The following is a 144,179-nucleotide window of genomic DNA, read 5'->3' as shown; positions in this document are numbered from 1 at the left end:
AGGTATGAAGGAGATCACTCTGAAAGACTCAGCAACTCCAGAAGACAAGGATCAAGAAGACAAACAAAATGAGAAAGGTGAAGAAATTCAAGAACAACCTCAAGGTACAAATGACCTACCCAAGGAATGGAGGTATGTTCACAACCACCCTAAGGAGTTAATATTGGTGATCCTATGCATGGGGTAAAAACCGTTCTTCACTTAGAGATGTACTTAATCATTGTGCATTTGTATCTCAACTTGAACCTAAAACTTTTGAAGAAGCTGAAAATGATCATAACTGGATTAATGCTATGCAAGAAGAACTTAATCAATTTGAAAGAAATAATGTTTGGACCTTAGTGAAAAGACCTAAAGATTATTCAATAATTGGTACAAAATGGGTCTTTAGAAACAAATTAGATGAGCATGGAAATGTAATTAGAAATAAAGCAAGACTGGTTGCTAAAGGATATAATCAAGAAGAAGGAATTGATTTTGATGAAACCTTTGCACCTGTTGCTAGATTAAAGCCATTAGACTTCTACTTGCTTATGCTTGCTTTATGAAATTCAAACTATTTCAAATGGATGTTAAAAGTGCATTTTTAAATGGATATATTCTGAAGAAGTATATGTAGAACAACCCCCTGGATTTGAAAATCATGCTTTTCCCAATCATGTCTTTAGATTAAATAAAGCTTTATATGGTCTAAAACAAGCACCTAGAGCATGGTATGAAAGGCTAAGCAAATTTCTACTAAATAATAGGTTTCTCAAGAGGCAATGTAGATACAACCCTATTTATTAAAAGAAACCAAAATGATATGCTAATTATACAAATTTATGTTGATGACATAATTTTGGGTCTACTAATGAATCCCTTTGTCAAGACTTTGCTAAGCTTGTGCAGGGAGAGTTCGAGATGAGCATGATGGGGAGAACTCACCTTCTTCCTCGGACTCCAAATCAAACAATCAAAAGAGGAATCTCCATCACCCAAAGCAAGTACACCAAGGAACTACTCAAAAATTTGGAATGGAGAACTGCAAACCAATTGGCACACCAATGAGTCCCTCAAGTAAGCTTGACAAGGATGATGAAGGTAAAAGCGTAGACTTAAAATACTATAGAGGTATGATTGGCTCATTATTATATTTAACTGCAAGTAGGCCTGATATCATGTTTAGTGTTTGCTTATGTGCAAGATATCAATCTAATCCTAAGGAATCTCATTTGAATGCTGTTAAAAGAATCCTTAGATACTTAAATGGTACACAAACTATAGGGTTATGGTACTCTAAGGACTCACAAATTAATTTGTTAGGATATTCTGATGCTGATTTTGCTGGATGTAAATTAGATAGAAAAATCACAAGTGGAACTTGCCAATTTCTTGGAGTAAATCTAATCTCATGGTTTAGCAAGAAACAAAATTCGATGGTACTGTCTACGGCTGAGGCCGAATACATTGCAGCCGGAAGTTGTTGTGCTCAAATCTTGTGGATTAAGCAACAACTAGAAGATTTTGGGATCAAACTTAATGAAATACCAATAAAATGTGATAATACAAGTGCCATAAATCTATCTAAAAATCCAATTCAACACTCAAGATCTAAACATATTGAAATAAGACATCATTTCATAAGAGAACATGTTCAAAACAAAAATATAATTCTTGAATATGTTAGCACTGAAAATCAATTAGCCGATATCTTTACAAAGGCCCTTAGTGAGGATAGATTCTGTGAAATTAGGAGAAATCTAAGAATTCTAGATCCATTTGCCTAAAATTTTTCAATTTCCAAAGAATAGATGTCAAAAACTCTTAGAGCTCAATTTTTAACATCTATCCTGGTCCCAAAAGCTCAGATTTATCACTCTAAAAACTTATCTTTGAGCAAAATTCCTACTCCCAAAATTTGAATTTTTCTGGAATTTATTTGCATTTTTCCTGAATTTCTGAACTTCATGAGTCGACCCCTATGAGTCGACTCAATGGCAAACTTGTAAATCCCACCAACTTCCATCGGGTCCATTGTTTTTAAACGGGAAACCCTGTTCGTGAGACGACTCATCTTCCCATCATCTTCTTCCGAAAGCCGTCCTCTCCAACTCTTCTTGCTCCAAATCCAAGGATCAATTCTGAGGCAATTCTCCCTCCTCTCCACCAAAAATTGCCTCCTTGAAAAGGATTTTTCTGTGCTTTCTCGCATTGCTCGGCGCGGGTGGAACGTGCCCTAGAACTTCACCGTTCATTCAAAATCCGCTTCTTTTCTCCTCCAAAATCTCTCTTTATTCTCTTGTGATCCCTCCTCCACTGAATTCAAGTCTCCTTGTCTGCTACTTTATTGGATATGGCTCCAAAGATGAAACTTCCCCAAAGAAGGAAATCAATCCGAGAGCCTGAGGAAATTGTCCGAAAGAAAAGGCATGCTCAGTCTTCCAGTGTTCCGATCCAGTTTCAGTACCTGCTCAAGGTCCCTCTCAATCCTCAATAAGCCCCAGTGTAAATCCTCTTTCTGATAGAAAAGTAGAAATCGGGAAAAATATAGATTTTTGGTTCTTTGAGAAAGAAGGCTTTACTTTTGCTACCAAGATCAAACATCAAGGATGGGAACTTTATTGCTCTCTTAAGGATGTCACCTATGTTGATCTAGTCAGAGAGTTCTACCAGAACCTAAATTATGTAAATGGGTCAGTGACTTCAACTGTCAAAGGGATTGACATATGCTTGGATTCTAGGATATTGGGAGAAATACTTCAGTTGCCTAATGAAGGATACTCATATATGGAACTCCCAATTAAAGAAGAAGGGATCAGAATTATCTTAGGAGAAGCTTTTTCAGGAAGTTTAAACAGATTGGAAGCAAAGCTACTGTCCATTGAGATGAGGGTCCTGCATCAGATTGTGACAAAACTATTCTTTCCTAGGAGTGGTAGACATGACTTACTATCTGGCAGAGATGTATGTGTCATGTTTCATATCATCACTCAGACCCCCCTAAACCTCCCTGCACTTATGATAGAGGCCATGAGAGAAACTTTGAACAGATCCAAGGCACACTTGCCTTATGGTATGGCCCTTACTAGAGTTTTTAGGAGGTTTGAAGTTAGCTGTGAGGGGGAGACACCTACCAAGCTCTCACATGTGGACACTTTCAACCAACACAGCCTGCACCGAATGGGAATTACAAAGACTGTTGGTGGTTGGATCAAGGGCTCTGAAGAAAGAGCTGAGGAGAGAGCTGAGGAAAGAGCTGAAGACAGAACTGAAGGCAAAGTAGAAGAAGAAGGTCCATCTTCTCCTGTACATGATTTCAGGGCAGCTTCACCAGATACCCAGTTCATTCCTGATACTAAGGCTGGCCCTTCTGAGTTTACTAGGATGCCCACACCAGTGTATCAGCCAGAGAGCAGAGCACCTCATTCAGAGTTCAGACTGGCTGACGATCAGATCGAGCATATTTCACAGCGTGTGGCTTCTTTGCTGTCTAGCCAGTGGAGTAGTACTTCTTTTACACCTGGAGCTACTTCTTCTGATCAGACCATTACTCCCCACATCTCCACTGTATTTCAGATGATTTCAGATCAGTCCGTCAGGATACAGCAGCTTGAGGACACAGTCTGGAGACTGACTGGCAGAGTTCTTGACTTGCAGGGGCAAGTCCTTGCATTGGCCCATCCCCAGCCACAGGAGTCTACTATTGAGGTCACAGACCTCACTGCAGAGGCTGGCAGGCTCAAAGGAGCACTAGAAGGTGGATATGAGCTACTGAGGAAAGAGATCCGAGGATCGAGTGAGCATGCTACCACCCAGTTCACTACTCTACTTCAATCTGTTTCCAGAGCACTAAACGTACTTGATTCTATCAGACTCACCCTTTCTGTTCAGTCCCTAGCATCTTAGCATTCTCAGCCACCCAGTTCATCTCGCTCTCCTACTCGTGGCAGAGGCAGACGGGTAGAGGACGCACTTCTGATCCATCATCTCCTCACCCTATATCTGATGACTCCGATCATTGACTTATCGAGGTCCTAGGTGTTAGTGTCTTGTTCTAGGATCTATACCTTGGGGCCATGTATTGACATTTAGCCGGTTGAATTTTATGTATTGAAACAATTATGATATTAATGGAATCATCTTTTACCTATATTTCTACCTCTTCGTAATGATCATATTTTGGTTATATATTTTCTTCTTGTTGAAATATTGTCTTCTCCTTGTTGTTGTTTGCTGTTGATAATTGCTATATTAAGGGGGAGCAAACATCTGTGAAAAACTCTAAAGAAGAAGAAATTAAAGAATATTTCAGAAAAAGAAAAGAAAGAATTAACTATGTTTGATGATGTCAAAAAGGGGGAGAAATTAAACAAAAACAAAAATTGAAATTAGACAAAAAGCAAAATCCTAAATTATGAGAAAAAGGGGAGAAATTAATTAAAACAAATATTGGAGAAATTAAAATAAATATTGGAGAAATTAAAACAAATATTGAAGAAATTAAACAAATATTGGAGAAATTAAACAAAAACAAGGATTGAAAGATTAAACAAAACTTTGAGAAATTTTGGTATCAAAATTTGGTATCAGACAGAACTTAAACAAAAAGTCATCCATCAAAAGCAAAATCATGAGTACAATGCAAATAAGTTTTTTTATGCTCTGATATATTTCAAAATTCAAACTTGCTTTTGAAATTTTACTCACCTTGATACATCTTAAGAAATTTATTTTACTCTGATACATGATAAAATTCTCTATCCGATACAGTGTGAAGGTTTCTCTGATAAATTATAACATTTGATCCGATACAGTGTGAGAAAGTTTCTCTTATATATTATAACATTTGTTCTGATACAGTGTGAAATTTTCTCTGAAATTTGCTCTAATACAGTATGAAATTTTCTCTAAAATTTGTTCTGATACAATAAGAAATTTACTCTGACATTTGCTCTAATACAATGTAAAATTTTCTCTGATATATTATAAAATTTTCTTGCTCTGATACATTGTAAAATCTTTTCTGATATAATTATTTTTCTTACTCTGATACATAGAAAAAGTTATTTATCTTCTCTTGCTCTGATATATCTTGAACTCAAAATGATCTAATACCCTTTTCAAATCTTTAAGAAAATGGACAAACTATTTTTGCATTTATATTACATGCCAAAAGAATCATACTCTTTTCAAGCATATACACTTATAATGGATTCTTTTGAAATTAATGCATTAACATAAATATTTTTGTTCAAATGTTTTGTCATCATCAAAAAGGGGGAGATTGTTGCTCCTAGATTGATTTTGATGATCACAAAGCAGATTGAAGGGATACAAATAATTTTAAAATGAAAAAGTCCTATGCTCTTCAAGGGCAAAATCATAATTTCATTAAAATCCTGATTTGATAGTACCATTTGGTAGAACAAATGATTTGAAATCTATTGGTGAAAATTTCATTGTGTTTGGACTTATATTTTTGAAGTTATGAAGGTTTGAAGTGCATGAGTCGACTCATGAGTCAACTCATGGCACTATGAGCTGATTGGCACGCAAAAATTCTCCTTGGCACGCTAGTTTTCTGGCTTGGCATGACCTGTGAGTCGACTCATGAGTCGACCCACAAGGCATGAGTCGACTCATGAGTCGACCCCTGCTAATTTGAGCCAAGAATTTTCAGAAATGCATTCTCTGGTTTTTGCAACAGAGGTCGACTCATGAGTCGACCCCTGAAGCATGAGTCGACTCATGAGTCGACCCCTGCGATGGGAATTGTCAGCAATGGCTATTTTTTTGCCCGTTTTAATTGCCATTTATGCTTCCTAAAAATTCTCTAACGGCTCTTTATCTACCTAAATTGTTTTCTCTTGCTTCTAATGCTACAAAATGCTTAAAATGGTGAAAGAAATTGCAGATTAAATAGCGGATCAAACGTGAAATCAAAAATGAGAAGAACAGAAGAGAGGATCCAAAATCTGTACGAAAAAGCCTGAGATCAACAAAAAATCCAAAGAGAAAAAGAGAGAGGATCCACAATATACCAGAGAGATTGTGAAAGAGAAAAGCAAGATCTTTCAAGGAGAGAATTCTTCACGCCTATTATTTCAACCTTGATCTAGAGATTGTTCAAAGCTTTCAAGAGATCTTCAATCAATAATCAACCTCTTCTCAAGCATTCAAGCGTTCATCCACTTTGAGAAAATCTGAAAAAGGGGTTCTTCATTTGAGTAAAGCTTTTATTGTTATATTTGCTCATTTAAGGAGCTATTATTGTATTAATCTGTGCTCAAAATTTTCTAACTCTTTGTGAGTTTTTGTTCTTGTTTTTGGAGGATTTTCAAAACAAGGAAAGGTTGATCCGAACCTGAAATCGGAGTATTTTGGGTTTACTTGTACCCGGAAAATAAGTGATCTAGCTTGGGATAGCTAGTGTCGGAGTTTCCGACGTCTTGTATTCTAGCTTGGGATAGCTAGTGTCGGAGTTTCCGACGTTTTGTATTCGGGTTGAATACAAAGGATAGTGGATTAAAATTCCCAAGTGGGATCTTGGGGAGTGGATGTAGGTGCAAGGTTAGCACCGAACCACTATAAATCCTTGTGTTTGTGGTGTGCTTTATCACTTTATCTTATTTCTTTATTATATCCTTGCAATACTTCTTTAGGTAATTAATATTGATTTAAAGCCATTGTTTTGTTCTTCATAAGTTATCTGTTGGGCTTAAAATTTTTAGAAACCCAATTCACCCCCCCCTCTTGGGTTGCATAGCTGGGCAACAAACACCATGAGGCGAGCCATCACTGGATTTGCTCAGCTTCTAGGAGAACAAATTCATGAATCATGGGAGAGACATAAGGAACTTCTTAGAAAATGCCCACACCATGGTCTATCTAAGTGGCAAATTGTTCAAGCTTTTTATGAGGGTTTAGGTGACCAATACAGACAGATGGTAGATGCATCTTGTGGGGGTGTATTTATGAGTAAAAGTGAGGATGAAGCCTACACTTTATTTGAAATTTTGAGTGAAAATTCAATCAATCATGCTTCATTATCCTCCTACGAAAGATCAATTCCTCACCAAAAGTGGGCAAGAATTTTTGAGATCAAGCAAACAGACTCTAGTCCTAAGATCGATTTGAACCTAATACCCCAAAGATTAGATAAAGTCAACCTTCTTGCCCAGATATTTGATCAGTTCCTAGCATTAGATCAACAATCTATAATCGAGTCTTGCTTTGTGTCTTTTGTAAGGATCTAAAAATAATCTTGGCTAAGTTGGGGGAGAATTAGTTTTAAAAAGACTTATGGATCAGGTGATATCTCTCCTTTTCTTTCTCTTTACATGCACTGTTCATATTTCCTACTCCATTAAGGACAATGTTGATTAAGTTTGGGGGGAGAATAAAATTTTTTTAAGTCCTCAAGTAAGTTAGTATTTAGTATTTAAGCATCTGATTACACTTAAGAATCGAGTTAAACCAAGTATTTTTTTAAAAAAAAAGAAAATTGATGTACAGATCAAAGAGTTTGTGAGATATTGAGGGATCAAATATTAAGAAAACTCAATAAAGAGTTAAGTTTAGAACTTAAATAGTTTTCTTTGAGCATTTCTAAATTTTCTACCAGCATTAAAGAAGAATTTACTTTCTATGGATTTGTGAAGAGTAACTATATGTTTCTTCATATATTTAAAAAAAAAAATTCTAAGTACTTCATGCTGAGTAATCGGGCCTCTTTGCCTAAGCAAGCATTGAGTTTCATGTCAAAAGATATGAAGGGCAAAGAAGCTTTATTGTAAAGCTAGTTTTAACTCGTAGCCTGTTTGATTCGAGCAAGTAGGTTCGAGGGATATTTTATACCTAGTGCCCTAAAGCCATCTGGTTTGGGAGTTATTGACTGAAAACTCGCTATATGGGTCAAACAGAAAACTTAAGGGGTTAAGATACTCAATAGCGGTACAATATTAAAAAAAAATTAATCAATAAATGAAGGACAGAAGTAACAATATACCTGTCCATATGAAGGTTAATGATTTGGAGATAAAAGTAGGGATAATTTAAAAAGTTCAGAAAAGGTTTAGTGTTCTTAGTTTAACTCTCATATTGACTAGTATTAATACACTCTATTGAACATCAGTGGCCTTTTTAAAAAATTATTTGGTGAAATTTGAGATTTTAAATTTAAAGGTACTTGATTCTAAATTCTTTCTTTACTCGAGGACGAGCAAAGTTTAAGTTGGAGAGTGTGATAAGTGGTATATTTTTATATTTATTGAAAATATTTTTGGTAACTTATGGTGCTAACATCTTCTTAAAAATCCTAATTTCATGAATTTATTAAATTTTCTTAAAAAATAAGTGATTTTGAAAAAAAATATGGAATTAGATATATTTATAAAAAAATAGATGTTAATTTAATTGAGCAATTTAAGCACCAAAATGAAGAAAAATTTTTAAAAAATTTAATGCATATTTTTTCTAATTTTTTAGGTGAAAATCGGAGCAAAAATGAAACTAAAATACCCTAAAAAATAAATAAAATAGCCTCCGATGCATGGTGGACCGGTCGGTTGGTCCACAGAGCCAAGGCACGGTCCACAAGAATAGTTACGCGGTCCACAGACGCGGCTCACAGCGAGAGAAAGATCTGGGCGCGATCCAACGGTTGAGATTCAATCAGACCCAGATCCGACGGTTCAGACTCGTTGCCGACTTTGAATAGGACTCTTTTGCGCAATCCGATGGCCCATAAGCAATCCATCATGCGATCCAATGGCTGTTATCATTTCCAACTTTGAATAGGATTCTTTTGCGTGATCCGACGGTCAGAACTAAATCAGAACCCAGATCCAACGGCTGACATTTGATCCGACCCTGATAAAAATTATAACTCTGATTTTTTAGCAGATCTGGACGGTCTGAAGCTGATCCGATGGCCAAGAATATTCCTAAAAAGATTAATACGATTTCTAAGGATTTTAGGACTCCTTTTTCTACCAAAAAATCATAAAAAAATTATCTATAAATAGGGGGTCCGGGAATAAGCTTTTGGAGAAGAAAAATTGAGTAGAAAGTGTAAAAAAAAATTAAAAAAATAAAATAGCTTTAGGGACCCAAGGAAAAGAAGGAAAAAAATCGGTTCGCTCTACGGAGTACGATGAAAGATAGAGAGGTCATCAACCATCTTCCCGATGAGGCTTCACTGATCAACTTCAGATCCTTGTTACAGTTTTATTTTTATTTTATTTTATTATTTCTTTTAAATTTTTTATACTTGAATTTCAATTTTAATTAATGTAAAATTTATTTTCCTGTACTTTAAATTTTTGTCTTTTATTTTTTGCACGTAGATGTTAGGATCTAATTAGTATATCTTAGTTCCAATTTATTTTTATACTTTTTAAATTTCTATTATTTATTTTTATTGCAAGTAGATACTAGGATCTAGTTAGTAGATCTTAATACCCGATTTATTTTTCGCACTTTTAATTTTTATTTTCTGACTTAAATTGCTTTCTCCAAAATTTTATTTTTTTTATAAAATCAAGATTTCAAATCAAAATTCTGCTTTCTCTGTGGATTCGACCTAACTCACTACTTTCTATATATTTTTAATTTTTATTGAAGTCGAAATTTGATTGATAATCACGGTGTCCTAACAACAACATCGCGATCGTATCAACCTTCATGGACTCCATTTCGGATTGCATGGCTTCAAGCTATTTCTCAGAATCAGGTCTCTGCATTACATCCATATAGGTGATCGGATCCTCATCGTTCTCATCGAGTTCGATGGAATCACCATCTCGGACCAAGAAACTGTAGTATCTGTCCGGCTGATGTGGTACTCTATCAGATTGCCTTAATGGTGCAAGTACATTGGGCTTCGAATCTGATCTAATCAAATCCGACTCAGGTTCAGCTATTGGTGTTGGTCCTTCTACCTGTTGAACTTCATCAAGTTCAACCTTAGAGACAACAGTTCCTTCATCAAGAAACTCTTTTTCTAAAAAGGTTGCCTTAAGACTGACGAACATCTTTTGTTCATCAGCATGGTAGAAAAAATATCCTTTGGTCTCTTTGGGGTACCCTATGGATGTGCATTTGTTAGACCTAGGTCCAAGTTTATCTGTAACTAACCATTTGACATAGGTCGGGCACCCTAGACCCTAAGGTGTGAAAGTGCTAGCTTACGCCTTGTCCATATCTCATATGAAGTCTTAATTACAGACTTACTTAGAATCCTATTTAACAGATAACAGATCGATTCGAGTGTATATCTCCAGAAGGATATCGATAAGCTGGCAAAACCCATCATGGATCGGATCATGTCTAACAGAGTCTGATTTCTTCTTTCAGACACACCATTATGCTGTGGTGTTCCTAGAGGAGTCCATTGAAAAGAATCTCATTATCTCCTAGATATGTGAGAAACTCACCAGAAAGATATTGCCCTCTTCGATCAGATCGAAGAGTTTTAATACTCTTTTCAGTTTATTTTTCTACTTCATTTCAGAATCGTTTGGACATTTCAAATGAATCCGACTTATGTTTATCAGATAGACATATCCATATCTGGATAGATCATCCGTGAAAGTGATGAAGTAGAAATATCCACCTCTAGCACTTGTGCTCATGGGCCCGCATACATCAGTATGTACTAGGCCCAAGAGCTCAGTTGCTCTCTCACCTTTTTTAAAAAAGGTGACTTGGTCATTTTACCAAGAAGACAGAACTCACAGATTGGAAGTGATTCACAATCATTGACTTTGAAGATTTCCTCTTGAGTCAACCTGTTTATCCTGTTCTTGTTTATATGACCTAGCCTACAGTGCCACAAATAGAGAAATTGTAAGGAGTTATCATATAAATACTTTGCCTAGCAACAGCTTGCTTCTTTCTCTGCCTATTCGGATCCAAGGAGGCAATGTACTGAGGACAGTTCCTCTTCCAGTGCCCCCGCTTCTTGCAAAAGAAGTATTCAGCTTGACTCTTATCGGGCTTGATCTTTCTGGTCTGGCCCTGTTGGAAATAGTGTCCCAAAGCCAATCGTCAACCTGTTGACGGTTGTGCTCTTTTTTATATTAGTACATGAATTATAAATAAATAAAAGTTATTTTGATATTTTTCATCACAAATTGTTTCATCTTCTAATGAACTCCTATGTTGTAGTGAAGTCCTTAGGACTATTTAGACTCAACAAAGGAAGATTTGTCGTTTAGTCCTTAAACCTATTCGTGACCAAATGATATGTTGTTATCAAGGACAATAATAATTTTATCAAAATAATATTTATCAAGCATAGGTCATTGTGTGCCATATGGGTTGGTTGTCCTCTTAATCAAGGAGTGTGAAGACACTGGTATGGCATACAGGTGAGATGTAAGGGTACATCTGCACTGAACATGACCGACTCTGGAGCTTTTTCTGCTGTCAAGATTTACTCCGATGGGATATGGGTATAACTGTCCCTCCGACCTGAGACCGCCATGGTGACTTGCAAGTAACTCACTACACTTAGGCACTAGACTACCTGAATTTCTAATTCAGTGACGGAAGGCTGCTGGGTGTAGTCAAGTACTTGACTTGTCGATGCGTGTGTCAAGATGGGATTGACCACTCTAGTTCAAGAGCTGTGTACAGTCATGTTTCAATTTAGCAAAACCTTGGCCAGGGTAATTCTAGTGAGAAGTCACAGGACTGTTTGAGTTGAGCATGATTCGGATGATCTAATTAGGGTTGACAGTTTAATCCTGAGTCATCCTAAACACAGGGGTCAAAAGGATGAATTATATAGTAACCATATTCACGTAGGTTCTAAGTATTGTGATTGTAACTATTCGACCTATCCGAACATCGGATACCATTGCTAGATGGTCACTTCGATTAGTACAGGAATTGGTTCCTGTGCTACCGGCTTAGGTTCGAACCTACGGGGTCACACACATTAGAGGTTCCTATCTGATCTGATGGCTGGTGAAGAGTCCTAATGCTCGTGGACTTTGAGTCCTACGTGTCTAAAACTCTATGATCAAGAATCAAGATTCTCTAATCATGAGTTTCACACATTTTGGGTACCGAGGGTCAAGAGTCCCACTGGTTTGGGACTTTTTGATCAGGGTTTCATATCGATGGACTCTGATGCCCGATTGTCCATCGGATTTAGACTCAATATTTATGAGAGATTTAATTAGTAATTTGATCACTAATTAACTTAATTTGATTGAGTAATTATTTTTGGATCAAGTCCAATTGAATTGGATTTAGTTGGGTTTGACCCGATTAGGTTAAGTGGTGACCTAATCGCTAAGGTATTTTGGTCCCTGATCTAATCAGGGTTGGGCTTAGTCAATTTTTGATTTGATTAAGATTTTATTAACCCTAATTAAGCCTAATTAAGTTGTATTTAACTTAGTCTAATTGTGCCTAACCTATTTTGATTAGGTTGGCTCAATTAGGTTCAAACCACCTTTGACCTCAACTCTCTGCGCCACCTCACTCATTTGCGCCCATTTGAATTCACGAGAAACAACTTCTGGTAAATTTTATCCCACACAGAAGCCTTCCCACGCCCACACTTGTGCGCCAATTATTTGGACAAATATTGATTTGTTAGCCATTCAAATTCAAAGGGTATTTGAATTTAAATGGATAACTAATCCCGTGCGCAATATCTGATTTGAAAAAAAAAAGTGGGTGTGAGGAAGGTTTTTGCATGGTTTTGAAAAGTTCAAAAATTTTGAGAGGAAAGAAAAGAAAGAGAGTGGGCGCAGGGTCTTCTGTGAGTATCCTAGGGTTTCTACCTAGGGTTCGGAAAGTGAGAAGGTGAGATATGTGTTTTGAGCCCACCAAACTTCAGGGAGAGCTTCATCAACCTCTCAAACATCTTTGCTGATGATCTAGAGCATCCAAAGAGTCGGTAGACATCGATCGAAGGAGTTCGATCAGTATCGACCGTCAAAAGGGTTCTGCGATGAACTGGCATTCGTGAGGAGCCGATCAGATCGGGAGCTTCATGTGGACAATCTGTGGAAGTCAGACACACTGTGTGGCTATGTTGCAATGATCAGACCTTTTCGATGGTGATCAGATTGCGGCGATCAACTATCCGCACAAAGGTAATGTATTCTGAACACATAATAGTAAAAGATTTACTGTAGAAGTTTAAATTTCAAATTTAAATGCATGCTGTATATATATCATATTTAGATCTTTATGTATGATTAATATATATTAATTAATTAGATTAATTAATAATTTCTACAGTAAAATAGTAATTTTGAAAAAGTTTTAAAATTATCGTTTTACCCCTACACTAAAATTCACTTCAAATGGTATCAGAGCGGGTTCTAAAATATGATATATATTTGCATGCATAGATTAAGCAGTAATCTAAAAGTTTAAATTTAAAATTTGAATTTAAATTTTGAAATTTAAAATTTAAAATTTAAAATTTAAAATTTAAAATTTAAAATTCAAAATTCAAAATTCAAAAATTTAAAATTCAAAATTTGAAATTTAAAATTTGTTTGAAATTTCAAATTTGATATTCAAAATTTAAAATTCAAAATTTGAAATTTAAAAATTTAAAATTTGGTTGAAATTTAAAATTCAAAATTTGAAATTTAAAATTTAAAATTTAAATTTTGAAATTGGTATATTTAGATATACTTGATCCAAGTAGCAAGTAGTCTAATTGGGTTGGTTGCCATGGTCATCCGGTCATAGGAGAAAAATAAGATTTAAAGGCCCTCTCCTCTCATTCGATGGGGTTCTCCTATGGCGGTAGGGGTGCTGATGCAATTATATCCCATACAGACGAAGTAGTGAAAGGACTTAATTGTAAAGGTTCTATTGTAAAATTTATCATAAATATGTTAGATTAGATCTAAAGAAATATTCATGATTTATTTTGATTGAGTTATTTTTTGTTAAGTAATTAGCAATAGGATTGCTGTTTATGAAATATGCTGATCCGTTTGTGAAATGAGTCAACACATTTGGTGAACAGAAAATAAAACCTTTCAAATTTAAAAATTATTTTTGAAATGCCAAACCCTGACCCATCAGCCCAAATACTTAATTAAAAGAATTAAGTGTTGTCTAGTTGGTCTAGAATTGTGAATTAAGACCTAAGACAATTGCATAAACTTGTGGGTCAATGGGTTAGATGGATTAGGTCCATAATTGGGTTAGACTTAAGGTTAACTTAAAGAAATAGACTAAATTAGAGTAATTGATCAAATCTAATCAAAAATTGAATTAGATTAGGTCAAAGACACTCTAGACTCAACTCCAATAGTTGTAGTTGAATGGGTCCATGTCTTTAACTAGACCAAGATAGACCTAATTCATGGCTACGCGGTGGAACCCTATTTACTAAGTTGATCAAATTAAAACTAATGAACCAATTGGTGTCTAAGGTAAGTTCGGCAATATGACCAGTGGTTTTTAAGTAGGAGCTACTCGTATTGATTCGATCTCTGATGAGTTAATGGCATATCCCCACCACTGATCTCACTTACCTGGCCAACCTGGTGAGTTAGGTTTTGATTAGATCACTTGGTGATTAGGGCTCACCCACGTCATTAGGTAAATTAGTGTGACTGATTTAGGTGCTCCTAATGCCAGCTTTAATTAAATCTTTTTTAATCTAACTTGGTGAAGTCAGTGGGAGGATTGAAATTGGCTGGTTAATTTCTTCTCTTCTATCCTTTAATAAAATCCTAAAAAATTATTAGGTCCCTAAAAATAATTAAGTTATATTGATAACTAAGTCATAGCCTCCCATTAAGTGAGTGATAACGAGTCCATTAGTTTAATAATCACTGGAGGCCCAAAGGCCTGGTGCTTATTGACTAATGGAATTATCATTCATAATATGATAATTTGGTTGAGTCTTTTTTATGGTGGTCAGGTTGGCTGACCAAAGTCGGGCCTGATCATTTATTGGTCCGATTCACCATATCAAGTCATGTTAATGGTTGGACCTAACCAGATCTTTTCAGTGGAGGCCAAAGCCTACTGATTAGGTTCTGGGGCAAAATAAATTACTAGAAGTTGTTTAGAGAAATAACTGGTTATGAACCTACCCATAGATGCACATGGGTTGACCAACCAAAGTTGGGCTCGTGTGTGGTCTGTGTGGATTCTAGTACCCACTAAGGAATTAATGTAATTCCTTGAATTGGAGGTTAAGGCTACCAGTTCATAAAAATACTGGGAGAAACTTTAGACTAAAGTCCAAGTCTTTAGTATTAATAATTTATGTACTAATAAAGGTCTGATTTTTCTTTATGCAGCTATGGCCACTACCCTGTCGCTCTAGTGATTATTAGATAATGACAAGCTCATGGGACCTAATTTCGATAGCTGGTATCGAAAATTGAAAATCGTCCTTGAGCATGAGTGGATCCTTTATGTAGTAACGGATCCGACACCTGAGGAGCCAGCCCCGAACGCTAGAGGGATGGTCCGAGACATTTACCAAAAGTGGCTCAATGACCACACCACCGTTCGGTGTATAATGCTGGCGGTAATGAATGATGAGTTTAGTCGTAGGTTTGAGAACGCCCAGCCACAGGAGATGCTTCAAATATTGAACGACTCCTTTGGCACGCCTGACGATGTTGAAAGGCATAAAACTAGTCGTGCCATTTTCAATGCTCGGATGAGGGATGGGGCCTCAGTCATCGATCATGTACTGTACATGTTCAAAATGATTGAGTGCCTAAGTAAATTGGGCTTTTCCTTGCACGAGCAACTCGGTAAGGATGCAATCCTTAATTCATTGCCCAAGTCCTTCCTCCCCTTCCTTACTTATTTTGAATGACAAAGCCTGCAGTGAACTACCACGGCTTGTTGGGGTTACTGCAGAACTTTGAGAAGGATCACCAGCTCCATAAGGAGTCGGTGAATGTTGTGGGAGGGTCTTCTTCTGATCGTCGACCCTTTAAGAAAGGGAAGAAGAACAAGAAGAAGAATAAGAAGGTGCAGTCGCATGCTGGGAATCTGCACAGGGTCAGACCAAGAAGTGCAAGCCCGATCAGATCCAGGCGGAGTGTTTCTTTTGCAAGAAGCAGGGGCACTGGAAAAGGAACTGTCCTCTATATATTGCCTCCCTGGACCCGAACAGGCCGAACAAGAAGCAAGGCAATTATATGATAACACCTTGCAACTTTTCCATTTGTGATACTACTATCTGGGTATTGGATACTGAAAGTCCTTATCATATCCGTACTTCGATGCAGGGTCTGCAGGTCAGTAGGAGATTTGATGAAGGCGAGAGGTTCCTGAATGTTGGAGATGGAAGCAAAGTCCCAGTTCTAGCTTTAGAAATCATGAACTTTGTAATCAACTCTCGTAATGTAATTTTGAGTGAATGTCACTATTGTCCAAGTTTTTTATTAAATATTATTTCTGTAGGCTTTTTGGCCATGTACGGTTATGAATTTTTAATAAAAAAAAATATTTGCAATATCATTTTGAATGGTGTTACAATGTTTGTTGGACAACTAAATAATAGAATTTACTTACTATCACAGCCTGTTAATGTGGTTCAAACCTCTGGTAAACACCCTAGAATGGATAATATGTCAGAAGTCTACCTTTGGCACTGTAGGCTAGGTCATATCAATAAGAATAGGATAAACAGGTTGGCTCAAGAAGAATTCTTGAAGTTGGTTATTATGAATCACTTCCAACCCGTGAGTCCTATCTTCTTGGGAAGATGACCAAGTCACCTTTTACTGAAAAAGGTGAGCGAGCCAGTGAACTCTTGGGTCTAGTACATTCTGATGAATGTGGACCCATGAGCTCAAGTGCAAGAGGTGGATATTTCTACTTCATAACCTTCACAGACGACCTATCTAGGTATGGGTATGTCTACTTAATAAAGCATAAGTCGGAGTCGTTTGAAATGTTTAAACTATTCCGAAATGAGGTAGAAAAATAAACTGGGAAGTGTATTAAAACTCTTCGATCTGATCGAGGAGGTGAATATCTTTCCAATGAGTTTTTGACATATCTTGGAGAGAATAGGATTCTTTCTCAGTGGACTCCTCCTGAAACACCACAGCATAATGGTGTGTCTGAAAGGAGGAATCGGACCTTGTTGGACATTGTTTGATCCATGATGGGGTTTGTTGGTTTGCCGATCTTCCTTTGGGGATATGTGCTCGATTCAGCTTGTTATCTTCTAAATAGGGTTCCGAGTAAATCTGTAACTAAAATGCCATATGAGATATGAATAGGACGTAAGCCAATTTCTCGCACCTTAGGGTTTGGGGGTGTTCGGCTTATGTTAAATATTTAATTACGGATAAACTTAGACCTAGGTCTGACAAGTATAATTTCATAGGGTATCCAAAAGAGATCAAAGGGTATTATTTCTACCTAGCTGATGAGTAAAAGATGTGTGTCAGCCTTAAGGCAATCTTTTTGGAAAAAAAATTCCTTGGTGAAGGGACTATTGCCTCTAAGGTCAAACTTGACGAAGTTCGGCAGGTGAAAAAACCAACACAAGTTGCTGAACCTGAATCGAATTTGGTTAGATCAGATCCGGAGCCCATTATCCCTGCACCCTTAAAGCGGTCTGGTAGAGTACCACATCAACCAGACAGATACTATGGTTTCTTGATCCGGGACGGCGATCCTATCGAACTTAATAAAAACAATGAAGATCTGATCACCTATATGGATGCAATGTAGAGATCTGACTCTGAGAAATGGCTAGAGGCCATGAAATCCGAAATAGAATCCATGAAGGTCAATGATGTGTGGACATTGGTTGACCCACCCGAAGGAGTAAAACCCATAGGGTGTAAGTGGGTCTTCAAGAGGAAGAGAGGCGCAGACGGAAAGGTGGAGAGCTATAAAACCCGTCTGGTTGCCAAGGGATATCATCAACATTATGGTATAGACTATGATGAGATATTTTCTCCAATGACAATGCTCAAATCCATTCAGATTATGCTTGCGATAGCTGTCCATCTGGACTATAAAATCTGGCAGATGGATGTGAAGACAGCTTTCCTAAATGGAGAGCTGGACGAAGAGGTGTATATAATACAACCTGAAGGATTCACATCCATAGATGAGTCTAAGGTGTGCCGGCTACAGAGATCCATTTATGGACTTAAGCAGGCATCCCAGAGTTGGAACATACATTTTGATAGGACGATCAAAACGTATGGCTTCGTTAAAAATGTAGAAGAGCCCTGCATTTATAAGTGGGCTAATGGTCCAGTAGTGGTATTTCTTGTATTGTATGTGGATGATATTCTCTTAATCGGGAATGATGTCCCTGCATTACAAGGAATAAAGATTTGGCTGTCATCACAGTTCTCCATGAAGGATCTGGGAGAAGCTTTCTACATCCTAGGGATGAGGATATATAGGGATAGATCTAAAAGATTGTTTGGCTTATCCCAGTCCAGGTACATTGATACTATGCTGAAAAAGTTCAGCATGGAGAATTTCAAGAAAGACTATCTACCGATAGGCCATGAAATTTCTCTCTCAAAGAGGGATTATCTGACAACACCTCAAGAGAGAGAGCGTATGGGTAGAATTCTATATGCTTCGGTAGTGGGATCTATCATGTACGCCATGACATATACACGACCAGATGTGGCATACTCACTAGGGGTAGTGAGTAGATACCATCAGATCTAGGGGAGAATCACTGGAAGGTTGTTAAAACCATCCTGAAATATTTAAAAAATACTAAGGACCAGTGGCTTGTTTATGGTGAATCAGACTTGAGACTTATAGGGTTTACAGACTCCAGTTTCCAGTCTGATCACGATGACAGCAAGAGTATGTCAGGATTTATTTTTACCCTTAATGGTGGGGCTGTCTGCTGGAAGAGTTTCAAGCAGCACACTGTGGCTGATTCAGTTTGCGAGGTAGAGTATGTCGCTGCATCAGATGCTGCCAAAGAAGCAGTGTGGCTAAAAAAATTCATCATCGAGCTCGAAGTAGCACCCTCCCTTGTTGGTCCAGTTCTGCTCTACTGTGACAGCTCTGGAGCCATTGCTCAGGCGAAGGAACAAAGGCACACCAGCGGACGAAGCATATTCTGCGCCGCTACCATCTCATCTGAGAAATCATGGATCGAGGTGACATCGACCTTCAAAAGATCGACGGAAAGGAGAACCTGGCCGACCCATTCACTAAGCCATTATGGTGAAGGAGTTCGACGACTTCAAGTCGAAGATGGATATTAAATACTGCACCGATTGAATTTAGGCCAAGTGGGAGATTGTTGGGAATAGTGTTCCGAAGCCAATCGTTAGCCTGTTGACGGTTGTGCTCTTTCTTGTATTAGTATATAAATTATAAATAAATAAAAGTTATTTTGATATTTTTTATCACAAATTATTTCATCTTCTAATGAACTCCTGTATTGTGGTGAAGTCTTTAGGACTATTTAGACTCGACAAAAGAGAATTTGTAGTTTAGTCCTTAAACTTGTTCGTGACCCAATGATACATTGTTATCAAGGACAACAATATTTATCAAGCATAGGTCGTTGTGTGCCATATGGGTTGGTTGTCCTCTTAACCAAGGTGTGGAGACACTGGTATGGCATACAGGTGAGATGTAAGGGTACATCTGCACTGAACATGATCGATTTTGGAGCTTTTTCTGCTGTCAAGATTTTCTCTGATGGGATATGGATATAACTGTCCCTCCGATCTGAGACTGTCACGGTGACTTGCAAGCAACTCACTACACTTACGCACTGGACTACCTGAATTTCTAATTCAGCGACGGAAGGCTGCTGGGTGTAGTCAAGTACTTGACTTGTCGGTGTGTGTGTCAAGATGGGATTGACCACTCCAGTTCAGGAGCTGTGTACAGTCATATTTCAATTTAGCAAAACCTTGGTCAGGATAGTCATAGTGAGGAGTCACAGGACTATTTGAGTTGAGCACGATTCGGATGATCTAATCAGGATTGACAGTTTAACCCTGAGTCATCCTAAACACAGGGGTCAAAAGGATGAATTATACAGTAACTATATTCATGTAGGTTCTGAGTGTTGCGATTGCAACTATTTGATCTATCCAGATGTCGGGTACCATTGCTAGATGGTCACTTCGATTAGTACAGGAATTGGTTCCTGTGCTACCGGCTTAGGTTCGAACCTGTGGGGTCACACACATTAGAGGTTCCTATCTAATCTGATGGCTGGTGAAGCATCCTAATGCTCATGAACTTTGAGTCCTACATGTCTGAAACTCTGTGATCGAGAATCAGGATTCTCTGATCATGAGTTCCACACATTTTGGGTACCGAGGTCAAGAGTCCCACTGGTTTGGGACTTTTTGATCAGGATTTCATATCGATGGACTCTGATGCCCGATTGCCCATCGAATTTGGACTCAATATTTATGAGAGATTTAATTAATGATTTGATTATTAATTAACTTAATTTGATTGAGTAATTATTTTTGGATCAAGTCCAATTGAATTGGATTCAGTTGGGTTTGACCCGATTAGGTTAAGTGTTGACCTAATCGCTAAGGTGTTTTGATCCCTGATCTGATCAGGGGTTGGACTTAGTCAATTTCTGATTTAATTAAGATTTTATTGAGCCTAATTAAGCCTAATTAAGTTAGGTTTAACTTAGTCTAATTGTGCCTAACCTATTTTGATTAGGTTGGCTCAATTAGGTTCAAACCACCTTTGACCTCAACTCCCTGCGCCACCTCACTCATCTGCGCCCATTTGAATTCATGAGAAATAACTTCTCATGAATTTTATCCCACACAGAAGCCTTCCCACACCCACACTTGTGTGCCAATTATTTGGATAAATATTGATTTGTTAGCCATTCAAATTCAAAGGGTGTTTAAATTTAAATGGATAACTAATCTCGTGCGCAATATCTGATCTGAAAAAGAAAAGTGGGCATGAGGAAGGTTTCTGCATGGTTTTGAAAAGTTCAAAAATTTTGAGAGGAAAGAAAAGAAAGAGAGTGGGCGCAGGGTCTTCTGTGAGTACCCTAGGGTTTCTGCCTAGGGTTCGAAAAGTGAGAAGGTGAGCTACAAGTGTTGTGAGCCCACCAAACTTCAGGGAGAGCTTCATCAACCTCTCAAACATCTTTGCTGATGATCCAGAGCATCCGAAGAGTCGGCAGACATCGATCAAAGGAGTTCGATCAGCATCGACCGTCGAAAGGGTTCTGCGATGAACTAGCATTCGTGAGGAGCCGATCAGATCGGGAGCTTCGTGTGGACAATCCATGGAGGTCAGACATATTGTGTGGCTATGTTGTAATGATCGAACCTTTTCGATGTTGATCAGATTGCGGTGATCAACTATCCGCACAAAGGTAATGTGTTCTGAACACATAACAGTAAAAGGTTTACTATAGAAGTTTAAATTTTAAATTTAAATGCATGCTGTATATATATCATATTTAGATCCTTATGTAGGGTTAATACATGTTAATTAATTAGATTAATTAATAATTTTCACTATAAAATAATAATTTTAAAAAAGTTTTAAAATTATCATTTTACCCCTGCACTGAAATTCGCTTCAGGCCCTGCACTGATGTCCCATCTAAACATGCACCTTCTTCACTTTCTTCTTCTTGTTCTTCTTTCCTTTCTTAAAGGGTCGAGAACCAAAAGACGAACCTCCCACTAAGTTCACCAACTTATTGTGGAGTTGGTGATCCTTCTCAAAGTTTTGAAGCAACCCCAGTAACTCATGTAGTTTACTTCAGGCTTTGTCATTCTATAATGAGTGAGGAATGGGAGATAAGACTTGGACAGCGAGTTCAGTATTGCATCTTTCCCAAGCTGCTCATGCAAAGAAAAGTCGAGCTTACTCAAACACTCCATCAGCTCGATCATGTACAATACATGATCAATGACAGAAGCACCATCCCGTATTTTGGCATTGAACCTCTCCACGTCATCGGGTGTGCCAAAGGCATCCTCCAACACTTGAAGCATGTCCTTTGGTTAAGTCATCTCAAATCTACGACTGAACTCGTCGCCCATGGCAGCCAGCATGATGCAGCACACCGTGGTTCGATCACTGAGCCACTTCTGGTAAGTGTCTCTAACTGTTCCACATGCATTGGCAGCGGCTCCTCAGGTGCAGGATCCGTTATCATATATAGGATCCGTTCATACTCTAGGACTATCTTCAACTTTTTATACCAGCTACCGAAGTTAGGTCCCACCAACTTATCATTGTCCAACAATGATCGGAGTGATAGAAAAGTGGCCATATCTGTACAAAGAAAAACCATAACCTAATTAATAATTGATTCATTAAACTTAAAGATTTAGACTTTAATCAAAAGATTTCTCTCACTATTGTATTCAAATTGGTAGCCTCTATCTTCAATTCGAGGAATTACCTTCATTCCTTAGTGGGTACTAGAATCCATTTAGACTGTACACACCCCAACTTTGGTTGGCCAACCCATATACATCTAAGGGTAGGTTCATAACCAATTATTTTTTTAAATAATTTTTAATAATTTTAATTTTGCCCCAGTCCCTAATCAGTAGGCTTTGGCCTCCACTGAAAAGGTCTGGTTAGGTCCAACTATTAACATGACCATACTTGGCCCATCTAGCCAATGAATGATTAGGCCCAACTTTGGTTGGCTAACCTAACCACCATTTAGAAAGATGCAGTCAAAATATCATATTATGAATGACAATTCCATCAGCCGATAAGCACCAGGCCTTTGGGCCTCCAATAATTATCCAACTGATGGACCCATTATCATCCACTAAATGGGAGGCTATGATCTAGTTATCACCATAACTATTTTATTTTAAGAATCTAATAATTTTAGAGGATTTAATTGATTTAGAGGATGAAGTCAGATGAACCAGCTTATCATGATCCTCCCACTGGCTTCACCAAGTCAGCTTAAGGGAGACCATTAAAAGGGCTGGTCTAGGAGTACCTAAATTAGTTACACTGATTTACCTAGCTGACATGGGTCAGCTCGAATAGTCAAGTGATCCGATCAAAATATAATTTCACCAAGAGGCCAAGTAAGTTCTATCGGTGGAAGAATCTGCCAAAGCTTGTCTTAGACACCATCAGAAATGGCCAGATAAGTGGGCTGCCAATTAAAAACCACCGGTCTGGTTTATCTTAGACACCAACTGGTTTAATTAGTTTCGATTAGATTAACCTAACAGTTCGTGCTAGACCACTTAGCCAAGAATCAAGTCCATTTGGTTCTCGTTAAAGACATGGACTTGACCAACTACAACTATTGTAATTGATCTAGAGAATCTTTGACCTAATATAAGACAACAATTGATTAGATTTAGTCAATTCTCTAATTAAGTCCATCTTTAATCTAACCTTAGGTCTAACCCAATTAATTGACCTAATTCCCACTAACCCATTAACCCAATGTGTTATGGTTTGTGTCTTAGGTTCTTCAATTCACAATGCTAGAACCTAATTAAATAACTTCTTAATTCTCAATTAAGTTTTGGGCTGAGGGTTGGGGTTCGGTTTTTTGAAAATAATTTTCATATTTGTAAAATATTTTTACAATATGGTTCTTACCAACCAAGTTACATGTTTGATTCATAATCAAAATACAAGTGAAATAAGCATGAAACTATTTTAGATCTAAGCTAAACAGGTTCATGTAATTGAAATAATTTCAACTTTAAACTGCATAAATTTTTCAGACAAATATATGATGGTTCTTTACACAGAAATTACTAACAAAGAGATTTTATTTTAGATTTAAATATTTTTTAAATATAATAAATCATAAATTTAATCTAGATAATATCTAACAAATTTATGATTAAAGATAGATTTACACAAACTAGGACAACCTTTGCACTGTAAGGGATAAACCTTACAGCAAAACAACCTACAGTTCGTGATTGATCTAAAAATTTTAATTTCAGATTTAACAATCAGATTATAATTTAGATCTAATCTAAAAAATAATCTAAGTATGTATAAATAATCATGTAATAAACAACTTAGGCTCTGATACCAATTGAAGGAACCAGATCTAGGGTTTCAGGATTAGATCTTGAAACTTTTTGAAGATCAGACAATAGAAGACTAAAATAAATCAAAAATTATCTTGTAAATTAGAGAATTCCTAGATCTAAGATCCTATTATATGATTATTATATGGTATTAAATTAAAAATTAAAATATAAAGAGCAAGAACTACATGTTGATCAAATCAACATGTTTCTATACTACATCTAATGTATGTAAAATATAATAGATCAGATCTATTACCTTGCAAGTTAGACGTTTTAACTTTGCTGATCTGGGCTTGAGGATGATGTTGCAAGCCGCACATGTGTCTGACCTCTAGGAGTCGTCCACACGAGCCCACAAATCATGATCAGAAGTCTTGATCCAGAAAATCAGCACAGTATGCTAGTACTGCGCTGATCCTTCTTCGATGGTCGATCAGATGCCTCCTTCTTCTTGATTTGGACTCTTTCAAAGATGAGAAGTAGGAGAAGAAGTTTTAGATGAGACACTCTCAGAAAATATACAGATGGAGGAAGGAAAGAGATGAACCCAGCAACTCTAGAAGAAGACCCTCTTCTTCTTCTCTTTGCTCTAACCCAGACATCTAGTTTTGTGTCTATTAGATTTCCATGCCTAAAGACTCTTCTTCTTGATTTTTGGATGCCCTAAAGGTCTCTCAATGCTCTACAATCCACAAAAATTTTATGAAGAAATTCATTTTAAATAGAGAGATATGAAGAGTCCTTGTCTAGATCAAATACCTAGTCAAGAATTATCCAAACAAGGTAAAACAAGGGGTGCCCAACTCTTGGATGTCCCCTCCTTCTTTTTCTATCATGGACCACCAGCAAAGGGTGCATATTATGTGCCATAAAAGCCATGAAAATTTTAAAAAAAATTTGGATAAAATCAGTTCTATAAGGAAAGAGTTTTGGTTTCCTAAAACTCTATCTCATAGAATTTGAAATCCAAACTAATTCCCACTTTGACTTGATCCACAACCACATTCCATGTAAGAGAGAAAGAGAGAAAAGTTTTAGACATGTGTGAAGACTTGGGAGAGAGGGTTTTGTAATAGAAAATAAAAGAGAGTGGGCATGGGATAAGAGAGAGTGGGCGTGGGCAAGGTGGAATCCTAGTCTTACTAGGATTCAATCTATGACTTGTTAAAATTTGGTTTCTCAAATCAAATCAAACCAAAACTAAATCAACCTAATTAAAATACATCTTAACCCAATTAAGAGCTTAATTTAATCATATTAAATTAGATTTAAATCTGATTTAATTTTCTAATCAAATTAGAAATTAGTTGACCCAAGTCCTATTTGAATTAGGACTAATTTTTTCTTGCACTTGGCTTATCCAATAAACTAATTGGACTTGATCCAATCAAGCTCAAACCAAATCTAATTAAATTATATTTAATTATACTTAATCTCAATCCTTTGGCTTAATCAAATTAAGTCAATTAGCAATCAAATTGCTAATCGATCCTCCTGTAACACTTGCACTAGGTTAAATGTCAATCATATTGATCGTTTAACCGTAGAATGATTCTTAATCGTTGATCACCCATCCGATCGGATCGTGAACTTTGATGTGTGTGACCTCATAGGTCCAAACCTAAGTCGGTAGCATAGGAATAAATTTTTGTACTAATCGAAGTGACCATCTAGCAATGGTACCTGACGGTCGGATAGGTCGAATGTGTAAAACAACATCCTTAGAACCCATGCGGATATAGTTTCCATATAATTCATCCCCTTGACCAAAATATTCATAGGACACCTCAGAGTTCAACTATCAACTCTGATCAAGTTGTCCACATTGTATTTCAAAATATCAAATCTATCTGATGGATTATCCTGGCCAAAGTTTTGCTAAATTGAAATACAATGACTCATTCTTCTCCAACTCTTGGAGTGGTCAATCCCATCTTGATCACACTCCGACTTCGCAAGTACTTGACTATGCCCAGAAGCCTTCCGTCACTGAATTAGAAATTTAATTAGTCCAATACCAAAGCACAGTAAGTTGCTTGCAAGTTACTGAGGCGATCTCAAGTCTAAGGGATATTTATACCTATATCCCATCAAAGACATTCTCGACAGCAGAATGCTCTGGAGTTGGTCACGTTCAATGATGATGTACCCTTACATCTCATCTGTATGTCATACTAGTATCTCCACACTCCTTGGTTAAGAGGACAACCAACCCATATGGCCTACAGCGATCTATGCTCGATAGAAGCTGTCATCCTTATTAACAGCCCATCATTTGGTCGTGAACAGTTTTAAAGACTAATCGATAAATCCTCTCTTTATCGAACCTAAATAGTTCTAAGGACTTCATCACAACGACGGAGTTCATTAGAAGATGAAAACTTGTGATGAAAATATCAAAAATATATTTTATTTATTAACAAATCAATTACAATACAACATTGCTCAACCGTCAACAAGTTGACGATTGGCTTTGGGACATATTTTCTAACAGAATCTCTACTATCACAGTTAAACATTGTCATCCTCAAACCCTCTAGCCTGCATCCTTGAATCCAATCATTTGATTGGAACAAACTATAAAGACTGACTAAGAAATCTCAGGATTGTCCTGACTTCTAAAAAACTAGGTCATATACTCGACCAAAAATCTATAATATTACCAAACCATCCTACTGCTGAGTAAAGAACTACTTATGAAAAGTGGATGGATGAAGATAGTCGGGTCAAGTGCTATGTGCTGGCATCTATATCAAATGAGTTGTAGAGCCAGCATAAGCATATGCCCACTGTCAGGGCTATGATCACTCACCTACAAGAGTTGTATGGTGAGCAGAGCCGTACAGCACACTTTGAAGTATCCAAGAGATTCTTCAATCTGAAGATGCGCAAAGGGCAGTCAGTCCATGAGTATTGTATAATAGTGATCAAAGATATTGAGGAGTTTGGGAAGCTCGAACTTAATATGCAAAAGGAATTACGGATGGATTTGATCCTTCAATCCCTTATGAGTTTCTATAGTCAATTTATTGTAAATTTTCATATGAACAAACTTGATTGCACTATACCCAAACTGGTTAATATGTTGGTCACTACGAAAGGAACCTCAAAGAGTTCAAGGGATACTGTTCTCACTGTGGAGCAGACTTCTTCGATCAAGAGAAAGTCTAGTTAGAAGAAGAAGAACAAATCTGCTAAAAAGAAGAAAAAAGAGAGCAAGCCAAAGAAAGATGTTTCAAAGAAGGCTGAAGAAAAGAAAAAGTATTTTCACTGTGATGCTGACGGCCACTGGAGGAGGAACTGTCCCCTCTACCTGGAGAGCCTAAAGACTAAGAAGGATGATAAACATTCAAAAGGTATGCTTGTAATTGAATCTAACCTTATGATTTCTTTTACTTCTGGTTGGGTATTGGATTCTGGTTCGAGTGCTCATATATGTACCTCAATATAGGATCTAATAGAAAGTAGGAGGTTAAGAGAAGGTGACATGATCTTTCAGGCCAGCAATGGAGTAAAAGTTACTACAAAAGTCGTTAGCACTTATTCTCTTCGATTACCATCAAAATTTAGATTCGATTTAAAAGACTGTTATTTCATTCCCATAGCTAGTCAAAATTTAATTTTCATATTTATGCTAACACAAGATAGTTTTAAATTTAATTTTAATAAAGACTTTTATTTTATTTATTTATAAAATAAATTACTTACATGTGGTCTTTTAATTGATAGTCTATATCACTTGCATGTTGATGTGATATAAATTTGAATGAGAAAATAGTGAGTGCCGTAGGTCAAAAAAGATTCAGAGATAAAATTAATCAGAAGTACTTGTGGCATCATAGACTAGACCATATTGCAGAGGACAGGATAAACAAACTGAAAAAAGATGGGATCCTTGGCTCTCTTCATCTAGAGTCGTATCCGCTTGTGAATCTTGTCTTCAAAAAAAAATGACCAAATTATCCTTTGTAGGACATGAGGAAAGGGCCACTAAGTTACTTGCCTCATGCACACTGATGTGTGTGAACCATTTGATGTAAAGATCAAGGGTGGTTACAGCTATTTCATCACCTTTATCGATGATCTATCTAGATATGGATATGTGTATCTAATGAAACACAAGTCTGAATCCTTTGAAAAGTTTAAGAAATTCAAAAATGAAGTAGAAAAATAAACAGAAAAATCCATTAAGTTTCTTCAATCTGATCGAGGAGGTGAATACCTTAGTCAGAAATTTCTAAGATATCTTAAGAACAATGGCATAATCTCTCAATGGACTCCTTTCGAAATGTCTCAACTCAATGGGGTATCCAAAAGGAAGAATAGGATCCTATTAGATATGGCCAGGTCTATGATGAGCTTCACTGATTTATCCTTATATCTTTGGAGACATGCCTTATTAACTGTAATTCACCTATTGAATAGGATTCCATCAAAATCCATTCCTACCATACTATATGAGATATGCTACGATAAGAAGCCGAGTCTAGGTTATCTTAAGACTTGAGAATGTCCGACCTATGTCAAGAGACAGATGGCTGATAAATTAGAGGATAGAACTGTAATAGCTCATTTTATAGGGTATCCAAAAGAATCATTGGGATACTACTTCTACTTTTCACAAGATCATAATGTGATTGTGAGTCAGAACGTCATGTTCCTAGAAAAATAGTCTATCCAGGATGGTGGCAGTGGGAGGTTAGTTGAGCTCGAAGAGAAGGTCTTTAAAGAGCAAAGAGCTATAGATCCTCAAGAACCTATTATTCATGAGCCAGTAGTTAATGTTCCTCTATCACTTTGTAGATCTAGCAGGATCTTCCAACCTCCTGAAAGGTACATGGGTATGCTTATGAAAAAAATAAAGAAAATATTCCTTGTAGGAGATAAGGATCATAGTGATGATCCTAATACCTTTGATGAGGCGATGTCTGACATCAATTTCAAGAAATGGTTAGATGCAATAAAGTCAGAAATTGATTTGATTTATTTGAACCAAGTATAGACCTTAGTGAATCCACCCGAGAGTATAGTACCTATTGGGTATAAATGGATCTATGATAAGTGATATATTTTTATATTTATTGAAGGTATTTTTGATAATTTATGGTGCTAACATCTTCTAAAAAATCTAATTTCATAAATAAATTAGATTTTCTTACAAAAATAGATAATTTTAGAAAAATATAAAATTAGAGCATATTTATGAAAAATAGATGTTGATTTAATTGAGTAATTTAAACATCAAAATAATAAAAAATTATTAAAAAATTTAATGCATATTTTTTTTAATTTTTTAGGAAAAAATCAGAGCAAAAATCAAGTCAAAATATCTTAAAAAATATTAAAAATTACCTTCGATGCATGGTGGACCGGTCGCTCGATCCACGGATTTAAGGGTCCAGTCTATGAGAATAGTTTTGCAGTGTTGGTGCGGCTCACAGGTGAGCAGAAAAAATTTTCATGATTCGACGGTTGATATCACTCCTGATATGCGATCCAACAGCCAAGATTACGTCTTACCATATCCAGCAATGCTGGCCCACTCCCAATGCGCGATCCGACGGTCTGAATTAACTCAGTGTGAGATCCAATTATCCACATTTGCTGTCAGTTGAAAACTAAGCGATGAAGAGACCTAGTGCGCGATCCAACGGCCAAAGTTTGATTTGGAGCCCGATCCAACAGCTGTGGTGGTTCCCAATTATAAATAGGAAAGATCAAGCACTGATCAACGGCCAAAAATCCATTCGAGGCACGATCGGATGGTTGACAGTATTCTCAATCATGATACGGAGTTAATCAATATGTTTTGGGCTGATTTGGGTGGTCTAATAAAAATCCGACAGTCAGAAATTAATGCTATGGGTATTATACGTTTTCTAAGGGTTTTAGGACTCCTTTTGCTACCAGAAAAAGATAAAAAATTTATCTATAAATAGGAGGTCTGAGAATAAGAGTAGAGAGGAGAAAAAATTAGTAGAAAAGTAAAAAAAAATAGAGAAAAAAATAAGAGAGGTTTAGGGATCCAAAAAGAGAGAATATGGAGCTAGAGATCTTGATGCGTGGCTAAATCCCTTCAACCCAGGAATACGATGAAGTCTGTAAATGAATTTTTATTTTTTTTATGTATTTAATTTTCATGCAACAAAATTATGCTTTTATTTCATATCTTTTTATTATGAGGTATTGATCTAGCCTACACAACCTAAACCATCCACTGATGTACCGTGATCTCTGGTTATATTACGTGCCTAGGAGAGATAAATAGTAGTATGTTAGATTAAATCTTATATCTTGTAATTAAATTTAGATAGTTTATACTCTAATAGGATGAACCGTGATCTACTGATACAGTCTGTACCCCTTAGAGATAAGCTATACTAATACCCTAATTACAAGAATTAATATTGCAACATAAAAAAAATAAATAAATCTAATTTGCATGGTGAATTCGAAATTTCTGGATTATCTCTCTAACTTATTTTCTTTCATAAATTAATTTATATTTATAATTAAATTCTTAGTATTTTATTATTTCTTTAATTCCTCTATAATCAATTCTCTTTTATTTTTTCTTAAAAAAAAAAGAAAAATAATTGCCTTAGATCCTCGTGGAAACGATCCCGACTCACCCTATCTATATAGTTTGAGTTAGTTTTTATTCTTGACCGCCTACGACAGTGATCAAATTTTGGCACCATTACTGGAGATGTAGGCATGATTATTTTTTTTATCAAAAAATTTTTTTTTTAGTCTTATTCATAGTTTCTTTTTATTTGCTTTCTAACTTGTTTAGTTCTTTAGTCAAACTTACTTTCTTCCAAAAAAAAAAATCTCTACATTGACACCTCATAATCTACTTAGAAAATTAGATACTTAATCATAAAATCTAAAAAGTGAAACAAATCAATTTACTCTTGACTAATTATCAAATCTGACCACCTTTTCTTCTTGCATTGCATAAGTTTATAAAACATCTTAAGGGCACAAACCCTAAACAGGATAAGGTGGAGATTTCATCTCCCTTTCTTGGCCCACAAACTATCATCCTGCATACTACATTAACCTAAACCTTAACCTAAAATCAATTAGACGTTGGTCCCTAAGGACTCTCGAGCTCAATAGGATAAGGGATCCTAAGAGTTGGATCGGATTAAGATTAGTCAGATTGACTGGTGTCTAAAAAAGTGGTTCAGAGACTACATCCTAAAGGAAGGTGATTATTTAATTGGTTTTATTCACTTATCTGGCCAACTCAGTTGGTGTCTAAGAAAAGCAACGGGGGGACCCCCACCAACCTTATACTTACCTGACCAATTGAGTGGCTAGTCTTTTACCTGGAGTGTTCAAAGACAACCTTGGCAATTTGGAGCTATCTAGATCTAGGGTTACCCTTAGCTAAGATTGACTGCATAATTTGATTACTAACCTATAATCACTAACCTTAATTAAAATACTCCTCTCTATCGTTTCTAGATTTAGGACACCTTAAGCTCTTATCTTTAGAATTCTCTTCTCATTTATCTCTCTTTCCTTTTTTCTTTAAAAAAAAATTGTAAAAATAATTAAAATTTTCTAAATTTCTTCTTAGACAAAGATATCTGGTCGATTAGTGAGAATAGATCCAAACTTTGCATCAAGTCTAGTAGACCTTAAGCCCACCATGGGTGAACCCGAATATGAACCTCGGGTACTGAAAGATCTTTGCTACCCAGTTGGGTCAACCCAACTCTCATGTATCCGACTGCCACAAACTAATGTCAATTTTAAAATTAAACCTTAGATCATAAATATGCTTCTCAAATTCACCAGAATCGAGGATGCATACATTTTTATGAGAAAATTTGAGCGCCATGATGCAGCTCTAACAACTCACTGAGGATGCTGTAAAACATAGGTTGATCAACTTTATCCTCAAGAATAGTGCCAAAAAGTGGTTATATAGTTTTTCTAACCAATCTATAGCATCATGGGAGGATTTTGTTAAAGTGTTCTTGAAAAAAAAAATTTCACACCATAAGACCGCCAAATTTGGAATAAAATTAATCAATTTTATCAATTACCCAGTGAGTCTTTTTTAAAGTACTTTGATCATTTTAAGAATCTTTTGAGTCAATGCCCACACCATGGAATAGAAACTCGGAGACTGTGTCAAATCATTTATGAAGGACTAGACCCAAACTCTAGAATCATGTTAGAATCAATGTGTCAGGATCAATTCATGAACAAAGAGCTTATAGAAGTCTGGCAATTTCTAAGGGACCTAACAGAAAAGAGCCTACAATGGGAGATTACCATGGAACTCGATAGACTCACACCTTTAAGAGGGGGTGTATATCAAGTTCAACCTTTCCTAGCTGAAGAGGCTAAATTTGCATCTTTGATCTATAGGATAGAGGTCCTAGAACTCAAGAAACACACCCAAGTGAACCAAGTTGCAACATCCACTTGTAATGGGTGTAATGCTACAAACCACACAATGGAAGGACGTCCTTTCTTGATGGGTCCAATTGAGAATGAAGTAGCACAGGTGAGTGCAACTTATCAAAGACCCACAAATGACCCCTACGCAGCAACATATAATCTAGGATGGAGGAATCACCTCAATTTTTTTTTAGTCACAAGGGTCAAACTCAAGTAGATCAGCCTTCACTCAGCTCAACCCCAGATCTACTCAATCATCAAATAATCCACTAGGTTTTGGTAATTATCAAAGGCTTAACTTGCTAGAAAAGAATCTAGAAATCCTAGCGAAATCGACTGCTAATACCAACACTACACTAAATAACTTCATGCAGACCACAGACCAGCTTTTAACTTCCAACACCCAGGCTATTGCCCATTTTCAGATGTAATTAGGTCAATTAGCCATGGCTGTGAGTGAAAAAAAAAAGTAAACTACCGAATCAACCCAAAGCTAATCCTAGAACTTAGAACAATCAAGGACCACAACAAGGAGCCCAGATCAATCAATTAAATGCAATTCATATCTTAAGGTCTGAAAAACAAATAGACAACCATGTCGGTATAGCTGAAGATCAAGATGATCCATTGTCTAAACCACCTCATGAGCAAGTGATTGATCAGATCGAGTCTAAGGAGCCAGGTAAGTCTAAGGAGTCAACAGAGATTAACAAACCACCCAAGCCACTTGTAGAATCTACCTCAGGATTTAAGTAATTCGAGACATCACCCACCAATCCTGTAGCTCTTTTTTCAAATAGACTTAGGTTCAATAAACACTCAGCCCATATGGATCAAATCTTAGAGATGTTTAAACAAGTAAAAGTAAATATTTCTCTATTAGACATGATCCAATAAGTTCTCACATATGCCAAATTCCTCAAAGATCTATGCACAAAGAAGCAAACCACCAACATTCTCAAAAAAGCCTTCTTGGCAACTGGTGTGAGCTCATATCTATCAAACCACATGTCTGTTAAGTACAAAGATCCAGGGTCTCTGACAATCTCTTGTGTCATTGGGGAAACCATCATTGATAGGGCCTTATTAGGCTTAGGGGCTAGTGTGAACATCTTACCTTATTCGGTCTATGAAAAATTGGGGATAGAAAAATTAAAGCCTACAGAAATCATATTTCAATTGGCAGATCGATCAGTGAGGATCTCCAAAGGAGTTATGGTGGATGTGTTAATCAAGGTCAGCAATTTCAATTATCCTATGGATTTTGTGATCCTCGAGACTGAACCAGTGTCTAATCCAAAAGGTCACATCCCAGTAATCTTAGAAAGACCATTCTTAGCAACCACCAACACCCTAATCAATGGTCACAATGGATTCATGAAGCTCTCATTTGGAAATATGACCATTGATCTTAATATTTTTAATCTTGAAAATAAAAGGGACCAATTCGTTGATGTAAACTTGATCTAGGATGAGATCTATGAGACCATTGACCTAGGAGAAGATGATTTTGACTGTAATCTCTGGTCAGATCAAGAATTTAAAATAGCTTATGAAATTTTTTCATCTAGTAATTAGAGAGTTCATCCACAATGGCAACCACCTGTCGAACCACTTGTAAGGATGGATGAACCAATACACAAGCCATCAATTGAGGAAGCACCAAATTAGAACTCAAAACACTCCCTAAGCACCTCAAATATGCGTATCTAGGTCCACCAGAAATCTTACCTGTAATCATCTCATCAAATCTAGATCAAATCCAAGAAAAGAAACTTTTAACTATCCTCAAAGAAAATAAGGAAGCCATAGGCTGGATCATGGCTGACATCAAAGGGATCAGCCCTTCAATTGTCCAATATCAAATTCATTTAAAAGAGGAAGCCAAGCCAATTAGAGACCCCCAAAGGAGACTTAACCCAGCTATGAAGGAGATAGTGAAAAAAAAGATTCTCAAGTTACTAGATAATAGAATTATTTACCCCATTTCAGATAGTTCATGGGTTAGCCCAATTCAAGTAGTGCCTAAAAAGTCAAGGATAACAGTAGTCTAAAATGAAACAAATGAGTTAGTACCTACTAGAGTCCAAACTGGATGGAGAGTCTATATTGATTACAGAAAATTAAATGCAGCCACAAGAAAGGATCATTTTTCTCTACCATTCATTGATCAGATGTTGGAAAAGTTTGTCGGACATGAGTTTTATTATTTTTTTATGGATATTCTGGCTATAACGAGATTCCTATAGCATCAGAGGACCAAGAGAAGGCCACATTTACCTATCCATTTGAAACTTTTGCCTATAGACACATGCTCTTTGGTTTATGTAATGCTCCATCTACTTTTCAAAGGTACATGGTCCGCATCTTTACTAACATGATCGAGAGATTTCTAAAAATATTCATGGATGATTTTTCAATCTTTGGCTTCACTTTCTTCAAGTGCCTACATCACCTAAGATTGATCTTAGAAAGGTGTAAGAAGAAACACTTAGTGCTTAATTAGAAAAAATATCAATTCATAGTCAAAGAAGGCATAGTACTTGGCCATATTATCTCAAAGAAGAAAATTGAAGTAGATAAAATCAAAGTAGACTTGATTGCAAATCTTTCACCACCCAAATCAGTCAAAAAAATTCGCTTATTTCTAAGACATGCTGGCTTCTATAAGAGGTTCATCAAAAATTTTAGCAAAATAGCTTGACCACTGACCAATCTTCTTGCCAAAAATGTCAAATTTGATTTCACTTTCGAATGCCTTGATTCTTTTGAGCATCTTAAAAAGGTATTGACATCCGCACCCAGTCAAAAAATTTCGCTTATTTTTAAGACATGCTGGCTTCTATAGGAGGTTCATCAAAAATTTTAGCAAAATAGCTCGACCACTGACCAATCTTCTTGTCAAAGATGTCAAATTTGATTTCACTTTCGAATGCCTTGATTCTTTTGAGCATCTTAAAAAGGTATTGACATCCGCACCCATCATTCACCCACCTGATTGGACTCAACCCTTTGAACTCATGGGTGATGCATCTAATCATGCCATCGGAGCCATTTTAGGACAAAGAATTGATAAGTTACTGCAAGTTATTTACTATGCCAGTAGGATCCTTAATGATGTGCAGCTTAACTACTCAACCACTGAAAAAGAGTTCTTGGCTATTTAGATCTTATTTGGTTGGATCATATGTCATTGTATCCACTGATCATTTAGCTATTAGACATTTCTTAACAAAGAAAGATGCAAAAGCATGTTTGATCCAATGGATTTTACTTCTTCAGAAATTTGATCTAGAAATCAAGGATAAAAAAGAAACCAAAAATATAGTGGTTGATCACCTGTCTCGATTGACTGGTGCACCCTTTAACGAACCATCAATAGAAGAGTCTTTTTCTAATGAACAACTCATGTCCATGATCAAAGAACAATGGTATGCTGATATTGTCAATTACTTAGCCATTCGTAGGATTCTCTCTTACTGGACCACTCAGGACAAACACAAATTCTTTGCCAAAGTAAAGTATTTTATTTGGGATGATCCATATCTGTTTAAACAATATCTTGATCAAATCATTAGAAGATATGTCCCAAACTATGAGATCAAAAGTATCTTATCCTTTTGTCATAACCAAGCCTGTGGTGGCCACTTTGGATCCAAAAAAACTATCGCAAAAGTTCTCCAATGTGGATTCTATTAGCCCAGTTTGTTTAAAGATGCACATGAATACTGTAAAAGTGGTACTAGGTGTTAACAAGTAGGATGGATCATAAAAGGAGATATGATGTCATTAAATCTGATCTTAGTTGTTGAGATTTTTGATGTGTGGGGAATCAATTTTATGGGATCACTTTCAAACTCTTTCAAAAATGAATATATCTTAGTGGCTATCGATTACGTGTCCAAATGGGTAGAGACTATGCTGTGTAGATCGAATGATAGCAAAATTATTATCAAATTTTTTAAAAAAAACATCCTCTCTCATTTTGGAATCCCTAGAGCCATTATAAGTGATCAGGGAATATATTTTTATAATCGATCCTTCGCAACCCTGCTGAATAAATACAACATCACTCATAAATTGACCACACCCTATCACCCCCAGACTAATGGATAAGTTGAAGTTTCAAATAATCAAATCAAACAAATCCTAGAGAAGACTGTGAGCACCAATAGAAAAGATTGGTCATTAAAGCTAATGGATGCTCTTTGGGCATATCGCACTGCCTTAAAAACTAACTTAGGAATGTCTCCTTATAGGTTTGTATCTGGTAAAGCATGTCACTTGCCAGTAGAGCTTGAACATAGGGCTATGTGGGCTATCAAAAAGTTGAACATGGATTTAGATGAGGCTGGACAACATAAGAAGCTACAAAGTAATGAACTTGAGAAAATCAGGAATGAGGCATACGACAATGCTAAGATATACAAAGAACGAACTAAGATATTTCATGATCGAGCAATCTTTAGAAAATTATTTTCATTTGGTCAAAAATTTTTTTTGTATAACTCTAGGCTACATTTATTTTCTGAAAAACTTAGATCTAGATGGACAGGGCCCTATATAGTAAAAGAAGTTCTCTCTCATGGGGCTGTAGAGATCAAAAACCCAAGCAATGGTGTTACTTTTAAAGTAAATGGATAATGATTGAAACCATTTCTGGAGTTACCTACCTATTTATTTTGATTGATTCTGTATCACGGATTCAGTCTGGCTGAAAATGATAAACTTAGCGCTCTCTAGGAGGCAACCCAATTTTAGCTTCTGTTTTTTGATATTTTTTATATTTTGTTTAGGTTAATCGAGTTTTTCTTCATATCTTTTGTAGAGATTTGAGGATAATATTGGTTAAGTTGGGGGAGAACCAATTTTGAAAAGACTTCTGGATCGGGTGACATATTTTATTTTTCTTTTTCTTTGTATGCACCTTTTATATTTTTCTTACTTCATTGAGGATAATGTCGATTAAGATGGGGGGAGAATAAAAAATTTTTAAGTCCTCAAGTAAGTTAGTATTTAGCATTTAAGCACCTGAGTATACTTAAAAATCGAGTTAAACCAAGTATTTTTTTTTAAAAAAAATTAATGTATAGACCAGAGAGTTTGTGAGATATCAAGAGATCAAGTATTAAGAAAACTCAATAAAGAGTTAAGTTTAGAACTTAAACAGTTTTTTTTAAGTATTTTTAAATTTTTTTACCAGCATCAAAGAAGAGTTTACTTTCTATGAGCTTGTGTAGGATAACTATACATTTCTTCATATATATATATATATAATTTTCAAGTACTTCATGCTGAGTAATCGAGCCTCTTTGCCTAAGCAAGCATTGAGTTTCGTATCAAAAGGTATAAAGGACAAAGAAGCTTTATTGTAAAGCTAGTTTTAACTTATAGTCTGTTTGATTCGAGCAAGTAAGTCTGAGGGATATTCTATATCTAGTATCCTAAGCTATCTAATTCGAGAGTCATTGGCTAAAAACTCACTACATGGGTCAAACAGAAAGCTTAAGAGGTTAAGACACTTAATAGTGGTACAATATTAAAAAAAATCAATAAATGAAGGACAGAAGTAACAATATACTTGTCCATATGAAGGTTAATGATTTGGAGATAAAGGTAGGAATAGTTTAGAAAAGTTCAGAAAAGATTTAGTATTTTTTGTTTAACTCTCATATTGATTAGTATTAATATCCCAATGACATACCTCACTCATGCTCTACTGAACATCAGTGGTCCTTTTTAAAATTATTTGATAAAATTTAAAATTTTAAGTTAAACAGTACATAATTCTAAATTCTTTGTTTACTTGAAGATGAGCAAAATTCAAGTTAGGGGGTGTGATAAGTGGTATATTTTTATATTTATTAAGGTATTTTTGATAATTTATGATACTAACATCTTCTAAAAAATCTAATTTTATAAATAAATTAGATTTTCTTATAAAAATAGATAATTTTAGAAAAATATAAAATTAGAGCATATTGATAAAAAATAGATGTTGATTTAATTGAGTAATTTAAGTACTAAAATAATAAAAAATTATTAAAAAAATTAATACATATTTTTTTCAATTTTTCAAACAAAAATTGGAGCAAAAATCAAGTCAAAATATCTTTAAAAATATTAAAAATTACCTTTAGTGCATGGTGGACCGACCGCTCGATCCATGGATTCAAGAGTGTGGTCCATGGGAATAGTTTCACAGTGTTTGGCATGGCTTACCAGTGGGTAGAAGAAATTTTTGTGATCCGATAGTTGATATCGCTCTTGATACGCGATCTAACGATCAAGATTACACCTCACCATATCCAGTGGTGCTGGCCCACTCCCAGTGTGCAATCTGATGGTCTGAATTAATCCAGGGTGAGATCCAACTGTCCACATTTATTGTTGGTGGAAAACTAAGCGATGAAGAGACCCAGTGCGTGATCCAACGGCTGAAGTTTGATCTGGAGCCCGATCCGACAGCTGTGGAGGTTTTTGACTATGAATAGGAAAGAGTAGGCACTGATCAACGGCCAGAAAACCATTTGAGGCATAATTGGATGGCTGACAGCATTTTTGATCATGATAAGGAGTTAATCAGCATGTTTTGGGCTGATTTGGGCGATCCAATGAAAATTCGACGGTCAAAAATTAATGTTACAGGTATTATACGTTTTCTAAGAGTTTTAAGACTCCTTTTGCTATCAGAAAAAGGTCAAAAATTTACCTATAAATAGAAGGTCCGGGAATAAGAGTAGGGAGGAGAAAAAATTAGTGAAAATATAAGAAAAAATAAGAGAAAAAAATAAGGGAGGTTTAGAGATCCAAAAAGGGAGGATATGGAGCTAGAGATCTTGATGCGTGGCTAAATCCCTTCAACCCAGGAATACGATGAAGCCTATAAATAGATTTTTATTTTTTTTATGTATTTAATTTTTATGCAATAAAATTATGCTTTTATTTTATATCTTCTTATTCTGAGGTATTGATCTAGCCTACACGGCTTAAACCATCCACTGACGTGCCATGATCTTTGGATACGGTACGTGCCTAAGAGAGATAGATCATGATATGTTAGATTAAATCTTATATCTTGTAATTGAATTTAGATACTTTATACTCTAATAAGATGAGCTGTGATCTACTGATACAGTCCGTACCCCTTAAAGATAAGCTATACTAATACCCTAATCATAAGAATTAATATTATAATATAAACAATAAATAAATCTAATTTGCATAGTGGATTCAAAATTTTTGGGTTATCTCTCTGACTTATTTTCTTTCATAAATTAATTTATATTTATAATTGAATTCTTATTATTTTATTCTTTCTTTAATTCTTCTATAATCAATTCTCTTTTATTTCTTCTTCTTCAAAAAAAAAGAAAAACAATCATCCTAGATCCTTGTGAAAACAATCCTGACTCACCCTATCTATATAGTTTGAGTTGATTTTTATTCTTGACCACCTACGACAGCGATCAATCTGTAAAAAAAAAATAGGTGCCGATGGTAAGATAGAGACCTATAAAGCTAGACTTGTGGTAAAAGGTTATAGCCAGCATGAGGGCATGACTATCAAAAAATCTTCTCATCCGTAGCCATGCTGAAATCCATCCACACTCTGCTTGCTATTGCAACTTATTATGATTATGAAATCTGATAGATGAATGTAAAAATTACTTTTCTGAATAGATATCTTGAGGAAGATATTTATATAGAGCAATCTTTGGGTTTCACATCTGGTGATGGTGACCACAGAGTCTGCAAGCTGCAAAGGTCCATATACGGATTAAAGCAAGCTTCTTGGAGTTGAAATCTTCATTTTGATAATACAATCAAATCATTTGATTTCATCAAGAATGAAGAAGAATCTTGTGTATACAAAAAGATCAGTGAGAGTACAATAACATTCTTCTGTATTGTATGTGGATGATATTCTCCTCATTGAGAATGATATTCCCATGCTGACCACGATCGAAAGATGATTGTCTAAGGAATTATACATAAAAGACTTAGGAAAAGCATCCTATATTCTTGGAATAAAGGTTTGTAGGGATAGATCTAAAAGGATGCTAGGCTTGTCACAAAAATTATACATAGAGAAAGTACTGAAGAGGTTCAACATAGAAAACTCTAAAAGAGGACTTTTATCTCTTAGGCATGGTATTCATCTTTTCAAGATGATGTGTCGACCACATCTGAGGAAGTTTAGCGCATGAGTAGGATTTCTTATGCCTCAGCCATAGGGAGCCTAATATATGCTGTACTGTATACTCGACCTGATATTATCCTTGCTATAAGTATCACGAGCAGGTATCAATCGAATCTAGATGAGGAGCACTGAATAGCTATGAAGAATATCCTTAAGTACTTGAGAAGAACTAAAGATTTATTCTTGATCTTTGGAGGAGGTTCTGAGTTGCAAGTCGAGGGATATACTAATTCAGACTTCATATCTGATTTTGATAATAGAAAGTCTATATCAGGATATGTGTTCGCATGCAATGGTGGCATAGTCAGTTGGAAGAGTTTCAAGAAACACATTATAGTGGATTCGATCACAGAAGCTAAATATGTCGCTACTTCGGATGCTGCAAAAGAAGGCTTCTGGTTTAAAAAGTTTATCGTAGAACTTGGGGTAATGACATCAGATGCCATACCACTTTATTATGATAATAATGAAACAATAGTATTTACTAAGAAGCCAAGGTCTCATCAGAAATCAAAGCACATCGAATGATGGTACTATACCATACGCGACTACCTCAAAAAGAAATATATCGAGGTACGAAGAGTAGACTCTGTGGATAATATGACCAACCCACTGACAAAGTAATTGGGCCAGCCAAAGATGGAAGTCCACCTTGAGAAGATGGGACTTAGATTAGTGATCAATTGGTTTTAGTCTAAGTGAGAGATTATTAGATGTATATCCTAGAAGCCAATATGGCTGACACATTATAATAAAGCTAAGATATAATTTTATACTTAATATATTGATTTGATCAATAAAAGGGTAAGTTTAATTTTTATTTAAGTATGATGTATCCTTGAATCGTCCATGAAATTAATATTTCGATACATATTCTCAGTGTTGAGAATTAGAGACATATATATAATTCTTAAATACTCCTGATCATAGTATCATCATGAGGACGGTGATCGATCTAGATAGATCGGTGCATAGATCGCTTTCTTCGAAAAAGATGAGTCTTTGATCTACAGTATAGAGATATTGAGTAATGAGTGTGGATAGTTGTTAGAGAACAACTAGTACTGAGTATGACCATACGCGAGATCACTTAGACTTCTACTCAGTCGTTAGTGATTGTCTCAATATTGTAGTTGTGTGAATAGTCCTTTGACCTGCGATGGTATGACTGCTCGTAGTGAGGCTGCTGGAGTTTGACTGACACATAAACATGATCTCAATGAGCTCTTGTAGTAGATGTTGGCGATAGTTGGTCTACTCTAGGAGTAGGATATGCATCAAGATGGAATCTATTGATCTTGATAGAGAGGAGTAGTCTTATGAAATTTGAGAGGCTAAGTCCGAAAGTCTGTGGCCACATCAGTGTGATGATAGAAAAGAATTTCCATAAGGATCACAATTGAACTTGAGCTGATCAAATCTATCATATGACTGATGATGAGGTTTGACGATTTATCCATGTTCTGCCATCTAGTCGGGACTCACGATAGAGGGACTAAATCACATGTGACTACACCTTGAGATTCTTTTTCAGCTCTACTGGATTGCCACTACATATTGCTAGATGTCACTGATGGATTGTGAGAGCTCACTAGGATTGTTTAAGATCGACAATCATTGATGAGTTAGAGTAGAATTGTTTCGACCCATTGAAAAGAGTTTTAATGATACTATGATTGAGATCATTGTATATCTTACTACCAAATAGAATTGAATCTATGAGGTTACACAATAAAGGGATTAGATCTGGAATAAGCAATTGGACTTATGAAGTCTCAATTGGGTATAGAAAAATCTTATTGGGTTCAAGGTAACCTTACTAGCACATGGTTGGACTCAATTTTCTCTTTACGTTTGAATTTTTTATTTGATAAGATTAATTCAAGTTTAATTATCTATTAATAACCTGAATGAATTAGATTTATTGGGCTCCAATTATTGGGTGCCTAGAGTTTTGGATCAAATGAATTAAGGGTTCAAGCCTTTAATTAATTTCCTTGATAATTTTGATTGGGCGCCACTTGATTTGATCAAGTTGGGTGTGCCCTCTAATGACCCATTAGAGGGTGTGTAAGACCAGCATGGGGCATCCCATGGGTGCCATGTGGCATGTGTATTTGTGGGTGCAAAGGCTCCAATAGATGGTGCCCAAAGGATCTCCTAAATAGAGTCAAATAATTAAAGGAATAAGGTTCCTAATGCAAGTAGGACTTATATTAAGTGATTATTTGATTTTGAATAGGATTCAAATCTTATGCCTATTTAAAGAAGCCTTCCCTAAGGCTCCTAAGGACTGAATTCTAGTAGCCCCATGCCTCCTTAAAGGTCTCCATGCCCCCTCTCTATTCTTCTCTCTCTTCTCCCTTGAAAATCCAATGCCCAAGGTTGGGCATCCTCCATCTTCCACGCCCAAAGGAGCTTGGCATCTCCCTTTGCTTGTGAGTTTCTAGTCCCTGATTGCTTCATAATCAAAAGAAGAAAAGCAAGAGAAGAAGAGAAGAAGAAGATCAAGAAAAAGATCAAAGAGTTGATCGTGATCCAGGCTTCGTTTAGATTCGCAGGTTGATTTTTCTTAGAGAAAAAAAATCAATACCAAAGAGGGCTGTTCTAGACTGATCCTGAGTGGATACCATATAGGTCAAGTATTTGCATGGCTAAAAAAGAATCTACTCTCTTCTAGATTCAGATTTGAATAAAGAATTTATGAAACAGGTCTGTGATTCGATCACATTCAATTTCAGCATAAAATTCAGTATATGCTCAATTTCAGCATATGAAGTAGATCCTAGTGCTCTATATTTTATGCATGCATGATATAGATTAAAAGGTATTTTAATTTTCTATTCCACTATGTTGTTTAGAAAAAAATTTTTTGAAACATACATGCATTCTCCGATATCGAAAATCCAATAAAGATTGTCAGAATTATCAACCTATGAGATCACATAGGATGTTTGCTCTCCTTATTAGGAGTGACCGATCTCTTATTCACCACTCATAATATCTATGCACACTTCACCATATCCAAAATAATCCACACAAGGATCAGAGAACCAAGTTAGAAAGTGAGCCAAAATACAAGGTACCATAGTGATCTCAGGTCAAAGGATCACTTACATAACTCCCATTGGAGAACAACCAGCTGACATGTAAATAAGACTCCATCAGATGTTCTCTCATAGGTCAATTCAGTAAACTCATTCTCTAATGAGTACCCACATCCTTGTATTAGTATCATCATACAAGTAGTTGTGAGATCAATCACCCTCACCACTAAGCATACATAGGATGTGCCAGCCTTACGGTATCATTGATCCCTGACTCAATAAACTAATGACTGAGAATATTTTAGATCAGGGCTATTAAGGATTTAGATCTCACTGACGTATTCTCATCATGATCCTAAAATTATTGCCCAGACCTATGAGATTTATTATAATCTTAAAATAATAATAAGATGCAGCATATAATGAATTGAAATATCTATTTTATTAATTAACAATGTCAAGTACATGAGTTTAGAAGATAAAATATAGAAAAGCATCCCATTGCATCTCATATGGGATTGGCTTGTAGGGCATAATTCTTTTAGCCTTAGTATGGTGTTCACTTTTGCCATAGTTGATTCCTTGTTCTCCTTTCATATGCTTTGATGGTAGCTGCATAGTTATCCCATTAGGAGTAGCATGACAATGACTACAAAAGGTCCCATCAGGTATGCTAGAAAGCTTATTGCCATCCTTTCCATCCCATTTTGACTAAGTCGAGGAACTCAAGATCCCTAAGAAACTTGGTTAGTCAAGCCAAATGATGCACACCCAAGCTTGCTTAGGCAAGGCCTAAATGCATGTACGAGCGAGCCATTGATGTTGGGCTAGCCAACAAGATGTAGATTGAAGAGATGATAGAGCAACATGGCTCCTAATATCTTGATCTTCAAAAACTTTCACCACAATCATACCATCATTTGAGGAATATAAAAATGGATAGGGCTATACCACTAGTCTATAGTAGAAGGATTTAGCATTTGGCTACAATAAAGGTGCAGCATTGGGCTAGATTAGGGTATAGCATTGGGCTACGATAAATAATCTAAGTTATATTTACTTCTAGGATAAAAGACTAAAGTAAAGCCAAAGATAAAGGTAAGTTAACTGGATTGATTAATGAAAGATCCCAATACAGAGTACAAGTTCAGTATTTATATTAATAAATAATTACTATCCACACCAATGGTTATAACCTATGTTCTCCACTCGTAGTAGTTTTTGTAATCAACATTTGTTGTCTCCCATTGCTGCACCATCGTCATGATGGCCATTCAGCACTAACTTTGAGACTGATACTAATACTTCATTAGCCTTGGCCTATCATTAATCTTCTTTTAGCCTATCCCAATATGACTTGTATTGACCATCTCTAATCATATTGCAGTATAGTCATTGTGTCTTAGAACACCCTTAAGATTCATCTGTTAGATTTTCTATAGGTACTAGTGCATGTGGATTTTAAAACTTTTCTAAATCCAAAATACAATCAAAAAATTAGATTAAAATACTTTTAATCTAAGCATACATCCACCATATGAAAACACCTATGGATCTAGTTCATATGCTGAAATTGATATAAACTGATTTTAGGAATAACAAATGAAAGCCTATAATTAATTCACATACATGAATCGCTTTTTCTTTTTCTTTAAACCTGTAACTAGGGTTGAATCTAATTCAATCCCTAGATCTAGATCTGGATAAATTTTGAATCATTAGCACAAGCATCCTGCCTCTACGGGTATCTACAGGGCCGACCTGGATTGTTTTCTCTTGGATCTTACTTGTTTGAACCAAAGCCTAAATAGGCTTCAATCAAATCTGGATCGAAACAGAACCCCTTTAATGACCCTTTTAATCTTTCTTTCTTGATTTTTAAAAAAATCAAGAATCCTTTCTTGATCCTTCAACTAATCAAGAAGAATAACAATCAAGAAGTGGTTATAACTAGCTCCTAACAAACTTGAGAGCAAAGGGAACAAGAACCAAACAAGTAGTGCCAACTAATTGACACCACCGCTATGTGCCACCACCCCCTTTTTGGCTCCAAAGGAGGATGCCAAGAGAGAGAAGGGGTGTGGGTTAGAGAGAGGAAGAGGAGGGAGGCATGGGCCCAATGAAGGTGGCGGCAAGGAGGGAGGAGGAGAGGTTATGTGAGAACTAAAGGGCTAGGGTCCTTTATATGGACAACTTAAGGATGTCCTAATCAAATTAAGATTTCTCATTTTAATCATATTAGAATTTCTAGCCATAATATAGTAGGACCAATTAAATGAGGCACCATCCAAAACACACCCAAAGCCACACCCTACTCTAGGCGTCCCATCATATGGGATCCAATTAGATGCACAAATCAGCCCATATGGTTCCATAAATTCTCTTCAAGGGTTCTTAACTAAGAAACTCTTTCTTAATTTAATCCAAGTCATAAATTAATTATCCAACAATTGGATCTTATTGAATCAAATTCAATTAGGTTCAAATCAAGTGTAGGAATTGATTAAAACTGATCATATAAGTAACCAACCACAAGAGAAATTAGGTTCACCTAGGAGCTAGCAAGGTTAACATGAACCCAACAGGATTTATCTAAATCCAAATTAATTGGTAATTCATAAGTCCAATTATAACCAATCCAGATCTTCTTCCTTTATGTGTGACTCTATAGATTCAATTCTATCTGGTAGTGAGAAATACCATGACCTCTATCATAGGTATCATTGAAATCTTTTTCAGTGAGTCAAAACAGTTTCACTTTAACTCGATAAGAATCATTGATCTAAAACGATCCTATTGAGCTCTCACAATCCACCAGTGATATTTAACAATATATAATGGCAATCCAGTGGATTCAAAATAGAATCTCTAGGTGTAGTTAATGTATGATATAGTCCCTCTATCATGAGTTCCGACTAGATGACAGATCATGAATAAATCGTCAAATCCCATCATCAGTCATATGATAGATCCGATCAGCTCAAGTCTAATAGTGATTTCAAATAGAAATTTTTTTCATTAATCACACTACTATAGCCATAGACTTATGGACTCAGCTTTTCAAATCTCATAGGACTATTCTTTTCTATCAAGATCGATAGATCTCATCTAGATGCACACGTTGCTCGCACAGCTCAACTAACTGAAGCCAACATCTACTATAAAAACTCATAATTGAGTTAATATTTATGTGTAGTCAAATTATAGTAGTCTTATTGTGAGCAATTATGACACCACAAATCAAACGACCAGTCATACAACTACAACATCGAGATGATCGAAAAAAAATTCATGTAATCTCTCGTATGGTCACACTTAGTACTAGTTGTTCTCTAATAACTACCCATACTTTTCACTCAGTATCTCTACATCATAGATTAGAGACTCATCTATCCTGAAGAAAGTGAATCGTGCTCTGATTTATCTGGATAAATCACCATCCCCATGACTGTCCTATAATCGAGAGCAATTTAGGAATCAATCATACATATCTCTAATTCTCAATATTTGAGAATATGTATCATAACATTAATTTCAAAGATGATTTCAAAGACATATAACACTTGAATGGAAAAAAAAACTTATCCTTTATTGATTAAATCAATAGTTTAAGTATAAATTTATGTCATAGAATAAAAATATCTCAGCCAACAATTGATTTCTAAGATATACATCTAATAATCTCCCACTTGGACTAAAACCAACTGGCCATTAATCTAAACCCCATCTTCTCAAGATGAGCTTCTATTTTGGGTTGGCTCAATTATTTTGTCAATAGGTCTGCAATGTTATCCACAGAGTCTACTTTTCACATCTCAACATATTATTTCTTAAGATAGTCATGTATGATATAGAACCGCTATTCAATATGCTTTGATTTTTGATAAGATCGGAGCTCCTTAGTAAGTGCTATGACTCCATATTTGTCGCAGTACAGTGGTATGGCATCTGATATCATTTCATCAAGTTTCATGGTAAATTTTTTAAACCAGAAGCCTTCTTTTGCAGCATCTGAAGCCGTGACATACTCAGCCTTTATGGTCGAATCTGTGATGATACTCTATTTGAAATACTTTCAACTGACTGTACCACCATTGCATACAAACACATATCCTGATGCAGACTTTCTATCATCGGGATCCGACATGAAGTCCGAATCTATATAACCCTCAATCTATAATTTAGGTACTTTTTTAAAGATCAAGAATAAATCCTTATTCCTTCACAAGTACTTAAAGATGTTCTTTATAGCTATCAGTACTCCTCACCTAAATTTGACTGATATCTGCTCGTGACACTCACAGCAAGAACAATATCAGATCGAGTACATAGCATGATGTACATGAGGCTCCCAATCACCAAAGCATAAGGGATCCTACTCATGCATTCGATCTCCTCAAAAGTGTTAGGACACATTGTCTTGGATAATCGAATACCATACTTAAGAGGTAGCAAACCCCTTTTGGAGTTTTCCATGCTAAACTATTTCAGCACCTTTTCTATATATAGCTTTTGTGACAGGCCAAGCATCCTTTTAGATCTATCTCTATATGTTAGAAAATATGTTCCAAAGCCAATCATCAGCCTATTGACGGTTGTGCCATTTGATGTAATTGTATATGAATTAATTAATAAAATATTTATTTGATAATTTTCATCATAAGCTTGTACATCTTCTATATCAAACTTCTATGTTGTGATAAAAGTCTTTAGGACTATTTTAAATTGATAAAGGATGATTTATCGTTGAGTCCTTAAATGAGTTCACGACCAAATGATATGCTATTACTAGGATGATAGATATAACAAGTGTAGGTCGTTGTGTGCCATATAGGTTGGTTGTCCTCTTAACCAAGGAGCATGGAGATGCTGGTATGGCATGCAGGTGAGATATAGGAGTATATTTTACTGAACATGACCAACTTCGGAGTACTTTGCTGTCAAGAGTCACTCCAAAGGAATATGGGTATAAGTGTCTCTCTGACCTAAAATCACCATAGTGACTTGCAAGTAACTCATTGTGCTTTGATGTTGGACTACCTAAATTTCTAATTCAGGATTGAAAAGTTTCTGGGCACATCAAGTACTTGTGAAATTGGTGCATGAGTCAAGATAGAATTGACCACTCTAAGAGATTGGAGAGAATGCTTTATGTTTCAATTTAGTAAGACTTTGGCTAGAGCAATCTTTGTGAGGAGTCACAGGATTTATCAGGTTGAGACACATAATGGATGTACTATTAAGAGTTGACAGTTTAAACTCTATGTCATCCTAGTATCAAAGATCAAAGGAATGAATTATACAGTAACTATATCTAAATAAGTTTTTGAGTGTTGCTTTGCATACATTCGACCTATCTGGACGTCGAGTACCATTACTAGATTGTTACTCCAATTGATACAAAAATTAGTTTCTGTGCTACCGACCTAGGTTCAAACCTATGGGGTCACACACATTAAAAATTTTTCTCCGATCATATGGCTAATATGAAGAGTCTCAGTGAACGAAGACTCTGGTGAAGAGTCCCACTGGGCTAGGACTCTAGTGAAGAGTCCCACTAGACTTGGACTCTATCATTAATGAAGGATTAATTAGTAATTAAATAACTAATTAGTTTAATTTGATTGAGTATTAAAGTTTGGATCAAGTTTGATTGAATTGGATTCAATCAGGTCAAGTCTGATTAGGTTATGAGATGACCTAATTGGTAAGAGAGAAATAATCCTGATTTGATCGGGTCTATGGCTCAATTGATTTATTAATTTGATTAAATTTAATTAAAATTATATGAGTCTAATTAGATTAGGTTCATCATATTTTAATTGGATCTAATTGGATTAGATTTGAAAGAAATCTAATTGGTTAAATTCTAGAGTCCCAAATGAATGAGACTCTCTCCCTTGCGCCACTCAAATTATCTCATGCCTTTTCTCACCCCACAAAATCAGTTTGTACATGAGAAAACTAGAAGATAACCCTTCTTTTGTCACCTATTAAGTATAGGAATTGATTGGTTTTGATTTGAATTCAAAATGATTTGAATTTCAACCTAAAATCGTATCCATATCCTTCCACATGTTGGCTATTTTTGAAGGGGCCCATTTGTGCGAGAAAAAGAAGTCTTCGTAATTTTTTTCTATACCCAATTTTTTCTGATAAGTCCCTCTTTAAGTCAGATAAGGGTGAGAAAAAGTTATAGTCAAATTAAAATTCAAAATGATTTGAATTGCAACAAACTCCAGCTCTTATCCTATCTTATCTGGTTTGTATGACAACTATAAAAAGGCCATAATTTTGTGCTCCAACAAGAGAGAGCTTTTCACCATGAGATATCAGAGAGAAAGAGGGGCCAAAATCTTTCTTTGGGGTGTAAGGTTTGGATGATTTTCTTTCTTCCTTGGCATGAACAAAAGAGGAGACTGTTCTCCTCTCAGGTGAGAGACCTAGAACTATTCTAGATTTTTGGGTGAGAGAAAAATCAAAGGGAAGAGAGTCTTCATCAGATTTTTCTCTACCATCTAGAATTCTTCTCTAATCCATCTTTGACATCAAAAAAATTTAAAGCTATCAAAGAAGGAGATCAAGTTAGATCTGTCATCAGAAGCTGAATGCGTGAGTTAGCACTCCCACGGAGGGCTGATCGGTCCGAGGGACTTCTGTGGACCATCCGTAGAGGTCGGATACTTGTGAGGCTATGAGTGACTAGAGAGGACCTTTAGATCTACATTCTCAATCATGGAGTTTGACTATCCATGCTCAGGTATTGGATTCAAAATTCTAGAAGTGGTAGATTAGATCTATTACTAAATGCTATTTTTGGTTCACATACTTGTCATTTTAAATTCAGATTTTTATGCATATAAATTCATGTTATAGATCTATTTGTAGAAGTTTTAAGATTAGATCTTATATATATATTTATAAATTAAATAGTTTAATCTAATATTCTTTTACTAAAAAATTTTTGAAATGCATGCCTGAAACCCCTGCGCATCCCAACAGTGGTATCAGAGCCACGGTTCGATATGACATGATATTATATGCATATAGATCTATAATTTAATTTATATTAGATCTGATATATAATATTTAAATCTAAAATTAGTTATAAATCTGATCGTACAAACTAATATAAGGTTATCCTGCTGTAAAGTTTACCCCTTACAGTGCAAAGGTTATTTTAATTTGTGCTGATCTCTATAAAGTTTGATTTTAATTTGAAGTATGTAAAATTTATTTATGATGATTATTATCTAATTTCAATATAATCAAAATATAATAATTAGATCTGAAATAATTTAAATTAGATATAAATTATTTAGATTAGAAGATCTGAATAGCAAAGTAATCAGATTCGGTTTGTCACCAGACCGTCCGGTCATAGGAGGTAATAGAGATTAGATCTTTTTTTTTCTCATTCAATTGAATCCTTTTATGATGTGTAGGAGTGCCATTGTGACTATATCCCATGAAGATGAATGCAAAAAAAAAATTTACTTTTCTCAAAATCCTAAGATTTTGTATACGATACATTGTATGAAAAGTAGTTATATCTAATTTTTACAAATAAAATCTAGAATCATGAACATATTTAGAATAATTTTAAAATAATTTATAATTAATTTTATTGCTATTTATGTATAATTATTTTGATCTAAAATTAATATAATTATTGTAGTTCGCCTATTGAGTCGACTCAGTATTATTTGGGTCGACTCAGGACCTTGATTTCTCAGCTTAATTTTTGTTGAGCTGATTCATTGTTATAAGCTGAAAATTATGATTAATAGTTCATCATCAATGAGTTAACTAAATTTGAAAACTTAGTCGACCCATTATGATGAGTCGGCTCAATCCAAGGGTAAGCCGATTCAAGTTTCAGATTTAAATGATTGTGCATAAAATTAATTATAAAAATATTTTCTAAAATTTAAAACTATTTTTAAATACTGAACCCCTACCCACAGCCTCCAATTTAATTGAGAATTAAGTTAAACCTATTAGATCTAAAATTATGAATTAAAGATGTAATGTCATTCGCATAAAATGTGGGTGATGGATTTATGGGTTAGCTTGATCAGGTTCTCCTAATTGGGTTAGATTTAGGGTTATAATCAAAGATCAAATAGACTAAAAAAAGAAATTAGATTAAATCAAAATTTTTTTAGAGCCAATACAATAGTTGTAGTTAGTCGAGTCCATATCTTTGATTAGACTCAAATGGACTTTGACCTTGAGCTCAGTGGTCGAACCCAAATCCATAAGTAGATCTAATTGAAACTAATTAACTAGTTGGTGTCTAAGGTAAGTTTGGTAGTCATGATCGATGGTCATTAATTGAGAGCTACTTGTTGGGAATAGTGTCCCAAAGTCAATCGTCAGCCTGTTGATGCTTGTGCTCTTTGTTGTATTAGTACATAAATTATAAATTAATAAAAATTATTTTGGTATTTTTCATCATAAATTATTTCATCTTCTAATGAACTTCTGTGTTGTGGTGAAGTCCTTAGGATTATTTAGACTCGACAAAGGAGGATTTATCATTTAGTCCTTAAACCTATTCGCGATCAAATGATACGTTGTTACCAAGGACAATAATATTTATCAAGCATAGGTCGTTGTGTGCCATATGGGTTGGTTGTCCTCTTAACCAAGGAGTGTGGAGATACTGGTATGGCATACAGGTAAGATGTAAGGGTACATCTGCACTAAACATGACCGACTTTGGAGCCTTTTCTGCTGTCAAGATTTGCTCCAATGGGATATGGGTATAAATGTTCCTCCGACCTAAGACCGTCACAGTAACTTGCAAGCAACTCACTGCACTTAGGCACTGGACTACCTGAATTTCTAATTCAGCGACGGAGGGATGCTGGGTGTAGTCAAGTACTTGACTTGTCGGTGTGTGTGTCAAGATGGGATTGACCACTCCAGTTCAGGAGCTGTGTACAGTCATATTTTAATTTAGCAAAACCTTAGCTAGGGTAGTCCTAGTGAGGAGTCACAGGACTATTTGAGTTGAGCACGATTCGGATGATCTAATCAGGGTTGACAGTTTAACCCTGAGTCATCCTAAACATAGAGGTCAAATGGGATGAATTATATAGTAACCATATTCATGTAGCTTCTGAGTGTTGCAATTGTGACTATTCGACCTATCCGGACATCGGGTATCATTGCTAGATGGTCACTTCGATTAGTACAGGAATTGGTTCCTGTGCTACCGGCTTAGGTTCGAACCTGTGGGGTCACACACATTAGAGGTTCCTATCTGATCTGATGGCTGGTGAAGAGTCCTAATACTCGTGGACTATGAGTCCTACATATCTGAGACTCTGTGATTGAGAATCAGGATTCTCTGATCATGAGTCCCACACATTTTGGGTACCGGGGTCAAGAGTCCAACTGGTTTGGGACTCTTCGATCAAGGATTCATATCGATGGACTTTGATATCCGATTGTCCATCAAATTTGGACTCAGTATTTATGAGAGATTTAACTAGTGATTTGTTCGCTAATTAACTCAATTTGATTGAGTAATTATTTTTGGATCAAGTCCAATTGAATTGAATTTAGTTGTGTTTGACCCGATTAGGTTAAGTGTTGACATAATCGTCGAAGTGGTTTGGTCCTTGATTTGATCAGGGATTGGGCTTAGTCAATTCATGATTTGATTAAGATTTTATTAAACCTAATTAAGTCTAATTGTGTTGGATTTAAATTAGTCTAATTGGACCTAACTTATTTTAATTAAGTTGGTTCAATTAGGTTGATTTAAAATTAGAAACCACCTTGACCTCAACTCCCTGCGCCACCTCACTTCTTCTGCACCCATTTGAATTCACGAGAAGCAACTTCTCATGAATTTTCTCCCATGCAGAAGGCATCCCACGCCCACTCTTGTGTGCCAATTATTTGGATAAACATGATTTGTTAGCCATTCAAATTCAAAGGGTGTTTGAATTTAAATCCCATGCGCCATGTCCTTATCCTTTTGTGCACCATTTTCTTTACACGAGAAAGAGTTTCTCATGTAAACTCTCCATGCACAAGAGAGCCCACGCCCCTCTCTTCTCACGCATAGAGTGGATAGGAATGAGTTGGTTGGCATTTGAATTCAAATTTGATTTGAATTCAAATGAGCAACCACTTATCTTTATCCTCTCACATGGTAAAAATGCGGCAAAGATGTGGTCTTGCATCATTTTAAAAAGAAGATAAGAGAGGGCATGTGCACAGAACATCTGAGAAAAAAGGGTGGCATGAGAGAGGTTTCTTGCGTGAGAAAAAAAAAGGAGTGAAAAGAAAGAAACAAGTGGGCGCAAGTTTCTTCGGAGTGTACCCTAGGGTTTTGGCTTAAGGTTCGAGAAGTGAGAATGTGAGCTACGAGTGTCGTGAACTCACCAAACATCAGGGAGAGCATCATTAACCTCTCTACCATCTTTGCTAATGATCTGGAGCATCCAAAGAGTCGGCAGACATCGATCGAAAGAGTTCGATCAACATCGGCCATCAAAAGGGTTCAGTCACGAACTAGCATTTGTGAGGAGCCGATCAGATCGAAAGCTTCGTGTGGATGATCCACAGAGATTAGACACACTGTGTGACTATATTGTGATGATTAGATCCTCCTGATAGTGATCAAATTACAGCGATCAACTACCCGCACAAAGGTAATGTGTTCTGAACACATAACAGTAAATTATTTACTGTAGAAGTTTAAATTTTAAATTTAAATACATGCTATGTATATATCATATTTAGATCCTTATGTAGAGATTATACATATTAATTAATTAGATTAATTAATATTTTTTACTGTAAAATAATGATTTTGAAAAAGTTTTAAAATTATCGTTTTACCCCTGCACTAAATTTTACTTCAAATGGTATCAGAGTAAGGTTCTAAAATATGATATATATATTTTCATGCATAGATTAAGTTATAATCTAAAAGTTTAAATTTAAAATTTAAAATTTAAAATTTAAATTTTGAATTTTAAAATTTGTTTAAAATTTAAAATTTAGAAATTTGAAATTCAAAATTTGAAATTTAAATTTTAAAATTTAAAATTTGAAATTCAAAATTCAAAAATTTGAAATTCAAAATTTAAAATTTAAAATTTGAAATTTGGTTGAAATTTTAAATTTAAAATTCAAAATTTAAAATTCAAAAATTTGAAATTTGAAATTTGTTTGAAATTTGAAATTCAAAATTTGAAATTTAAAATTTGAAATTTAAAATTTAAATTTTGAAATTGATATATTTAGATATACTTGATCCAAGTAGCAAGTAGTCGAATTGGGTTAGTTGCGATGGTCGTCCGATCATAGGAGAAAAGTAGGATTTAAAGGTCCTCTCCTCCCATTCGATGGGGTTCTCCTATGGTAGTAGGGGTGCCACTGTAATTATATCCCATACAGATGACGCAGCGAAAGGATTTAATTATAAAGGTTCAATTATAAAATTTATCATGAATATGTTAGATTAGATCTAAAGAAATATTCATGATTTATTTTGATTGAGTTATTTTCTGTTATGTAATTAGCAATAGGATTGCTGTTTATGAAATGTGCTGATCTGTTTGTGAAATGAGTCAACATATTTGGTAAACAGAAAATAAAATCTTTCAAATTTAAAAATTATTTTTGAAATACCAAACCCTGACCCATCAGCCCAAATACTTAATTAAAAGAATTAAGTATTGTCAAGTTGATCTAGAATTGTGAATTAAGTCCTAAGATAATTGCATAAACTTGTGGGTCAATGGGTTAGATGGATTAGGTCCATAATTGGGTTAGACCTAAGGTTAGCTTAAAGAAATGGACGAAATTAGAGTAATTGCTCAAATCTAATCAAAAGTTGAATTAGATTAGGTCAAGGACACTCTAGACTCAACTCCAATAGTTGTAGTTGAATGGGTCCATGTCTTTAACTAGACCAAGATGGACTTAATTCATGGCTATGCGGTGGAACCCTATTTACTAAGTTGATCAAATTAAAACTAATGAACCGGTTGGTGTCTAAGGTAAGTTCGATAGTTTGACCAGTGGTTCTTAAGTGGGAGCTACTCGCATTGATTCGATCTCTGACGAGTTAATGGCATATCCTCACCACTGATCTCACTTACCTAGCCAACCTGATGAGTTAGGTTTTGATTAGATCACTTGGTGATTAGGGCTCACCCATGTCATTAGGTAAATCAGTGTGACTGATTTAGGTGCTCCTAATGCCGGCTTTAATTAAATCTTTTTTAATCTGACTTGGTGAAGTCAGTGGGAGGATTGAAATTGGCTGGTTAATTTCTTCTCTTCTATCCTTTAATAAAATCTTCAAAATTTTTAGGTCCCTAAAATGATTAAGTTATAGTGATAACTAAGTCATAGCCTCCCATTAAGTGAGTGATAATGAGTCCATTAGTTTAATAATCACTGGAGGCCCAAAGGCCTGGTGCTTATTAACTAATGGAATTATCATTCATAGTATGATAATTTGGTTGAGTCTTTCTGATGGTGGTCAGGTTGGCCGGTCAAAGTCGGGTCTGATCATTTATTGGTCCGATTCATCAAATTAAGTCATGTTAATGGTTGGACCTAACCAGATCTTTTCAGTGGAGGCCAAAGCCTACTGATTAGGTTCTGGGGCAAAATTAATTACTAGAAGTTGTTTAGAGAAACAACTGGTTATGAACCTACCCATAGATGCACATGGGTTGACCAACCAAAGTTGGGCTCGTGTGTAGTCTGTGTGGATTCTAGTATCCACTAAGAAATTAAAGTAATTCCTCGAATTGGAGGTTGAGGCTACCAGTTCGTAAAAATACTGAGAGAAACTTTAGACTAAAGTCCAAGTCTTTAGTATTATTAATTTATGTACTAATAAAGGTCTGATTTTTCTTTATGCAGCTATGGCCACTACCCTGTCGCTTTGGTCATTATTAGATAATGACAAGCTCATGGGATCTAATTTTGATAGCTGGTATCGAAAATTAAAAATCATCCTTGAGCATGAGCGGATCCTTTATGTCGTAACGGATCTGGCACTCGAGGAGCTAGCCCCGAATGCTAGAGGGATGGTTCGAGACACTTACCAGAAGTGGCTCAACGATTGCACCACCATTCAATGCATAATGCTGGCGGCAATGAATGATGAGTTCAGCCACAAGTTTGAGAACGCCCAGCCACAGAGATGCTTCAAATGTTGAGCGACTCCTTTGGCACGCCTGACGACGTTGAAAGGCACAAAACTAGTTGTGCCATTTTCATCGCTCGGATGAGGGATGGAGCCTCAGTCACTGATCATATACTGTACATGATCGAAATGATTGAGCACCTAAACAAACTGGGCTTTCCCTTGCACGAGCAGCTTGGTAAGGATGCGATCCTTAATTCTTTGTCCAAGTCCTTCCTCCCCTTCCTTACTCATTTTCGGATGACAAAGCCTGCAATAAACTACCACGATTTGTTGGGGTTGCTGCAGAACTTTGAGAAGGACCACCAGCTCCATAAAGAGTCGGTGAATGTTGTGGGAGGGTCTTCTTCTGGTCGTTGACCCTTTAAGAAAGGGAAGAAGAACAAGAAGAAGAAAAATAAGAAGGTGCAGCCGCATACTGGGACGTCTGCACAGGGTCAGACCAAGAAGCGCAAGCCCGACCAGAGCCAGGTGGAGTGCTTCTTTTGCAAGAAGCAGGGGCACTGGAAGAGGAACTGTCCTCTATACATTGCCTCTCTGGATCCGAACAGGCCGAAGAAGAAGCAAGGTAATTATATGATAATATCTTGCAACTTTTTCATTTGTGATACTACTGCCTGGGTATTGGATCCCGAAAGCCCTTATCATATCTGTAATTTGATGCAGGGTCTGTGGGTCAGTAGGAGATTTGATGAAGGCGAGAGATTCTTGAATGTTGGAGATGGAAGCAAAGTTCCAGTTCTAGCTTTAGGAATCATGAACCTTGTAATCAACTCTCGTAATGTAATTCTGAGTGAATGTCACTATTGTCCAAACTTTTTATTAAATATTATTTCTGTAGGCCTTTTGGCCATGTACGGTTATAAATTTTTAATAAAAAAAATATTTGCAATATCATTTTGAATGGTGTTACAATGTTTGTTGGACAACTAAATAATAAAATTTACTTACTATCACAGCCTGTTAATGTGGTTCAAACCTCCGGTAAATGCCTAGAATAGATAATGTGTCAGAAGTCTATCTTTGGCACTGTAGGCTAGGTCATATCAATAAGAACAGGATAAACAGGTTGGCTCAAGAAGGAATTCTTGAAGTAAGTGATTGTGAATCACTTCTAACCTGTGAGTCCTATCTTCTTGAAAAGATGACCAAGTCACCTTTTATTGGAAAAGATGAGCGAGCCAGTGAACTCTTGGGTCTGGTACATTCTGATATATATGGACCCATGAGCTCAAGTGCAAGAGGTGGATATTTCTACTTTATAACCTTCACAGACGACCTATCGAGGTATAGGTATGTCTACTTAATGAAGCATAAGTCGGAGTCATTTGAAATGTTCAAACTATTCTGAAATGAGGTAGAAAAACAAACTGAGAAGTATATTAAAACTCTTCGATCTGATCGAGGAGGTGAATACCTTTCCAATGAGTTTCTGACATATCTTGGGGAGAATGAGATTCTCTCTCAGTGGACTCCTCCTGAAATACCACAGCATATGGTGTGTCTGAAAGGAGGAATCGAACCTTGTTGGACATGGTTCGATCCATGATGGGGTTTGCTGGTTTGCCGATCTCTCTCTAGGGATATGCACTCGAATCGACTTGTTACCTTCTAAATAGGGTTTCGAGTAAGTCTGTAACCAAAATGCCATATGAGATATGGATAGGACGTAAACCAGTACTCTCACACCTTAGGGTTTGGGGGTGTCCGGCTTATGTTAAATATTTAATTACGGATAAGCTTGGACCTAGGTCTGACAAGTATTATTTATAGGGTACCCAAAAGAGACCAAAGGGTATTATTTCTACCTAGCTGATAAGCAAAAGATGTTTGTCAGCCTTAAGGCAATCTTTTTAGAAAATGAGTTCCTTGGTGAAGGGACTGTTGCCTCTAAGGTCGAACTTGAGAAAGTTCGACAGGTAAAAAAATCGACACAAGTTGCTGAACCTGAATCGGATTTGGTTAGATAAGATCCGAAGCCCATTGTTCCTGCACCCTTAAGGCGGTCTGGTAGAGTACCACGTCAACCGGACAGATACTATGGTTTCTTGGTCTGGGACGGCGATCCTATCGAACTTAATGAAAATGATGAGGATCCGATCACCTACATGGATGCAATGCAGAGATCTGACTCTGAGAAATGGCTAAAGGCCATGAAATCCGAAATGGAATCCATGAAGGTCAACGATGTGTGGACATTAGTTGACCCACCCGAAGGAGTAAAATCCATAGGGTGTAAGTGGGTCTTCAAGAGAAAGAGGGTGCAGACGGAAAGGTAGAAACCTATAAAGCCCGTCTGGTTGCCAAGGGATATTGTCAACATTATGATATAGACTATGACGAGATGTTTTCTCCTGTGGCAATGCTCAAATTCATTCAGATTATCTTGCGATAGCTGTCCATCTGGACTATGAAATCTGGCAGATGGATGTGAAGACAGCTTTCCTAAATGGAGAGTTGAACGAAGAGGTGTATATGATACAACCTGAAGGATTCACATCCACAGATGAGTCTAAGGTGTGCAGGCTACAGAGGTTCATTTATGGACTTAAGCAGGCATCCCAGAGTTGGAACATACGTTTTGATAGGACGATCAAGATGTATGGCTTCGTTAAGAACGGAGAAGAGCCTTGCATTTATAAGTGGGCTAATGGTCCAGTAGTGGTATTTCTTGTATTGTATGTGGATAACATTTTTTTAATCGAGAATGATGTCTCTGTATTACAGGAAATAAATATTTGGCCGTCGTTACAGTTCTCCATGAAGGATTTGGAAGAAGCTTCCTACATCCTAGGGATGAGGATCTATAAAGATAGATCTAAAAGATTGCTTGGCTTATCCCAGTCCACGTACATTGATACTATGCTGAAGAGGTTCAGCATGGAGAATTTCAAAAAAGGCTATCTACCGATAGACCATGGAATTTCTCTCTCGAAGAGGGATTGTCCGACAGCACCTCAAGAGAGAGAGCGTATGGATAGAATTCCATATGCTTTGACAGTGGGATCTATCATGTATGCCATGACATGTACATGATCAGATGTGGCATACTCACTAGGGATAGTGAGTAGATACCAATCTGATCCAGGAGAGAATCACTGAAAGGTTGTTAAAACCATTCTGAAGTATTTAAGAAATACTAAGAACCAATGGCTTGTTTATGGTGAATCGAACTTGAGACTTATAGAGTTTACAGACTCTAATTTTCAGCCTGATCATGATGATAGCAAGAGTGTGTCGGGATTTATTTTTACCCTCAATGGTGGGGCTGTCTGCTGGAAGAGTTTCAAACTGCACATAGTGGCTGATTCAGTTTGCGAGGCAGAGTATGTCGCTGCATCAGATACTGCCAAAGAAGCGGTGTTGGTCCAGTTCTGCTATACTGTGACAACTCTGGAGCCATTGCTCAGATGAAGGAACCAAAGGCACACCAGCGGATGAAGTATATTCTGCGCTGCTACCATCTCATCTGGAAAATCATGGATCGAGGTGACGTCGACCTTCAGAAGATCGACGGGAAGGAGAACCTGGCCGACCCATTCACTAAAGCCATTGTGGTGAAGGAGTTCGACGACTTCAAATCGAAGATGGGTATTAGATACTGCACCGATTGGCTTTAGGCCAAGTAGGAGATTGTTGGAAATAGTGTCCCAAAGCCAATCGTCAGCCTGTTGATGGTTGTGCTCTTTGTTGTATTAGTACATAAATTATAAATTAATAAAAATTATTTTGGTATTTTTATCACAAATTGTTTCATCTTCTAATGAACTCCTGTGTTGTGGTGAAGTCCTTAGGATTATTTAGACTCGACGAAGGAGGATTTGTCGTTTAGTCCTTAAACCTGTTCGCGACCAAATGATACGTTGTTACCAAGGACAACAATATTTATCAAGCATATATCGTTGTGTGCCATATAGGTTGGTTGTCCTCTTAACCAAGGAGTGTGGAGACACTGGTATGGCATACAGGTGAGATATAAGGGTACATCTGCACTGAACGTGACCGACTCCAGAGCCTTTTCTGCTGTCAAGATTTGCTCCGATGGGATATGGATATAAATGTCTCTCCGACCTGAGACCGCATGGTGACTTGCAAGCAACTCACTGCACTTAGGCACTGGACTACCTGAATTTCTAATTCAGTGATGGAAGGATGCTGGGTGTAGTCAAGTACTTGACTTGTCGGTATGTGTGTCAAGATGGAATTGACCACTCCAGTTCAGGAGCTGTGTACAGTCATGTTTTAATTTAGCAAAATCTTGGCCAGGGTAGTCCTAGTGAGGAGTCACAGGACTGTTTGAGTTGAGCACGATTTGGATGATCTAATCAGGGTTGACAGTTTAACCTTGAGTCATCCTAAACACAGGGGTCAAATGGGATGAATTATACAGTAACCATATTCACGTAGGTTCTGAGTGTTGTGATTGTGACTATTTGACATATCCGGATGTCGGGTACCATTGCTAGATGGTCACTTCGATTAGTACAGGAATTGGTTTCTGTGCTACCAGCTTAGGTTCGAACCTGCAGGGTCACACACATTAGATGTTCCTATCTGATCTGATGGCTGGTGAAGAGTCCTAATGCTCATGGACTATAAGTCCTACATGTCTGAAACTCTATGATCGAGAATCAGGATTCTCTAATCATGAGTCCCACATATTTTGGGTACCGGGGTCAAGAGTCCCATTAGTTTGGGACTCTTCGATCAAGGATTCATATCGATAGACTTTGATACCCGATTGCCCATTGGATTTGAACTTAGTATTTATGAGAGTTTTAATTAGTGATTTGATCACTAATTAACTCAATTTGATTGAGTAATTATTTTTGGATCAAGTCTAATTGAATTGGATTCAGTTGGGTTTGACCCGATTAGGTTAAGTGTTGACATAATCGTTGAAGTGGTTTGGTCCATGATTTGATCAGGGGTTGGGCTTAGTCAATTTCTGATTTAATTAAGATTTTATTGAGCTTAATTAAGCCTAATTGTGTTGGGTTTAAATTAGTCTAATTGGACCTAACTTATTTTAATTAAGTTGGTTCAATTAGGTTGATTTAAAATTAGAAACCACCTTGACCTCAACTCCCTGTGCCACCTCACTTCTTCTGTGCTCATTTGAATTCATGAGAAGCAACTTCTTGTAAATTTTCTCCCATGCAGAAGCCATCCCACGCCCACTCTTGTGCGCCAATTATTTGGATAAACATGATTTGTTAGCCATTCAAATTCAAAGGGTGTTTGAATTTAAATGGATAACTAAACCCATGCGCCATGTCCTTATCCTTTTGTGCGCCATTTTCTTTACACGAGAAAGAGTTTCTCGTGTAAACTCTCCATGCACAAGAGAGCCCACTCCCCTCTCTTCTCACACATAGAGTCGATAGGAATGAGTTGGTTGGCATTTGAATTCATATTCGATTTGAATTCAATTGAGCAACCACTTATCTTTATCCTCTCACGCAGTAAAAATACTGCAAAGATGCGATCTTGCATCATTTTAAAAAAGAGATAAGAGAGGGCGTGTGCACAGAACATCTGAGAAAAAAGGGTGGCATGAGAGAGGTTTCTTGCATGAGAAAAGAAAAGAAAAGGAGAGAAAAGAAAGAAACAAATGGGCGCAAGTTTCTTCGGAGTGTACCCAAGGGTTTTGGCTTAGGGTTCGGGAAGTGAGAACATGAGCTACGAGTGTCGTGAGCCCACCAAACTTCAGAGAGAGCATCATCAACCTCTCTACCATCTTTGCTGATGATCCAGAGCATCTGAGAAGTTGGTAGACATCGATCGAAGGAGTTCGATCAACATCGGCCATCAAAAAGGTTCAGTCACGAACTAGCATTCGTGAGGAGCCGATCAGATTGGGAGCTTCGTGATGATCCGCAGAGGTCAGACATATTGTGTGGCTGCATTGTGATGATCAGACCCTCCTGACGGTGATCAAATTATGGCGATCAACTACCTGCACAAAGGAATGTGTTCTGAACACATAACAGTAAATTGTTTACTGTAGAAGTTTGAATTTTAAATTTAAATGCATGCTATGTATATATTATATTTAGATCCTTGTGTAGAGATTATATATGTTAATTAATTAGATTAATTAATATTTTTCACTGTAAAATAGTAATTTTGGAAAAATTTTAAAATTACCATTTTACCCCTGCACTAAATTTCACTTCACTACTCGCATAGATTGAGTCTATGATGAGTTAATGGCATATCCCTCTCACTGATCTCACTTACCTAGCTAACATGGTGAATCAAATTTTGATCAGATCGCTTAATGATTAGGGTTGATCCATGCTTACTAAGAAATCAGTTTAACTAATTTAGGTGCCCCTAGTTTGACTTATCTTTATCCTCGACATAACTTGATGAAGTCAGTGGAAGGATTGATGACTTGTCAGTAGGACCGACTTATGTTTAGTCCACCCTAATCTGACTTGGTGAAGTTAGTGGGAGGATTAAGATTAGCTGGTCTATGCATTTAATTCTATTAAATTATGTTAATCAAATATTTTAAATTATTAAGTTCATAAAATGAGCTAGTTATGGTGATAACTAGATCATAGCCTCCCATTAAGGTGAATAATAATGGGTTCATTATTTCTGATTGACATTGCAGGTGCCATCCATCTGATGTTTCTCTAAATGATAGAATTATTATTTATCATATGATAACTCTATTGTACTATCTGATGAAGGGTTGGATTGATCGAGCCACACTCAAATCTGATTATTCATTAGCTAGAATCACTTAGTATGTTCATGTTAATGGTTGGACCTAACCAGGACATTCAGTGGAGGTCCATCGCCTACTGAAATAAAATTTGAGATAAAATTAATTACTAAAAATTATTTTAAAAAATAATTGATTGAAAACCTACTTATAGATACATACGGATTGGCCGAGCCATACTCGGGCCTGTATGTAGTCTGTGTAGATTCTAGTATCCACTAAAGAATTAAGATAATTTTTCGAATTGGAGGTAGAGACTACCAATTCGTATAAAATAATGGGAGAACCTTTAGACTAAAGTTCATATCTTTAGAATTGATTAATTCATATACTAACTAGGTATGTATTTTTCTTTCTTTTCAGAAATGGCTAGTAATTTGTCTTTCCACTCACTGTTTAATAATGATGAGCTTATTGGACCCAACTTCGATAGCTAGTATCAGAAGTTGAATATTGATCTTGAGTCCAATCTAGCTAAAAAATTTAGGACTGAATCGAGTCAAGCAGACTATGACCCAAATAGGCTAAAGAGAAATGAGCAATTAGTTGCTGATCAAGGTGCTTATATGATAACACTTTGTAATTCTCTATATGTGACACTACTACCTGGGTAATGGATATCAAAAGTTCAGTTCATATATGTAATTCATTATAAGGACTTCAAGTTAGTAAAAAATTTGAAAACGATGAGAGATTCCTAAATATGGGAGATGAAAGTCATGTTTCAATCCAGACTTTAGGAGTTGTTGAGCTTGTTTTCAAGTCTAATAGTACCATTTTAAATGATTTCACTATGGTCCATTTTGTTGATGAATATAATCTCTATTGATCTTTTGGCCAAAGATGGTTATTGTTGGGTATAAAATAACCCCAGTCGAAGTTCTAAGAGGCCGGCCCTCCCAAGACTCTTCTGGCTTCCGACCTTGTGCGGTGTCTTTCTGAACTCCCTCGGCCGTCCGAGCTTCTGCAGTACCATCCAAACTCCTTCAGCGGCCGACCTTCCACAGCATCCTCCAGATTCCTCCGACGGACGAACTCCTACCATACCCTCCGGATTTCTCCAATAATGAGCTCTTACGATTGTCTATTGGACTGCTCCAAATGCTTTTCGGATTTCTTCTAGACTCCGTCAATGTTCGGACTTCTCCAGCAGCAGGGCTTCTACAGTAACCAGACTCCATCCAAGTTTCTACAGTGGTCGATCACCTTCTGAACTTCATCCGAGCTCCTACTGCAAGCGAACTTCATCCGAGCTTCTACTGTAAATGGTCTCCATCCGAGCTTCTACAATATGCAGTTTTCATCCGGACTTTCATGGCAACCGATCTCCGTCCGAGCTTCTATAGTAAGCGGCCTCCTTTCGGACTCCTACCAGAATCGGACTCCGTTTGAACTCCTACAATGGAAGGATTTCAGACAAACTTCTACAACGAATAGGCTCGAGTAGCCGGATTTCTACAGTGATCGACTGTCTCCGATGTCTTCCATACCTTTCCAGCCATCAACCTTCAACAGTATCAACCAAATCCTCCGACGGACAAATTTCATCTGGACTCCTCCAGCAGTCGACCTTCCACAGTGTCCCCCAGGCTCCTTCAATAGACGAACTCCTGCAACACCTTCTCAATTCCACCATCGGTCGACCTTCTGTCGGATTCCTCATGCAACCGGACCTCCCCAGCAGATAGTCTTCTGACAAGCTTCTATATCAGACAAATTCCAGATGAACTTCTACAATGGATGAGCTCCAGCAGTCGAATTTCTACGGCGACCAATTATCTCCGATGTCTTCCGTACCTCTCCAAGCCATCAGCCTTCTACAAGTGCCAACCGAACTCCTCCGGTGGATGCACTCCCATAACGCCTTCTGAACTCCTCTGGTGGACGAACTCCCACAATGCCTTTCGGACTCTTCTATCGGACAACCTTCTATAGCACTTTCTAAATTTCGGATGGACTTCTCTAGCAATCAGACTTCAGTCAGACTTCTTCAACAGAGAGTCTCCACCCGGGCTTCCACAGCAGATGACCTCCATCTGCAGCATCAACGCCTAAGGTCCCCAACAACAGTTAACCCGTCAGCAACCTCGAAAACATCCAATTTTCTTTTAGACAGAGAGCTACCCCGCTCCACCAAACACCCCAACCGAGCTTCAGCTATCCAGCCTGAACTCCACAGTAAGTCGCGACAACAGACACCACTCCACTCTCCATAACAAACTCCACGTGGCCCCACCACTCTCTGGCAAGTTGCGACAACAGACACCACTCCACTCTCCGTAACAAACCCCACGTGGCCCCGAACGGCCCACTACTAGGCAGTTATGGATGTCGCTGTCAATCGGTTACGCTCTTCCGTCTATAAAAGAGACCCCCCTGATACGTTCTCCTCTAAGCTCAAAATACTATCACAAAACTCTGTTAAAATCCCATTCGAGTGTTCCATTTCTGTTGAAGTAGAGTACTGACTTGAGCATCGGAGGGTCTTGCCAAAGCACCCCCAACTCCAGTTTAGACTTCCCTTGCAGGTCCCGACGACGGTCGTGATCCCCTCGACTCCAGCTTCTCTGGCATCGACGGAATTCTGCACCAACAGGATTGGCGCTAGAGGAAGGGCCGTGTCTTCGCAAGACCCTTGTTCTTAAAAGAGTACTCAACAGGACTATCTCCGACTGTCTTCTTCAATATCTTCTTCTTCTTCTCTGATCAGATCCCAACCTGATGCCTCCCTGAAAGGCATCCACCAGGCGATCTACGACCTCCATGGCCAGATCTCAGCAAGATCTGCCAGCTCCGACTTCATCTTCAATTTTTCAGGTTCCTCCTCCTCCGGCAACGGTAGTCGGCATGGATCAATTTGACCTGCTGGTTTAGTAGGTTAGGGGCCTCACCGAAGTGGTGCAAGCCAGGCAATAACAGCAGCAGCCGCAGGCATCTGTACGGTTGGAAAGAGCATCGTCGGAGTTCCAAAATCTGGCGATCGGGCAGCCCACTTGGGCCAGTCGCCCTATATCCCCCGAAAAGGGAAAATAGAAGGCGGAGAGCCCTCTATCTGATCACGATTCCACCCCCGGAGGGTCCCTACCTCCGTTCTGTCAGAAGACCCACGAGATTCGCAATCGAGAGGATCTCCTAGATCAAAGGTTTCAAGAGATGAATCGATGGATCGAAGAGCTCCACCATGCTCCCCCTTCTTACGGTGAGGATATTTATACTGACCCACCTTTTTCTCAAAGGATTATGCAGGAATCGATCCCGTCGAACTTCAAGTTTTCCCAATTCGAAAGCTACGATGGGACCTCAGACCCAGCTGACCACTTGGAGGTCTTCCGGACAATGATGCTGCTCCATGGCGTGCCAGATGCTATCCTGTGCCGAGCTTTCCCATCTACTTTGAAGGGAGCAGTGAGAAATTGGTACTCGGCACTGAAGTCAGGTACTATTTTCTTCTTTAATAAAATGAGCCACCAGTTTGTGGCTCACTTCATCAGCAGCCGACGTTCCCGGAGAGGTTCGAAATCTCTCATCAACATCAAGCAAAAGAAGAGAGAATCCATCCGAACTTACGTCAACCATTTTAATGCCGCCGCATTGGATGTCCGAAACTTGGACCAATCAGTTGCAATGGCCACCTTGAAGAGCGGCCTTCAAAAGAATGACCTCCTATTTTCTCTAAAAAAGAAGTATCCCAGGGACTTCACTGATTTGCTGGCTTGGGCCGAAGGATATGCCCGAGCAGAGGAAGCCTTCAAGCTAAGAGACGAGGAAGCTGCAGAAGAGCGGCAGGCGGATGACTCCAGCAAGCCCGCAGCTGTAAAAGGGCCAAGTGAAGCTCGGTCATGTTCTCGAACTCTCTCCGGACACAAGCATGTCCGAACTCCCTCCCAAGCTCATAGGCAGAGAAGCCCGAACCGCAGAGTTCGATGGAGCTCTCTCCCAGGAAGATTCCATAACTACGCACCTCTCAATGTTCCAAAAACTCATGTGCTGATGGAGGTTAGGGAGCAGCTGCCAAGATCGGAAAGGATGTGCACACACCCCGGGAAGCGTAACCCTAACAAGTTTTGCCTTTATCATCATGACCACGGCCACGATACGGAGGAGTGTATTTAGCTCTGAGATGAGATCGAGGAGATCATCAGACGAGGCTGGCTCAACAGGTTCATCCGATGCCGTCCTGAAGGTGGGAAAGATCGATCGAGGGCCCTACCGCAACCAGAACCACCTAGGAGGGAGGAGCAGCCTGAAGATCGGCCTCCGATTAGAACCATCAACACCATCTCTGGAGGACCCCGACAGGGAGCAGTCAGTGGATTGGTCAGACCGACAAAGCGACAGAGGATCGAAGAATCTATAACCTTTACTGAAGAAGATGTCCAGGGGATTCAATTCTCCCATAATGATGCGGTTGTAGTCTCTTTAAATATTGCTGACTATGATGTATGCTGCATTCTTGTTGACAATGAAAGCTCGACCGATATTTTATTTTATGAGGCATTCTAAAAAATATCCATTCTGGATGATCAATTCGGACCGATAAGCTCCCGATTGGTAGGGTTCACTGGCGATGCTGTGCCAGTGAAAGGAGAAATAACTTTGGCCATAGTCGCAGGTCGATATCTGAAACAATCTAGGACGCAGGTGGATTTCTAAATTTGAAAATGATGAGAGATTCCTAAATATGGGAGATGAAAGTCATATTTTAATCCAGACTTTAGGAGTTGTTGAGCTTGTTTTCAAGTCTAATAGTATCATTTTAAATGATTTCAACTATGGTCCATCTTTCTTGATGAATATAATCTCTATTGATCTTTTGGCCAAAGATGGTTATTGTTGGGTATAAAATAACCCCAGCCGAAGTTCTAAGAGGCCGGCCCTCCCAGGACTCTTCTAGCTTCCGACCTTGTGCGGTGTCTTTCTAAACTCTCTCGGCCGTCCGAGCTTCCGCAGTACCATTCAAACTCCTTCAGCAGCCGACCTTCCACAGCATCCTCCAGATTCCTCCGACGGACGAACTCCTACCGTACCCTCTGGATTTCTCCAATAATGAGCTCTTACGATTGTTTATTGGACTGCTCCAAATGCTTTCCGGATTTCTTCCAGACTCCGTCAATGTCCGAACTTCTCCAGCAGCAGGGCTTCTACAGTAACCAGACTCCATCCAAGTTTCTACAGTGGTCGATCACCTTCTGAACTTCATCCGAGCTCCTACTACAAGCAAACTTCATCCAAGCTTCTACTATAAATGGTCTCCATCCGAGCTTCTACAATATGCGGTTTTCATACGGACTTTCATGGCAACCGATCTCCGTCCGAGCTTCTATAGTAAGCGGCCTCCTTTCGGACTCCTACCAGAATCGGACTCCGTTCGAACTCCTATAGCGGATGGATTTCAGACAAACTTCTACAATGAATAGGCTCGAGTAGCCGGATTTCTACAGTGATCGACTGTCTCCGATGTCTTCCATACCTTTCCAGCCATCAACCTTCAACAGTATCAACCAAACCCCTTCGACGGACAAATTTCCTCTAGACTCCTCCAGCAGTCGACCTTCCACAGTGTCCCCCAGGCTCCTCCAATAGACGAACTCCTGCAACACCTTCTCAATTCCACCATCGATCGACCTTCTGTCGGATTCCTCATGCAACCGGACCTCCCCAGCAGATAGTCTTCTGACAAGCTTCTATATCAGACAAATTCTAGATGTACTTCTACAACGGATGGGCTCCAGCAGTCGAATTTCTATGGCGATCGATTATCTCCGGTGTCTTCCATACCTCTCCAAGCCATCAGCCTTCTACAAGTGCCAACCAAACTCCTCCGGTGGATGCACTCCCATAACGCCTTCTGAACTCCTCTGGTGGACGAACTCCCACAATGCCTTTCGGACTCTTCTATCGGACAACCTTCTATCGCACTTTCTGAATTTCGGATGGACTTCTCTAGCAATCAGACTCCAGTCAGACTTCTTCAACAGAGAGTCTCCACCCGGGCTTCCACAGCAGATGACCTCCATCTGCAGCATCAACGCCTAAGGTCCCCAACAACAGTTAACCCGTCAGCAACCTAGAAAAAATCTAATTTTCTTTTAGACAGAGAGCTACCCCGCTCCACCAAACACCCCAATCGAGCATCAGCTATCCAGCCTAAACTCCACAGCAAGTCACGATAACAGACACCACTCCACGCTCCATAACAAACTCCACGTGGCCCCACCACTCTCTGGCAAGTTGCGACAACAGACACCACTCCACTCTCCGTAACAAACCCCACGTGGCCCCGAACGGCCCACTACTAGGCAGTTACGGATGTCGCTGTCAATAGGTTACGCTCTTCCGTCTATAAAAGAGACCACCCTGATACGTTCTCCTCTAAGCTCAAAATATTATCTCAAAACTCTGTTAAAATCCCATTCGAGTGTTCCATTTCTGTTGAAGTAGAGTACTGACTTGAGCATCGGAGGGTCTTGCCAGAGCACCCCCAACTCCAGTTTAGACTTCCCTTGCAGGTCCCGATGGCGGTCGTGATCCCCTCGACTCCAGCTTCTCCGGCATCAATGGAATTCTGCACCAACAGAATTGGCGCTAGAGGAAGGGCCGTGTCTTCGCAAGACCCTTATTCTTAAAGGAGTACTCAACAGGACTATCTCCGACTGTCTTATTCAATATCTTCTTCTTCTTCTCCGATCAGATCCCAACCTGATGCCTCCCTGAAAGGCATCCACCAGGCGATCTACGACCTCCATGGCTAGATCTCAGCAAGATCTGCCAGCTCCGACTTCATCTTCAATTTTTCAGGTTCCTCCTCCTCCGGCAACGACAGTCGGCATGGATCAATTCGACCTGCTGGTTTAGTAGGTTAGGGGCCTCACTGAAGTGGTGCAAGCCATGCAACAACAGCAGTAGCCGCAGGAATCTGTGCGGCTAGAAAGAGCATCATCAGAGTTTCAGAATCTGGCGATCGGGCAGCCCACTTGGGCCAGTCGCCCTATATCCCCCGAAAAGGGAAAATAGAAGGCGGAGAGCCCTCTATCTGATCACGATTCCACCCCCGGAGGGTCCCTACCTCTGTTCTGCCAGAAGACCCATGAGATTCGCGATCGAGAGGATCTCCTGGATCAAAGGTTCCAAAAGATGAATCGATGGATCAAAGAGCTCCACCATGCTCCCCCTGCTTACGGTGAGGATATTTATACTGACCCACCTTTTTCTCAAAGGATTATGCAGGAATCGATCCCGTCGAACTTCAAGTTTCCCCAATTCGAAAGCTATGATGGGACCTCAGACCCAATTGACTACTTGGAGGTCTTCCGGACAATGATGCTGCTCCATGGCACGCCAGATGCTATCCTGTGCCGAGCTTTTTCATCTACTTTGAAGGGAGCAGCGAGAAATTGGTACTCGACACTGAAGTCAGGTACTATTTTCTCCTTTAATCAAATGAGCCACCAGTTTGTGGCTCACTTCATCAGCAGCCGACGTTCCCGGAGAGGTTCGAAATCCCTCATCAACATCAAGCAAAAGAAGAGAGAATCCATCCAAACTTACGTCAACCATTTTAATGCCGCCGCATTGGATGTCCGAAACTTGGACCAATCAGTTGCAATGGCCACCTTGAAGAGCGGCCTTCAAAAGAATGACCTCCTATTTTCTCTGAAAAAGAAGTATCCCAGGGACTTCGCTGATTTGCTGACTCGGACCGAAGGATATGCCCGAGCAGAAGAAGCCTTCAAGCTAAGAGACGAGGAAGCTGCAAAGGAGCGGCAGGCGGATGACTCCAGCAAGCCCGCAGCTGTAAAAGGGCCAAGTGAAGCTTGGTCATGTTCTTGAACTCTCTCCGGACACAAGCATGTCCGAACTCCCTCCCAAGCTCATAGGCAGAGAAGCCCAGACCGCAGAGTTCGATGGAGCTCTCCCCCAGAAAGATTCCACAACTACGCACCTCTCAATGTTCCAAAAACTCAAGTGCTGATGGAGGTTAGGGAGCAGCTGCCAAGATCGGAAAGGATGTGCACACACCCCGGGAAGCGCAACCCTAACAAGTTCTGCCTCTATCATCATGACCACGGCCACGATACGGAGGAGTGTATTTAGCTCTGAGTCGAGATCGAGGAGATCATCAAACGAGGCCAGCTCAACAGGTTCATCCGATGCTGACCTGAAGGTGGGAAAGATCGGTCGAGGGCCCTACCGCAACCAGAACCACCTAGGAGGGAGGAGCAGCCTGAAGATCGGCTTCCGATTAGAACCATCAACACCATCTCTGGAGGACCCCGATAGGGAGCAGTCAGTGGATTGGTCAGACCGACAAAGCGACAGAGGATCAAGAATCTATAACCTTTACTGAAGAAGATGTCCAGGGGATTCAATTCTCCCATAATGATGCGGTTGTAGTCTCTTTAAATATTGCTGACTATGATGTACGCTGCATTCTTGTTGACAATGAAAGCTTGACCGATATTTTATTTTACGAGGCATTCTAAAAAATATCCATTCTAGATGATCAATTCGGACCGATAAGCTCCCCATTGGTAGGGTTCACTGGCGATGCTGTGCCAGTGGAAGGAGTAATAACTTTGGCCATAGTCGCAGATCGATAACTGAAACAATCTAGGACGCAGGTGGATTTCTAAATTTGAAAATGATGAGAGATTCCTAAATATGGGAGATGAAAGTCATGTTTCAATCCAGACTTTAGGAGTTGTTGAGCTTGTTTTCAAGTCTAATAGTATCATTTTAAATGATTTCCACTATGGTCCATCTTTCTTGATGAATATAATCTCTATTGATCTTTTGGCCAAAGATGGTTATTGTTGGGTATAAAATAACCCCAGCCGAAGTTCTAAGAGGTCGGCCCTCCCAAGACACTTCTGGCTTCCGACCTTGTGCGGTGTCTTTCTGAACTCTCTCGGCTGTCCGAGCTTCCGCAGTACCATCCAAACTCCTTCAGCAGCCGACCTTCCACAGCATCCTCCAGATTCCTCCGACAGACGAACTCCTACCGTACCCTCCGGATTTCGCCAATAATGAGCTCTTACGATTGTCTATTGGACTGCTCCAAATGCTTTCCGAATTTTTTCCAGACTCCGTCAATGTCCGGACTTCTCCAGCAGCAGGGCTTCTACAGTAACCAGACTCCATCCAAGTTTCTATAGTGGTCGATCACCTTCTGAACTTCATCCGAGCTCCTACTGCAAGCGAACTTCATCCGAGCTTCTACTGTAAATGGTCTCCATCAGAACTTCTACAATATGCAGTTTTCATCCGGACTTTCATGGCAACCGATCTCCGTCCGAGCTTCTATAGTAAGCGGCCTCCTTTCGGACGCCTACCAGAATCGGACTCCATTCGAACTCCTACAGCGGATGGATTTCAGACAAACTTCTACAATGAATAGGCTCGAGTAGCCAGATTTCTACAGTGATCGACTGTCTCCGATGTCTTCCATACCTTTCCAGCCATCAACCTTCAACAGTATCAACCAAACCCCTCCGACGGACAAATTTCCTCTGGACTCCTCCAGCAGTCGACCTTCCACAGTGTCCCCCAGGCTCCTCCAATAGATGAACTCCTGCAACACCTTCTCAATTCCACCATCGATCGACCTTCTGTCGGATTCCTCATGCAACCGGACCTCCCCAGCAGATAGTCTTCTGACAAGCTTCTATATCAGACAAATTCCAGATGAACTTCTACAACGGACGGGCTCCAGCAGTCGAATTTCTATGGCGATCGATTATCTCCGGTGTCTTCCGTACCTCTCCAAGCCATCAGCCTTCTACAAGTGCCAACCAAACTCCTCCGGTGGATGCACTCCCATAACGCCTTCTGAACTCCTCTGGTGGATGAACTCCCACAATGCCTTTCGGACTCTTCTATCGGACAACCTTCTATAGCACTTTCTGAATTTCGGATGGACTTCTCTAGTAATCAGACTCCAGTCAGACTTCTTCAACAGAGAGTCTCCACCCGGGCTTCCACAGCAGATGACCTCCATCTGCAGCATCAATGCCTAAGGTCCCTAACAACAGTTAACCCGTCAGCAACCTCGAAAACATCCAATTTTCTTTTAGACAGAGAGCTACCCCGCTCCACCAAACACCCCAACCGAGCATCAGCTATCCAGCCTGAACTCCACAGCAAGTCGCGACAACAGACACCACTCCACTCTCCATAACAAACTCCACGTGGCCCCACCACTCTCTAGCAAGTTGCGACAACAGACACCACTCCACTCTCCATAACAAACCCCACGTGGCTCCGAACGGCCCACTACTAGGCAGTTACGGATGTCGCTGTCAATCGGTTACGCTCTTCCATCTATAAAAGAGACTCCCCTGATACGTTCTCCTCTAAGCTCAAAATACTATCACAAAACTCTGTTAAAATCCCATTCGAGTGTTCCATTTCTGTTGAAGTAGAGTACTGACTTGAGCATCGGAGGGTCTTGCCAGAGCACCCCCAACTCCAGTTTAGACTTCCCTTGCAGGTTCCGACGGCGGTCGTGATCCCCTCGACTCCAGCTTCTACGGCATCGACGGAATTCTGCACCAACAGGATTGGCGCTAGAGGAAGGGCCGTGTCTTCGCAAGACCCTTGTTCTTAAAGGAGTACTCAACAGGACTATCTCCGACTGTCTTCTTCAATATCTTCTTCTTCTTCTCTGATCAGATCCCAACCTGATGCCACCCTGAAAGGCATCCACCAGGCGATCTACGACCTCCATGGCCAGATCTCAGCAAGATCTGCCAGCTTCGACTTCATCTTCAATTTTTCAGGTTCCTCCTCCTCCGGCAACGGCAGTCGGCATGGATCAATTCGACCTACTGGTTTAGTAGGTTAGGGGCCTCACCGAAGTGGTGCAAGCCATGCAATAACAGCAGCAGCCGCAGGCATCTGTGCGGCTGGAAAGAGCATCGTCGGAGTTCCAGAATCTGGCGATCGGGCAGCCCACTTGGGCCAGTCGCCCTATATCCCCCGAAAAGGGAAAATAGAAGGTGGAGAGCCCTCTATCTGATCACGATTCCACCCCCGGAGGGTCCCTACCTCCGTTCTGCCAGAAGACCCACGAGATTCACGATCGAGAGGATCTCCTGGATCAAAGGTTCCAAGAGATGAATCGATGGATCGAAGAGCTCCACCATGCTCCCCTGCTTACGGTGAGGATATTTATACTGACCCACCTTTTTCTCAAAGGATTATGCAGGAATCGATCCCGTCGAACTTCAAGTTTTCCCAATTCGAAAGCTACGATGGGACCTCAGACCCAGTTGACCACTTGGAGGTCTTCCGGACAATGATGCTGCTCCATGGCGCGCCAGATGCTATCCTGTGTCGAGCTTTCCCATCAACTTTGAAGGGAGCAGCGAGAAATTGGTACTCGGCACTGAAGTCAGGTACTATTTTTTCCTTTAATCAAATGAGCCACCAGTTTGTGGCTCACTTCATCAGCAGCCGACATTCCCGGAGAGGTTCGGAATCCCTCATCAACCTCAAGCAAAAGAAGAGAAATCCATCCGAACTTACGTCAACCATTTTAATGCCGCCGCATTGGATGTCCGAAACTTGGACCAATCAGTTGCAATGGCCATCTTGAAGAGCGGCCTTCAAAAGAATGACCTCCTATTTTCTCTGAAAAAAAAGTATCCCAGGGACTTCGCTGATTTGCTGGCTCGGGCCGAAGGATATGCCCGAGCAGAGGAAGCCTTCAAGCTAAGAGACGAGGAAGCTGCAAAGGAGCGGCAGGCGGATGACTCCAGCAAGCCCGCAGCTGTAAAAGGGCCAAGTGAAGCTCGGTCATGTTCTCGAACTCTCTCCGGACACAAGCATGTCCGAACTCCCTCCCAAGCTCATAGGCAGAGAAGCCCGGACCGCAGAGTTCGATGGAGCTCTCCCCCAGGAAGATTCCACAACTACGCACCTCTCAATGTTCCAAAAACTCAAGTGCTGATGGAGGTTAGGGAGCAGCTGCCAAGATCGGAAAGGATGTGCACACACCCTGGGAAGTGCAACCCTAACAAGTTCTGCCTCTATCATCATGACCATGGCCACGATACGGAGGAGTGTATTTAGCTCTGAGACGAGATCGAGGAGATCATCAGACGAGGCCGGCTCAACAGGTTCATCCGATGCCGACCTGAAGGTGGGAAAGATCGGTCGAGGGCCCTACCACAACCAGAACCACCTAGGAGGGAGGAGCAACCTGAAGATCGGCCTCCGATTAGAACCATCAATACCATCTCTGGAGGACCCCGACAGGGAGCAGTCAGTGGATTGGTCAGACCGACAAAGCGACAGAGGATCGAAGAATCTATAACCTTTACTGAAGAAGATGTCCAGGGGATTCAATTCTCCCATAATGATGTGGTTGTAGTCTCTTTAAATATTGCTGACTATGATGTATGCTGTATTCTTGTTGACAATGAAAGCTCGATCGATATTTTATTTTACGAGACATTCTAAAAAATATCCATTCTGGATGATCAATTCGGACCGATAAGTTCCCCATTGGTAGGGTTCACTGGCGATGCTGTGCCAGTGGAAGGAGTAATAACTTTGGCCATAGTCGCAGGTCGATATCTGAAACAATCTAGGACGCAGGTGGATTTCTAAAGTTGAAAATGATGAGAGATTCCTAAATATAGGAGATGAAAGTCATGTTTCAATCCAGACTTTAGGAGTTGTTGAGCTTGTCTTCAAGTCTAATAGTATCATTTTAAATGATTTCCACTATGGTCCATCTTTCTTGATGAATATAATCTCTATTGATCTTTTGGCCAAAGATGGTTATTGTTGGGTATAAAATAACCCCAGCCGAAGTTCTAAGAGGCCGGCCCTCCCAAGACTCTTCTGGCTTCCGACCTTGTGCGGTGTCTTTCTGAACTCTCTCGGCCGTCCGAGCTTTCGCAAAACCATCCAAACTCCTTCAGCAGCCGGCCTTCCACAGCATCCTCCAGATTCCTCCGACGGATGAACTCCTACCGTACCCTCCAGATTTCTCCAATAATGAGCTCTTACGATTGTCTATTGGACTGCTCCAAATACTTTTCGGATTTCTTCCAGACTCCGTCAATGTCCGGACTTCTCCAGCAGCAAGGCTTCTACAGTAACCAGACTCCATCCAAGTTTCTACAGTGGCCGATCACCTTCTGAACTTCATCCGAGCTCCTACTGCAAGCGAACTTCATCCGAGCTTCTACTGTAAATGGTCTCCATCCGAGCTTCCACAATATGCGGTTTTCATCCAGACTTTCATGGCAACCGATCTTCGTCCGAGCTTCTATAGTAAGCGGCCTCCTTTCGAACTCCTACCAGAATCGGACTCCGTTCGAACTCCTACAGCGGATGGATTTCAGACAAACTTCTACAACGAATAGGCTTGAGTAGCCGGATTTCTATAGTGATCGACTGTCTCCGATGTCTTCCATACCTTTCCAGCCATCAACCTTCAACAGTATCAACCAAACCCCTCCGACGGACAAATTTCCTCTGGACTCCTCCAGCAGTCGACCTTCCACAGTGTCCCCCAGGCTCCTCCAATAGACGAACTCCTACAACACCTTCTCAATTCCACCATCGGTCAACCTTCTGTCGGATTCCTCATGCAACCGGACCTCCCCAGCAGATAGTCTTCTGACAAGCTTCTATATCAGACAAATTCCAGATGAACTTCTACAACGGATGGGCTCCAGCAGTCGAATTTCTATGGCGACCGATTATCTCTGGTGTCTTCCGTACCTCTCCAAGCCATCAGCCTTCTACAAGTGCCAACCGAACTCCTCCAGTGGATGCACTCCCATAACGCCTTCTGAACTCCTCTGGTGGACAAACTCCCACAATGCCTTTCGGACTCTTCTATCGGACAATGTTCTATAGCACTTTCTGAATTTCGGATGGACTTCTCTAGCAATCAGACTCCAGTCAGACTTCTTCAACAGAGAGTCTCCACCCGGGCTTCCACAACAGATGACCTCCATCTGCAGCATCAACGCCTAAGCTCCCCAACAACAGTTAACCCGTCAGCAACCTCGAAGACATCCAATTTTCTTTTAGACAGAGAGCTACCCCGCTCCACCAGACACCCCAACCGAGCTTCAGCTATCCAGCCTGAACTCCCCAGCAAGTCGCGACAACAGACACCACTCCACTCTCCATAACAAACTCCACGTGGCCCCACCACTCTCTGGCAAGTTGTGACAACAGACACCACTCCACTCTCCGTAACAAACCCCACGTGGCCCCGAATGGCCCACTACTAGGTAGTTACGGATGTCGCTGTCAATCGGTTACGCTCTTCCGTCTATAAAAGAGACCCCCCTGATACGTTCTCCTCTAAGCTCAAAATACTATCTCAAAACTCTGTTAAAATCCCATTCGAGTGTTCCATTTCTGTTGAAGTAGAGTACTGACTTGAGCGTCGGAGGGTCTTGCCAAAGAACCCCCAACTCCAGTTTAGACTTCCCTTGCAGGTCCCGATGACGGTCGTGATCCCCTCGACTCCAGCTTCTCCGGCATCGACGAAATTCTGCACCAACAGGATTGGCGCTAGAGGAAGGGCCGTGTCTTCGCAAGACCTTTGTTCTTAAAGGAGTACTCAACAGGACTATCTCCGACTGTCTTCTTCAATATCTTTTCTTCTTCTCCGATCAGATCCCAACCTGATGCCTCCCTGAAAGGCATCCACCAGGCGATCTACGACCTCCATGGCCAGATCTCAGCAAGATCTGCCAGCTCCGACTTCATCTTCAATTTTTCAGGTTCCTCCTCCTCCGGCAACGGCAGTCGGCATGGATCAATCCAACCTGCTGGTTTAGTAGGTTAGGGGCCTCACCGAAGTGGTGCACGCCATGCAACAACAGCAGCAGCCGCAGGCATCTGTGCGGCTGGAAAGAGCATCGTCGGAGTTCCAAAATCTGGCGATCGGGCAGCCCACTTGGGCCAGTCGCCCTATATCCCCCGAAAAGGGAAAATAGAAGGCGGAAGCCCTCTATCTGATCATGATTCCACCCCCGGAGGGTCCCTACCTCCGTTCTGCCAGAAGACCCACGAGATTCGCGATCGAGAGGATCTCCTGGATCAAAGGTTCCAAGAGATGAATCGATGGATCGAAGAGCTCCACTATGCTCCCCCTGCTTACGGTGAGGATATTTATACTGACCCACCTTTTTCTCAAAGGATTATGCAGGAATCGATCCCGTCGAACTTCAAGTTTCCCCAATTCGAAAGCTACGATGGGACCTCAGACCTAGTTGACCACTTGGAGGTCTTTCAGACAGTGATGCTGCTCCATGGCATGCCAGATGCTATCCTGTGCCGAGCTTTCTCATCTACTTTGAAGGGAGCAGCGAGAAATTGGTACTCGGCACTGAAGTCAGGTACTATTTTCTCCTTTAATCAAATGAGCCACCAGTTTGTGGCTCACTTCATCAGCAGCCGACGTTCTCGGAGAGGTTCGAAATCTCTCATCAACATCAAGCAAAAGAAGAGAGAATCCATCCGAACTTACGTCAACCATTTTAATGCCGCCGCATTGGATGTCCGAAACTTGGACCAATCAGTTGCAATGGCCACCTTGAAGAGCGGCCTTCAAAAGAATGACCTCCTATTTTCTCTGAAAAAGAAGTATCCCAGGGACTTCGCTGATTTGCTGGCTCGGGCCGAAGGATATGCCCGAGCAGAGGAAGCCTTCAAGCTAAGAGACAGGAAGCTGCAAAGGAGTGGCAGGCGGATGACTCCAGCAAGCCCGCAGCTGTAAAAGGACCAAGTGAAGCTCGGTCATGTTCTCGAACTCTCTTCGGACACAAGCATGTCCGAACTCCCTCTCAAGCTCATAGGCTGAGAAGCCCAGACCGCAGAGTTCGATGGAGCTCTCCCCCAGGAAGATTCCACAACTACGCACCTCTCAATGTTCCAAAAACTCAAGTGCTGATGGAGGTTAGGGAGCAGCTGCCAAGATCGGAAAGGATGTGCACACACCCCGGGAAGCGCAACCCTAACAAGTTCTGCCTCTATCATCATGACCATGGCCATGATACGGAGGAGTGTATTTAGCTCTGAGACGAGATCGAGGAGATCATCAGACGAGGTCGGCTCAACAGGTTCATCCGATGCTGACCTGAAGGTGGGAAAGATCGGTCGAGGGCCCTACCGCAACTAGAACCACCTAGGAGGGAGGAGCAGCCTGAAGATTGGCCTCCGATTAGAACCATCAACACCATCTCTGGAGGACCCCGACAAGGAGCAGTCAGTGGATTGGTCAGACCGACAAAGCAACAGAGGATCGAAGAACTATAACCTTTACTGAAGAAGATGTCCAGAGGATTCAATTCTCCCATAATGATGCGGTTGTAGTCTCTTTAAATATTGCTGACTATGATGTATGCTGCATTCTTGTTGACAATTAAAGCTCGATCGATATTTTATTTTACGAGGTATTCTAAAAAATATCCATTCTGGATGATCAATTCGGACTGATAAGCTCCCCATTGGTAGGGTTCACTGGCGATGCTGTGCCAGTGAAGGAGTAATAACTTTTGCCATTGTCGCAGGTTGATATCTGAAACAATCTAGGGTGCAGGTGGATTTCTTGGTAGTAAGGGCGCCGTCTGCCTACAACGTAATACTCGGCCGACCTGGCCTCAATGCCCTCCGAGCTGTGGTATCGACCTACCATTTGAAATTAAAATTTTTTACAAGCCAAGGAGTCCGAGAGGTCAGAGGAGATCATGTCCTGGCAAGACACTGCTATAACATAGCCTTACAGAAGAATGGTCAGTCTGACCCCTGTCTAGTTGATGGATTGGACACCCGCGATGACCTTGCTGGAGAACGGGGCGAGCCAATTGAAGATCTTGTCTCGGTTCCTTTGAACGATGGAGATGAAGAGCACATGGTGAAGATCGGCTCCTACCTGAGAGAAGAAGTACGGACATAACTCATCAATTTTTTATAAAAGAATGCGGATGTTTTCGCTCAGGTTCCTGCAGACATGTCGGAGATTGATGCGGAAGTCATGGAACACCTTCTAGCTGTAGATCCCAAACATCGACCGATGAAATAAAAAATCCAAGGTCACGCACCGAAAAGACAGAAGGCAATAGCTGAGGAAGTTGATAAACTCCTGAAAGCCGGATTCATCAGAGAAGTCAACTATCCGAACTAGATTTCCAATGTGGTTCTCGTCAAAAAGGCGAACGGCAAGTGGAGGATGTATATAGACTTCAAAAAGTTAAACAAGGCCTGCCTGAAGGACAGCTACCCTCTGTCCAGAATTGATCAATTAGTGGATGCAACATCGGGCCACGAGCTTCTCACTTTCATGGATGCATTTTCTAGCTATAATCAAATCAGGATGGCACCAGAGGATGAAAAAAAGACTACTTTTATTACTAACCGTGGTCCTTTCTGTTACAGGGTCATGCCTTTTGGCCTCAAAAATGCAGGGGCGACCTATCATTGGCTGGTGAACAAGATCTTCAAAGAACAGATCGACCGCAATATGGAGGTCTACGTGGACGACATGCTTGTAAAAAGTGAATCCTCAATGAACCACGTCGCCAACTCCGAGGAGACCTTCGGTGCCCTCTGAAAATACAAGATGAAGCTGAACCCAACCAAATGTGCTTTTGGAGTAACCTCAAAGAAATTCTTGGGCTTTATGGTATCGGAGAGTGGGATCGAAGTAAATCCAGAAAAGATTCGTGCCATCCAGGAGATGACTACCCCGAAGTCAATAAAGGAAGTTCAGCGCATTACTGGGAGGGTGGCAACTCTGAATCGCTTCATCTCAAGGTCGGCCAAACCGTGCCTACCTTTCTTTCAGACACTCAAGTAGCCGAAGAACTTCTGTTGGACCACTGAATGTCAGTAAGCGTTCGAAGAATTGAAGAACTACCTCGGCTCACCTCCGCTATTGGCAAAGCTCGAACCTGGAAAAGAGTTGTTCCTGTACCTGGCGGTCTCCCCTGTGGCTCTCGCAGTAGTTCTGGTTAAGGAAGAAGCAAAAATTCAATGACCGATCTACTACATAAGTCGAGTATTGAGAGATGCCAAAATCAGGTACACTAAGTTAGAGAAACTAACTTACGCCTTGTTGATTGCAGCCCGAAGGCTCCGACCTTACTTTCAAGGGTACATCATAACACTGCTTACCGACCAGCCGATTAAGGCAGTTCTGCATCGAGCGGATGCTTCCGGAAGGATAGTGAAATGAGCGATCGAGCTCACAAAATTTGACATCAACTATTGACCTCGATCAATGATAAAAGCCTAGATATTAGTAGACTTTATAGTGGAATGCACTATCTCAGAAGAAGCCAACTTGAACGAGGTGAAGCTGACAACCCAGGGCTCCAGCCGAACTCCCCTGAGGAAAGAATAGATCTCCCTGATGGTTTTTGGGCCCACTATATGGACGGTTCCTCCAATATGTCAGGTGCGGGTGTGGGCCTGATCTTGATCAATCCGAAAAGAATTATCGTGGAGTACGCACTGCGCTTCAAATTTCTTGCGATGAATAACGGAGCAGAATATGAACCTCTGATTGCAGGATTGAAGATTGCCAAAGAATTAGAAGTAGATTGGCTCCAAGTCTATAGTGACTCCCAATTGATGGTGGGACAAGTCAGCGAAAACTATGAAGCTCCAAAGGACAGTATGGCCAAATATCTCGAAAAGGTAAAAGAGATCACCCCTTTCTTTGGCAGCTTTGATATCAAGCAGATTCTAAGAGCAGAAAATACCAGGGTCGATCTTCTCTCCAAGTTGGCTATGCTGGCTCCGGCTAAACTACCTAAGGAAGTCCTCTTTGAAGTTCTAAAATATCAAGTACAGAAGAACCGCAGCTTGTAATGGAGATCAGCCATGAACCCAACTGGATTGACCCACTGATCGCATACCTCCAAGATGGGGTTCTTCCTCATGATGCAAAAGAAGCTTGGAAGCTTAGAAATCAGGCCTCCCGATATATCCTTTACGAGGACAAGCTGTACAAGAGGTCATACTCTTTGCCCTCCTGAAATGTCTCCAGCCTTCTGAAGCCGACTTTGCCTTGTGGGAGGTACATGAAGGAGTCTGCAGAAGTCACCTGGGGGCCAAATCTTTATCCCACAAACTACTCCAATAGGGTTATTACTGGCCTACAATGTACCACGACTCCATTGAATACATCAGAAAGTGTGATCGATGTCAGAGATATGCGAATATCCAAAGGCAGCCCGTCTCCTAACTTACACCCTTGAGTGCCCCATGACCGTTTGCACAGTGGGGGATGGATATCCTTGGACCTTTTTTCATGGTGTTCGGGTAGCGAAAGTTCCTCCTGGTGGCAATTGACTACTTCACTAAGTGGGTCGAAGCCGAACCATTGGTGAAAATCACAGAAGCTAAAGTGCAGGACTTCATTTGGAAGTCAATCATTTGCAGGTTCGGCTTACCCAGAACTCTCATTACTGATAATGGATGATAATTTACTGGAGCAAGATTTGCTGAATTTTGTGAGGACTTAAGCATCTCCCATAACTTCACGTCAGTAGCCCATCTGCAGGCAAACGGTGAGGCCGAGGTGACTAACAGGACTCTGTTGCAAAGAATCAAGATGAGACTTGAAAAAGCAAAAGGAACTTGGGCGGACGAGCTTTACCATGTGTTATGGGCATACCAAACTACCCAAAGACTGCCCATGGGAGAGACCCCCTTTGCCTTAGCCTTCGAAACAGAAGCCGTTCTCCCGATTGAACTCAAGCTTCTATCGGTGCGAGTCATGGCATTTGACGAGTAGGCAACTCACAGGATCTCAAGGCCAATCTCGACTTGTTAGAAGAAAGACGGGAGACAGCTCAAGTTCGGATGGCAGCCTACAAGCAGAAAGTAGCCCACTACTACAACTTCCGAGTCAAAAGCAAAGCCTTCAGAGTGGGGGACTTAGTACTTCGGCGAGCTACGATTTCACAACCTCAGAACCAAGGAAAACTTGCCCCAAACTGGGAAGGCCCGTATGAGGTCAGAGAGGTAGTCCGACTCAGAACATACTATCTAAAGAACTCGGAGGAGCAGACCTTCCACGACCATGGAATTTGAAAAACTTACGAATGTATTGCCGATAACTTTGCCTTTAATGAAAGTTTCATATTCACATATCTTTTCTTTTGGCATGAGCTTATAACGACAGAGAGTAGCTCCTTCAGACAATCGAAACTAAGCCATGTTAGAAACAGGAGGAGAACCTCATCGTAACATGAGCAAAGTTGAAGGCCCGATTATTAAGAGATCGGATGGGGGGAGAGGCCCTCGCAACAGCCCTTATGCGCCCCCACAAGCCATGTTAGGAACAGGAGGAGAATCTCATCCTAACATGAGCAAAGTCGAAGGCCCGATTATTAAGAGATCGGATGGGGGGAGAAAACCTCGCAACGGCCCTTATGTGCCCCCACAAGTCATGTTAGGAATAGGAGGAGAACCTCATCCTAACATGAGCAAAGTCGAAGGCCCGATTATTAAGAGATCGGATGAGGGGAGAGGCCCTTGCAACAGCCCTTATGTGCCCCCACAAGCCATGTTAGGAATAGGAGGAGAACCTCATCCTAACATGAGCAAAGTCGAAGGTCCGATTATTAAGAGATCGGATGGAGGGAAAGGCCCTCACAATGGCCCTTATGCGACCCCACAAGCCATGGTAGGAACAGGAGGAGAACCTTGTCCTAACATAAGCAAAGTCGAAGGCCCAGTTATTAAGAGATCAGATGGGGGGAGAGGCCCTCGCAACAGCCCTTATGCACCCCCACAAGCCATGTTAGGAACAGGAGGAGAACCTCATCCTAACATGAGCAAAGTCGAAGGCCCAATTATTAAGAGACCGGATGGGGAGAGAGGCCCTCGTAACGGCCCTTATGCACCCCCACAGCCATGTTAAGAATAGGAGGAGAACCTCATCCTAACATGAGCAAAATCGAAGGTTCGATTATTAAGAGACCGAATGGGGGGAGAGGCTCTCGCAATGGCCCTTATGTGCCCCCATGAGCCATGTTAGGAATAGGAGGAGAACCTCATCCTAACATGAGCAAGGTCGAAGACCTGGTCGTTTAAGATCGGATGAGAGGAAAAGCCTCCTCAATGGATCCCTACAACCCCATTGAAAGTAGAGGGAAAAGCCTCGCCCAAATGTAAGAAAAAAGGGGAGGGAGAAAAAGAGAAGGCGACGAGCTACGGCAAGACAAGAGAAAAATGAACTACATCCAAAATGCGAGGGACCTCATCTCAACAAGGAAGAAAACTCTTATCAAAAATCCCTAGTCTTTAAGGGGGAACCCAACACTAGTAGGAGAAAATAGGCTTCCTCAAAGCGACGAGAAGTTCGGGCCCCAAGCTCAAACATCGAGAGAAAGCGTGAAATTCGTATGGCCTCGAAAAGACCTTTGATCATGAACAAAAAGGGTGAATCAATGCGGCGATGACTAGGAACCTTTAAACAATGTCGACATCAAATAAGACAAAAGATAAGAAGCTCGGTAAATGATGACTCAGAGCAAGAATAGATGAGGTAACGAGAAAATTCCTTTTCATTTCATTAGTAGAAGAATACATTATGAAAGCCTTTGAAGGCCACAAAAAAAAAACAACAACAAGAAAAGCAAAGAATACACGGAACAAAAGGTGAAAGAAGCTCTAAGGAAGCTCGGCTTCTTTCGACTTCAGACTCTCGATTCCAGCCATTATCAGGGATTGCTTTAAGTTCTCAACTTCTTCTTTCAGTTCCTTCTTTCTTAATAGCATCTCCCAATACATCTGGTGAAACTGCCAACTTTCGCCCTCCAACTCCTGAAGCCTCTTTCTCAGAACTTCAGACTCCACTTCCGCATCCTTGACCGCCTGATGCTCATAGGTCAGCTGAATTTTCAGCCACTGCAGTTCGGCCTTCTCCTGCCCAAGGGCTATGGACAGTTCCTCCTTGGTTTCCCTCAAGGATCGGAGCTCGTCAGAGCCTTGAACCAAAATGATCTGGGCTCTTTCAAACAACTACTTCTGAAGGCGAGCAACCTCGTCGATCGCCATCCTGAGCCTCCTTCTGTAGTCGTCTATTTGCCTACACCAATCGACTCGATAAGAGTTGTAGTTCGTCTCGACGTCCTATAGCTGCTTCTGGAGGTTGGAGAATTTCTTCGACCAGTCCCAGTCGTGGTCAGCCTGAGGTGAAAGCCAAGATGAACTCCCTTCTAGTTGGTCGATCTTCTCCTGTGCGGCCGCCAACTCGACCTCGAGGGAGTTGATCTTGGAGGTCTGAGTCTAAGATCGATCGCTGGCGTGTTTTTGGAGTTCCTCAAGCTCCTTCTCGAAGTTAGCCTTCTTTCGACTGTAGTCCATAACACTCTTTACGTGAAGGTTTCGAAGGCGGATAACCTCCACGATGGCTTCTGAGTGGCTCTTCCTCAGCCGGTGAAGTTCATCGTCCATCTTCTTTGATCTCTTCATCAAGTGACGAACTTCCTTTCTCAAATCCTGGATCGTGGACTTCAAAGAAATCTCCTACGATAGGGGAAGAGCTTCGACAGGACACTATTGTCGAGAAACAAGAGCGTCACGATGCAAATCATTGCAAGAAAAAAAAAGAAAATAGAAGTAGAAGAAGAAAAAGGAGCTCTCTGTGAAGAGGAACCCAATTTCATTGATTGAATATTTTTTAAGTACAAGAGAAAGAGAAAAAAATTATGATAAAGGAAAAGTACAAAGTTAGAGGTCTCGGACCTCTGGAGCAGAAGTGGAGGAGCTCGGCGCTCCCGAAAGGTCGGCTACGGTGGCTGCAGCAGTTGAAGAAGCCCCGACTGGAGGAAGACCGGCAGCAACTTCAAAAGGTCCGGCTTCATCGTCGGACGCTTCATCCAGGAAGTTGAGGTCAAGTTCAAGAAACTTTCTGACCACCTTCTCTTGGCAGAGCTTGAAACCTTTGATGAAGGCGGCCTGGCCGAACTTGATGTTTAGATCCCTCATCTCGGAGGAAGTCTTGAACTCCTCCACTACTTGGACCCTTGCCTCCGAGACTAGGGTCGGGATCTGCTCCTTCAGCTTGGAGACTTCGGCCTCTGCCTTCCTTCTCATCTCTTTTGAAGTAGCCTTCAAGCCTGTCGAAGACTGCCTCTCCTTCTGGAGCACCTCTTGGAGACTCGTGACTTCGGCAACCTTCTCTTTAAGGCGGGCAGCCTCAGCTTGACGACCTTCCTCTGCCTGGGCTGCTTCCTTTTTCGCCTTGTTCATCACCTCGATGTTGGTGATGAGCTGGTGTCCAATCTACAAGAGCGATCGAGAAGTCAATATGAAGGCTAGGAAATGAACCAAGTGAAGAAGCAAAAAGAAAAAAAAAGTAAATCGGCCTACCTCAAGAAAGGACCCCAGAGAGTCCCAAACCTGCTGTTCAGGATCGGCGTGGACGATCCTGTGGACAACCTCAGGCAAAACGCATCCATCAACCAATCTTTTTATTAAATCCCTATTGTTGAAGGGATTCTCCCCCGGATCCTCTTCGGAGCCGTTGGACTCTTCAATGGCAACACTGTGGCTGCTGACCTTGCGGGCCACCGTCTTTTTTCTTCTCCTCCTTTCGGCCCCCGATGCCTCCTCGGGGCGAGACTCTGGAGCGGAAACCTCGACAGGGGGGCTTCTTGAAGAAGCTCAGGCAACCGCGGGCTTGGCATCGGAGGGGACATCAACGGCAAGGGCCGCCTGGGCAAGCACGGTCGAGCTTGTCTCCTCAACCCTCACCTTCTTCACTGACCTCAAAGTTGTGGTGCATTTCCTTTTGTGGGCCTTGAGACCCTTTGCCAGTATTTGAGCTACGTCTGCATCCATGTTTGTAAAAAGAAAAAAAAAAAGAGGAGAGATCGGCATAGCTTAGAAATAGAATAAGAAAAAGAAGAAACGATGAATGAGTTGAAAAAAAAAAAAAAAAAAAAATATATATATATATATATATATATATATATATATAATATCGATAGAATTAAGGGGGCTCAGGTTGACATTGAATAAGAGTTGCTCCTTCAGAAGGTCGGGAAGGGAAGGAGCTGGATAAGATTCGAGTTTCTTGGAGGCTTCAAAGTCATCCCCTCCCAGGCTAGAAGCCCGACAAACGGAGTCCCTCAGGGAGCCCCAGGGGAGCAACCCCAGCCTCAGGGTCGGGCATCGGACGTAGAAGTACCTCTCCTTTCAGTTGTGAATAGAAGAGGGGGCACCTTTTAGCAACCCCTTTCTACCAAACTTGGGAGAGAAGCACCACCAGTCCTTTGCCGAAGGGTGACGTTTAAAGGTGTAGAAATTTCTAAACAAAGAAAGGGTTGGCCGAACTTCAGCTATATGACAAAGGGAAAGAAATCCTATCAGAAACCTAAAAGAGTTCGGCGCTACAAAAACTAGAGAAATATCTAAAAAATGAAAAAGAGCAACGACAAAAGGTGAGAGTGGAAGTCGGAGCCTGGTGCGGAAAGCTTCCTGGTATAAACAGAAGCGATCAGGGGGAGGGGTACTAGCCCGATCAGTTGGCCCAGGAAGCTTGAGCTCATACTCTAGAGGAACCCCGTACTAAATCCTAATCAGTGAGAGTTCATCTGAAGTTAAAGAGCTAGGAATAGTCTCCGGTACAAAGACCAGACGAGGTTCAATCCTAACTATGGATTCATCTACATTACAAGAATTTTGGAGGACTGGAACTGACAAACTCCTAAAACTGCTAGTGGAGGAAGTGTGGGAAGACATTTTGAATCAAATGGAAGCCCCAAAAATCTCGAAAAAATCAGAAAAAATAACAAACAAGCTCTCGAGGAAACTGAACGGATGGAATACGAAGAAAAAAAAATGGAAGGACGACAGGAGAATGAAGAGTTCTAAAACTAACCGAGGCTGGTCTGAGAGATGCAGGAAGGCAGCAAAGGCGATGGAGGTCGACCTGAAGGATGCCTAAGTCGAGAGGGTCACGGGAGGAGGATGAAGCTCTCGGGGAAGAAGAGAAGATCGAAGGATTCTCTCAAGCAAAGTAAAACCCCTAAAAGAAGGGGACGGGTTTAAATAGACCCAAGAGTCCGACGCAATAATGATTGCAGATCTCATTTGGCCGACCTATGACCCCCGCGTGTCCCACTCATCATGGCAGACGGCTGGCAACTGACAAGATCATTATTATGCCGTACCTGGGACAGCGCTCCAGCAGAAATTTCGAAAAAATCCTTTCCAATCGCCTCGATTTGAAAAGACTCTTGCACCGGCGTGCCAAACGCCAAAATATCTGGAAACAATCGAGTGCGGAAATCGAGGGGGACAACTTTGGCTGTAAAAATTTCTCTGTACTTCATTTGAAATTTGAACTTGAAAGTAGGGGGACTGGTGTTGGGTATAAAATAACCCCAGTCGAAGTGCTAAGAGGCCGGCCCTCCCAGGACTCTTTCAGCTTCCGACCTTGTGCGGTATCTTTCTGAACTTCCTCGGCCGTCCGAGCTTCTGCAGTACCATCCAGACTCCTTCAGTAGCTGACCTTTCACAGCATCCTCCAGATTCCTCCGACAGATGAACTCCTACCGTACTCTCTAGATTTCTCCACTAATGAGCTCCTACGGTTGTCTATTGGACCGCTCCAAATGCTTTCCGAGTTTCTTTCAGACTCCGTCAATGTTCGGACTTCTCCAGTAGTAGGGCTTCTACAGTAACCAGACTCCATCCAAGTTTCTACAGTAGTCGATCGCCTTTTGAACTTCATCCGAGCTCCTACTACAAGCGAACTTCATTCGAGCTTCTACTGTAAATGGTCTCCATTCGAGCTTCTCCAATATGCGGTTTCCATCCGAACTTCCATGGTAATCGATCTCCATTCAAGCTTCTACAATAAACGGCCTCCTTCCGGACTCCTACTAGAATCGGACTCCGTTCGAACTCCTACAGCGGATGGATTTCAGACGAACTTCTACAACGGACGGGCTCCAACAGTCGGATTTCTACAGTGATCGACTGTCTCCGGTGTCTTCCGTACCTCTCCAGCCATCAACCTTCAACAGTATCAACCAAACCCCTTCGACGGACACATTCTCTCCAGACTCCTCTAGCAGTCGACCTTCCACAGTGTCCCCCAGGCTCCTCCGACGAATGAACTCCTGCAATGCCTTCCAAATTCTGCCATCGATCAACCTTTTGCCAGATTCCTCATGCAACCGGACCTCCCCAGTGGATACTCTTCAGACAAGCTTCTATATGAGATAAATTCCAAATGAACTTCTACAACAAACGGGCTCCAGCAGTCAGATTTCTACGATGATCGACTATCTCCGGTGTCTTCCGTACCTCTCCAAGCCATCAGCCTTCTACAAGTGCCAACCGAACTCCTCTGACGGACGAACTCCCATAACGCCTTCCAAACTCCTCCGACGGACGAACTCCCACAACGCCTTCCAGACTCTTCTATCGGACAACCTTCTATAGCGCTTTTTGAATTTCGGACGGACTTCTCTAGCAATCGGACTCCAACCAGACTTCTTCAATAGAGAGTCTCCGCCTGGGCTTCCACAGCAGATGACCACCATCTGCAGCATCAACGCCTAAGGTCCCCAACAACAGTTAATCCGTCAGCAACCTCGAAAACATCCGAGCTTCTTTTAGACAGAGAGCTACCCCGCTCCACCAGATGCCCCAACCGAGCTTCAGCCGTCCAGCCTGAACTCCCTAGCAAGTCGCGACAACAGACACCACTCCACTCTCCATAACAAACTCCACATGGCCCCACCACTCTCTGGTAAGTCGCAACAACGGACACCACTCCACTCTCCATAACAAACCCCACGTGGCCCCGAACGGCCCACTACCAGATAGTTACGGATATTGTTGTCAATCGGTTACGCTCTCCCATCTATAAAAGAGACCCCTCAGATACGTTCTCCTCTAAGCTCAAAATACTATCTCAAAACTCTGTTAAAATCTCATTCGAGTGCTCTATTTCTGTTGAAGTAGAGTACTGACTTGAGCATCAAAGAGTCTTGCCGGAGCACCCCCAACTCCGGTTTAGACTTTCCTTGCAGGTCCCGACGGCGGCCGTGATCCCCTCGACTCCAGCTCTCTGGCATCGATAAAATTCTGCACCAACAGTTATAGTTTATCTATAAAGAATGATTATTGTGATATCATTATTAATAATGTTACAATAATGCGAGGACCATTAAGAAATGGCATCTATGTATTGTCATAATCTATGAGTGTAATGTACACTCCAAATAAACGTCCAAAGTTAGATAATGTCACAGATGCCTATCTTTGATATTGCAGGCTCGGTCATATTAACAAAAGTAGGATAAACAAGTTAGCACAAGAGGGTATCCTCAATATCAATGATTGTGAATCATTGCCGACCTATGAGTCTTATCTTCTTGAAAAGATGACTAAGTCACCTTTTACTGAAAAAGATGAACGAGCTAGTGAAGTTTTAGGTCTAATATATAGTGATATTTGTGGACCTATAAACATTAGTGCCAGAGGAGGATATAACTATTTCATTACATTCACAGATGATCTATCTAGATATGGGTATATCTACTCGATGAAGCATAAGTCCGAATCATTTGAAATGTTCAAATGATTTTATAATGAAGTAGAGAAATAAACTGAAAAAAGTATTAAGATTCTTCAATCTGACTGAGTGGGTGAATATCTTTCCAATGAATTTCTGACATATCTTGGAGAGAATAGGATTCTCTCACAATAGACTCCTCTAAGGACACCACAGCATAATGGTGTCTCAAAAAGAAGGAATCGGATCCTGTTGGACATGGTTCGATCCATGATGGGATTTGTAAGTCTGTCGATCTCTTTTTGGAGATATGTACTTGAGACAGCCTATTTTGTGCTCAATAATATTTCGAACAAGTCAGTTAGTAAAACACCATATAAGATATGGTCAGAATGTAGGCCGAACCTCACTTACCTTAAGGTCTGGGGGTGTCCGACTTATGTCAAACGATTACAAACTGACAAGCTCGGAGCTAGGTCCGATAAGTGTAATTTTGTAGGATATCCCAAGAAAATGAGGGGATATTATTTTTACCTCCCTATTGAAGAAAAGGTATTTGTCAGCAGTAAGGCACATTTTTTAGAAAAGGAGTTCCTTAGTGAAGGAATAAATGCCTCTAAAGTTGAGCTTGATGAAGTTCAACAGGTAGAAGAATCGACACCAGTGACTGAATCTGAATCAGATTTGATAAGATCAAACTCGGAGCCCAATATACAAATATCCTTAGGGCGATCTGGTAGAGTATCGCATTAGTCAGATAGATACCTAGGTTTCTTGATCTGGGATGGGGATCCTGTTGAGCTCGATGAGAACAACGAGGATCCAGTCACCTATATGGATGCAATGCAGAGGTCCAACTCTGAGAAATAGCTTGAAGCCATAAAATCTGAAATAGAATCCATGAAGATCAATAATGTGTGGATATTGGTTGATCCACCTGAAGGAATAAAATCCATTAGATATAAATGGGTCTTCAAAAGGAAAAGGAGCACAGACAGAAAAGTTGAGACCTATAAAGCTCGTCTGGTTGCTAAGGGGTATCATTAATGTTATGGTGTTGACTATGATAAGATGTTCTCTCCTGTGGTAATGCTCAAGTCCATTCGGATCATGCTTGCGATAGCGGCATACCTGAACTATAAAGTCTGATAAATGAATGTGAAGATAGCTTAGAGAGCTGAATGAAGAGGTGTATATGATGCAACCTGAAGGATTCACATCTACAGACGAGTCCAAGGTGTGTAAGCTTCAAAGATCCATTTATGGATTGAAACAAGCATCTCGGAGTTGGAACATATATTTTGATAAGGTGATCAGAACGTATGGCTTCGTTAAAAATGAAAAGAAATCTTGTATATATAAGTGGGCTAATGGTTTAGTAATTGTATTTCTTATTTTGTATATGGATGATATTCTCTTAATCGAAAATGATGTCCCTGCATTACAAGAAATAAAAGTATGGTTGTCATCACAATTCTCTATGAAGGATCTAGGAGAAGTAGCCTACATCTTAGAGATGAAGATTTATAGAGATAGATCTAAGAGGCTGCTCAGACTCTTCCAATCAATGTACATAGATACCATACTGAAATGATTAAGTATGGAGAATTTCAAGAAAGGCTATCTTTCGATAGGCAATGAAATTTTGCTCTCCAAGAAGGATTATCCGATAACCCCTCAAGAGAGAGAGCATATGAGTAGAATTCCATATGCCTCGACAGTGGATTTTATAATGTATGTCATGACATAAACAAGATCGGATGTCGCATACTCACTAGGAGTAGTAAGCAGATACCAATCAGATCCGGATGAGAACTGTTGGAAGTTTGCCAAAACCATCCTTAAGTATTTGAGAAATACGAAGGACCAGTGGCTCGTTTATGAAAAATCTGACTTAAAACTCATAGGATACACTGATTTCAATTTTTAGTTAGATCATGATGATAGCAAAAGCATATCGGGATACATCTTTATCCTAAATGGTAGAGCTGTTCGCTAGAAAAGTTTCAAGCAGTACACCGTAGCCGATTCAGTTTGTAAGGTAGAATACATCACGGTATCTGATGCTGCAAAGAAAGCTGTGTGGCTGAGAAAGTTCATCACCGAGCTTGGAGTGGCACCCTCCATCGATGGTCCAATTCTGTTTTATTGTGATAGTACTAGAGCCATAGTTCAGGTAAAGGAGCTGAAGGCACATCACGGATAAAGCATATTCTGCATCGCTACCACCTTGTCCGAAAGATCATGGATCGAGGTGATATCGATCTTTAGAAGATCGATGAAAAGGAGAACCTGGTCGACCTATTAACTAAAGCTCTTGCGGTAAAGGAGTTCGAAGATCACAAAATGAAGATGGGTATACGATACTGTATCGATTGGCTTTAGTACATATGCGAGTTGTTGGAAAATATGTCCCAAAGCCAATCGTCAGTTTGTTAATAGTTGTGCAATTTGATGTAATTGTATATGAATTAATTAATAAAATATTTATTTGATAATTTTCATCATAAGCTTGTACATCTTCTATATCAAACTTCTGTGTGATGATGAAAGTCCTTAGGACTATTTTAAATCGATAAAAGAGGATTTATCATTCAGTCCTTAAATGAGTTTGCGACCAAATGATATGCTATTACTAGGACGATAGACATATCAAGTGTAGGTCGTTGTGTGCCATATAAGTTGGTTGTCCTCTTAACAAAGAGCATGGAGATGCTGGTATGGCATGCAGGTAAAATGTAGGAGTATATTTCACTGAACGTCACCAACTCTAGAGTACTCTGCTGTCAAGTCACTCTGAAAGGATATGGGTATAAGTGTCCCTCCAACCTAAGATCACTATGGTGACTTGCAAACAACTCACTATGCTTTGCTGTCGGACTATTTGAATTTCTAATTTAAGATCGAAAGATTTTTGGGCACAGTCAAGTACTTATGAAGTCGGTGCGTGAGTCAAGATAGAATTGACCACTCCAAAAGATTGGAGAGAATGCTTTGTGTTTTAATGTAGTAAGACCTTGGTCAGGGCAATCCTTATGAGGAGTCACAGGATTTATCAGGTTGAGATACATAATAGATGTATTGTTAAGAGTTGACAGTTTAAACTCTAAGTTATCCTAGCATCAAGGGTCAGAGTGATAAATTATATAGTAACTATATCCAAATAGATTCTTGAGTGTTGCTTTACGTACATTCGGTCTATTTGGATGTTGGGTACCGTTGCTAGATGATTACTCTGATTGGTACAGAAATTAGTTCCTGTGCTACCAGCTTAGATTCGAACCTATGGGGTCACACACATTAAAAAATTTTCTTCGATCACATAGCTAATCTGAAGAGTCCAGTGAACGGGGACTCTGATGAAGAGTCCCACTATATTAGGACTCTGCTGGAGAGTCCCACTGGACGGGGACTCTAGAGAAGGGTCCCACTAGATTTGGACTCTATCATTAATGGAGGATTAATTAGTGATTAGATTACTAATTAGCTAATTTGATAGAGTATTAAAGTCTGGATCAAGTTTGATTGAATTGGATTTAATCAGGTCAAGTCTGATTAGGTTATGAGATGACCTAATCGATAAAAGAGAAATGATCCTGATTTGATCGGACCTATGACTCAATTAATTTATTATTTTGATCAAATTTAATTGAGGTTATAGGAGTCTAATTAGATTAGGTTCATCATATTTTAATTAGGTCTAATTAGATTGGGTTTGAAAGAAATTCAATTGGTTAAACCCTAGAGTCCCAAATGAATGGGACTCTTTCCCTTATGCCACCCAAATTATCTCACATCTTTTCTCACCGCACAAAATTAGTTTGTATATAAAAAAATTAGAATATAATCCTTCTTTTATCATCCATTAAAGATAGAAATTGATTGGTTTTGATTTGAATTCAAAATGGTTTAAATTTCAACCTAAAATCTTATCCATATCCTTCCATACGTTGGCTATTTTTGAAGGGGCCCATTGTGTGCGAGAAAAGAAAGTCTTTCTAATTATTTTCTATGCCTAATTTTTTTTGGTAAGTATCTCTTAAAGTTAGATAAGGATGAGAAAAAGTTAGAGTCAAATTAAAATTCAAAATAGTTTGAATTGCAACAAATTTCAGCTCTTATTCTGTCTTACCTGGTTTGTGCAACAACTATAAAAAGGTCACAATTTTGTATGCCAACAAGAGAAAACTTTTCACTGTGAGATACCAGAGAGAAAGAGGGGCCAAAATCCTTCTTTGGGGTGTGAGGTTTGGGTGGTTTTCTTTCTTTCTTGGCGTGAACAAAAGAGGAGACCGTTCTCCTCTCGAGTGAAAGACCTAGAACTGTTCTAGATTTTTGGGTGAGGAAAAAATCTAAGGAAAGAGAGTCTTCATCAAATTTTTCTCTACTATCCAGCATTCTTCTCTGATCTATCTTTGATATCAAAATAGTTGAGGTAATTGAAAAAGGTGATCAAGTCAGATCTGCCATCAGAAGCCGTCTGCATGAGCTAGCACTCCCCGGAGGACTGATCGGTCCAAGGAACTTTGTGTGGATCATTCATAAAAGCCGGACGCTTGTGTGGCTATGAGAAATCAGAGAAGATTTTTAGATCTATATTCTCGATGGTGGAGTTTGACTACCCATGCTCAGGTATTGGGTTCAAAACTCTAGAAGTGGTAAATTAGATCTATTACTAAATGCTATTTTTGGTTCACATGCTTATCATTTTAAATTTAGATTTTTATGCATATAAATTCATATCATAGATCTATTTGTAAAAGTTTTAAGATCAAATCTTATACATATATTTATAGATTAAATAATTTAATCTAATATTCTTCTGCTAAAAATTTTTTGAAATGCATGCATGAAACCCCTGCGCATCCAACACTATAGATCTTTATACCAAGGATATAGGATGCTTCCTCTAGGTCTTTCATGGAGAATTTCTTAGATAACCAAGTCTTGACCGAAGTCAGCATGGGAATATCATTCCCAATGAGGAAGATGTCGTCGACGTACAGTGCGAGGAAGACAAGCACGCTCCTACTGACCCTTTTGTGGACACAAGATTCTTCTTCATTTCTTATGAAACCAAATGATTTGATCGCATCATTGAAATGAAGATTCCAACTTCGAGAAGCCTGCTTTAGTCCATAGATAGACCTTTGCAGCTTACAGACTCAGTGATCACTATCACCGGATGTGAAACCCAAAAGATGCTTTTATATAAATATCTTTCTCAAGATGTCCATTCAGGAAAGTAGTTTTCACATCGATCTATCAGAATTCATAATCATGGTAGACTGCAACAGCAAGCAATGTGCGGATGGATTTCAGCATGGCTATAAGTGAAAAGGTGTCATAATTGTCAATACCTTCATACTAACAATAACCCTTTGTCACTAGCCTTGCCTTATAGATTTCTACCTTACCATCGGTACCTATTTTTCTTTTGTAGATCCAGTTACACCCAATGGGACCAATTCCCTTTGGTGGATCCACCAAGGTCCATATTTGGTTCAAATGCATTGAGTCAATTTCTGACTTCATTGCATCTAACCATTTCTTGAAATCGATGTCAGACATCACCTCATCAAAAATACTAAGATCATCACCATGACCTCCATCTCCCACAAAGCATGCTTCCTCTACATCCTCTTTTAGTATACCCATGTATCTTTCAGGAGAATAGGAGATTCTACTTGATCTATGATGTGGAGGTGGAACATTAACTACTGACTCATCATGGATGGGTTTCTGAGGATCTATAGCTCATTGCTCCTAAGAGATATTCTCGTCAAGCTCAATTAACCTCCCATTACCACCGTTCTGGATAAACTGTTTTTCTAAGAATGTGGCATTGTGACTTACAATCACATTGTAGTCATATGAAAAGTAAAAGTAGTACCCAATGGATTTCTTGGGATACCCTATAAAACAAGCTACAACTAATCTATCCTCTAACTTGTCAGCTTTCTATTTCTTAACATAGGTTGGACATCCTCAAGTCTTAAGATAACTTAGACTTGGCTTCTTACCATGCCATATCTCATATGGTGTAGTAGAAATGATTTAGAAGGAACTCTATTTAAAATATGCATCGCGGTAAGTAAGGCATGTTCCCAAAGAAATAAGGGTAAGTCAGTGAAGCTCATCATAAATCGGACCATATCTAATAGGATCCTATTTCTTCTTTCAAATATCCATTGAGTTGAGGTATATCGGGAGGAGTCCATGAGAGACTATGCCATTCTCCTTAAGATATTTAAAAAATTCAGCATTGAGATTGTCACGCCCCCGACCCGAGATTTGAATCGAGGGTCATGGCAACCGCCGCATATTTATAGAATACCTTTTCTATAAGCATGCAAGGCATCTCATCATGATATCTTCACAAACAGTTAAATAAATTTTTTGTATTTAATAATCAAACCTTAGTTCAAATAACAAATCAAAACTCAGTGTTCAAAAAAAAGTAACTGTCTGACAAAGTCAATACTAAAACAAAACTAAAAAGTCTTAAATAAATTCTGAGAAAATCCTAAATCAATGAGCTAACTCCATCTCTAATCGCTCTCCCAACCGAAATCCCGCATCATGCTAATTTTCTGGATCTGTAAGAAAAACATAAAACTTATCATGAGCTAAATAGCCCAGTAAGTAGTGTATACCTTTAACAGAATCAATCAGGCAATTAAATTCTATACATATCGATTCACTGATATAACAAAGTCAATATAAAATTTCATGAAATCATAGGCATACTATCAATCATATATAAAAGTCAATTCATCAAAATTTTCAATTATGCTTTTCATCTTAAATTCATTAATTTCTTAAGTTCTTCTTACCAACCATGACTATGACCACATTATTCCTGTGGCAGGGTCATAATACCGCGTATCTACTTGCGGTGGACTGCGAATCATCTGGCAGCCAAGTCCTTTGGAATCGCTGGTCTCGCTGGCGGTTTTGTCACTGGTCTATCTGGCGACATGTCACTGGTCTCACTGGCGACATAAATCCTCAGGACAGTCAATTGCCAACGTATATGCCCCCATTGGCGGAGTCCTCAACACAGTCAGGTTGTCAATTTCATATTGTCTTCCAATTCATATATTATTTTCAAGAATAATAAAATTAAATGATATTCGGGTCAAATCAATCATAACATTCTTTGAGATCATATATCATCATAATAGTTATTCAACAAATAACTTCAATCATAAATAATTTTCTACAATTAACTTTCAATAAATAATTTCAATCACAAGCATGCATAAATTTATTTAATTCATAATTTACCAGATAAATTTAGTAAAAGTAAACACTACTTACCTTAAAAGAAAATCCAACTAGGAATTTTAGGAATCTCGAAAGTCCTTCTCTGAACCTGATACGTCAAATATCATATTTTATATCAAAATTTTATCGAATTAAAAATAACTAAATTGTTAAAATCTAATGTCCCCATGAGGATCAATTTGTCGACAGCATCCAGGGTTTTCGAACTAATCCATGAATACCCTAATTATATTTATTTATTTTTATTTTTATTGCTAATTTAATTAATTTTTTTTATTTAATTAATTCCATAAATCCTAAAATCTAGAGAGAGAGAGAGCAAAGAGAGTTTCTCTCTCTGCCCCTTTCCCTTTTTTTTTCTTCTTTTTCTTTTTTTTTCTTCTTTTTTTTCTTCTTCTTCTTCTCGGCCCTTCCCACGCCGGAACAGGGGACCCTTGGCCCTTCCTTGGCCGGTCGTTCAAGTCGCGGCTGCCGCGACGGAGGCCGGCGACAGAGGGAGGCTGCTCCCCCGACTACGGAGGAGCATGGCCGACGGTCGATTACGATCGCCGACGTAAGAAAAATTCAAGAAAAAGAGGCCCAAAAATAGAGTCTCCTTCCCGACCGAAGATCGGCGACACTCGTCACTGGCAGCCTCAAGCAGAAATATGGTCCCAACAGTGCCCGCGACTCCAATCGAGAAAAATGGGGGAGAAAGAGAGAGGGAGGAGGCTGATGGTTGATTCTAAAGAGATGGGAGACCTTCTTATAGAGGGTCCTAGGATTTCGAGAGGTCCTAGGACTCCTAACATGCTTGGGTCTCGCCGGAGAAGAAGACTCCTATCGGGAGTCTTCTTCCCGATTTTACTCTTTTTTTTTTTTTGTTGGGCTTGGATCCTATCATGGGCTTGGGCTATAACATTCTTCACCCCTAAAAAGAAATTTCATCCTCGAAATTTTTCATACCTGTAGTCTCGAAGAGCTGGGGATATTTTTGCTTCATTTCTTCCTCTAGCTCCCAAGTAGCTTCTCTTTCTGAATGTCGACTCCACTGTACCTTGACATAAGGAATATTGCGACGTCTCAGCACCTATTCTTTACGGTCTACAATCCGTATCGAATATTCTTCATATGTTAGTCTTTCCTGGCTTGTACTGGTTTAAGTTCCACGATGTGATTTGGATCTGGTAAATATTTCTTTAACATAGAAACATGAAAAATATTATGTACTCCTGCAAGTGAAGGGGGTAAGGCAAGTCGATAAGCCACCTCACCAATTCTTTCCAAAATCTCAAATGGACCCACATATCTAGGATTCAATTTCCACGAATGCCAAATCTTGAGATTCCTTTTGAAGGAGATACTTTAAGAAATACATGGTCACCGACTTGAAATTCTAATTTCCATCTCCTGTGGTCTGCATAACTTTTCTATCTGCTTTGTGCTGCTCGAAGTCGTTCTTTAATTAATTGAATCTTCTCGACTACTTGTTGAACAAGTTTGGGACCCAATATTCTTCGCTCACCAACATCATCCCAATGAATCGGTGATCGACATCTTCTACCATATAAAGCTTCGTAAGGTGCCATTCCAAGGCTAGCCTGATAACTGTTATTGTAAGTGAACTCAATCAAAGGTAGATGCTCATCCCATAAACTTTTCATATCCAAAATACAGGTTCTCAACATATCTTCTAAGATCTGAATAGTTCTCTCAGACTGACCGTCAGTCTGTGGATGAAAAGCTGTACTGAAGTTCAATTTTGTTCCTAATGCCTTATGTAAGCTCTTCCAAAACTGTGATACAAATCTGGTATCTCGATCTGATACGATGGTTACTGGAATTCCATGTAGCCTTACAATTTCTTTCATATATAACTTTGCTAGTCTTTCCAAGGTAAATCCAACTCTAATTGGTAGAAAGTGTGCAGACTTTGTCAATTGGTCCACAATCACCCAGGCTGCATCATTTTTACTGGGAGTATTCGGTAGTCCAGTTACAAAATCCATAGTGATATGTTCCCACTTTCAAACTGGAATATCAAGAGGTTGAAGTAGTCCCGCAGGTTTCTGGTGTTCAGCTTTAACTTGTTGACACACCAAACATTGAGCCACGAATTGAGTGATCTCTCTCTTCATATTATTCCACCAGTATATTTTCTTTAAGTCTCTATACATCTTAGTACCTCCCGGATGAACTGTATAACCAGTCTGATGTGCCTCCTGAAGTATTTAATGCTTGAGTGCTGAATCATTGGGTAAGATATACATCTTAGTACCTCCGAACTATCTTCATGTATCTTGAATTCAGATTGAACACCAGCTTCCACTGAATTTCTTATTTTCACTACTTGTGGATCATCATTCTGGGCAACTGAAATTCTTTCAATGAGTGTTGGCTGAACCCTCATGTTGGCTAACCATACTGTTGAGTCATATATTCGGATGTCTAATTCCAGTTTTCTTATATCCTCCAATAATTGGCTTTGATGTGTAATTAAAACTGCCAAATTTCTCACAGATTTTCTACTAAGGGCATCAGCACCAACATTAGCTTTTCCTAGATGATAATGGATTGTTAAATCATAATCCTTTAATAGTTCTAACCACCTTCTCTGTCTCATGTTTAATTTTTTCTACGTAAAAATATACTTCAAACTCTTATGATCTGTAAACACTTCACACTGCACACCATATAAGTGATGTCTCCAAATTTTTAGGGCAAAAATCACTGCAGCTAATTCCAAATCATGTGTCAGATAATTCTATTCATATGGTTTCAATTGTCTTGAGGCATAGGCCACTACCTTACCATGTTGCATCAAAACACAGCCGAGTCTCTTTTTAGATGCATCACTATATATTGTGAATCCTTCATCTCCTGTTGGTATAGTAAGGATAGGGACTGAAACTAAATGTTATTTTAATTCTTGAAACTCTGTTCACAAACTTCAGTCCACTCAAATTTAACCCCTTTTTGAGTAAGACGAGTCAAAGGTGCAGCTATGCGGGAAATCCTTCTACAAATCGTCTGTAATATCCTGCCATTCCCAGAAAACTTCGAATCTCAAAAATATTTGTAGGTCTGTTCTATTGCATCACAGCTTCCACTTTTGCTAGATCCATAGAAATTCCATCTTTAGATACGATGTGTCCTAAAAAGGCTATTTTGTCCAACCAAAATTCACACTTCTTAAATTTGGCATAAAGTTTTTCTTTCCTCAATATTTGTAGTACACACTGTAAATATTCTTCATGCTCCAATTTACTTCTAGAATATATCAAGATATCGTCAATAAATATGACAACAAACTTATCAAGATAGGATCTGAATATTCTGTTCATTAAATCCATAAAGGCTGCTGGAGCATTGGTTAACCCAAAAGGCATCACTAAAAATTCATAATGTCCATAACGAGTTCTAAATACAGTCTTTAGTATGTCCTCTATTTTGATTTTTAACTGATGATACCCTGAACGAAGATCAATTTTAGAAAAGACTTATGCACCTTGCAACTGATCAAACAAATAATCGATTCAAGGTAGAGGATACTTATTTCTGATAGTATTTTTATTCAACTCTCTATAGTCGATACAAAGTCTCATACTACCATCTTTCTTCTTTACAAATAAGACTGGAGCTCCCCAAGGAGATACACTAGGCCTTATAAAATCTTTATCCAATAAATCCTGTAATTGATCTTTTAACTCCTTTAACTCCATAGGGGCCATTCTGTAAGGAGCTTTAAAAATCAGACTGATATTGGGTGCCAACTCAATGGTAAATTTAATTTTTCTATCTGGTGGTAGTCCGACTAAATCATCAATGAATACATCCAAAATTTATTTACAATAGAAATATCTTATAACTTTAATTCATCATGTCTTTATTCTTTATTGATACTAGGTAACCTTTACATCCCTTTCTTAGCATCTGTCTAGCTTGCACAAATGAAATAATACGTGGAGGGGTGGTTCCTGTACTTTCATCAAAACTAAAAATTAATTCTCCCGGTATGTGAAAGTTCACTCTCTTTCCATAACAATCCACAGAGGCATGATAAGTAGCCAGCCAATCCATTCCTAGAATGATATCGAAATCATGCATATCGAGGACTACCAAATCTGTCGATAATTCTCTTTCTCCTATCTTGATACTACAGGACTTGCACACACTTTCAGTACTCAAAATACCACCTACTGGTGTCTCAACATATAATTTGGTTTTCATGGGTTCACAACTTATATCATGTTGTCTAATAAAAATAGTGGATATAAAGGAGTGTGTAGCACCAGAATCAAACAAAACTGAAGCATGAATACCAAATATAGGAATGATACCTGTCACCACAGCATTGGAGGCCTGAGCATCCTGTTGTGTGAGTGCATAGATTCTTCCTTGAGTTTTCGACCTTTGACCTCCGTCCTTTGCTTGTGTTGATCTATTTTCGTCCATCTGGGGGCAATCTGCAATCTTGTATCCTTTCTGTCCACATCTAAACACGAACCAGTATTCCAGGGGCAATTAGAAGTCTCATGCTCTCTTCGGCCGCATCTCGAACATCTAGCTGCCACATTCTCACGATTCTTATCAGTTGCTGGCTTCTTTGCTGGAACCTTATTATTCTGATTTCATCTTTGAGTTCCACCAAACCTATTTCTCTTCTTCTGATTCTGTTCTCACTCCGCATGAGCTTCATTAACTTCTCTCTCAATTATTAGAGCTTTATTTACAACTGAGGCATAGGTAGTTAGCTCATAGGGTACAACTTATTTTTTGATTTCTGTCTTCAGTCCCATTTTAAATTTGTGTACTCTGTCTTGCTCAATCTCAACTAATCTTGGAACAAACTTGGCTAATTCCGTGAATTTAGCTTCATATTCTACAACGGATCTGTTTTCCTGTTTCAGGTGAATGAACTCCTGCTCTTTCTGTATTCTAACACTTCGGGAAAATACTTATCAAAGAATTCATCTCGAAATCTCTCCCAAGTGAGTGGTATCCTATCGTACTCATATTTTTGTTCCAGTATACGCCACCAGTTGTATGCCTCGCCTTGTAACAGATAGGCTGTATAGCGGATCTTCTCTTCATCGTGGCATTCTTGCACGGCGAAGGCCTTTTTCATTTTCATAATCCAGTTATCTGCTTCCAGTGGCTCGATGGTCCCTTTGAAGGCTGGAGGAGCTAGCTTCTTAAATTCAACGATATTGTTTCTCTGCATCGGATGTTCTCCATGTCCAGGTGTCGGTGGAAAATACTGACGTGGCTGTGCATGTTGTTGTTGAAATAACTGCTGTTGTGTTTGAACTACTCCGATCAGAGTTTGCATTAGTTGAGTCATGTTCGGCTCCTCCTGTACTGTCGGAGTATTTCTGGTAGGATCATGGATTCCCTCCTGCTGAGTTGTGCCGCTGTTTAATTGGGGAGTATTATCGCCAAGTGGATTTGATGTCCCTCCTACCGCTCCTTGAGTATTCCTTGCTCGTCGTGGAGGCATATTGACCTATGATAGATTTGAGATAATAACTTATCCTTAATAAGGTTATAAATTTTACTTGAGACAGGTCAGCTCATAATCATCATAACTAACCTTTCAATTTCCTAATGTCTACCCATCACTCGCTCACTCTATTCTACATGTCTCTATCTATCTACTTATGCTCTGATATCATATTAATTGTCACGCCCCCGACCCGAGATTTGAATCGAGGGTCATGGGAACCGCCGCATACTTATAGAATACCTTTCCCATAAGCATGCAAGGCATCTCATCATGATATCTTCACAAATAGTTAAATAATTTTTTTTATATTTAATAATCAAACCTTAGTTCAAATAATAAATCAAAACTCAGTGTTCAAAAGAAAGTAACTGTCTAACAAAGTCAATACTAAAACAAAACTAAAAAGTCTTAAATAAATTCTGAGAAAATCCTAAATCAATGAGCTAACTCCATCTCTAATCGCTCTCCCAACCGAAATCCCGCATCATGCTAATTTTCTGGATCTGTAAGAAAAACATAAAACTTATCATGAGCTAAATAGCCCAGTAAGCAGTGTATACCTTTAACTGAATCAATCAGGCAATTAAATTCTATACATATCGATTCACTGATATAACAAAGTCAATATGAAATTTCATGAAATCATAGGCATACTATCAATCATATATAAAAGTCAATTCATCGAAATTTCTAATTATGCTTTTCATCTTAAATTCATTAATTTCTTAAGTTCTTCTTACCAACCATGACTATGACAACATTATCCCTGTGGCAGGGTCATAATACCGCGTATCTGCTTGCGGTGGGCTGCGAATCATCTGGCAGCCAAGTCCTTTGGAACCGCTGGTCTCGCTGGCAGTTTTGTCGCTGGTCTATCTGGCGACATGTCGCTGGTCTCACTGGCGACATAAATCCTCAGGACAGTCAATTGCCAACGTATATGCCCCCATTGGCGGGGTCCTCAACACAGTCAGGTTGTCAATTTCATATTGTCTTCCAATTCATATATTATTTTCAAGAATAATAAAATTAAATGATATTCGGGTCAAATCAATCATAACATTCTTTGAGATCATATATCATCATAATAGTTATTCAACAAATAACTTCAATCATAAATAATTTTCTACAATTAACTTTCAATAAATAATTTCAATCACAAGCATGCATAAATTTATTTAATTCATAATTTACCAGATAAATTCAGTAAAAGTAAACACTACTTACCTTAAAAGAAAATCCAACTAAGAATTTTAGGAATCTTGAAAGTCTTTCTCTGAACCTGATACGTCAAATATCATGTTTTATATCAAAATTTTATCGAATTAAAAATAACTAAATTGTTAAAATCTAATGTCCCCATGAGGATCAATTTGTCGACAGCATCCAGGGTTTTCGAACTAATCCATGAATACCCTAATTATATTTATTTATTTTTATTTTTATTGCTAATTTAATTAATTTTTTTTATTTAATTAATTCCATAAATCCTAAAATCTAGAGAGAGAGAGAGCAAAGAGAGTTTCTCTCTCTGCCCCTTTCTTCTTGTTTTTTTTTCTTTTTTCTTCTTTTTCTTTTCCTTTTCTTCTTTTTTTTTTCTTCTTCTTCTTCTCGGCCCTTCCCACGCCGGAACAGGGGACCCTTGGCCCTTCCTTGGCCGGCCGTTCAAGTCGCGGCTGCCGCGACGGAGGCCGGCGGCAGAGGGAGGCTGCTCCCCCGACTACGGAGGAGCATGGCCGGCGGTCGATTACGATCGCCGGTGCCAGAAAAATTCAAGGAAAAGAGGCCCAAAAATAGAGTCTCCTTCCCAACCGAAAATCGGCGACACTCGTCGCCGGCAGCCTCAAGCAAAAATATGGAAAGAAAGGGAAGGAAGAGAGGAAGGAAAGGAAGGCTCACCCCGGCCTCCGGTGACCTCACCGGCGAGAAATCATGACGAGAAATCCAACAGTGCCCGCGGCTCCAATCAAAAAAAATGGGGGAGAAAGAGAGAGGGAGGAGGCCGATGGTTGATTCTAAAGAGAGGGGAGACCTTCTTATAGAGGGTCCTAGGATTTTGAGAGGTCCTAGGACTCCTAACATGCTTGGGTCTCGCCGAAGAAGAAGACTCCTACCGGGAGTCTTCTTTCCGATTTTACTCTATTTTTTTTTTGTTGGGCTTGGATCCTATCATGGGCTTGGGCTATAACAGAGATATTTTTCTATCCAATCAAATCGCAGGACTTTTATGAGTTTACCTATTTGCTTCTCTACCTCATGCCTATATTTTCTAAACTTTTCAAAGGCTTCAGACTTGTATTTCATAAGAAACACATCCGTACCATGACAGATCATCAGCAAAGATAATGAAGTAGCTATAACCACCTTGGTCTGTACATCAAATGAGCCACATACATTGATGTGTAACAGGGATAGCAACTCAGTGGCCCTTTTTTCTTATCTTATAGAGGGTAACCTAGCCATTTCTCCTTGAAAGGCATGATTCATAGGTCGGAATCGACTCAGATTTAACTAAGTCAAGGATCTCATCCTTTTTCAGTCTATTTATCCTGTCCTCTCCAATATGACCAAGCTTATGGTGCCATAAGTACTTATAGTTAAACTCATCTCTGGGTCTCTTTTGACCTACGACATTCACTACTTACTCATTTAAGTTCATATTAGCATCAATATGTAAGTGATAAAGACTGTCAAGCAAAAGATCAGATGTAATCAATTTATTACATAAATAAATGAAACAAAAGTCTTTATTAAATTGAAAAAACATATCCATCCTATGCTAGTACAAAGATTGAGATCAAATTTTAACTAGCTATAAGAACAAAATAACAGTTTTTTAAATTTAATCTAAAGCTTGACGGTAATCGAAGAGGATAGATTCTAATGGCTTCTGCAGCAACTTTTGCTCCATTGTTGATCTGAAAGATCATGTCACCTTGCCTCAACCTCCTACTTCCTATTAGACCCTGCATTGAAGTACATATATGAGCACTAGAACTAGAGTCTAATATCTAACTTAAAGTAGAAGAAATCATTAGATTAGATTCTATTATGAGTATACCTTCAGAAGGTTGATCACTATTTTTTATCTTTAGGCTCTCCAGGTAAGCAGGATAGTTTCTCCTCTAGTGGCCATTGGAGTTGCAGTGGAAACACTTTCCTGTCTCCATAGTTTTCTTTGGAGTGTCCTTCTTGGGTTTACTCTCCTTTTTCTACTTCTTTGCAAAATTATTCATTTTCTTTTCTTAAGACTTTCTCTTAGAAGATGCCCGCTTAACAGCAAGAATAGAGCTCCTTAAACTTTTTAAGTACCCTCAGTAGTGACCAGCATATTGACTAATTTGGATAAGTTGCAGTCTAATTTGTTTATGTGGTAGTTTACGATAAACTGCCCTAATGAACTGGTCAGAGATTGGAGGATCAAATCTACTTTTAGCTCTCTCTATATATTTATCCTGAGCTTCTCAAGCTCCTCTAGGTCCTTGATCATAGTCACACAGTGATCGTGAACTGATTGCCCTTGCACATCTTCATATTGAACAACTGCTTGGATAACTCAAAACGTGCAGTCTGGCTCTGCTCACAGTACAACTCTTGCAGGTGAGTGATCATGGCACAGGTAGTGGGCATGTGCTCATGCTAACTCTATAACTTATTTGACATTGAAGCCAGTACATAGCACTTCACCCTTAGGTCATCATCCATCCATTCATCCAGAGCAGCTCTTTGCTCTGTTGTAGGACGGACTGGTAAGGCTGAGAGGTCCTGATCAAGTACATACCCAATCTTTTCGGATGTCAGAATTATTCTGAGATTTTTGAGCCAGTCCTTATAATTTGTACCCATCAGTTGGTGAGTTTCAAGGATGCGGGTTATGGGTTAGAGGCCAATATTGTTTATCTACGAAAGTAAAGATTCTAGTTAGACATTTATACTTAAAATTATATTTGCTCTAGGGACTTTTAGATGTAAATAGACTCCTACTATTTTTTTAGATTTTGATACTTTTCAGATGAAAAATGAAAACCTAACGTAACCAATGTAAGGTTTCTAGTGGATACTACGGTCCCATCGATACCGTGCACCTCACCTAACAGTTATTATTGATACGTACATTGATTTATATGAAACTCTTTATCCAGATGCTTCTCTAAGCATATTACAGTGACTTGATCTCTAAATCATGAGAGCTCAGATAACACATATTGCCCCCACTCCTTAGTTAAGCCTGACCCACCGTTCACAAGTAGATGTGAAGCCATCATTAGGTCCCTCAGATAGCACATATTGGGCCCAACCCCATCTTCACCCTAGAGCAACTCTTTGCTAGTAGAGTGGTTGCATATTCCTGATGCAACTGAACCACTGTAACCAGTTGAGAACAATCAATGCCAGTACCACACCCACACTTCTACAATGGTAGAAGATCATAAGACTTAATATTAATTAGGAAGGTTTAGATAAGGTCTCATCTAATCAGTCATCACATAACTGATCTAATTAGCATGGATTAAACCAAAACTCCTTAGCAATTAATGAATCCAATCATCCAATTGGTTAGGTAAGTGAGGCCGATGGGAGGATATGCCATTAACTCACCATAGGCAAAAATTATCTAGGTGAGTAGCCTCCCAATTAAAAATCATCGATCGAGACTTGTCTTAGACACCAAATAGCTTATTGATCTCAATTAATTAGCTTAGGTGAATTGGATTCAAGCCATAAAGCTGGATTAGATCCTTAGGTTGACTAAATTCTACATATAGGGTTTAAGCAACTCAATCTACAACATTTGTAAAATCATAAGCTCAATTAATCTAATCCAAATCAACACTTGACTTGATTTGATCAATAGATGTAGGACCTAGTGTGATGCTCCCAAGGCTCAAGGGATCAAGAAAAAGGCCAAGGTCCAAAGCCTATGAGGCATTCATGGGAGTTCTAGGGCTAGTTGGGCCCTATGGTGAAAGGCTGTCAGCCTTCACAGTTTGAGGTCCAGAGGATTTGAGCCCTGAGGGGCTAACTTATATTAGGCTAGGCTTGAGTCCAAGAGAGGTGAGATTGGGTCAAGTCATGGGTGTACATAGGCTTGGATGTGTTGGGAATAGTGTCCCAAAGCCAATCGTCAGCCTGTTGACGGTTGTGCTCATTTTTATATTTGTACATGAATTATGAATTAATAAAAATAATTTTGATATTTTTCATCAAAAATATTTCATCTTCTAATGAACTCCTATGTTGTGGTGAAGTCCTTAGGACTATTTAGACTCGACAAAGGAAGATTTATCATTTAGTCCTTAAATCTGTTCGTGACCAAATGATACGTTGTTACCAAAGACGACAACATTTATCAAGCATAGGTTGTTGTGTGCCATATAGATTGGTTGTCCTCTTAACCAATGAGTGTGGAGACACTGGTATGGCATATAGGTGAGATGTAAGGGTACATCTGCACTGAACGTGACCAACTCTGGAGCTATTTCTGCTATCAAGATTTACTCCGATGGAATATGGGTATAAATATCCCTCCGACCTGAGACCGCCATAGTGACTTGCAAGCAACTCACTGCACTTAGGCATTGGACTATCTGAATTTTTAATTCAGTGATGGAAGGCTGCTGGGTGTAGTCAAGTACTTGACTTGTCGGTGCGTGTGTCAAGATGGGATTGACCACTCTAGTTTAGGAGCTGTGTACAGTCATGTTTCAATTTAGCAAAACCTTGACCAGGGTAGTCCTTGTGAGGAGTCACAGGACTGTTTGAGTTGAGTACGATTCGGATGATCTGATCAAGGTTGACAGTTTAACCCTGAGTCATCCTAAACATAGGGGTAAAAAGGATGAATTATACAGTAACCATATTCATGTAGGTTCTGAGTGTTGCGATTGTGACTCTTTGATCTATCCGAACGTCGGGTACCATTGCTAGATGGTCACTTTGATTAGTACAGGAATTGGTTCCTGTGCTACCGGCTTAGGTTCGAACTTGCGGGGTCACACACATTAAAGGTTCCTATCTGATCTGATGGCTGGTGTAGAATCCAAAATATTTGAGACTCAGTGATCGAGAATCAGAATTCTCTGATCATGAGTTCCACACATTATGGGTACCGGGGTCAAGAGTCCCACTAGTTGGGATTTTTCGATCAGGGTTACATATCGATGAATTCTGATGCCCGATTGCCCATCGAATTTAGACTCAGTATTTATGAGAGATTTAATTAATGATTTGATCACAAATTAACTCAATTTGATTGAGTAATTATTTTTGGATCAAGTCTAATTGAATTGGATTCAGTTGGGTTTGACCCGATTAGGTTAAGAGTTGACCTAATCATCGAGATGGTTTGGTCCCTGATTTGATCAGGGGTTGGACTTAGTCAATTTCTGATTTGATTAGTATTTTATTGAGCCTAATTAAGTCTAATTAAGTTGGGTTTAAATTAGTCTAATTGGACCTAACTTATTTGGTTCAATTAGGTTGGTTTAAATAATGAAACCACCTTGACCCAATCTCCATGCGCCACCTCACTTCCATTGCACCCATTTGAATTCATGAGAAGGAACTTCTCATAAATTTTTTCCTCATGCCAAGCCCTCTCCACGCCCCACTTTAATGTGCCAATTGAATGGATAAGGATGATTGGTTGGCCATTCAAATTCAAAATAAAGTTTGAATTTGAATGGGCAATCAATCTTTGCGCCTTATCCCTTTTTTAACACCCCATTTATTACATGAGAAAATATTTCTCATGAAATCACTCCATGCATAATTTAAGCCATGCCTCACAGCTTTAGTGGATAAGGGATGAGTTGGTGTCTATTTGAATTCAAAATTTGATTTGAATTCAAATGTGCAATTACTCATCTTTATCTTTTCTTTTGGATAAGATGTTTGACGTTGTTATAAAAGGAGGAGATGAGTGGGGCGTGGAGGAAGAAGATTTTTGGAGAAAAATTTTGGGGCGTGAGGAAGTCTTGTGTGTGAGAAGGAAGTTCATATCCTTCCAAGAGAAAAAGAAAGAAAAGAAAGAAAAGTGAGTGCAAGGTTTCTGGTGAGTTTCCTAGAGTTTTAGCTTGGGGTTCGGGAAGTGAGAAAGTGAGCTACGAGTGTCATGAGCCCACAAAATCTCAGAGAAATCTTCAACATCCTCTCAAATATATCTGTTGATGATCTAGAGCATCCAAAGAATCGACAGACATCGATCAAAGAGTTCGATCAGCATCGACCGTCAAAAAGGCTCTACAATGAGCTAGCACTCGTGAGGAGTCGATCAGATCGAGAGCTTCGTGTGGATGATCTGCAGAGGTCAGATATGCTATGTGGCTACGTCGCAACGATCAGACTCTCTCAATGGTGATCAGATTACGATGATCTACTACCCGCACAAAGGTATTGTGTTCTGAACACATTACAGTAAAGTGTTTACTGTTCGAATTTGAATTTTAAATTTAAATGAATGCATGCTATATATCATATTTAGATCCTAGTATAGGATAAATTCATGTTAATTAATTAGATTAATTAATATTTTTTCATATAAAATCATAATTTTGAAAAAATTTAAAATTACTATTTTACTCCTGCACTGAATTTTTGCTACAAATGGTATCAGAGCGGGTTCTTAGATATGATATATATATTTGCATGCATAGATTAAGTAGTAATCTAAAAGTTTAAATTTAAAATTTGAAATTTAAAATTTAAAATTTGAATTTTGAAAGCTGTTCGAAATTCAAAATTCAAAAATTTGAAATTCAAAATTTGAAATTTGAAATTTGAAAATTGAAATTCAAAATTCAAAATTTTGAAATTCAAAATTTGAAATTTGAAATTTGAAATTTGGTTGAAATTTCAAATTTGAAATTCAAATTTTAAAAATCAAAATTTGAAATTCAAAATTTGAAATTCAAAATTTTGAAATTTGAAATTTGAAATTTGTTTGAAATTTGAAATTCAAAATTTAAAATTTAAAATTTGAAATTTGAAATTTAAAATTTAAATTTTGAAATTGGTATATTTAGATATACTTGATCCAAGTAGTAAGTAATCGAATTGGGTTGGTTGCCATGGCCGTCCGGTCATAGGAGAAAAGTAGGGTTTAAAGGTCCTCTCCTCCCATTTGATGGGGTCTCTTATGGCGGTAGGGGTGCCGCTGCAATTATATCCCATGCAAATGAAGCAGCAAAAGGAATTAATTGTAAAGGTTCAATTGTGAAATTTATCATGAATATGTTAGATTAGATCTAAAAGAATATTCATGATTTATTTTGATTGAGTTATTTTCTGTTATGTAATTAGCAATAGGATTGTTATTTATGAAATGTGCTGATCTATTTGTGAAATGAGTCAACATATTTGGTGAACAAAAAATAAAACCTTTCAAAATTTGAAAATTATTTTCGAAATGCCAAACCCTGACCCATCAGCCCAAATACTTAATTAAAAGAATTAAGTATTGTCTAGTAGGTCTAGAATTGTGAATTAAGACCTAAGACAATTGCATAAATTTGTAGGTCAATGGGTTATATGGGTTAGGTCCATAATTGGGTTAGACCTAAGGTTAGCTTAAAAAAATAGACTAAATTAGAGTAATTGGTCAAATCTAATCAAAAGTTGAATTAGATTAGGTCAAGGATACTCTAGACTCAACTCCAATAGTTGTAGTTGAATGGGTCCATGTCCTTAACTAGACCAAGATGGACTTAATTCATGGCTACGCAGTGGAACCCTATTTACTAAGTTGATCAAATTAAAACTAATGAACCGGTTGGTGTCTAAGGTAAGTTTGACAGTTTGACCAATGGTTTTTAAGTGGGAGCTACTCGTAGTGATTCGATCTCTGATGAGTTAATGGCTTATCCCCACCACTGATCTCACTTACCTGGGAAACCTGGTGAATTAGATTTTGATTAGATCACTTGGTGATTAGGGCTCACCCATGTCATTAGATAAATCAGTGTGACTGATTTAGGTGCTCCTAATGCCGGCTTTAATTAAATCTTTTTTAATCTGACTTGGTGAAGTCAGTGGGAGGATTGAAATTGACTGGATATTTTCTTCTCATCTATCCTTTAATAAAATCCTCAAAATTTATTAGGTCCCTAAAAATGATTAAGTTATATTGATAACTAAGTCATAGCCTCCCATTAAGTGAGTGATAATGAGTCCATTAGTTTAATAATCATTGGAGGTCCAAAGGCCTGGTGCTTATTGACTAATGAAATTATCATTCATAATATGATAATTTGGTTTGAGTCTTTCTGATGGTGGTCAGGTTGGCCGGCCAAAGTCGGGCCTGATCATTTATTGGTCTGATTCACCAAATCAAATCATGTTAATGGTTGGACCTAACCAGATCTTTTCAGTGGAGGCCAAAGCCTACTGATTAGGTTCTGGGGCAAAATCAATTACTAGAAGTTGTTTAGAGAAACAACTGGTTATGAACCTACCCATAGATGCACATGGGTTGACCAACCAAAGTTGGACTTGTGTGTAGTCTGTGTGGATTCTAGTACCCACTAAGGAATTAAAGTAATTTCTCGAATTGGAGGTTGAGGCTACCAGTTCGTAAAAATACTGGGAGAAACTTTAGACTAAAGTCCAAGTCTTTAGTATTTATAATTTATGTACTAATAGAGGTCTGATGTTTCTTTATGCAGCTATGGCCACTACCTTGTCGCTCCGGTCATTATTAGATAATGACAAGCTCATGGGACCTAATTTCGATAGCTGGTATCAAAAATTAAAAATCATCCTTGAGCATGAGTGGATCCTTTATGTAGTAACGGATTCGGCACCTGAGGAGCTAGCCCCGAACGTTAGAAGGATGGTTCGAGACACTTATCAGAAGTGGCTCAATGATCGCACCATCGTTCGGTGCATTATGCTAGCGGCAATGAATGATGAGTTCAGTCACAGGTTCGAGAATGCCCAACCCTAGGAGATGCTTCAAATGTTGAACGACTCCTTTGGCACGCCTGACGATGTTGAAAGGCACAAAACTGGTTGTGCCATTTTCAATGCTCGGATGAGAGATGGGGCCTCAGTCACTGATCATGTACTGTACATGATCGAAATGATTGAGTGCCTAAGTAAATTGGGCTTTCCCTTGCACGAGCAGCTCGGTAAGGATGCGATCCTTAATTCATTGCCCAAGTCCTTCCTCCCCTTCCTTACTCATTTTCGAATGATAAAGCCTGCAGTGAACTACCACGGCTTGTTGGGGTTGCTGCAGAACTTTGAGAAGGATCACCAGCTCCATAAGGAGTCGGTGAATGTTGTGGGAGGGTCTTCTTCTGGTCGTCGACCCTTTAAGAAAGGGAAGAAGAAGAACAAGAAGAAGAAGAATAAGAAGGTGCAGCTGCATGCTGGGACGTCTGCACAGGGTCAGACCAAGAAGCACAAGCCTGACAAGAGTCAAGCAGAGTACTTCTTTTGCAAGAAGCAGGGGCACTGAAAGAGGAACTGTCCTCTATACATTGCCTCCCTGGACCCGAACAGGCCGAAGAAGAAGCAAGGTACTTATATGATAACACCTTGCAACTTTTCCATTTGTGATACTACTGCCTGGGTATTGGATACCGGAAGCCCTTATCATATTTGCAATTCGATACAGGGTCTGCAGGTCAGTAGGAGATTTGATGAAGGCGAGAGATTCCTGAACATTGAAGATGGAAGCAAAGTTCCAGTTCTAGCATTAGGAATCATGAATCTTGTAATCAATTCTCGAAACGTAATTCTAAGTGAATATCACTATTGTCCAAGCTTTTTATTAAATATTATTTCTGTAGGTTTTTGGCCATGAACGGTTATCAATTTTTAATAAAAAAAAATGTTTGCAATATCATTTTGAATGGTGTTACAATGTTTGTTGGACAACTTAATAATGAAATTTACTTTCTATCACAATCTGTTAATGTGGTTCAAACCTCCGGTAAATGCCCTAGAATAGAAAATATGTCAGAAGTCTACCTTTGGCACTGTAGGCTAGGTCATATCACTAAGAATAGGATAAATAGATTGGCTCAAGAAGGAATTCTTGAAGTAGGTGATTGTGAATCACTTTCAACCTGTGAGTCCTGTCTTCTTGGTAAAATGACCAAATCACCTTTTACTAGAAAAGGTGAGCGAGCCAGTGAACTCTTGGGTCTGGTATATTTTGATGTATGTGGACCCATGAGCTCAAGTGCAAGAGGTGGATATTTCTACTTCATAACCTTCACAAACGACCTATCGAGGTATGGGTATGTCTATTTAATGAAGTATAAATCAGAGTCATTTGAAATGTTCAAACTATTCTGAAATGAGGTAGAAAAACAAACTGGGAAGTGTATTAAAACTCTTCGATCTGATTGACGAGGTGAATATCTTTCCAATGATTTTCTGACATATCTTGGGGAGAATAGAATTCTCTCTCAGTGGACTCCTCTTGGAACACCACAACATAATGGTGTATCTGAAAGGAGGAATCGGACCTTGTTGGACATGGTTCGATCCATGATGAGGTTTGCTGGTCTGCCGATCTCCTTCTGGGGATATGCACTCAAATCGGCTTGTTACCTTCTAAATAGAATTTCGAGTAAGTCTGTAACCAAAACGCCATATGAGATATGGATAGGACTAAGCCAGTACTCTTGCACCTTAGGGTTTGGGGGTGTCCGACTTATGTTAAACGTTTAATTACAGATAAGCTAGGATCTAGGTTTGACAAGTGTAATTTTATAGGGTACCCAAAAGAGACCAAAGGATATTACTTCTACCTTGCTGATTAGCAAAAAGTATTTGTCAGCCTTAAGGCAATCTTTTTGGAAAAGGAGTTCCTTGGTGAAGGGACTGTTGCCTCTAAGGTCGAACTTGATGAAGTTCGGCAGGTGAAAAAATCGACACAAGTTGCTGAACCTGAACCAGATTTGGTTAGATCAGATCCGGAGCCCATTGTTCAAGCACCCTTAAGGCAATCTGGTAGAGTACCACATCAACTGGACAGATACTATGATTTCTTGGTCGGGATGGTGATTCTATCGAACTTGATGAAAATGATGAGGATCCGATCACCTACATGGATGCAATGCAGAGACCCGACTCTGAGAAATGGCTGGAGGCCATAAAATTCGAAATGGAGTCCATGAAGGTCAACGATGTGTGGACATTGGTTGACCCACCCGAAAGAGTAAAACCCATAGGGTATAAATGGGTCTTCAAGAAGAAGAGAGGCGCAGACAGAAAAGTGGAAACCTATAAAGCTCGTCTGGTTGCCAAGGGATATCGTCAACGTTATGGTATAGATTATGACGAGATATTTTCTCCTGTGGCAATGCTCAAATCCATTCGGATTATGCTTGTGATAGCTGCCCATCTGGACTATGAAATCTGACAGATGGATGTGAAGACAACTTTCTAAATGGAAAGCTGGATGAAGAGGTGTATATGATACAACCTGAAGGATTCACATCCACAGATGAGTCTAAGGTGTGCAGACTACAGAGGTCCATTTATGGACTTAAGCAGGCATCCCGGAGTTGGAACATACATTTTGATAGGATGATCAAGACGTATGGCTTCGTTAAGAATGGAGAAGAGCCCTGCATTTATAAGTGGGCTAATAGTCCAGTAGTAGTATTTCTTGTATTGTATGTGGATGACATTCTCTTAATAGAGAATGATATCCCTGCATTACAAGGAATAAAGATTTGGCTGTCGTCACAGTTCTCCATGAAGGATCTGGGAGAAGCTTCCTACATCTAGGGATGAGGATCTATAGGGATAGATCTAAAAGATTGCTTGGTTTATCTCAGTCTACGTACATTGATACTATGCTGAAGAGGTTCAGTATGGAGAATTTTAAGAAAGACTATCTTCCGATAGGCCATGAAATTTCTCTCTCGAAGAGGGATTATCTGACAACACCTCAAGAGAGAGAGCATATGGGTAGGATTCCATATGCTTCAACAGTGGGATCTATCATGTACGCCATGACATGTACACGACCAAATGTGGCATACTCACTAGGGGTAGTGAGTAGATACCAATCTGATTCAGGGAAGAATCACTGGAAGGTTGTTAAAACCATCCTGAAGTATTTAAGAAATTCTAAGGATCAGTGGCTTGTTTATGGTGAATCAAACTTGAGACTTATAGAGTTTACAGACTCTAGTTTCCAGTCTGATCACGATGACAGCAAAAGTGTGTCAGGATTTATTTTTACCCTTAATGGTGGGGCTATCTGCTGGAAAAGTTTCAAGCAGCACACAGTGGCTGATTCAGTTTGTGAGGCAGAGTATGTCACTGCATCAGATGCTGTCAAAGAAGCGGTGTGGCTGAGGAAATTCATCACCGAGCTCAGAGTAGCACCCTCCCTTGTTGGTCCAGTTCTGCTTTACTGTGATAGCTCTGGAGCCATTGCTCAGTCGAAGCAACCAAAGGCACACCAGCGGATGAAGCATATTCTGTGCTGCTACCATCTCATCCGAGAAATTGTGGATCGTGGTGACGTCAATCTTCAGAACATCGATGGGAAGGAGAACCTGGCTGATCCATTCACTAAAGCCATTGCGGTGAAGGAGTTCGACAACTACAAGTCGAAGATGGGTATTAGATACTGCACCGATTGGCTTTAGGCCAAGTGGAAGATTGTTGGGAATAGTATCCCAAATCCAATCGTCAGTCTGTTGATGATTGTGCTCATTTTTATATTTGTACATGAATTATGAATTAATAAAAATTATTTTGATATTTTTCATCACAAAATGTTTCATCTTCTAATGAACTCCTATGTTGTGGTGAAGTCCTTAGGACTATTTAGACTCGACAAAGGAGGATTTGTCGTTTAGTCCTTAAATCTGTTCGGACCAAATGATACGTTGTTACCAAGGATGATAATATTTATCAAGCATAGGTCATTGTGTGCCATATAGGTTGGTTGTCCTCTTAACCAATGAGTGTAGAGACACTGGTATGGCATACAGGTGAGATGTAAGGGTACATCTGCACTGAACATGACCAACTCTGGAGCTATTTCTACTATCAAGATTTGCTCCGATGGAATATGGGTATAAATATCCCTCCGATCTAAGACCGCCACGGTGACTTGCAAGCAACTCACTACACTTAGGCACTGTACTACCTGAATTTTTAATTCAGTGACGAAAGGCTGCTGGGTGTAGTCAAGTACTTGACTTATCGGTGCGTGTGTTAAGATGGGATTGACCACTCCAGTTTAGGAGCTGTGTACAGTCGTATTTCAATTTAGCAAAATCTTGACCAGGGTAGTCCTTGTGAGGAGTCATAGGACTGTTTGAGTTGAGCACGATTCGGATGATCTGATCAGGGTTGACAGTTTAACCCTGAGTCATCCTAAACACAGGGGTAAAAAGGATGAATTATACAGTAACAATATTCATGTAGGTTCTGAGTGTTGCGATTGTGACTCTTTGACCTATCTGGATGTCGGGTACCATTGCTAGATGGTCACTTTGATTAGTACAGGAATTGGTTCCTGTGCTACCGGCTTAGGTTCGAACCTATGGGGTCACACACATTAGAGGTTCCCATCTGATCTGATGGCTGGTGTAGAATCTTATATGTTTGGGACTCAGTGATCGAGAATCAAAATTCTCTGATCATGAGTTTCACACATTATGGGTACTGGGGTCAAGAGTCCCACTGGTTGGGACTTTTCGATCAGGGTTACATATCGATGAATTCTGATGCCCGATTGCCCATCAAATTTAGACTCAGCATTTATGAGAGATCTAATTAGTGATTTGATCACTAATTAACTTAATTTGATTGAGTAATTATTTTTGGATCAAGTCCAATTGAATGGATTCAGTTGGGTTTGACCCAATTAGGTTAAGAGTTAACCTAATCGTCGAGATGGTTTGGTCCCTGATTTGATCAGGGGTTGGGCTTAGTCAATTCCTGATTTGATTAAAATTTTATTGAGCTAATTAAGTCTAATTAAATTGGGTTTAAATTAGTCTAATTGGACCTAACTTATTTGGTTCAATTAGGTTGGTTTAAATAATGAAACCACCTTGACCCAATCTCCATGCGCCACCTCACTTCTATTACACCCATTTGAATTCATGAGAAGGAACTTCTCATGAATTTTTTTCTCACGCCAAGCCCTCTCTACGCCCTACTTTAATGTGCCAATTGAATGGATAAGGATGATTGGTTGGCCATTCAAATTCAAAATAAAGTTTGAATTTGAATGGGCAATCAATCTTTGCGCCTTATCTCTTTTTTAACGCCCCATTTATTACATGAGAAAATATTTCTCATGAAATCACTTCATGCATAATTTAAGTCATGCCTCACGCCTTTAGTGGATAAGGGATGAGTTGGTGTCCATTTGAATTCAAAATTTGATTTGAATTCAAATGTGTAATTACTCATCTTTATCCTTTCTTTTGGATAAGATGTTTGACATTGTTATAAAAGGAGGAGATGAGTGGGGCATGGAGGAAGAAGATTTTTGGAGAAAAATTTTGGGGCATGAGGAAGTCTTGTGCGTGAGAAGGAAGTTCATATCCTTCCAAGAGAAAAAGAAAGAAAAGAAAGAAAAGTGGGTGCAAGGTTTCTGGTGAGTTCCCTAGAGTTTTAGCCTGGGGTTCGGGAAGTGAGAAAGTGAGCTACGAGTGTCGTGAGCCCATAAAATCTCAGGGAGATCTTCAACATCCTCTCAAGCACATCTGTTGATGATCTGGAGCATTCAAAGAATCGACAGACATCGATCGAAGGAGTTCGATCAGCATCGACCATCAAAAAGACTCTATAACGAGCTAGCACTTGTGAGGAGTCGATCAGATCGGGAGCTTCATGTGGACGATCCACAGAGGCCAGACATGCTGTGTGGCTGTGTCATGATGATCAACTCTTCCAATGGTGATCAGATTACGGTGATGTACTGCCCACACAAAGGTATTATGTTCTGAACACATTACAGTAAAGTGTTTATTGTTCGAATTTGAATTTCAAATTTAAATGAATGCATGCTATATATCATATTTAGATCCTAGTGTAGGATAAATTTATGTTAATTAATTAGATTAATTAATATTTTTTCACTGTAAAATCATAATTTTAAAAAAGTTTTAAAATTACCATTTTACCCCTGCACTGAATTTTCGCTACAGGATGAACACAATCTCACATTGGGTTAGCCATGGGAGTTTTTGGGTTGGGTCACATTGACCCTGTATATATATACATTGTATTGTGATTTCGATTGAACCAAGCTGAATACAAAACCATTTTCTTCCAAATTTTCTCTCTCTTTCTCTCCCTCTCTCTATCTCTTTATTTTTTCCATGCCACCAGCAGCCATCCTAGAATTTTCTAGGATTTTTTTGGCTGCCACCTCCAAAATAGGAAGGTTTGAAAGTGCTAGCTTTCCTTCCTTTGGTTGCCACCCTATCTCCATGGGGCTCCATGAGTTTGCTGCCATCGAAAGATGATTTCTCAACTTTGATCCTCTAGTTTGAGGGTTTTCAAGGTGTAGTTTCAGATATGAAAGCAAGAAGAAATGATCTAAGGGTCTTTCAAAGGTAAATACCCTAGATCTACAAAATTGCTAAATTTTCTTGTAGATTATTTTGTTCTAGGTGATAGATCAAAGATCAAAGCTTTCCTCAGACCCTTGTTGCTGGTTCCACGATCATCACGCATCAAGGGAAGAACCCAACATCTAATATCAGAGTCGGGTGGAGCATAAAAATGAGGAAGAAGTCACACAGGTTGCAGAAATCAGCACACCTAGTCCACGGTAAAAAGAAGAAGTTTAGATGTGTAACCTGATATGCCGGATCCTCGTAATATCGGTATATGATAGTCCAATTGTCCATAGTGATGCTGTCATAGGGCTGTTGTCATGCTGCCTCCTCCCCATGATCCTGCACCACACAGTACCAATGCTGATGCATGTGATGGCGATAATCCTTGAAATGCAACGATAAATGAGTGTCCACGGCTCACCTCACACGATCCTCCTCAAAATCAATGATGTCGAATATATCCTGCCAATAACAAATATTAGAAGAATACTATGCAAATTAAATATTCATAATATAATTTATTTTACCTGTAAGTGGGTGTAGAAAATCTCTCTCTGAGCTGATAGAATGTGACGCCAATCGAAGAGTATCACGAAGGCATAACTGCGGCATATGATGCCCAGCTCAGTCTGCCATGGCTCGCACCATCCCTAATGAACCTAGTGTAGCTAGCTGGTATCTTGATATGGAGATGCTGCCCCAGGTGCTCGCATCTCCAATGCTCTAGAGTGAAGTTCTTTGATGGACCTCACCCTCGCCTCACTACCGATGAAAACTAGTCCGAAACAACAATAAATAAATCATTAGTATGATCCAAATAAAAGAATCAAATTTTATTATATAAAAAGTATAATAATACCACTCGGATCCATCTCACTCGGATCTGCCTCATTGGGACCTGTCTCACTAAGACCTGCCAGTACAGGACCCTCTGACAATGGAGCCGATGTGGCAATGGAGATCGGTGAAGGTTTCTCAACCTCCTCCATAGACTGTGAATGCGAACATCATCGTCTATCTCCTGGTACCATATCTATAATAATTGACATATAAATAAATATAATATTGAATAATAATAATGAAAAATAAATAATATTTTAATGAATATAATTATATCGCATACTATTATTGCAAGAGAAGATTGAATGAAGAATATAGATCTACTCATCAATATTCGTATCTTCCTCGATGTGTAGATCCTCCTTCAAATCAAAATAATCGATATATGTGTCGTCTTCTATCTCATCATCATTTATGAACTGATTATCGTCCTCTGACTCATCAAGATTAAATACAAAATCAGCTTCAACTTTGTTGGACGGCAGATCATCCCTATTCAAAGGTGCCGTTACAAGTTTTTTATCAACTAAAAGCTTGGCTAATGTTTGTTCTTCTTTCTGAAAAGCTTTCTCTTCTTGTAAATCCGAATTTTCATCCATCTCTAATCAGATTGGTATGTTATATATGCCTCTAGGTGTTATTTTTTGTACAACATGCCAATTACCTCAATACTTTAGATCCTTCAAATATATTATTTGTTTTGCTTAAGTTGCTAATATATACGGCTCATTTTGGTAGCATGTTCGTGCAAAATTTACACTGATAAAGTGTGAATCGATATGAATATCAATCTTTTTATTACTAATATCCCACTATTCATACTAAAACAAGAATATAAAATTACTGAACCCATACTTCAGTTTTATGATATTTATCAATACACCATAATAATCAATCTCTTCTTCTCCTTCATATTCTATTGTAGCAATTCCACTATTCTGGATCCGTTGTTGCATCTCAAGCTCTCTTGTGTGAAATCTCATTGCTCCAATGATACAGGATGCATAGTGATTAACCCTTTAATCGGGACTACATGCTAAATCATACAACTCATCGATCGCACCCACTTCTTTATTAAAATACTTATGTTTCATCTACACTATAACATAAAAAATTATGTTGGTTTAAATAATATTATTTATAACTTGTTATTCTCTCTACATAGTATACTCTTGTGCTCACTACAACAAGTTATAATTTTTAATTTTACATCAACATAAAAAATTTACTTAAAATATTAAACAGTATGCTAAGATGGTACTTACTCAATGAAATCTTCAATTCTTCATAATTATTTAGAACATAAAAGTGTGTCTTGGATAGCTCGTTCACATCCCTAAATTTATATCTCCTTACATCAATAAGTCGAACCATTTGTTTAAATATAGACAACGTTGGTTCATTATCACCCTATTCACGGTTTGCGTTACGATCTGTACGATTGAATCTTATTTCGATATCATCAAGATACATCGAGCATAATGTGACATACTCCATAGCTACATATGCTTCTGTTATAGACCCTTCAGACCTTGCTTTATTGCACACATATTTTTTTAAGGTACATAAAAATCTATAAATAAAAATAAATTTAAATTTTAAAAATATATTTATATCTTATAATTGATATGATAAAGTACGTATAATTTCTTTATCTTTCAATATGATACATCTATCGATAATATATCGATCCGGTCAAAAGAGCTTCTTCTGGAAGATGAACAGCCAGATGCACCATAACATTAAAAAATGATAATGAAAATTTTTTTTCTAACTTACAAAGAATGAGTACGATATCTTTCTTTGATTTTTCAAGTAAGTTAATCTTTAATTTTTGATAACACAGTTCTCGAAAGAATACTCCCAGCTCAATCAATGCAGTTTGAACATCACCACTCAAATAGCCACACATGACCACAGGAAGCAAATGTTGCATCATCACATGAGGGTTATGACTTTTCATGCCAGAGATATTACCATCGTTGTTTCCAACACACCGTGATATGTTTGAAGCATATGCATCAGAAAACTTTACGATTTTAAACCATCTACAGAAATTTTTTTTCCTCACCAAATAGTGAATAACATGTAGGTGGCATAAAAAATCTCTCATCTTGATGAATTAAATGCAACTCCAATCAGATTTCCATTTTCTGTAAATCAAGGCAAGCTTTTGTACCATCTTTTGATTTTTCTGAGATGTTCCATACAATACTGATGATATTATCATAAATATTTTTTTCAATGTGCATTACATCCAGATTATAATGAAGTAGTAGCTACTTCCAATATGGTAGTTCAAAAAAGATGCTTTACTTCATCCAATTCAACTCAGCTTCAGTACGCTTTCACTTGTGAGTATCCGATATTTTTCTAAATTGGACATTTTCAACGACTTCAAGTTGTTCTAAAATTTTTGTTCCACTTAACTCCTTAGGTGGCGGACGTTGGTCGGACTTACCATCAAAATATTGGTTATAACGGATCCTCGAAGAATGATTAGCAGGAAGAAATCATCGATGACCTATGAAAAATAATTTTCATCCGTACTTTAAATGTAAGGAGGATGCATCCCTATTGCATATTGGACATGCAAGATATCCTTTGGTGCTCCATGCAGATAAGTTTTCATATGCAGAAAAATCATTTATGGTCCATAGAATCGAAGCATGTAACTTAAAATTACTTCGACTCATAGAATCATATGTCTGTATCCCATTTTTCCATAGCTCCATCAGATCATCGATTAAAAGTCATAGATATACATCAATTTCATTACCTGATACTTTCAGATCTAGAATCAACAGTGACATAAAAATAAACGATTCTTTCATGCAATTTCAAGGTGACACATTATATACAACTAGCATCACAGGTCACATACAGTAAGAGGTACTCAGCTTGCCAAAGGGATTAAATCCATCTATCGCTAGACCAAGCTGGATATTATGCGGATCACTCACAAAGTACGGATGCTTTGCATTGATGTCTTTCCACACTAAAGAGTTGGCCAGGTGGCTAAGTATGTTCTCCTCTGAAACTCACTGCTCATAATGCCATCTCATATCTTCGGCTGTCTTTGTAGACATATACAATCTTTGAAGTCTTGAAATCAATGAAAAATATCTCAAAATCTTTTGAGATATCTTCTTTGCTTTTCTATTATCGATTTTGTATCTAGACTCACTGTATTTCGAACATCAGTTGCTTATTCGTTATCCTTATAAAATAATATACAGTTATTTTTGCATGCATGTATAGGAATATAGCCAAGTCTCAATTCCCACATGTATATTTTTGCTACAGAATATGATTTTGGAAGTCTATCTCCATCGAAAAGAGCTGCTTTAATCAATGTCAAAATTTGATCAAATAACTTCTGACTCCATCGATTCACGATTTTAATATGAAGTAATTTTATCAAAAATTCTAACTTAAAAAACTTTGTATAATTGAAAAGAGTGGCTCTCATGCATCCCTTACAAGCTTTGCAAACTGTTCAGAAGTCTCTTCTACCTCAAACCAGATATTATGTTCATGATCAGAATTACTTTCAAATGTAGTAGTACTCATGCGTATATTTGAACAAGCATCCTGATGTAAATCATCTAATAATTTTCCTATACCATTATGTTCGACAGGTCCAGCAGCATCACTATCATCTTCAGTATCATCATCGTCACGGACCACTTCATACGGATCACCCTCTCCATACCATATCCAACAAGTATACTTCTTATTCATACCATAATGTAGCAGATGCTCCTCAACAAGTGTTATGTGATGATATATCAAATTGACACATCTCTTGCATGGATACTTTATCCGACAAGCACTGTCAGCCTTATGCCATGCAAACTCAATAAAATCTCGAACTCCTTTTCGATATTTAGATAAAAAAATACCTCTAGCATTCATTCAATTTTTGTTAATATCCATCTAACAACAAACACAAAATTATTAATAATTAAAAAAAGGTTCAGTGGTATTCTAGATCCGATCTAAATTTCAGACTGAATGCGATCCGAATTTTGATTAAAATTTTGATTCGAATCCAGACACGGATCACTTTATACAAAATAATACATATTAAAAAATACAGACTGAACAGTAGCACAGAAATATCCTTCCATCAATTTAATGAAGTAAAAATATATGATCCTATCCATTTCAAATCATTACTATCTGGTATGGTCCTATCCCTTTCAAAAAATAATAATCTTATTATTGTTATTAGTGAATTTTTATCTCATTTTTATAAAAATTTCAATAGCATCTCCTCATGGTTCTCCAAGTATACGATGTGAATATGGTTCCTATGCACCCTATCCACCATATATCTGGAGAACAATAGACAGATAACTACTGAATACCATAATGAAATAAAATATTAACAATAATAATATTATTACTTTTTAAAAAAACCTGAATACGGGACATCCAAGAGTCGATCTCGATGAAGATCGACTCTTGAACGAAAATCTACGGCTCAATACAATTTAACTACCATCTTTGAACATGCATTCGAAGATAAATTTTTAATTTATCAAAAAAGAATAACTTCATATTGAAATTTTTTCATCAAAAATTTTAATAGAGTTTTTTTTAAAATAAAAATATTTTTTATATTTAATTATAATTTCAACAACATACAAAACAACATATAAAATAATTAAATTGTAATAAGTAACAGCAATGTGCATTGTGTTAGTGAAAAAAAATTAATCAAATAATTAAATAATTTTAACAGTAAATTAAAAAATAATATGCAATAAATATAATTATCAAATAATTAATCAAATAATTTTTTCGGCCCCATCTCCCCCAATCACCACCTCCTCGGCCCCATCTCCATTGGTCGAAACAAAAATTAGCGACTCGGCCCCATCCCCGCCAGCCCCGAGCCCATCCCCACCGGCCCGGCACCATCCTCGTCGGCCCCGGAGCTCATCCCCGCCGACCTGACTTAGCCCCATCCTCGTCAGCCCCGGCCCCTGCCCCATCCCCACCGGCCCTGACCCCATCCTGGCCGGCCTCGGAGCTCATCCCTACTGGCCCGACCAGGCCCCATCCCCGCCGGCCCGACCCCATTCCCACCGATTCGGCCCAGCCCCATCCCCACCGATCCCAGAGAAAATACCAAAAAAAAAACTTACTGACGGCGGATGCAGCCGCCGCAAGCCCAGCCTGACCCGGCCCCATCCCCATCCCCATCGGCCCTGACCTCATCCCCACCAACCCGGTTCGGCCCCATCCCCGTTGGCCTCAGAGAAAACACCAAAAAAAAAACTTACCAACGGTGGATGCAGCTGTCGCCATCCTGGCCCGGCCAGACCCAGCCCCATCCCTGTCGGCCCGGCCTGAAGGAACCAAATCTAGGGTTCAGGGTTAGATCTTGAAACTTTTTCAAGATCAGACAGCGGAAGACTAAACTAAATCAAAATTTATCTTATAAAACCAGCGAATCCCTATATCTAAAATCCTATTACATGATTATTACATGGCATTAAATCAAAAATTAAAATATAATGAGCAAGAACTATATGTTGATCATATCAATATGTTTCTATACTACATCTAATGTATGTAAAATATAATAGATCAGATCTATTACCTTACAAGTTAGATGTTCTAACTTTGCTGATTCAGGCTTGAGGATGATATTGCAAGCCACACATGCGTCCGGCCTCTAGGAGTCATCCTCACGAGCCCACGAATCACGATCAGAGGTCCTGATCCAGGAAATCAGCACAGTATGCTAGTACTGTACTGATCCTTCTTCGATGGTCGATCAGATGCCTCCTTCTTGATTTGGACTCTTCCAAAGATGAGAAGTAAGAAAAAGAGTTTTAGATATAAGACACTCTCAGAAAACTCACAGATAGAGGAAGGAAAGAGGTGAACTCAACAACCCTAGAAGAAGACCCTCTTCTTCTTCTCTTTGCTCTAACCCAGACACTTAGTTTTGTGTCTATTATATCTCCATGCCCCAACACTCTTTCTCCTTGATTTTCATATATCCAAAAGGTTTCTCAATGCTTTATAATCCATAAAAATTTTCTAGAAAAATTCTTCTTAAATCAAGAGATATAAAGAATCCTTGTCTAGGTCAAATACCTAGTCAAGAAAATCCAAACAGGGCAAGACAAGGGGTGCCCAACTCTTGGGTGCCCCCACCTTCTTTTTCTACCATGGACCATCAGTAAAGGGCGCACAATATGTGCCATAAAATCCATAAAAATTTCAAAAGAAATCTACATAAAATCAGTGCCATAAGGAAAGAGTTTTGGTTTCTTAAAATTCTATCTCATAGAATTTGAAATCCAAACTAATTCCTACTTTGACTTGGTCCACAACCATATTCCATGTAAGAGAGAAAGAGTAGAAAGCTTTGGGCATGTGTGAAGGCTTGGGAGAGAAGGTTTTGTCGCATAAAATAAGAGAGAGTGGATGTGGGGGGCTAAGGTGGCGCAAGGTAGAATCTTAGTCTTACTAGGGTTCAATCTATGACTTGTTCAAATTTGGTTTCTCAAATCAAATCAAACCAAAACCAAATCAACCCAATTAAAATAGGTCTTAACTCAATTAAAAACTTAATTTAATCATATTAAAATAGATTTAAATCTGATTAAATTTTTTAATCGAATAAAAATTAGGTTGACCCAAATCCTAATTGAACTAGGACTAGTTTTTCCTTGCACTTGGCTTATCCAATAAACCAATTGGACTTGATCCAATCAAGCCCAAACTAAATCAAATTAAATTATATTAAATTAGACTTAATCTCAGCCTATTGGCTTAATCAAATTAATCCAATTAGTAATCGAATTGCTAATCGATCCTCCTGCAATACTTGCACTAGGTTAAATGTCAATCATATTGATCGTTTAACCCTAAAACAATTCTTAATCATTGATCAACCATCTGATCGGATTGTGAACTCTAATATGTGTGACCTCATAGGTCCGAACTTAAGTCGGTAGTATAAAAATAAATTTCTATACCAATCGAAGTGACCATCTAGCAATGGTACCCAACGGTCGGATAGGTCGAATGTGTAGAACAACATCCTTAGAACCCATGCGGATATAGTTTCCATATTGTTTGGTATAAAATACCCCCCAGCCGAAGTTTGTGATAGGAGTGGCCCTCTGGGGATTCTACTGACTTCCGACCTCTGACGACATCTTTTCGAACCTCTCTGATGGCCGAGCCTCCACAACACTCCCGAGTGTTGCCGATGGATAAGCACCCACCAGCGTCAACCGGATTCTTCACGACGGACGGACTCCACCCAAGTTTCCACGATGATCGACCACCTTCTAGACTTCATCCGGACTCCTACGGGAGCCAGACTTTGTCCCTGACTCTGGCTGCAGGAAGACTTCACCTGGACTCCTACGAGAGTCAGACTTCGCCCCCAACCTCAATTGCAGGTAGACTTCATCCGGACTCCTACGGGAGCCAGACTTCGTCCCCGACTCTGGCTGAATAAAGACTTCGTTCGAACTCCCACGGGAGCCGGACTTCACCCCCGACTTCAATTGCAGGTAGACTTCGTCCGGACTCCTACGGGAGCCGGACTTCGCCCCTGACTTCAATTGCAGGTAGACTTTGTCCGGGCTCCTACGGGAGCCAGACTTCGCCCCCGACTTCAATTGCAAGTAGACTTCGTCCGGACTCTCACGGGAGCTGGACTTCACCCCCGACTCCGGCTGCAGGAAGACTTCGTCCGGACTCCTACGGGAGCTGGACTTCATCCCCGACTCTGGCTGTAGGAGGACTTCGTCTGGACTCCTACGGGAGTCGGACTTCATCCCCGACTTCGACTGCAGGAAGACTTCATCCGGACTCCTACGGGAGCCGAACTCCGAGCTCCTACTGCAAGCGACTCACTTCGAGTTTCCACTGCAAATGATCTACTTCAAATTTCTACCACGAGCGGTCCGTGCCGGATTCCCACCGTAAGCCTTCACCCGAGCTTCCATTATGGACGAATTTCTTTCAGATTTCTGTTGCAGACAGGCCTTGGCCGAGACTCCTCGACAAATGATCCCCATTCAGGCTTCTAGGAGACCAGACTCCGACTGAACTTCTATAAGCGGGCAAATGCCATGCTCATGGAATCTAGTAGCTGGACCCCTCCGACGGACGAACCTCTCCAGCACCATCCGACATCCACCGCCGGTCGGCCCTCTGCCAAAGTCTGCACGAAATCGAGCTACGCCTGCGGGAAGCCTCTGACCGAGCTCTTACGGTAAGTGGTCCTTGCCTGCTGCCTTAACGCCCAAGGCACCCAACAGGATTTGCAGCATCCGAGCTCCTCTCAGATGGGTAGCTAGCCACCTCTCTCCGCCAGACACCCCAACCGAACTTCGACCGACAGGTCTGGACCCCCTGGCAGGCCACAGTAACGGCCATGACTCTGCTCCACTTCTTGCGATGGATTCTGTGCGGCTCCATTACTCCCTGGAAGACCACAATAATGGCCACGATTCTGCTCCACTTCCTGTGACGGATACCGTGCGATTCCTCCACCCTCTGGCAAATCGCGAAAATGGATGTCGCTCCACTTCCCGCAACAGACTCCACGTGGCATGTCTCGGTGATGGCCACAATTCCACTCCACTACTCTTCACAACAAACTCCTCCTGACCCTGAGCAGTCCACTGCCAGACGGTTACAAACATCGCTATCAGTCTGTTGCCCCCTCCGTCTATAAAAGGGGGACCCCAGATACGTTATTCTCTAAGCTCTACTTTCTATCCTAAAACTCTTCTAAAATTTCCGTTCGAGCACTCCATTCTTGTTGAGGCAGAGAACTGACTTGAGCGTCAGAGAGTCTTGCCGGAGCCACCCCAACTCCGATTTAGACTTCTTTTTCAGGTCCCGACGGCGATCGCGACTCCCTCGACTTCAGCTTCTCCGACGTAGGTGGATTTTTGCACCAACAGGATTGGCACTAGAGGAAGGGGGCGGTGTCTTCGCAGTACCCTTGTTCTTAAAGGAGCGCTCAATGGGACCACCTCCGATCAACTTTTCTGATGTCCTCTCCTCCTTCCCCCACTAGATCTTCACCCGATGCCTCCCCGCAAAGCATCCACGTGGTGATCCATGGCCTCCGTGGCCAGATCTCAGGCTCTGGCCTCACCTCCAGTTTTGCAGCCTCCTCCCCCTCCTCCGACAACGATGGTTGGCGTGGAGCAATTCGACCTACTGGTGCAGCAGGTCAGAGGCCTCACTGAAGCTGTGCAGGCCATACAACAACAGCAGCAGCCACAGGCATCAGTGCGACTGGAGAGAGCATCACCAGAACTCCAAAATCCGATAGTAGGATGGGCCACTTGGGCCAGCCGCCCCATCTTTCTCGGAAAGACGAATCCGAGGGTGGAGAGCCCTCAGTCAGATCATGATTCCATCCCTAGAAGATCTCTACCTCCATTCTGCCAGAAGACCCTCGAGACCCATAGTCAAGAGGATTTCCTGGACCGGAGGCTCCAGGAGATGAACCGATGGATCGAAGAACTCCGCCACGCTCCCCCTGCTTATGGTGAGGATATTTGTACTGACCCTCTCTTTTCTCAAATGATCATACAGGAACCGATCCCGCCAAACTTTAAGCTCCCTCAATTTGAAAGCTACGATGGGACTTCGGACCCAGTTAACCACCTGGAGGCCTTCCGAATGATGATGCTGCTTCATGGCATGCCCGACGCCATTCTATGCCGAGCCTTCCCATCCACCTTGAAGGGAGCGGCGAGAAACTGGTACTCGATGCTAAAGTCGGGTACCATCTTTTCCTTTGATCAGATGATGTTGCCCAGCTATGCAACCCAAGAGGGGGGGGTGAATTGGGTTTCTAAAAATTTTAAGCCCAACAGATAACTTATGAAGAACAAAACAATGGCTTTAAATCAATATTAATTACCTAAAGAAGTATTGCAAGGATATAATAAAGAAATAAGATAAAGCGATAAAGCACACCACAAACACAAGGATTTATAGTGGTTCGGTGCTAACCTTGCACCTACATCCACTCCCCAAGATCCCACTTGGGAATTTTAATCCACTATCCTTTGTATTCAACCTGAATACAAAACGTCGGAAACTCCGACACTAGCTATCCCAAGCTAGAATACAAGACGTCAGAAGCTCCGACACTAGCTATCCCAAGCTAGATCACTTGTTTCCCGGGTACAAGTAAACCCAAAATACTCCGATTTTAGGTTCGGATCAACCTTTCCTTGTTTTGGAAATCCTCCAAACACAAGAACAAAAACTCACAAAGAGTTAGAAAATTTAGAGCACAGATTAATACAATAACAGCTCCTTAAATGAGCAAATATAACAATAAAAGCTTTACTCAAATGAAGAACCCTTTTTCAGATTTTCTCAAAGTGGATGAACGCTTGAATGCTTGAGAAGAGGTTGATTGTTGATTGAAGATCTCTTGAAAGCTTTGAACAATCTCTAGATCAAGGTTGAAACAATAGCGTGAAGAATTCTCTCCTTGAAAGATCTTGCTTTTCTCTTTCACACTCTCTCTGGTATATTGTGGATCCTCTCTCTTTTTCTTTTTAGATTTTTCGTTGATCTCAGGCTTTTTCTTACAAATTTCGGATCCTTTCTTCTATTCTTCTCTCTTTCTCTTTTTCTCTTCTTTTTTGTCTCTTTTGATTTCACGTTTGATCCGCTATTTAATCTGCAATTTCTTTCACCATTTAAAGCATTTTGTAGCATTAGAAGCAAGAGAAAATAATTTAGGTAGATAAAGAGCCGTTAGAGGATTTTTAGGAAGCATAAATGGCAATTAAAACGGGCAAAAAAATAGCCGTTGCTGACAATTCCCATCGCAGGGGTCGACTCATGAGTCGACTCATGCTTCAGGGGTCGACTCATGAGTCGACCTCTGTTGCAAAAACCAGAGAATGCATTTCTGGAAATTTTTGGCTCAAATTAGCAGGGGTCGACTCATGAGTCGACTCATGCCTTGTGGGTCGACTCACAGGTCGTGCCAAGCCAGAAAACTAGCGTGTCAAGGAGAATTTTTGCGTGCCAATCAGCTCACAGTGCCATGAGTTGACTCATGAGTCGACTCATGCACTTCAAACCTTCATAACTTCAAAAATATAAGTCCAAACACAATGAAATTTTACCAATAGATTTCAAATCATTTGTTCTACCAAATGGTACTATCAAATCAGGATTTTAGTGAAATTATGATTTTACCCTTGAAGAGCATAAGGACTTTTTCATTTTAAAATTATTTGTATCCCTTCAAACTGCTTTGTGATCATCAAAATCAATCTAGGAGCAACAATCTCCCCCTTTTTGATGATGACAAAACATTTGAACAAAAATATTTATGTTAATGCATTAATTTCAAAAGAATCCATTATAAGTGTATATGCTTGAAAAGAGTATGATTCTTTTGGCATGTAATATAAATGCAAAAATAGTTTGTCCATTTTCTTAAAGATTTGAAAAGGGTATTAGATCATTTTGAGTTCAAGATATATCAGAGCAAGAGAAGATAAATAACTTTTTCTATGTATCAGAGTAGGAAAAATAATTATATCAGAAAAGATTTTACAATGTATCAGAGCAAGAAAATTTTATAATATATCAGAGAAAATTTCACACTGTATTAGAGCAAATGTCAGAGTAAATTTTCATTGTATCAGAACAAATTTCAGAGAAAATTTCACACTGTATTAGAACAAATGTTATAATATATAAGAGAAACTTTCTCACACTGTATCGGATCAAATGTTATAATTTATCAGAGAAACCTTCACACTGTATCGGATTAAATTTTATCATGTATCAGAGCAAGTTAAAAGAAATTGTAGGATGTATCAGAGTAAAACAAATTTCTTAAGATGTATCAAGGTGAGTAAAATTTCAAAAGCAAGTTTGAATTTTGAAATATATCAGAGCATATAAAAAAAACTTATTTGCATTGTACTCATGATTTTGCTTTTGATGGATGACTTTTTGTTTAAGTTCTGTCTGATACCAAATTTTGATACCAAAATTTCTTAAAGTTTTGTTTAATCTTTCAATCCTTGTTTTTGTTTAATTTCTTCAATATTTGTTTAATTTCTTCAATATTTGTTTTAATTTCTCCAATATTTGTTTTAATTTCTCCAATATTTGTTTTAATTTCTCCAATCTTTGTTTTTGTTTAATTTCTCCCCCTTTTTCTCATAATTTAGGATTTTGCTTTTTGTCTAATTTCAATTTTTGTTTTTGTTTAATTTCTCTCCCTTTTTGACATCATCAAACATAGTTAACTCTTTCTTTTCTTTTTCTGAAATATTCTTTAATTTCTTCTTCTTTAGAGTTTTTCACAGATGTTTGCTCCCCCTTAATATAGCAATTATCAACAGCAAACAACAACAAGGAGAAGACAATATTTCAACAAGAAGAAAATATATAACCAAAATATGATCATTACAAAGAGGTAGAAATATAGGTAAAAGATGATTCCATTAATATCATAATTGTTTCAATACATAAAATTCAACCGGCTAAATGTCAATACATGGCCCCAAGGTATAGATCCTAGAACAAGACACTAACACTTAGGACCTAGATAAGTCAATGATCGGAGTCATCAGATATAGGGTGAGGAGATGATGGATCAGAAGTGCGTCCTCTACCCCGTCTGCCTCTGCCACGAGCAGGAGAGCGAGATGAACTGGGTGGCTGAGAACGCTGAGATGCTAGGGACTGAACAGAAAGGTGAGTCTAATAGAATCAAGTACGTTCAGTGCTCTAGAAACAGATTGAAGTAGAGCAGTGAACTGGGTGGTAGCATGCTCACTCGATCCTCGGATCTCTTTCCTCAGTAACTCATATCCACCTTCTAGTGCTCCTCTGAGCCTGCCAGCCTCTGCAGTGAGGTCTGTGACCTCAATAGTAGACTCCTGTGGCTGGGGATGGGCCAATGCAAGGACTTGCCCCTGCAAGTCAAGAACTCTGCCAGTAAGTCTCCAGACTGTATCCTCAAGCTGCTGTATCCTGACGGACTGATCTGAAATCATCTGAAATACAGTGGAGATGTGGGGAGTAATGGTCTGATCAGAAGAAGTAGCTCCAGGTGCAAAAGAAGTACTACTCCACTGGCTAGACAGCAAAGAAGCCACACGCTGTGAAATATGCTCGATCTGATCGTCAGCCAGTCTGAACTCTGATGGAGGTGTTCTGCTCTCTGGCTGATACACTGGTGTGGGCATCCTAGTAAACTCTGAAGGGCCAGCCTCTGTATCAGGAATGAACTGTGTATCTGGTGATGCTGCCCTGAAGTCATGTACAGGAGAAGATGGACCTTCTTCTTCTACTCTGCCTTCAGTTCTGTCTTCAGCTCTTTCCTCAGCTCTCTCCTCAGCTCTTTCTTCAGAGCCCTTGATCCAACCACCAACAGTCTTTGTAATTCCCATTCGGTGCAGGCTGTGTTGGTTGAAAGTGTCCACATGTGAGAGCTTGGTAGGTGTCTCCCCCTCACAGCTAACTCCAAACCTCCTAAAAACTCTAGTAAGGGCCATACCATAAGGCAAGTGTGCCTTGGATCTGTTCAAAGTTTCTCTCATGGCCTCTATCATAAGTGCAGGGAGGTTTAGGGGGGTCTGAGTGATGATATGAAATATGACACATACATCTCTGCCAGATAGTAAGTCATGTCTACCACTCCTAGGAAAGAATAGTTTTGTCACAATCTGATGCAGGACCCTCATCTCAATGGACAGTAGCTTTGCTTTCAATCTGTTTAAACTTCTTGAAAAAGCTTCTCCTAAGATAATTCTGATCCCTTCTTCTTTAATTGGGAGTTCCATATATGAGTATCCTTCACTAGGCAACTGAAGTATTTCTCCCAATATCCGAGAATCCAAGCATATGTCAATCCCTTTGACAGTTGAAGTCACTGACCCGTTTCCATAATTTAGGTTCTGGTAGAACTCTCTGACTAGATCAACATAGGTGACTTCCTTAAGAGAGCAATAAAGTTTCCATCCTTGATTTTTGATCTTGGTAGCAAAAGTAAAGCCTTCTTTCTCAAAGAACCGAAAATCTATATTTTTTCCGGTTTCTACTTTTCTATCAGAAAGAGGATTTACACTGGGGCTTATTGAGGATTGAGAGGGACCTTGAGCAGGTACTGAAACTGGAGTGGAAACACTAGAAAACTGAGCATGCCTTTTCTTTCGGACAATTTCCTCAGGCTCTCGGATTGATTTCCTTCTTTGGGGAAGTTTCATCTTTGGAGCCATATCCAATAAAGTAGCAGACAAGGAGACTTGAATTCAGTGGAGGAGGGATCACAAGAGAATAAAGAAGAATTTTGGTGGAGAAAAGAAGTGAATTTTGAATGAACGGTGAAGTTCTAGGGCACGTTCCACCCGCGCCAATCACTGCGAGAAAGCACAGAAAAATCTTTTTCAAGGAGGCAATTTTTGGTGGAGAGGAGGAGGGAGAATTGCCTCAGAATTGATCCTTGGATTTGGAACAAGAAGAGTTGGAGAGGACGGCTTTCGGAAGAAAGATGATGGGAAGATGAGTCGTCTCACGAACAGGGTTTCCCGTTTAAAAACAATGAACCCGATGGAAGTTGGTGGGATTTACAAGTTTGTCATTGAGTCGACTCATGGGGGTCGACTCATGAAGTTCAGAAATTCAGGAAAAATGCAAATAAATTCCAAAAAAATTCAAAATTTTGGGAGTAGGAATTTTGCTCAAAGATAAGTTTTTAGAGTAATAAATCTGAGCTTTTGGGACCAGGATAGATGTTGAAAATTGAGCTCTAAGAGTTTTTGACATCTATTCTTTGGAAATTGAGAAATTTCAGATAAATGAATCTAGAACTCCTAGATTTCTCCTAATTTCACAGAATCTATCCTCACTAAGGGCCTTTGTAAAGATATCGGCTAATTGATTTTCAGTGCTAACATATTCAAGAATTATATTTTTGTTTTGAACATGTTCTCTTATGAAATGATGTCTTATTTCAATATGTTTAGATCTTGAGTGTTGTATTGGATTTTTAGATAGATTTATGGCACTTGTATTATCACATTTTATTGGTGTTTCATTAAGTTTGATTCCAAAATCTTCGAGTTGTTGCTTAATCCACAAGATTTGAGTACAACAACTTCTGGCTGCAATGTATTCGGCCTCAGCCGTAGACAGTGCCACCGAATTTTGTTTCTTGCTAAACCATGAGATTAGATTTACTCCAAGAAATTGGCAAGTTTCACTTGTGCTTTTTCTATCTAATTTACATCTAGCAAAATCAGCATCAGAATATCCTAACAAATTAATTTGTGAGTCCTTAGAGTACCATAACCCTATAGTTTGTGTACCATTTAAGTATCTAAGGATTCTTTTAACAGCATTCAAATGAGATTCCTTAGGATTAGATTGATATCTTGCACATAAGCAAACACTAAACATGATATCAGGCCTACTTGCAGTTAAATACAATAATGAGCCAATTATACCTCTGTAGTATTTTAAGTCTACGCTTTTACCTTCATCATCCTTGTCAAGCTTACTTGAGGGACTCATTGGTGTGCCAATTGGTTTGCAGTTCTCCATTCCAAATCTTTTGAGTAGTTCCTTGGTGTACTTGCTTTGGGTGATGGAGATTCCCTCTTTTGATTGTTTGATTTGGAGTCCGAGAAAGAAGGTGAGTTCTCCCATCATGCTCATCTCGAACTCTCCCTGCATAAGCTTAGCAAAGTCTTGACAAAGGGATTCATTAGTAGACCCAAAAATTATGTCATCAACGTAAATTTGTATAATTAGCATATCATTTTGGTTTCTTTTAATAAATAGGGTTGTATCTACATTGCCTCTTGAGAAATATTATTTAGTAGAAATTTGCTTAGCCTTTCATACCATGCTCTAGGTGCTTGTTTTAGACCATATAAAGCTTTATTTAATCTAAAGACATGATTGGGAAAAGCATGATTTTCAAATCCAGGGGGTTGTTCTACATATACTTCTTCAGAAATATATCCATTTAAAAATGTACTTTTAACATCCATTTGAAATAGTTTGAATTTCATAAAGCAAGCATAAGCAAGTAGAAGTCTAATGGCTTCTAATCTAGCAACAGGTGCAAAGGTTTCATCAAAATCAATTCCTTCTTCTTGATTATATCCCTTAGCAACCAGTCTTGCTTTATTTCTAATTACATTTCCATGCTCATCTAATTTGTTTCTAAAGACCCATTTTGTTCCAATTATTGAATAATCTTTAGGTCTTGATACTAAGGTCCAAACATTATTTCTTTCAAATTGATTAAGTTCCTCTTGCATAGCATTAATCCAGTTATGATCATTTTCAGCCTCTTCAAAAGTTTTATGTTCAAGTTGAGATACAAAAGCACAATGATTAACTATATCTCTAAGTGAAGAACGGGTTTTTACCCCATGCATAGGGTCACCAATAATTAACTCCTTAGGGTGGTTGTGAACATACCTCCATTCCTTGGGTAGGTCATTTGTACCTTGAGGTTGTTCTTGAATTTTTCACCTCTTTCATTTTGTTTGTCTTCTTGATCCTTGTCTTCTGGAGTTGCTGAATCTTTCAGAGTGATCTCCTTCATACCTTCTATTAGTGGATCTGCATCATCAACACCCTCATTCTTCCTTGAAGGAAGATCGTTAGATTCATCAAAGACAACATGTATGGACTCCTCAACTACTAAAGTTCTTTTGTTGAACACTCTAAATGCTTTACTAGTGGAGGAGTAACCTAGAAGGATTGCTTCATCTGATTTTGCATCAAATTACCAAGTTTTTCTTTGTCATTATTTAATACAAAACATCGGCAACCAAAAATATGAAAATATGCAATATTTGATTTTCTTCCTTTCCAAAGTTCATAGGGGGTTTTCTTTAAAAATTGTCTAATTAAAGCACGATTTAAAATGTAACATGTTGTGTTAATTGCTTCCGCCCAAAAATATCTTGGAAGGTTGCTTTCACAAAGCATGGTACGGGCCATTTCTTCTAAGGTTCTGTTTTTCCTTTCAACTACCCCATTTTGTTGGGGTGTCCTAGGAGCAGAGAAGTTATGGCCAATTCCATTTTCATCACAAAAATTTTCAAAGTCATGATTTTCAAATTCTGTTCCATGATCACTTCTAATATTTTGAATTGAAAACCCTTTTTCATTAGTGACTTTTCGATGAAATTTAGTGAAAATTTGAAAAGTTTCATTTTTGTGAGCTAAAAAGAAAACCCAAGTAAAACAGAGTAATCATCAATTATTACAAATCCATATCATTTTCTCCTAGACTAGTGGTTCTAGTTGGTCCAAATAAATCCATATGTAAGAGCTCTAAAGGTCTAGAAGTTGAAATAGTATTTTTGGATTTAAATGAAACTCTAGTTTGTTTGCCTAATTGGCATGCATCACAAATTCTATCCTTTTCAAAATTCAGTTTTGGCAAACCGAGAACTAAATCCTTTTTAATTAATTTTGAAAGAGAATGCATGCTAATATGTGCAAGTCTACGATGCCACAGCCAACTAGTCTCATTTATTTTAGCACTTAAGGAAACTAGGCATTGCATGTCTAATTTAGTTAAATCATTCAAGTCTACCATATAAACATTGCCATGCCTATGTCCTATAAATTTAATGCCATCGTTAATAGGACTTGTCACAATGCAAACAGATGATTCAAAACTTACTTTATACCCTTTATCACAGAATTGACTAATGCTAAGTAAGTTATGCTTTAAACCTTTAACTAGTAAAACATTCTCAATGTATTTGGAGGGATGATACCAATGTTACCTATCCCGATGATCTTTCCTTTGCCATTATCTCCAAAGGTGACCATCCCTCCATCCTTAGCATCAAGCGTGATGAATTGTGATTCATCACCAGTCATGTGTCTCGAGCATCCGCTGTCAAGATACCATTTCCTGTTTCCTTCTTGGGATGCTAGACACACCTGCAAGCACAGATCAAGTTTCTGTCTTAGGTACCCAAGCTTTCTTGGGTCCTTTCAGGTTAGTCAGAATGGTTCCTTTTGGAACCCATATTTTCTTTGTGTTTGCATATTTGTTAATAAGACATGTGTATGATTTATGTCCTATTCTTCCACATTTAAAATAAGTAATATTTGTAGACTTTTTGCTTGAATAATTTGCATAAATATCCTTCAGAAATTTTTATTTCTTTAGGGATTTATAACCAAGTCCAGCCTTATCATATATAGCTTTCTGATTATCAAGGATCATATTTAGCTTGTTTGAACTTAAGGTGAACTTATCTACTATAGATTTCAGCTTGTTCATTTCATCCTTTAAGTTTTGATTTTCTTGAATCAAGGTGAATTTTTCAATTGAAAGATTTTTAGCTTGTTTCACTAAGGACTGATTTTCCAATTTCAGCTCTTTGTTTTTCTTCTCTAGTTTCTTTAATTCATCAATTGAATCATAGAATGCTTCATGCAATTCTTCAAAAGTAAATTCACTAGTGGATTCAGAAGTTACCTCATTTTCATGTGCCATCAGGCACAGATTGGCTTGTTCTGTTGAGGTTTCCTCGTCGGAGCTTGAGTCATCACTCGCACTCCAGGTCGCCATCATTGCCTTCTTTTGAACTTCTTTGGACCTTTCTTCAATTGTGGACATTCGAATCTGAAATGTCCTGGCTTCTTGCACTCGTAGCATATAGGGGGTTGATCTTTCTCCTTTTCTTTGCTTTGATCCCTTTTGTGAATTTCTTTCTCATCCCCTGTTTCCTTTTTCTTAGAAACTTCTTAAATTTTCGGGTGATGAGAGCCATCTCTTCATCCTGATCTTCATCTTCAGAGTCATCCGTTTCATAATCAGGTGAAGTTGTGGATTTGAGGGCAATGGTTCTTTTCATTTTGACTTCATCCTCTTGATGTTGCATCATGCTAAGTTCATGAGTCATCAAGGATCCAAGAAGCTCTTCTAGAGGTAGAGTGTTCAAGTCCTTTGCTTCTTGGATGGCAGTCACCTTGGCTTCCCAAGTTCTTGGCAGTGACCTGAGAATCTTCCTTACAAGTTCACTGTTAGTATAAGATTTGCCAAGACTCTTTAAACCATTGATTATATCAGTAAAACGAGTAAACATATCAGTTATGGACTCATCATGCTCTATTTTGAACAATTCATATTTATGTATAAGCATGTTTATTTTAGACTCTTTTACTTGATTTGTTCCCTCATGGGTGACTTCTAACCTATTCCATATTTCTTTAGCAGATGCACAAGTAGAAATGCGATTAAATTCACTAGCATCTAGTGCACAATAAAGAACATTCATGGCTTTGGCATTTAATTGTGCCAATTTCTTGTCAACCTCATCCCATTCTTTCTCGGGTTTGGTTGACTCCTCACCATCTATAATCTTGGTGGGTGTGTGAGGACCATTCACTATGATACTCCACATATCATAGTCGAGTGCTTGTATGAAAATCTTCATCCGAGCTTTCCAATAGGTGTAATTAGACCCATTGAAAAGTGGAGGTCGGTTTGTTGATTGCCCCTCGGCTAGAGAAGTTCCAACATGGGTTGCCATAGATCTTTGGCTCTTTGATTGTTAGATCAAAGAAGGGCTAGAGCACCGGCTCTGATACCACTTGTTGCCCAGCTATGCAACCCAAGAGGGGGGGGTGAATTGGGTTTCTAAAAATTTTAAGCCCAACAGATAACTTATGAAGAACAAAATAATGGCTTTAAATCAATATTAATTACCTAAAGAAGTATTGCAAGGATATAATAAAGAAATAAGATAAAGCGATAAAGCACACCACAAACACAAGGATTTATAGTGGTTCGGTGCTAACCTTGCACCTACATCCACTCCCCAAGATCCCACTTGGAAATTTTAATCCACTATCCTTTGTATTCAACCCGAATACAAAACGTCGGAAACTCCGACACTAGCTATCCCAAGCTAGAATACAAGACGTCGGAAGCTCCGACACTAGCTATCCCAAGCTAGATCACTTGTTTCCCGGGTACAAGTAAACCCAAAATACTCCGATTTCAGGTTCGGATCAACCTTTCCTTGTTTTAGAAATCCTCCAAACACAAGAACAAAAACTCACAAAGAGTTAGAAAATTTAGAGCACAGATTAATACAATAATAGCTCCTTAAATGAGCAAATATAACAATAAAAGCTTTACTCAAATGAAGAACCCCTTTTTCAGATTTTCTCAAAGTGGATGAACGCTTGAATGCTTGAGAAGAGGTTGATTGTTGATTGAAGATCTCTTGAAAGCTTTGAACAATCTCTAGATCAAGGTTGAAACAATAGGCGTGAAGAATTCTCTCCTTGAAAGATCTTGCTTTTCTCTTTCACACTCTCTCTGGTATATTGTGGATCCTCTCTCTTTTTCTTTTGGATTTTTCATTGATCTCAGGCTTTTTCTTGCAAATTTTGGATCCTTTCTTCTATTCTTCTCTCTTTCTCTTTTTCTCTTCTTTTTCGTCTCTTTTGATTTCACGTTTGATCCGCTATTTAATCTGCAATTTCTTTCACCATTTAAAGCATTTTGTAGCATTAGAAGCAAGAGAAAATAATTTAGGTAGATAAAGAGCCGTTAGAGAATTTTTAGGAAGCATAAATGGCAATTAAAACGGGCAAAAAAATAGCCGTTGCTGACAATTCCCGTCGCAGGGGTCGACTCATGAGTCGACTCATGCTTCAGGGGTCGACTCATGAGTCGACCTCTGTTGCAAAAACCAGAGAATACGTTTCTGGAAATTCTTGGCTCAAATTAGCAGGGGTCGACTCATGAGTCGACTCATGCCTTGTGGGTCGACTCATGAGTCGACTCACAGGTCGTGCCAAGCCAAAAAACTAGCGTGCCAAGGAGAATTTTTGCGTGCCAATCAGCTCACAGTGCCATGAGTTGACTCATTAGTCGACTCATGCACTTCAAACCTTCATAACTTCAAAAATATAAGTCCAAACACAATGAAATTTTCACCAATAGATTTCAAATCATTTGTTCTACCAAATGGTACTATCAAATCAGGATTTTAATGAAATTACGATTTTGCCCTTGAAGTGCATAAGGACTTTTTCATTTTAAAATTATTTGTATCCCTTCAAACTGCTTTGTGATCATCAAAATCAATCTAGGAGCAACAGATGAGCCACCAGTTTGTGGCTCATTTTGTTAGCAGCCGGCGTCCCCGGAAGGGTTCGGAGTCCCTCATCAACATCAAGCAGAGAGAGGGGGAGTCCATTCGAGCCTACATCAACCATTTCAATGTCACAGCGTTGGAGGTCCGAAACTTGGACCAATCGATAGCGATGGCCGCCTTGAAAGGCGGCCTTCAGAAGAACGACCTTTTATTCTCCCTGAAAAAGAAGTACCCCAGAGATTTTGCTGACCTGTTGGCTCGGGCAGAAGGGTACGCCCAAGCAGAAGAAGCCTTCAAAATGAAGGATGAGGAGACCGCGAGAGAGCGGCAGGCGGGAGACTCGAGCAAGCCCGCAGTCGAAAAAGGGCCGAGAGAAGCTCGGCCACGTTCCCGAACTCCTCCCAGGCACAAGCGCATCCAGACTCCTCCCCGAGCATGCAAGCAGGGAAGCCTGGAGCATCGGGCTCAGCGGGGCTTTCCCCCAGGAAGATTCCGCAGCTATGCCCCCCTCAACGCATCGAAAACCCAGGTGCTGATGGAGGTCAGAGAGCAGCTCCCAAGGCCAGAGAGGATGCGCACGCACCCCAAAAAGTGCAATCTTAATAAGTTCTGTCTCTACCATCATGACCACGGCCACGACACAGAAGAATGCATCCAGCTCCAAGATGAGATCGAGGAGCTCATCCGATGAGGTCGACTCGATAGGTTCATTCGGCGCCGGCCTGAGGGTAGAGAAGATTGGCCAAGGGCCCTGCCGCAGCCTGAGCCGCCAAGGAGGGAAGAGCAGCCCAGAGATCGGCCTCCAGTTGGGATCATCAACTCTATCTCTGGAGGACCTTGACGGGAAGCAGACCTTCCACAGCCCTAGGGTTTGAAAACTTGTAAATGTATTGCGAACGATCCCGCTTTGAATCAAGATTTCTTTCAGACTTGCACATCTTTCCCTTTTTGGCATAGACTTGTGACGACAGGGGACGACCCCATCGGACAACAAAAACAAACCCCAATGTGGGCAAGGTTGAAGGTCCGATTATTTGTAGATCGGATGGGGGGAGAGGCCATACAGCGCCCATATGCGCCCCCACAACCATGTTAGGGACAGGAGGAGAACCTCACCCTAACATGAGCAAGGTTGAAGACCCGGTTATTTGTAGATCGAATGGGAGGAGAGGCCATACAGTGCCCATATGCGCCCCCACAGCCATGTTAGGGACAGGAGGAGAACCTCGCCCTAACATGAGCAAAGTCGAAGGCCCAGTTATTTGTAGACCGGATGGGGGGAGAGGCCATACAGTGCCCATATGTGCCCCCACAGCCATATTAGGGACAGGAGGAGAACCTCGCCCTAACATGAGCAAGGTCGAAGGCCTAGTTATTTGTAGACCGAATGGGGGAGAGGCCATACAGCACCCATATGCACCCCCACAGCCATGTTAGGGACAGGAGGAGAACCTCGCCCTAACATGAGCAAGGTCGAAGGTCCGGTTGTTTGTAGATCGGATGGAGAGAGAGGCCATACAGTGCCCATATGTGTCCCCACAGCCCCGTTAGGAACAGAAGGAGAACCTCATCCTAACCTGAGCTGAAACTGATCACATCAGAAATAGGAAAAGAACTTCATCTCGACACCAATTGAGGTCTGACCATTCGAGACCTGGCAAGAAAGAAGAAAACCTTCTCGACGACCCTTCTACGCTACCGCGACTCCATAAAAAGCTGGAGAGAACCC

The sequence above is a fragment of the Elaeis guineensis genome, chromosome 4 (genome assembly GCF_000442705.2).
Source record: "Elaeis guineensis isolate ETL-2024a chromosome 4, EG11, whole genome shotgun sequence".
Taxonomy (NCBI): domain Eukaryota; kingdom Viridiplantae; phylum Streptophyta; class Magnoliopsida; order Arecales; family Arecaceae; genus Elaeis; species Elaeis guineensis.
This window is presented reverse-complemented; position numbering follows the sequence as displayed.